General features: G+C 48.4%; 3 protein-coding genes across 37 annotated transcripts; 1 reads left to right on the top strand and 2 right to left on the bottom strand.

Moving 5' to 3' along the window:
• Positions 1-1,389: 1,389 nt before the first annotated feature.
• On the bottom strand, positions 1,390-31,111 carry EWSR1 (EWS RNA binding protein 1). 8 transcript variants are annotated; one of them, XM_049102076.1, is made up of 18 exons: positions 30,971-31,111; positions 26,778-26,814; positions 26,587-26,638; positions 25,167-25,293; positions 24,742-24,759; positions 20,244-20,430; positions 18,091-18,258; positions 16,367-16,578; positions 15,350-15,530; positions 12,510-12,547; positions 11,950-11,982; positions 11,517-11,635; positions 5,012-5,141; positions 4,062-4,184; positions 2,999-3,161; positions 2,485-2,582; positions 1,949-2,201; positions 1,390-1,791 (listed from the first exon to the last, which is right to left on the bottom strand). In XM_049102076.1, the coding sequence occupies exons 1-18, from the start codon at positions 30,981-30,983 to the stop codon at positions 1,752-1,754; spliced, it is 1,992 nt and encodes a 663-aa protein (XP_048958033.1). In that variant the 5' UTR covers positions 30,984-31,111; the 3' UTR covers positions 1,390-1,751. The 8 variants fall into 8 exon arrangements, with proteins under 8 accessions (XP_048958033.1, XP_048958034.1, XP_048958035.1 ...); XM_049102077.1 differs by having other exon boundaries at positions 12,510-12,544; XM_049102078.1 differs by having other exon boundaries at positions 25,167-25,290.
• RHBDD3 (rhomboid domain containing 3) lies at positions 30,974-36,633 on the top strand. 10 transcript variants are annotated; one of them, XM_025474445.3, is made up of 8 exons: positions 31,688-31,907; positions 32,210-32,374; positions 32,843-33,003; positions 33,540-33,728; positions 34,355-34,738; positions 35,679-35,841; positions 35,931-36,218; positions 36,310-36,633. In XM_025474445.3, exons 4-8 carry the CDS (start codon positions 33,581-33,583, stop codon positions 36,485-36,487), a joined length of 1,161 nt encoding a protein of 386 aa, XP_025330230.1. In that variant the 5' UTR covers positions 31,688-31,907; positions 32,210-32,374; positions 32,843-33,003; positions 33,540-33,580; the 3' UTR covers positions 36,488-36,633. The 10 variants fall into 10 exon arrangements, with proteins under 10 accessions (XP_025330237.1, XP_025330235.1, XP_025330232.1 ...); XM_025474447.3 differs by lacking the exons at positions 31,688-31,907; positions 32,210-32,374 and adding an exon at positions 31,102-31,232; XM_025474443.3 differs by lacking the exons at positions 31,688-31,907; positions 32,210-32,374 and adding an exon at positions 31,418-31,572.
• Positions 36,634-37,642: 1,009 nt separating this feature from the next.
• EMID1 (EMI domain containing 1) lies at positions 37,643-88,564 on the bottom strand. 19 transcript variants are annotated; one of them, XM_049102083.1, is made up of 18 exons: positions 88,417-88,564; positions 81,248-81,361; positions 80,667-80,770; positions 72,874-72,951; positions 71,801-71,862; positions 68,589-68,709; positions 68,299-68,349; positions 68,129-68,218; positions 67,193-67,339; positions 66,106-66,195; positions 65,909-65,961; positions 65,385-65,447; positions 65,236-65,280; positions 48,296-48,340; positions 42,884-42,968; positions 42,422-42,581; positions 41,847-41,937; positions 37,643-38,424 (listed from the first exon to the last, which is right to left on the bottom strand). In XM_049102083.1, exons 1-18 carry the CDS (start codon positions 88,515-88,517, stop codon positions 38,203-38,205), a joined length of 1,722 nt encoding a protein of 573 aa, XP_048958040.1. In that variant the 5' UTR covers positions 88,518-88,564; the 3' UTR covers positions 37,643-38,202. The 19 variants fall into 19 exon arrangements, 13 of the variants coding, with proteins under 13 accessions (XP_048958040.1, XP_048958042.1, XP_048958041.1 ...); XM_049102085.1 differs by lacking the exon at positions 65,385-65,447; XM_049102084.1 differs by lacking the exon at positions 68,299-68,349.
• Between the last annotated feature and the right edge of the window lie 29,479 nt (positions 88,565-118,043).

Below are 118,043 nucleotides of genomic sequence, written 5' to 3'. Positions count from 1 at the left end.
GGCACGTGAGCTCCTCAGAGGTTTCCCAAGGCCTTGCTCTCCTGGGCCAGGGAATGGAGAGGACAATTTATTCCAGATTCTTCTTGTGCCTTCCTCCGGCAAAGGTGACAGTCTCTCCTTGAAGCTTCAGATACTAGCTGGTTTCACTTTTTTTTTTTTTAATTTTTATTTATTTATGATAGTCACACAGAGAGAAAGAGAGAGGCAGAGACACAGGCAGAGGGAGAAGCAGGCTCTATGCACCGGGAGCCCGACGTGGGATTCGATCCTAGGTCTCCAGGATCGCACCCTGGGCCAAAGGCAGGCGCTAAACCGCTGCGCCACCCAGGGATCTCCTGGTTTCACTTTTTATCATTTTTTTAAGCACCAGAAAACCAGAATGAGATCCAGTTTCATACATGTAGACTTCTGGAATATGGACTAATACACAATAATGTTAAAAGCTGGGGCTACTTAGTAGGTAGGAGTCATGCAGGACTTGCTCCAGCACTTCACATCAGCCCACTGAGCAGCCCACTGAACGTAAGGCACGTCAAAAGCCTGGAGACCTAGCTTCCAGAAGCCCCACTCCCCACCGGCGTTTCTTTCTTGAACATCTGGTAATAAACTGACTTATATGCAGATTGGGTTACACACCGTCACTCACTTGGAAAACCTCTTTTCCCAGGCAGGCACAGCAGGGCCTCATCTCTCAGTGAATGAAATCCCCCCCACACAGGAGGGCATAGACTTAAATCTACTGGCCTGGCCCTAAATACCCTTCATGCAAGTCCAAGAAAAGGCCAGACTAACCAAAAAGGCCCGGAGGTGAAGAGTCTGGGACTCTTCTCCCCAATAATTTCAGAAACATGCTCATGGGAAGAAGCCCTGGCTTCTGACCTCACACAAGGCAACCAGGAAGAACTGAACAGTGACCTCTGCCAAGTTCGCCAACTCTGACCCTGTAACATCCAGGAAATGTCAGCTCACAGAGTAGGAAGTAAAAACAGTTCCCATTAGTGGTCCCCCCAGGCAGATCTTCGTTCTGAAGCGTGGGGAGCCTGACTGAATGTCCACTAACCCACAGAACAGCCCGGGAGACTGTCACCCGAGTCTACGTGCCCGCAGGAGCTGCAAGGAACTCCGAGTCACCACGGCACCAGGCCCTGTGACACGCAACTCCTCCCTGCCCATCAGCCGGAATGGGCTCGATGTCCCCATGGCTGCAGTGAGGGTTCAGGGTCACAGTGACAGTGCAAACGCTGTTTCCTTGCTGGCAGCACCACGCCTGACATGGCGGTATCCTGACCCCCTCGGGGCTTCCCCTCCCAGGACACTGGAGTTTAAGTGGCGGGTCCGGGCGCGCTCCAAGTAGACACGCAGCGACTGCGCAACAGAGTCCGAGAAGGATGACTGTTTATAAACATTTGGAATTTTATTTAAAAAAAAAACAAAACATCACAACCATGAACATTGTTACAGTTAGAGGCCCTCTTGGTTCTCCACAATGATACTGAGCATGCTCACAAGGGGTTCCCATTGTTTAGTCTTTAGTTAAACAACCATCTTTAAAAGAAGGAAAAAAAACTCGGCACACTACCATTTAACTTGTTTTAATGTTTCTTCACAAATGGTGAAAAATACTAAAGTACAGACAAGGAATAATCATAATGTTGTGGCCAACATTATAAATATGGAATTATAAATTTAAAACATTTTCTGGTTTAAAAAATAAATCTGGTAGTCAATGCAGCTCTGCGGGGTCTCTGCGTCTAGTAGGGCCGGTCTCTGCGCTCCTGACGGTGCTCGCCTCTGCAAGGCCAAAGGGGCACGGGGTTCAACGGGGGAAGGCACAGGGAGCTTCCTTCCTACCACCGCCCACCAGAGCCCAACCCTCGCCAGTCAGTGTGGCAGGGGCTCCCGCCTCGACGCCCCCAGAAGCCCACAGCTGGTTCACACCATCACGTACTTATCCATTTTTCCAGGTCCTCCACGCCCGCCTCTTCTTCCTCCCATCTGTTCCATCAAAGGTCCAGGGGGCCCACCAGGACCGCCTCGTCTTCCTCCGCCAAAGCCACCTCGGTCCATGCCCCGGCCACCACGGAAGCCCCCTCTGTCTCCACCGCGGCCACCTCTGAACATCCCACCGGGACCACCGCGGTCCATGAGGCCACCTCTTCCTCCCCGCATGCCACCAGGGCCACCTCTGCCACGGTCACCGCCTAAGGTAGGAAAAAGATAGATCAGTAGCAAGACAGGGAGGACGACGGTGGCGACTCAGGATCTGCTGCCTTCTCCTGGAGCAAAAAGCAAACAGATGCTTTACTTGAGCTGAGTATCTGGGTCACACTTTAGGACAGATGATGGAACTTCAGGAGCTTGAGCACCAAGACTACACTTACTGAGACATCGACCTGGCTGGCAACAGCAGTTTACCAAGCCCCCAAGTTAACAATAGGTTTAGTACCAAGACGCTGAGGGGGTGCTCCCCAAACCTGTACCTACCCGGGGGCGGGAAGGGTGGTGGAAGGAAGCCTTCAGGCTTCGGGGCCTTACACTGGTTGCATTCTGTTCTCCAGGCGAAGTTCTGGTTTCCACACCCCCTGTGTAAAATTGTATCACAACAGAAATCACCAACTGAACCAAGAAATTAAGCAAAACAGCACGTGAGCACACACACACCATATTCCACCAGCACAAACACTGCAGCCTGGCCAAGCACCGTTCAGAGGTTTGACGACACACAACCCCAGGCAGCAATGCACCTAATAGACCGGTGTGTGATCCAGAAACCATGTACACGCAGACCCGAGGAGTTGGAACCATGACATCCTTCAGAAGGCTCTGAAGATTGACTGATTAGCCCCACCCCCACCCCCCGCCGCCCCGCCCCGCCAGAGCAGTCAGGGTCATGATACTCCTCTAGACAGAGTCTGGCAGTCCTCTCCAGAATGGGAATGGGGAGATACAGGATGACTTCACTAGTGGAGAGTATCAATTTGCCAAGAGAAGTACATACGGATTGGGGCACTGCCAGTCCCCAGCTCGGTGCTGGACGTTTCCTCCTCCAGATGGGTTCCCTCGGGAACCCCGGGGTCCTCTTGGGGGAAAGCCACCTCTGTCTCCTCCACGGCCTCCCATGCGACCCATGGGGCCCCCAGGACCTCCTGGGCCCCCTGGACCTGCAATCGAGAAAGAGCCGGTCACCTCTGGATAGGACTAGATTTGCTGCAGGGGAAGCCTCTCTCATTAAGGGAATGCAGATATCACAGCTGCCACTCAGACTTCCATAGGCCAGGGGGCCAGCTGTGTGTCTTCCGTGCACGTTACTTTAGTTAGCTCCCACAACCTGTGGAACAGGCATTCTCAAGCAGACGAAGAAACCCAAGCAGAATGAACAAATGGCAGTTCTGGGTTGGCCAGGCAGAGTGGTTCCCAGGAATTCCAGCTCCTCTGACCAAGAAACCCCCCCCCCCTTTTTTTTTTTTAAGAAACCCCTTTTCTTCTCTTCCCTTCGTTCCTGCAAACTTTTTTTTTTTTTTAAATTTTACTTATTTTTTAATGAGAGAGAGAGAGAGAGAGGCAGAGACACAGGAGGAGGGAGAAGTAGGCTCCATGTCGGGAGCCCGATGCGGGACTCAATCCTGGGACTCCAGGATCGCACCCTGGGCCAAAGACAGGCGCCAAACCGCTGAGCCACCCAGGGATCCCCTCCTGCAAACTTTTAACTGTCAGCATTCAGTGGTTAGGACTGATTCTATATACCTTTTAGTATTTTTTTTTTTAAAGTTTTCTTTTTTTATTTATTTATGATAGTCACACAGAGAGAGAGAGAGAGGCAGAGACATAGGCAGAGGAAGAAGCAGGCTCCATGCAGGGAGCCTGATGTGGGACTCGATCCCGGGTCTCCAGGATTGCACCCTGGGCCAAAGGCAGGCGCTAAACTGCTGCGCCACCCAGGGATCCCCCTTTTAGTACTTCTAATGGGTCTTTCTACACTCTAGAATTCAAGTTTCTCAAAGTTTACCAAAAAATATTCAGAGCAACACAGAAGCAGCTTAGGGAAGGTGTCTGGTAAATACCTCCACGGAGTGGCGGTGGCATCCCTCTGCCCTCACGGGGAGGCATACCACCCCGCATGCTGTTCATTGGAGGTTTCTTCCGAGCAAGAGAAACCTTAAGTTTGCTTCCTTGAAAATCTTTCCCTGAAACAAGAGAACAGAACACCATTACTCCCAACTTCCAACTCTTCCCTCCTTGAGGGATTAGGCAAGACTAGAGTACTCCTTGCTCACAAACTCCACTACAGTCAACCACCCCCAATGGTAGCATGTGCCCCAACCACAATCTTCTCTAAGACTGTCGCTGGCAAGGGCATTCTCATTAAAACTCCTTCAAAAGATACCTCCCAAACCCCCTGTACCCTAAGGCAGAAAATAAGCCAGGAGAATGCTGAGTGCACTGGCACCCTTGCCCCGAAAAAGGTGAGAAGTAGGGCAAGTATGTAAAGTGGCCAAGAGATGAGAGCCAGGAACTGTCCTTTGACATTTTCAAGTCAGTTTTGTCTGTGGTGGAATTCCAGAATTAATGCCAAGGCTAAATATGTATATATTTAAACTCATTTGAGTTTCATATTGTTTTTTTATGGAGTGATCTGTACTTTCTGATAACTTGCTTATTAGAGAGGCATTTACAACTTTAAGCAAGGTGGATTTGTAATAATGACTAAAAAAATGAGGGCTCTCCAAGTCCAGGGCCAGAAACTGGGCCCTCTTATGGCAGAAGGGAGCCATCCAATGCTCCTCCAATGCAGACAGTGGGTCTTCCTGCTTCTATGGCTCTCAAGTTCCTCCCTTCTGCAATGTGTTATAGTGACACAGAGGAAAAATACATCTGTCCCTTGTCCCTAAAACCATTTCAGAAAATGATATTCTAACAGAATTACATCCATTAGCAAGACCCTTCATGCGTCCCAGGGCAGGCTGAAGTGAAGGACACCAATGAGTACCCCTGTCAACTCTAGGGCTCTTACCATCAAACCACTCCACAGCAGCCTTGGCAGTTGGTGGGTCTTCATAGGATACTGTAGCATCACCTTTGGGCTTTCCTGTTTCCTTGTCCAAGTAGATATGGATCATGGGTTGTCCGGTTCTCTTGTTCATCTAGGCATAAAATAGCATAGTTAAACTGTGACCAGAAACACACTAACACTCAGAGAAGTCCCTTGAATTGTCAAAAGCTGTACTTTTTCAGACACACATTCGGTAGGATGTGTTTATCTCCAAGTAGTGAATTATGCATGATTTATTTCCTAAAGTGCCACAATAAATACATACTTAGGTCATTTTTTCTCTTAGGTGTAGGTGTCATGAAAACCACAATAGGCCTCAGGTTCCAAAGTGTGTAAGTGCTAACAGTATGCTTCCCATTCCTTCTCTAGCTGTCATCTCCTGGTGTCCTTGTATCTGACTCAACATTTTCTGTACCCCACACTAAAGGGCACCCAGTGAAATAGCCACCTCTTACGAGGCAGTCAAGCTTTGATGCCATCACACAAACCATGTCTCACATAAAATAAAAATCACCCTTAAGTCAGTAAGTATAGTACATAGGGTTCTGAGTGTACTAGCAGCATTCTTTTTTTTTCCCCCAAAGATTTTATTTATTCATGAGAGACAGAGAGAGAAAGGCATACACACAGGCAGAGGGAGAAGCAGGCTCCATGCAGGGAGCCTGATGTGGGACTCGATCCCAGGTCTCCAGGATCACACCCCGAGCTGAAGGCGGTGCTAAACGCTGAGCTACCTGGGCTGCCCTGCTAACAGCATTCTTTTTTTTTTTTAAGATTTTATTTTTATTTTTTTAAAAGATTTTATTTATTTATTCATGAGAGACACACACACACACACACACACACACACACAGAGAGAGAGGCGCAGAGACAAAGTCAGAGGGAGAAGCAGGTTCCATGCAAGGAGCCTGATGTGGAACTCGATCCTGGGTCTCCAGGATCACACCCCGGGCTGCAGGCGGTGCTAAACCGCTGTGCCACCAGGGCTGCCCTAAGATTTTATTTATTCATGAGAGACACAGAGAGAGGCAGAGACACAAGCAGGCTCCAGGCAGGGAGCCCGACGCGGAACTCAATCCTGGGTCTCCAGGATCATGCCCTGGGCAGAAGGCAGGTGCTCAACCGCTGAGCCACCCCAGGGATCCTTTCTAACAGCATTCTTAAAATCCAACACAGCTAATTTTTCCTCCAGAGCTAGAATGCACCATTAGCTTTTCAGCTGAACACCAGATACAACTGGCTTGATTTCAGGAGCCACACTATAATACAAGAATATGGCTTCATCTGTTTTCTGCATTAAAAGTACATTATGATCAAAGTTTAATTTATACATGTTGGTTATATAACACCTAGTGATACCTAAGAGTATTGATTTATATATATATATATATAAAAAGAAAAGAAAGCTAGTCAGGATGCCCGGGTGGCTCAGCAGTTGGGCGCCTGCCTTTGGCCCAGGGCGTGATCCTGAGTCTGGAGATCGAGTCCCATGGAGACCTAGGATCAAGTCCCACATCAGGCTCCCTGCATGGAGCCTGCTTCTCTCTCTCTCCCTGTGTCTCTGCTGTCTCTGTGTCTCTCATGAATAAAATCTTAAAAAAAGCTAGTATTTGTAAGACATACATACTAATGCTATGTTTTTATAAAGAACATACATGCTGAAAAATATGGCAAAATGGTGGTATGAATGATGGGGCTATTTTTAAAATCTCTATTTTACAAAACTGATAGTATAATTTTTAATTTTTATTATTATTATTTTAAAAAGATTTTATTTATTTATTCATGATTTGGGGGGGGGCAGAGACACAGGCAGAGGGAGAAGCAGGCTCCACACAGGGAGCCCGATGTGGGACCCAATCCCGGGATCCTCACGCCCTGGGCCAAAGGCAGAGGCTAAACCGCTGAGCCACCCAGGGATCCCCCCCTGCCTTTTTATTTTATTTTATTTTATTTTATTTTTTAATTTTTATTTATTTATGATAGTCATACAGAGAGAGAGAGAGAGAGAGAGGCAGAGACACAGGCAGAGGGAGAAGCAGGCTCCATGCACCGGGAGCCCGATGTGGGATTCGATCCCGGGTCTCCAGGATCACGCCCTGGGCTAAAGGCAGGCGCTAAACCACTGCGCCACCCAGGGATCCTCCCCCCTGCCTTTTTAAAAGATTTTATTTATTTATACATGAGAGACTGAAAGGCAGAGACACAGGCAGGGGGGAAATGCAGGCTCCACGCAGGGAGCCCAATGCGGAACTTGATCTTAGGACTCCAGAATCAAGACCTGAGCCAAAGGCAGATGCCAAACCACTGAGCCATTTAGACATCCCTATACATTACTTTCCTAACTAGGAAAAAACCCACACATACACAAATAAACAACATATCATACACATCACAAATAGAAACCCTCTGGGATGCCTGGGTGGTTCAGCAGTTGAGCATCTGCCTTTGGCTCAGGGTGTGATCTTGGGATCCGGGATCAAGTCCCACATCAGGCTCCCTGTGGGGAGCCTGCTTCTCCCTCTGCCTATGTCTCTGCCTGTCTCATGAATAAATAAATCTTAAAAAAAAAAAAAAAAGGAAACCTTAATCATGCAAATCTTTTTTTTTTTTATTTTTTAAGATTTTATTTATTTATTCATGAAGAGACAGAAAGAGGCAGAGACCCAGGCAGAGGGAGAAGCAGGCTCCCCACAGGAAACCTAATGTGGGACTTGATCCGGGGACTCCAAGATCACGCCCTGGGCCAAAGGCAGGTGCCAAACCGCTGAGCCACCCAGGGATCCCCATCATGCAAATCTTAAGGGCTATCAAAGTCAAATCTTATTTCTATATAGTTGTAACAACCACAAAATGTCATTTGAAAAAGACCATTAACAATAACTAAAATTTTTATTTATTTTTTAAAGATTTTACTTGTTTATTCATGAGACACACACAGAGAGAGGGGCAGAGATATAGGCAGAGGGAGATGTAGGCTCCCTACAGGGAGCTCAATGTGGAACTCGATATTGGATCCCAGGATCATGCCCTGAGCTGAAGGCAGATGCTCAACTGCTGAGCCACCCAGGCGTCCCAACAATAATTGAAATTTTTAAAAATAAAACTAAGACTTGCAAAACCGTTGAGATGGTCTTCACTCAAGACCTAAGTAAATGCACATACGATATTCATGGAAAAAACTACTCAGTATTATAAAAGTATCTATTTTCCTCAAACTATCTTATAGATTCAATAAACATCCAATTGGGGTTTTTAAAGAACATAAATGGAATTCTAAAATGTACATAAAACAAGGAGTAAATAATAGAGCAATCTTTTTTAAGATTTTTAAAAAATTTATTCATAGAGACACACACACAGAAAGAGAGAGAGAGGCAGAGACACAGGCAGAGGGAGAAGCAGGCTCCTTGCAGACAGCCTGATGTGGGACTAGATCTGGGGTCCCCAGGACCATGCATGCCCCAGGCTGCAGGCGGCGCTAAACCTCTGTGCCACCGGGGCTACCCATAATAGAGCAATCTTAAGGAAAGAGAACAGAATTTGCTTTATTATAGATAAAGACTTTTTTTTTTTTTAAAGATTTTATTTATTTATTCATAGACACAGAGAGAGAAAGGCAGAGACACAGGCAGAGGGAGAAGCAGGTTCCATGCAGGGAGCCTGACGTGGGACTCGATCCCGGGTCTCCAGGATCACGCCCCAGGCTGCAGGCGGCGCCAAACCGCTGCGCCACCAGGGCTGCCCTAGATAAAGACTTAAAATAGAAATAGCTGTGCTAATTAGTGAATTAACCCCAAGTATACAAAGACTACCAGAAACAGCTCCAGGTATGGGACGAAATTTATGTGACAGATATAGTATATACGATCAAGGAAAGGATGGTTCTTTCAGTAAATGTTACTGAAACAAAAGGTCTCACAAACAGAAAGAAAGATACAAACCAATAATGACATGATTGGTAAGTTCAATTACATTAAGAGCTGCTTCTTTCATCAAAGAGTTAGAAATTGGGAGAATACACTTGCAGTATTAGACAAGGATCAGCCTTCAGGGAATATAAAGAATTATATGTAGGGGCGCCTGGGTGGCTCAGGCGGTTAAGCATCCAACTCTTGATTTCGGCTCAGGTCATGATCTCAGGGTCATGAGATCAAATACTGCACTGGGCTCCGTTTTGAGCATGGAGACTGCTTGGGATTCTCCCCCTCTGCCCCTATCCCCTACTCTTTCTATAAATAAAATACATTCTTTAAAGGGACAACCCAATGAAGAATGAGTGTTAAGACTAATAGGCATTTCATAGGAGACAACATGCAATTAGAACATTATTAAGCAAACACGGAAAAGTAAATTAAAACCACATTTCAGGGGCACCTGGGTGGCTCAGTCTTGGTTAAGCATCTGCCTTCCACTTAGGTCATGATCTCATCTCAGGGTCCTGGGAACGAGCCCTGAGTCAGGCTCCCTACTCAACAGGGAGTCTGCGTGTCCCTCTTCCTCAGCCTCCTGCCCCCTGGCTCATGTTCAGGCTCTCTCTCTCAAATAAAATCTTAAAAAAAATTTTTATTTACTTATTTGAAAGAGAGAGTGCATGCACAAGCAGGGGAAGCAGCAGAGGGAGAGGGAGAAGGAGGAGCTCTGTTGAGCAGGGAGCCTGACTCAGGGCTTGTTCCCAGAACCCTGAGATCATGACCTGAGACAAAGGCAGACACTTAACTGAATGAGCCACCCAGGTGCTCCAAAAACAAAATTTTAAGAAAAACACCACATTTCCATTTTCTTCCACCAGATTGATGTAAGTTAAAAATTCAGGTCAGTCCCAGTAGCAGTGAGGATATGGGGAGTGTGGTCTTATGAATGCTGGTGGAAATCTACTAAGTTGCTCAGCCATACTATTAGTTATAAAGTTAAATATGCACTTTTAGAACCAGCAATTCTACACCTGGGTGGGTATAGCTGAATCTGATTTGTGGATTTAATATTTGCAAATTTGCCTACTCACTAAAATTTAAACTCCAAAATCAATACTTGTAGCACTTTTGTGGTTATTTGTAGACGTGTGGAGCAACAAAAATTTAAGCCATCTGATGCACTTGTTCCAGTAGAGATCAAATGAGACACGCTGCACCCTCAGTCCAGTTCTCTCAAGGGATGGAGACTGTGGGGACAGGGCAGTGCAGTGAAAGAAGTTCTGGCCCTGGGGCCAGCTGGATGAATCTGAATGCCAACTCATGCAAGTCACTCAACACTTCAGAACCTCATTTTCTCTTTGTAAGAAAAAAATAGATCTATCAAGGGGGAACGGTTTTTTACAATTTAGAATTCTAATGTATGTGACGTGTGTGTATATATGTATCTGTGCACACACCTGCTTAAGAGCAGTGGTTGAGTATCCATTAATTCAGTCTTTGTAGTGACCTTCCAGAACTACTGCAAGTAATAAGAACCAACTATACATACACTAAAAAGACACTAGTTTACTGTGCCCCAGGAGACATATACAAGAATATTCACTGCAGCATGGACTACAGACCACAAACTTAGAAATAACTATTAGAGAATATACAATAAATTAACTTGTGACATTTATAAATGAAATATAGGACTCCCAAACCTTTGGGTTTCTGACCTGAGAACTCCTGATCCCCCCCTCAAAACCATAATTTCTCTTAATTTTCCCCACCTGAACCCAACCACCATTCCACTACCTCAGATTAAAACTTTCTAGTCACACCAGCTTCACGAGCTTCTCGGCCCCTCTGCCTTGCTATTCAAGCTACTGTTGCTAAAAGCTTTCCCTGCTCTGAGTTGTATGGCTCTATTTCTTTTATCTCAGCTCTCCTTGATTTATTTTCCTCCATAACATCCATCACCTAACACAATATATTCCTTTTTACTGTATGTTCCCCACTGTACGTGAACTCCAAGGGTTCCTGTTTGTTCCTAGTATATCCACAGAATAACACTGCCTTATAGGTAGTAGTGTTTAATAAACCTTCCCCAAAATTATAGCATATGTCTATGAAAAGAAAGGAACAGTATGATTCGGGATGGGAGCGTGGAGAAAGGATAACACTGGGGAAGAAAAATATGTCACGTGCTCATAAAGCTCTAATTCTCATACTGGAAGTAGAAACATAAATGTTGACCATTTAAAAAATGCTATGGTGTATTCTGTATTTCACAAAAAAGCAGTGTCCATTTAAGTATTCTTGTAATTAACTGAAAATTATAAAGAAAAGACTTGAGTTAAATATGCCCAACCATATTTAGCATTTTTCTACCAAAAACGTTTTCTTGTTGCTTCTGCTGTTTCTGTATTTTTAAGGAGCAAACCACAACATGCCCAGCAAGTCAGGCAACTTAGAAGTGGTTAGCTCTTCAGAAACTCTCAACATCATCTCTTTAAAATGCCTGCTGATTTGGAAGACTTGCCGGGTCATACGGTTTTGCTTGTACTTACCTTAACAACTCCACATTGCTTAAAGAAGTCAGCCAGATCATCTAGAGTCACATTGTCATTTAGGCCTTGCACATAAATTGCACTGTTGTCAGAGTCTTCATCTGGATCTACAGGTGGGCCTTTCAGAGAAAAAAAGACAGGAGTTACTCTGCTGTACCTACAGGGGCTGATTAATGCACTAGTCACTGCTGCTCACTGGTAATTACCACAAAGCTAAGAGAACTACCAGCCACGCTAAGAAAGCCACGAAGTTGTGGTTTCCCTTTCGTCTAAGGCTAGTAGAAGTAGATGCTCCCAATAAAGGGAGCCTCAGACTGCTCCTGACAGCAAGAATATCACGCTCATCTACCAGGCTGCTGAGCTCTAGCAAGCACTTACTTCGGTGCTGTTCATTTATTAACATAAGATACAAAATTCAAGAATTCAAAATTACCTAGATCAAGATCTGGTCCTTCATCCATGGGTCCTGCCAACCAGGAAAGATCATATAAAATACTATTAGTGCACGTCTTGCAAGCTACAAACCTTACAAACACACATAGCTATCTACTATACCACCATTTGATGGGGCTTCATTAAATTCAAAATGACCCGCACTGCTAAAATGGAGCAGTGCCCCTTTAACATTTGTGAAAGATTTGCTAGGGTTTTGCTTTTTCTTTGCTGGTTTGCTTTTAAACCATTAACCAAATACACTCAATGCTTATGTGCCAAATTAGTGTTAAATTTAAGTCAAAATTTTTCCTCCAAACCAAATTTAAAAACTGTATTCTCCCCCATATTACAGAAGCAGTTGCTCAATACTTCAAGTTACCCTTTGTTTTGTAACCGTAGGTTAACCTTATTACCCCTAAGACAATGCCGGCAGTACCCATTAGTCTCTTTGTATAGATCATTTTTAAACCGCTTATGAAACTAATAAAAAATTATAGTTTTCTAAAAACTGACTGTATTTTTTTTAAACACTATCCATGGTAATACTCAAAAACTTACCACCAGGCTTATTGAAGCCACCTCGCTCTCCAGCGCTGCTGGGGGGATAAACGAAGAAATGAAGGCCTTTCCCTTTAAAAGCCAGTACCGCTCTGAGCCTTGGGGGGGCTCGTGGGGAAGAAGGGCACTGGCTAAACACATCTCCAAACAATGCATCTCTCTCATCTTGTCACTATGCCTTTCTTCAGGGCAGCTTGCTCAAATTTCCTTTATATACAACCTTGCTTGTCTGATTGTACACACCAGTGTGGTTGGTTCCTTTCATTTCGGGGGCTGGTATTAATAGTGCAATACTTGGCAAATTAGGGGGAAAAAAAGTAGATCCCAAACACCCACCCCATCAGCTGAAAAACAGGGAGAGCTTGGTTGTAGAGAGGAGTAGCAAGCTGGGGCAACTGCTTTCCATGTTCATAAAGGTGCACCCTCAACCTCTCCTAGGGGAGAGCCAAGTGAGGCTTCCTAACAAGTCACAGTATGATAAAGCAGGAGACAACCACATTAAACGCCTACAACACACATCAGAGGACGCATCCAGCCAATCTTCAGCATAAAGCCATACAATTCAGGGCACTAATGGGATTTAACAATCGCTGTGAAAGGAGAATTTACAACAAATACCAAGGCTCAATGGACTGGGGGTGCAACTTTATAGACACATCAGTTGAGAACAGTGATGACAGCAGTATAAACTTACTGCTTTACATACTGTAAACAGGGGGAGGGAACACGACAGGCCTTTTTCATTTTTCCTTCAAAGTTAAATAAAGGCAGCTCCTCAGTGGGAGGCCCTGAGCTTTTTCTAACCAGTATTGCACCTTTAATACCTGAATATACAATTTCAAGCTGTTGCATGCAGCTTTGTTTCCTTTTTAAAAGTACACACCATAAAATGTTCTCTCTCTTTAAACACAAAAGTTTACACTTTAATGTTACACAATTCTAGAGTATTATACCTCCTTTGGTTCATTACCAAATAACAAGTATGCAGTTACCAAAGTTACAGAAGGATTCCATTTATACAATGAATACATTTTGTTAAAAATATTCTATGTATATTTTTCCTCTCCATATGGACACCGTGTCTAGTCCCACTTTTCATTATGCTGCCGGCTGAGTACTGAGTACGGGTACTTTTTAAGTATTGAAGTGTATACAAGGCTCTCACTTTGTAACCTGTAGCATATAAATGCGACAAAGCATGTTAAAAAGTTTCCACGTTTAACAGCCAATGAAAATATCAAAATACTGAGGCAATGAAAAAGGGCATGTTAACAACATTGAGTGCCTTACCTGCAGAAGACACTGAAAACCATCACCACACCAGAGTGAAAAAGAGGGGAGAAGGGGAGATGCCCCTGCTCTGTCCCCAAGGGATCCAACTGACTGCTTCACAGTCAGTTGAAAAACCTGTGGGGAAAGCCATGATTTTTTCCATGGCTCCAGGAGAGACTTCTCATCCAGAAAGAGGGGATCCCTCTACTAGCAAAGTCTAGCAAAATTAGCAGAATTATTACTTCTGGAGTATTAAAATGAATGAACTTGAAATTGATTTTGCAATTGGAAAATACTAAGAATTCTAGGTGATTGGAGACGTGATGATAGTAATTTCAAGTGTCTACGTCTATTTTAAAACATCCATAAAGTGAAACCTTTATAATGGAATGACATTTTCCAAATCAGACTGATTTTATTTTATACCAAATTATTTATCAATTTTTGTGTTGTCAGATAACTGTTTCTTCCAATAAAGATTTCACCAAAGACTTTTTTAAGTTATGCAGAATACACAGAACCTAATTTTCAGTTATCTTTCAATAGGAAACAGATTTGGGAATATAAAAATTAAAGATCAAATTTTTATTTAATTTTGAAGTCCACTTCTATTTAAAACAAAACAAAACAAAACAAAAAAGAATCCCTACACCCAATTTTTCCTTGTACCAACAGTGGCACCAAATCCAATTTATACATACTATGTAACATTCTGCATAACTTTTTTTTTTTTTTTTTACTAGTTTATATAGGGACAGAACACACACAGAACTAAACCTTCCAGATTATGTTAACCATCAACATTATACCTCACCTTCATCAAAGTACAGACACCATAAAGGGGGGAAGGGATGGGAGAGGGAGGGAGGGGCAGGCACAGGTAGCAGGGTTATGTTACTGATCTAAACAAAGTTTTCTAAACCAGATTGTGCCATCAATCAAAATGGTCAAACCGATTTAGACTTCTCAAAATCTCCAATGGGGAGTGATCCTGTAATTATATACATTACTCTGCAAAAAACTATTAGACTTTTCTGTACCAGGTGCACCTCAGGTCATAGTTCAGGGGTTATGGGACCAAGATCTTCATCATTACGTTCAACAATTCCAAGTACTAACAGAAGTTGGGGACAAACATTGTGGAAAACAACTGTGTTCCTTTTCTGCAGTATATATATATATATACCAGGTATTTCAAGACAACCATTCAAAGGCAATTAGTTAAAAACCTAGGGGTGTTAGAAGGGTTGTGTGTGTTCCATCCCGAGTCTATTACCCACAGAGGCTTTTGACCTCTGGAAACCATGAAGGGAACTGAAAGCTCTCGTTTCAAAACCATTCTTTGTTCTCCCCAACCCAACCAAGTAGATTGGCAGGGAAAAAAGCAAACTGCCACTTAATCTATGCCACAAAGATGACATTTCCATGTTTTAGAAGATGGCCTGGGCTCAACAGATTGTCCATGGAAATGTAGAAATAAATTTCTTATGTCTTTCAGTCCCTTCTTTCCATTGAAAATCCTATGGATGAAACAAAATTAGGTAAAAGGAGAAAAGGTTTGCTCTTACCCCATTCCACCGCGTCCTCCTCCCCGCCCACCTCTGCTCATGCCTCCACGATCAAATCCCCCTCTTCCCCTGCCCCGGTTATCAGGGCCACTCATGCTCCGGTTCTCTCCTGGTCCGGAAAATCCTCCAGACTCCTGCCCATAAACACCCATGCTACTGGGGTGGTCCTGTCGGAATGAACCTGAGGAAAGAGTCACATCTGTAAGCCATGGACCAGCATTTGAACACTGCCTGTTGTACTTTCTCCTGGAATCACAGAATGCTCAATCGCAAGGCACTAACCAAGGCACCATCTTCTGAGGTAACCTTACATAGTTAGCCTAGAATAAACCACCCAAATAAGAAATGAGCCCTCTGGTCAACAGTTTATAGGGTTTTGCATCCTAGGATGTCTCCAAAAGCTGTTTTAAAACTACTCTCAGGAAACAAAATAGCAGGCAGGTTTCTTAGGGCTTAAAGGTTGGGCTCCATCAAGAAGCACTACTCATTTCATAGCTATAATGAAACACGCCCATGGATGGAGTTTAATTAAAAACAATGATCCAGATAAAAATTAAATTGGGAATGCAGTTTTGAGTTTTTGGTTACTTTTTTTATGGATTTAAACAAACAAAAAACCCCAAAAACATATCATTTACTTGACTATCAAAACTGCAGTAGTCTTCAACAGCTACCTGCTCGCTTCCTTACTGAGTGGGTGGGTAGGCCACAGGAATGCCAGCTTTACTCACTGTATTATAGCCTCCTCAAAGAGAGCGAGGCTAACGTCCTATAATATTTTCTATGGTTAGTTACAAACTCTCTTTTATTTAATTTTTTTGCAAAGTACACTAACAACAATTAAATTGGAGAAAAGCATTTATGTCTTTAATGGGATATCCAAGCAGTTAGCTAGGATGTTATGTCCTAAAGATGCATCCTGGAGTCCAAAAGTAAATAGCGACAAAGAGCATTTCCCCATGTTCAGAAACTCCAAACATAATCATTCTTATTTGGTTTTCTCTCTTAGCAACTCACTCTGCTGCCCGTAGCTGCTGCTCTGTTGGCTATATTGACTTGGAGCCTGGCTGTAGGATCCAGTTTGGGGGGGATAACTAGTGGGCGGCTGCTGCCCATAGCTGCTTTGTTGACCATAGCTACTCTGCTGTCCATAGCTGCTCGGCTGCCCATAGGTGTTCTGCTGAGAGTAACTGCTCTGATCATAACTAGTCGGCTGTGTAGAGGAGTAACTGAAAGAAGAAAGAAAAAAAGCTTATTAGGAAGGAGAAGCTTGTTATTTCTTCAAGCCTCCTAAATACGAGACATTCATATTGTGACACAGAAACCCTTAAAAATGCACTTACTTTCTAAATATCAACAGTTTGAATTTAAGCAAATATATCTGTATTCAGAATAAAGCTTTAAATGCAAAAGAGAAAATTAATGCAAACCAATCTATACAACATACAATCCTTAGAGACTCCTTTTACCCCCCACCCTCTTAAAACCAGTGTTCGATTAAATTCAAGGCAAATTTGTGAGTCTGATGTTTCCTGAATTAAGAATATGTGCACAGGGACCCAGGGCAGGCTGACCCAGTGAAAAAGCCATAGAGGTAAAGGAGGTAGTTAAGTACTGCAGTTCTAAACCTGCCTCTAATAATTCCTTCAATCATGACAGTGACTGTTCTAGAAGTACAAGGCTCTGGTGTGTATACGGTCACACAAATACGGCAATTTTCTCTTGATGATCTGTCCAAGTTTCAAACTGTTTTGCTATATATCATATATGCTTTTGAACTTTCAGACATGCCTGATTATCTATGAAATCTGGGCATTCATGAAGAAAAGACAGATAAGGAAACTAAAGAAACTTCAGAATCAATGCACTGTACTAGAAGTGTTTTTGACGTGTCAGCCACATTGCAGGGAAACTAATCAAAGATACCTTCTTGAGTAATGATAAAGCTTCAAAGAACTGCTATTAAACTTTAGATGAACTATAATAACAAAAATCAAAAAACATTATATTTAAGAGCACAACTAAACTAAGCCTCAATCACATCCCCCAACATGGCTGTAAGGACTCAATAGCTTCTCTTCACTGAGTGTACCTATTCAACAGGCCAGATGCACTACCCTCAGCAACACGGGCTGGCTCAGCGAAGAACTGCCATAAGCCCTGCCCACTGTTGCTCCACGCTGTACACTTACCGGTCAGTTGTATTTGCTCCCAAACCTGTCCACATCTGAGGCACTTTAATATGTAAACCAATGAAATTGAGTGCAAAAAAGGTAAGTGCTACTTCTAGCAAAACTAGGGTAACACTTTAAGACACAATTCAGATAGCTCATTTGAAAACCTGCTTCTAATTAAATGTGCGTGTGAAAACCTGCAGTTCTTCCTCTGCTTTACAAGAAACCCAAACGAGACATTGTAGCTGCTGGGGTAGTTAAGTAAAACAGTGCCATATAAACCTGTAGACTTGTAGACTAGAGCTCTGGATGAAAGGCCCTGGCCCAATCAATCATTAAAAGACTTGTGCATGAATGGACCCCTGAGTTAAATATGAAATGATTAAAGTGAAGTTTAAAAAAAAAAAAATGTCCTTCAAAGGTTTTAATGTAACATTGAATGGTCAGCCTTATAACTGGGAGAGTCAGAGAACTCATTTCACCTGAGGAAGAAGCTGGTCAACAGTCTGAAAATAAAACCTGTGATTCTACTAGCTCACTGGCCATGAGGACAAAGATAATACTGACCTGGTAGGAGGATAAGATGGTGGTGCTGTGACTGGCTGCATGGGGTAGCTCCCAGGTACCTGGGGATAACTGTAGTTACTCTGTCCATATCCTAGGCTGGGCTGGTTGTAACCCCCTGTGCTAGATTGAGGTTGACTAGTCTCAGCGGGTTTGTTACCATCCTGTGGTCTAAAAGGAGAAATAAAAAAGTAAGACTTTTTCCCTCGACCATAAAACTTTGGGTAAGAACGCTAAAACCTCTGAGCAATGTGCAATGTTAGGATTGAGCTTGGAAGTAAATACAACTATAAACTGAACTACATCAAACCCAGCCCCAGTCCAACTATATTTGCTGGAAGAAAACACTAACAAGGGGGAGAATTAATCACATCCACAGATGAGATACCAACATGTTACATTTGTTGCACACTAGCAGCAATCAAAGGCAGTTACGATTATTTTCTATTGACAACTTAAGTGATCTGGGAGGGGAAGTGGTTTGTTAGGGAAGAAAATACTTTTACTCAAAAAGGACTGTTGAAGACAGACTAGGAACTTCAATAATAATGCTGAAGTTTCAGGTCAGAATAACATTTATAGAAGTTCATGGGCACTTATAAATTTGGATTACTATGAGTTTAGACTTCTCATTTATTAAGAGCAGACTTGAAAATACATTTCCTAAGTTGGACTGACATAAATAAGTCTCCATAATGGAAATACCAGAATAGAGGAGGGATCCCCCAACTTCCAGCCCCAGCTCCCAACAACCCTTGAACTGGGAAATATTAAGTAATGAAAACCAATCCCAAAGGAAAAAACAAAACAAAACCCCAAGGGTTTTTCTATTACCTCTCAGCCCTAACAGTTTGCAACAAGAGTGTAGCACAGTGAGCTTGAGCTATTTTAAGCAAACCCCCAAGAATCGGCAGGCAAACCAGATGGATGTGGAAGTGTACTGGTTTCTCCAGAGCTGAAATGGGTCAGAAGCCCCCTCTTTCTAGTGGAAAAAGGAGTTGCTGACACTGATCATGAGGCAGTTTTAAAGTGTAAGGATTGAAAATCAAGGGGGAAAAAAAAAAAAAAAAAAACCAAAAGCATTATTTTATAAAAATCAATAAATAACCCCCACACTCCTGCTATGGCTTGGATATACCGTGGCAATGATCATCAAATGGGCTTTCAAATAGTTGAAAACATTCTGAAATGCCTAGGTCAACTGAAACGGAGCTTTACAGGAATCCATTAGTTTAATCTACCTACTGCACAGGTTGTCCAGCATATGTAAACTACCAAGTAGCTCTGATTACTCACTGTGCACTTTTAGAAGTAATTTCATGAGTGTTTGCCAGAGCTAATTTCTTACCTCTACACAGTAGGCAAAAAGTCTAGGTTACAAGTTGATTTCTTGTTTATTCCCTAAAAAGTCTTCTTTCAAATCAGAATTCAATGTTCCTTCAAGACTGTATGCAGAAGCCACCTATGTGCATTGCCTAAAGCAAAGACCTGAAATCTTCTGTTAAGTAATAATCAGCACTGTTTACCTGCTAATTAGTCATGGAGTATGAAATCTGTTTGTCCAAATATTCACCTCAAAGCAGGGTACCCAGTTAAGATATATACTTGCCTGTGATATTTAAATGACCAAGCCACTACAGAATACAGAAAAAATGTCAATTCCTTTAACTCAGATAGCAGTGTATGCTTCCCACCTCCCCTGTACTGTAAACTGCCAAGTTTTTCCCAAAGAGAAAGTTGTTATCAATTTACAAGGTCAATAAAATCAAAAGTGCAATTCTATCAGTAGTTCTGTTGTGAAGGGAAACACACACTCCGTTTTTCTCTGGGTTTGGTAAAGTAAATATAATAGTCTCTTCCTATCCCAAAAGATCACTCTTCTGAAACTAGACTAAGGTACCTAGAAACTGGTCAGTGACATTCCTCATCTTGGCCCCTGGACAGCACCATTTTTCTACTAAATGGAGAATGATATATCTGTGGTGTGTTCTCTAGAGCATTCCTGTGATGACTTTAAGAACATACTCAACCATCTAAAAGTAAGTATGTTAAGAGTAACCACTAAAGAAAAGGAATGAAGTCCTGGATACAGTGTAATTGTTCTCTTTCCTGAAACAAGCTGATGTGCTCTCAGAACTAGGGGAGTGTGGCCTTACCTTGCAGGTGCGGTGGCTGCTGGCTGCTGCCCATAGGCTGGGTAAGCAGGCTGAGTGCCATATGCAGACTGAGCTGCATAGGAGGCCTGGGTGGTAGTGACCGTAGCAGTGGTGGTATCATAAGCACCAGTGCCGTACCCCTGGACAGGCTGACTGTATGCCTGGGGGGCAGTTGGAGTAGTATAACCTAGAACAAAGGAGAACTACATCAGATTTCTGGCTCCTCAGAGAGCTGCCTAGACACTTGTTAAAAGAACAATTTGTAAACCACCTACTTTAAACCATCACAATATTGAGCCCCTTTAAAAACTTCCCCTCCAGTATGAGTAGCAACAAACCAATATTTAAAAAGCCTAAGTTGTCTGGAAGTACCCAGTTTTCATTCTGAAAAGAGTTAGCACTCTCTTTTGCGCTAACATCACACCTAACAGAAAGGGAGAAACCAGAGTCTGCACAGAAAGCGTTGTAAAAAACAAGATTTCTCCTGCTGCACCTCCCCTCTGGATCCAATAGGAAAAACGTCTGCTTTTGCTGATTCTGTATTGGTTTTGCTAGCAGGCCTTCTTAACGATTTTCTTAACTAGTTGAGTATCCCAAAAAACTCTCAAGCAGAATAAAATGTCCCAGAAAGGGAAGAGGCAATGACACACTGCTAAAATAGCTAAAAATAATGATCCAGGTAGTAACAGTTTTAGCATTAAAACTTGTAATCTGGAATTCCTTTGCTTTCAGTCCCAAGCATTCCAACACGGGCAGTTCGTGTTTAATTAAAGGAAACTGAAGTTCCAGGGAAGATGTGTTTAATTTTCAGTGGGAGATGTCCAAGAACTACTACTTTTGTTTCAGGTAACAACTAAAAAAAATGCTTGTTTGGAGCACTAAATTTTGAAAAGGCAAATGAGTAATAAGATACTGCAAATTATATTTGCTTAAGTATAACCAACAAAGGTTATTCTTCTATTCTTCTTTCCGGTAAATGATTTTAATTAAACCTAATACTCCCCAAATAAACCTTTAAAAGGTAAATGTTTTTCATATGACAAAACCATCTAAGATTCTTCTAGGCTTGTCATCAATTACCCACCTCCACCATTCCTTTCTTAATGACCCACCACAAGCAAAAACGTCGTCTTCCTGTTCGGCAGTATTGAAAGTAGACCCTACAGCCAGCCCCACGCTACTGCCCTATCTAGTTATCACAAAGACCTGATGAAAAAAAAAAAAAAAAAAAGGCCGGATGCATTCATAGGTGTGAGGCAAACCCAGGTAGGCTGTCTCTCCCTAGTTCTTGCCCCTACCAGACCAGGTAGGATGCACACCCTTTCAGTCTGGAACTTGGGCTTGGAGTGTGACAAAAGGCCCCTCTCAAACCTGCAGCTCCTAACAGTCCTAACAGTCCACGTCCTGTGAGATGTGTTATGACCTTTCCTGGTACTGTGCTCTTCTTTCAGACTCCTTCTCATGGTCAGTGAGCACAAGCCAGCCATGCAATAAAAAGTGGGTCTAGTTCTCAACATTTACATCCATCAAAAAAGTCTAAATCTCACTAAAGTAAAAAAGTAGTTTCAGTACTTAAAACAAATCTTGAATTAAGAGCACTCATTTTAATTAAAGTTTATGGCCTTAAAACATCAGTTAGAATAAAGTGTCCTCACTATACACAAAACTTACTAGCCAACAACAAATTCCAACTTCTCTTTGTACAATCTAAAGTGTCACCTCCTGTAGCACAGAGTGTAATGATAATTCTGAAATTATACACAAAACAGAGCCCCAAGCAATGGAAGTTTTTTTGGTTGTCATGTCATTCATTTGTTTATTTAATTTAAAAGTTCCTTGCAGAGTCCAAATATCAACCATATAAAGCACTCATTTAACTGGAATCTAATTCCACCTACCCTATTACTCCTACACAGATTTTTCCCCCTACGTGATGACAAGGCCAACTATAAGATTCACAAAGGCAATTAAACACAACAACAACGCCTGATTAGGGCAATAACTATATTATAAAACTACGCAGTAACTGTTAGAGCCTCGTAGTGTTAAAAATTACGGTAATAGACACTGGGTTAATAATCTTTTAATTAATCTCTAGTACCCACACAAACAGCCAAGCAAATGAGCAAAAATTAACAGAGCAAAATGATTTAATGACAGTAAAAAAGACCAACGCCAGAAGACAATACATCTACTCTGTGCTGATAACTTTAAGGAAAAAGTAGCAAACATTACACAAATCAACCAAAATTTTTGTTCAATTTGAACAGTAAAAACTCAAGTTTGTATTAATGAAATGAGATTTATACGGCCACTTTCTCTTAAAGCTTAATTTTTAAAAATTCTATTGAGAGAAAAGGGTCTTATACAATCCCTTTCAATAATTATCCAATGACCTTTAGTATAAACACTCAGTAAGGAAAAAAGTGTGCTTGACCCCACTTACTACCTGCGAGGGTCCTAACTTAGATTGGTTCAGCCTCAGTTTGCCCATCAGGTTTATTTTTTTTATTTTTTATTTTTTTTTAAATTTTTTTTTATTTATTATTTATGATAGTCACAAAGAGAGAGAGAGAGAGGCAGAGACACAGGCAGAGGGAGAAGCAGGCTCCATGCACCGGGAGCCGGACGTGGGATTCGATCCCGGGTCTCCAGGATCGCGCCCTGGGCCAAAGGCAGGCGCTAAACCGCTGCGCCACCCAGGGATCCCTGCCCATCAGGTTTAATTCTGGTCTCTACATTCCAAAGGTTGATGGGAGCATTAAGGGAGGTATGAGTGGTTCTCTATAAACTATAAAATCCACACAAACAGTCCTTATTAAGTACAATCTCTTGCTCATCAAAGCCACTGGTTTCCGTATCAGAATGTCCTACGTTTTTGTGCTCAAAGTGGGGCTTGTTCAACTGACGACAATGAGAACATAGGATGCTAGAGAACCTAGAAGTCCCCTGCATTTTCTACAAAAGACTTTATCGTGTCCCTATAAAATGGTCTAGAGACTCCAAAGGCTTAATCTAAGTTGTACTACTTATTTCCAAAGGATAGTTTTTAAAAATGAGGGAAAGTGGTCAAAAGCTACAAACTTGTTAAAAAATAAATAAATCCCAGGGATGTAACCTATAGCATAGTGACTATAGTTAATAAACTGTATTGTATATTTTAAAAGTTGGTAAAGAGATCTTAAATGGTCTCATCGCGAGATAAAGAATCCGTTAACTGGGGATCCCTGGGTGGCGCAGCGGTTTGGCGCCTGCCTTTGGCCCAGGGCGCGATCCTGGAGACCCGGGATCGAATCCCACATTAGGCTCCCGGTGCATGGAGCCTGCTTCTCCCTCTGCCTGTGTCTCTGCCTCTCTCTCTCTCTCTCTGTGACTATCATAAATAAATAAAAATTAAAAAAAAAAAAAAAAAAAGAATCCGTTAACTGTGTGCCAATGGTATGTTAGCGAGACTTTCTTTGGTGATCATTTCACAACATATACAGATATGGATTTATTAGTTTGTATTCCTAAAACTAATATTGTATGTCAACCATTATCAATAAAAAATTGGAAATAGCTTGAATATGTAAAGTTCATCTCATAATTTCAAAATTCTGTGCTAAAAATTCAAACTGCATAGCTCTAGTTCCAGCTGTTCCTACAATTAAAGCTAACACCAGCAGCAAGTATAACCATTTCCCATCTTATTTGAGATATTAGTTACACAGATTAGGAAATACTTCCCATCAAGTCCAGGACACTGTCATTCAGGGAAATAAATTTACAGATTTCCTCCTACTAAAAACTCTAAGACTACATATGTTTTAGGGAACTGAAAATAGTTTGAATAGTTTTTACACTTTCAAGACTTTTATATTTAATATTCTCTTATAAACATAAGAGTGGGTGAGTGGGGAGAAGGAAGGGATTTTAAAATGTTACATAACAGCGCTAAGCAAAAATTCTTATAAATTTTTCACATACTCCACTCAATCCTATTATTAAGGTACAACTTATTCTAATTCTCAGAGTTGCTTATTTCTTAGCTCCCCTGGAACGCTGTTATTTAAGAACATATTATGAATTAAAAGAATTCATTAACATTTAAAACAGAAAATAAAATGTGTCTGGACTAGAAACCAACCAAGAGACAAACATTACATGCAGGGTGGCAATCTGTTCTTCTAAATAAATCTACTCATGCAATCTATCCTTCAGGGAATAGGGGGAAATCAGCTGGGGAATAGTTATCTGAAATACCTTTGGGAAGGTGAACAACCTTCTATTAAAGCTTGACACAAATAATGTAAAATAAAGCAAAACCTTTCCCAAAAATCACAAAGAAAAGGACATGGATCTGTGAATGGCACCTGAAGCAGTTTCCCATTAGCACCTTGTTGTGTGTGATGTTAGAAAGTTTGAGGGTTAAACAGATGAAAACACCTAAAGGGTAACATTACAGGGTTAGACAAGATGGAAAGCATTTCCCATGCAAGAATGAGCAGGATAGTCAAACCTGTACTGGTCCCTTCTACTGTGGAAAGCACAAAACAAAAAGTAGAGGGTACACTATCAGATGAAGCAAACAGATGTGAAAATCAATTTGATTTTAAGTAGCTCACTTTAAGAAGGCTCATTCTTACCCAGTATTACCATTTAGCACAATCTCGTATATATTCTCCATTTTGTTATAAGATTATTCAATACACTGTATGAAATAGTTAAAAGGAAATTATCCCACCCCACATTCTTAGAAATCCTTTAGGACTAGACTATAAGGGGGGAAGGGAGAGAAAAATAAAAAATAGCTTCTCCTAAGAATAAAGGATCCTCAGATGCCAAGGTATGGAGCAGAATGTACACCTGAGAGCATAAATAACAAGATTCTTAGCAAACACCCCAGTAGCTATGACCCAAAACTCTCTCCAGGGCAGGCCTTACCAGCGGGAGGCTGTCCATAAGAAGTTGCATAGGCGGTCTGCCCATAGGTCGCAGTGGTCTGAGCCTGGGTATAGCTGACATCAGTGGGCTGTCCATAGGTTCCATAACTCTGCTGCCCATATGCCTGCTCAAAGAAAATGGATACATACAAGAAGTATATATACTTATATATATATAACCTCGTATTTTAACAAAAAAAATTGATCAACTTATTTCTAAGTTTCTAAATTGGGAGAACCAAAGCCAAAAATACTGCTTTCTAGTAAAGACTGTAAAAACCAGACAAGTGATCACAGTATCATGAATGCTTGCTTTCCTTCATCTAATCCACTCATATTTTTATAAACTACAAAAAAGTTCCTGAGATAATGAGGCAAAATCTCAGTTAAATAATACAGATTAACAAGACACACTCAAGGGATAGGCAATAAAGGACCAGGTGTATAATTGCCAGCACTTAGTGTAGCACACTTTTAGCAACTGGAAACAATGTTAGGAAGACAAAATGAACCAAGGGAAAGAACATGAAAATAGGATTAAATCTGTTAGTTCTGAAAACCAGATTTTCAGCCTGACATCAAGATTTAAAAACTATTACACCACTTCAAAGAAAATGAACTAGAACACTGCAAGTCTCCTTAAGGTTAACACCTCAAGAACTGTCTTTCAAACTTGGACATCAGTAATACTTAAAACCTGGAAAAGTATGGGGCATTCTCCCAGATACTAATATCTAGTAGCATGATCACATTCTAGATCTGAATGACCGGTTAGGGAAAATCTGCCAGAGACATCACACTTCTGTCTGTCCTAGAATGTCTCCATGGCTGTTATTAGTATCCATTTTATGTCACGGACCATTTCAGAATTTGAAGTAGTCTTGAGAAATTCTGAACACTAAGACACTAATTTCTAGAATCTGTTGGCCTAAGCTTTTAAACACAAACTCACGTACTGGAAAGAGCTCAGCAGCTCAGTGGCTAGACAGCCATACAGAGCTGACCCTGTCATTTAACTATGTGACTGGGCAAATGATCTATCTATGCACTGCAATTTTTTATCTGCAAAATGTCCTAATAACACATCCTTTTGCAGAACCACTGCAAAACTAAATAATTTAATAATTATTAAACATAATACAATATGCAGAAAGACCAAATTCTGAGCAAGGCACTTAACTTGAGAAATGATACTAGAAAGGTATGGAAAATTAGCAACTCCCAGTTTGGGGATGGTGTCATTTATAATGGTAACCCCATTGTCAAAGTTTAAAACGCCTGGGTATTTTTAAGATTATCAGCACATCATACTTTTCTATTACTTGATTTTTTTAAAAAAGAGCTGTATTAGCTATTTGTTTTGATGGCTGACAAATATTTTGTTTAGGGATGTAACTGCATATAATTATCTTAAAAATTACCTGGGTGGTCTGTGCATATCCTTGAGTTGGTTGGGCGGTGTATGCACTGTAGCTGTAAGAGAAATTAAATGCAAAAACTGAATATAGAACATTCAGACTCCATTATGAAATCCTCTACAACTCCAGGAGGCTTGGTACTCTAAAAACATAATCAATCACATCCAAAGTACTGTTATAAAAGACTAACTTACCCCTGCTGGGCTGCAGCTTGGCTGTAGGTACTGTAATCTAGAGAAAACAAGGAGAAAAAATAATAGTGAAGTCAGCAGAGACAAGGAGAAAGAAAATGGGGGGAGGGAGGGGGAGGAATTCAGGTGCAGGAAGATAAATTCTTTAAACTGCTTCGAGAGGAAGTACAGGCCAACACAGGTCCACATGGGTATCTCTTCTCTCTTAACACCAAACCAAAAAATGAGTCTAAGCCAGTTAAACTCAGAAAGTTTGAAATACAGTGCCAGCTAATGAGGTCAAGATCAGCTGATTTGGCAGATACTTCGAAGGTTCCCATGACCACAACTCCCTCCCACCCCAACTGCAGGCTGTCATTTCAAATACATGATCATCATCCTAGGACTAAGAGAAAAAACAAGATGAACCAACAGGATCAAAAGTTTTACTTTCATATAAAAACGAAGCATGTCACAATATTATAATGTCTAACATCACACTGATTACATTAGCATCTACATCTCCCCCCAAACTAGTTTTTCTATCACTCCCGCATTTTAGCATTTTGAAAACCATCCCAATTCCTTAGCAGGGCGGTGACATGGAATGACAAAAAAGGACAGTCATCCCAATCCAGTATTTTTTAAGACCTTCCTGACTGTATCAGGACTACATCTTTAGGGATCCCTGGGTGGCGCAGCAGTTTGGCGCCTGCCTTTGGCCCAGGGCGCGATCCTGGAGACCCGGGATCGAATCCCACGTCAGGCTCCCAGTGCATGGAGCCTGCTTCTCCCTCTGCCTATGTCTCTGCCTCTCTCTCTCTGTGACTATCATAAAAAAAAAAAAAAAAGGAAAAAAAAAAAAGGACTACATCTTTACAATAAATCAAAGCTAGACACGATATAAATCACAGCAGAGTTAAGAAATCTTGATAACTGGCAGAGAAGAAAGCATGTAGTCTTTTTGGGAGTAATTTGCTTTTAGGTATCATCTTTTAGAAACTCAAAATAACTTCAACTCAAAAACAAAACCCTACAACTTTTCTTCCAGTCTCTTCTCTTTCTATATAATCTTTCCTGTAATTTCCCTTTTCATATGAAATGTAAAACATACATAAAAGGACTGAAAACTCTAGTTCACTGAGGTGTCTACAAGTAGTGAAAACAAAGAGGAAATAAAATGGTTAAGTTTTCACAGCACCACTGAACTAAACATATATTTTTTAAAAAGTCATTTCAAAAAAATCTGCCCAATGCTTTGCTCTCCACAAGAAATCTGTATCTTATCCCATGTTAGAAGGCAGTACTGCCATTAGCACTAAACAAAAGGGTCCTTTCTTTTTCAATCAGAAAGTAGCCCCTCATTTGAAAGCAACAGTGGACTTCTAGGTCTCCACGGAGGGGTTTCTACCCCCACTTTATCCAAAGTCTGCCTCACAGTCCACCTGGCCAGATTTTTTTTTTCTGAATCCATTTTTTAAGCAAGCTCACCTTTCTACTCTCTACCTTAACTACTTTCCTTCTTCTGTACACCCTTAAATCAGAATCCTGATTCATCAATATTATCAAATCAACTGCCCATGTATAATAAACACATTAATTTATTCAAAACAATCTTAAGGCATTTTAAGGTTAAACCTTAAGGCATTTTCCATAGCACTACAAGTCATGCTTTCTATGTAGTGCATAAAAGTAAATGCAAATCACTTCTTCCATGTGGCATTAACAAAACAAATGAAGCATCAAAAATAAAATATTTCAACCTACATTTCGCTGAGGTGTCTCATGTTAGAAATGATTCTAAATTGCTGACATGGAAGTTCAACTTTGCAAAAGGACTTTTACACAAGAACAGTTATGTAAAACAGAAAACTGGCAAAGCTGATATGGAACAAGGAATGATCTCAGATCAGTGTGAAACCAGCCCATCTAGTCCCACACTGGTGGACTAAGGGAGGTAGCAAATTTGTTTGAGAACTCATGTTACCTACCTACAACTCACAAACATTGTAGGGACTCAAAAATGTTAGTTACACAATGGTCAAATTTTTTTTTTTAAGCAGCCAGTCATGCTTTGTTTTTAACCCCCAAAACGTGCAGCTGAATATTTTACTAAAAATATGGGACAGGTTGAGAAAAGGGAGCCATAATCCAGGGGGCCGCTAAAGTGTTGGCAAGGTTCTCTTTCTTGGCGGTTACTTGGGAGTTTGCATTGTATTTCTTTGTTAAACTAAACATATACTCTACTCTTCTATACTTACTGTACACGAGAAACATCTAACATTACCCAAAGTGTGGCTTTGAGATACTTTATAGTTCTCACCATCCAAAAAGTAGAGATTTAGAGCTTCAGGCTATGTAGGGAATTAGAGTACTATGGGGCAATTTGTGGGAACCAAATGCTTTGCTACAAGGTCAAGAAGTTAAGGGCTTAAAAGCTCTTGAAAGGTCTAGCCTCATGCTTTCATTTTGAAGGAAAGGAAACCAAAGTATGTGATTTCCCAAAGATCCTCCAGCTGGCCGACTACTGTGGGTCTACATAAAACACAACTGTAATTCTAATACAGTACGTGGAGATTTCCAATAAACGGCTTGGGCAAAGTAAACCAAGGAACTGGCATGTCCAGCCACGCAAAAATTTCACCATACACATTTAGACTCCCCACCGTTCAACAGGGAACGGAGAGTAGCACTCTCCCTTACAAAATTCAAACACTGCAAGGAAGAGGAAGGTGGAAAGAGCTCTGCGGAAACCACTTCCCACCAGGATGTGTCTTGGACTGTGGTATTTCAGAGTCCTCTTCCAGCGGCACTCTGAACCCTGGCACTAACAGCCAGCATTGACCTGCCGTTTACTGATCACACAGCTCGGGAAGGCTTAAATTGTAAGTTGCTGGATTCTGGACCCGTTTCAAACTGCATCGCACAAGGACCCAGAGCTTTTCCGGTCTTCCCTCGACTTCTCCCACCGCACGCAGGCCTGGTGTCAGAAGGCCTAAGAACACCCCCCTAGAGGCAAAAATGCCCCACCCTACCAATAACCGCAGGTTGGTGCACAAACAGGCCGCCAACTGCAGGGTGACGTTTAGGTTACAAGGTTAAACAACTCACGCATCCCTGACCACCCTAGATTGCCACATTCGAGCTCCCACCCCGAGCTTTCTTTCAAAGTCCAGCATGGGTCTCCTTTCCCTCGTCCGTCAGTCCACGAAATAAACAAGCCTGCAGGCCTAACCTGGGCGAATAAACTTGCGAGGCGATGGCTTAAGCAGAATTCAAACGCCGACTCGGGCCTTTTGTTTCTCCTAGGTCTACGAGGCCAGAATTTTCTTTCGGCGGGGATTTCTGGCCTCGCGATCCGGGTTGGTCTTATTATACAACGGATTTACCTCAGCGTTTGCTTAAAAATGGCCCTGGGAAGCCACTTAATTGCTTTTTGGAGAGTAAAGGAGGGGGCCTTAGTAAGAGTAGAACCGAAGCGGCCCGGGGGGCGGTGCTCTGAAGGGGGAAACACATTCCACCCAAAGCCCAGTAGGGCAGAAGTTCGGTTTGGGGCTGGAAGACGCCGAGAGGGCAGCTCGGCCGCGCCGGCCGCCCCAGCCGACCAGGCCATTACGGGGCGCCCGCTCATAGGTCGGCACCCCTCGGCTCACAAACCCACGATGCCTTTTTTATTGGCTTTTTTTTCCCTGGGCTTCTCTGCGAAGCAGAGTCGCCCTCCGGCTCGGGCCGCATCCCTGGCAATGGGGGAGGGGGAGAGTCAGAGAAGCGCGTTGCTGCGGCTCCTCGAGCAGCCGTCGACCCCCCCACCCCCCGCCGCCGCCGCCTCCGGGTTAGGGGTGCCGCGCTCGAGGCCTTGCCGAGCCCTCCCCCAGCCCCCACGCGGGGCCCCGGAGGCCGCAGGCCCCGCCCACGTGGCGGGCGGCCCGGAGCGCGGGGCCCGACGGCCGCCACACAATGGAGACCGCGGCAGGCCCCGCGCGCCCCCGCCGCCGCATGCACCTCGCGCGCCGGGGGCGCCGGAAGGTTCCAGAACCGGCCTTCCCGGTGGGGGGAGGGGAGAAGAACGCGGGCCCTCGAGCTCGTCGGGCCGCGGCGGGTACCTCACACCCCCTCGGCAGCTCCACTCAGTCGTCCCGGCCACCCCTAGAGACGAGCAGCCCCAGATTTGGGTGTCCCGGCCGTCGCCGGCGCGACCACTGTTCCCCCACACTCACCCGTGGACGCCATTTTCTCTCCTTCCCTCTCGTTCTCTCAACGTCCGTCTCCCTCTCGCTTTCCCTCTAGGCGCCGCACTGCGCAGGCGCGAAACCCGCAACCTCGGGCGCTACCATCGGGCCAGGCCACGGGGGTGAGAGAAAGAGGGATGAACCACAGTTTTCTCGTCCTTCCCGCCCTCAACTCCTGTCCCAGTGCTCTCTAAAGGGCGCTGAACTTGACGTGTGGGCCGAAATAGCACCGAAGGGTCCGGAGCGGCGGGTGAGCGGGTCTTGGTATCAAGCCGGAAAGATTCTCCGCACGAGGCTAAGCTCTTCGGAATGGTTTCGTCCGCTGGCTCTAGGGACCGTCTCTGAAGAGTCTGCCTTGGAGGGACACGGAGGCCGGCGGGAGGGCTGGGGGAAGGGACCCGGGCCTAGAACAACTGCTGACTAATCGGCGGGCGGCGGGGGAGGGGGTGGCGCGCCGGCTCGGCCGGGGTCACGCGCTCGAGTTCAGGCAGAATGGGCTCGGGGCTCTCTGGCCTCGCCGGGAAGCTGGAGTCCCGACTCCCAGCCAGGGGCCCCGCCCGGCCTTCCGGGGGCCGGGGGCGCGCTCTGCAGTGAGTACCCCGGACACGTGGCCTGGGCCGGAGGGGGAGGGGGGGGGAGGGGGTCGAGGCGGGTGGGCTGGATGAGGCCCGGAACGCAGCACCCGATCCCGAGGCCCCCCCCGCCCCCCCGTAACGGTCAAGATTGGGAAGGCCCTTTAATCTTAATCCCCCATCCAATACCCATATTTTTACAGAAGGGGAAACTGAAAGCCCAGGGAATTTGGGTACTTTTACTAAAGTCACAAAGCTGAGTCCGACCCACACCCCAGGGACCCCCACTCTCTCTAGCACTCGGAAGAATCTTTCCCATCCTTCCCATTCTGTCCTCCGAGCTTCCCAGTAAGGTAGGCAGGGCCAGATGGTGCACAGCCCCATTTTATCGATGAAGAGACTGAGCCCCAGAGGGTTCCAGTTCTGTTTGTCCGTGGGCAAGTCCTTCGCCTTTGTAAAGTGCGAGTGGGCAGGTGGCTGTGAGGGTGCAAGAGGAGACTTGCAGTTGGTGTCTTGGCTCGAGGCAAGGCTGGCACCTGTCCGCCTTCCTGGACTCAATCTAGTCTCCTCAGGCAGGTGCCCAGGCCCAAGGAAGGGCAGGGCTCACCCAAATCTTTCCGCGGGACCTGGAGCCAAGCTAGAGTCTCTCTTTCAGTGAACGCATATGGAGAACTTGGGGATGAGTAAGAGGAGGGCACTCCCACCTGCCCCCTGCCCAGACCACGGGTCCAGGAAGAAAGACAGGCCAAGCTGTGCTTTACTAGATAGGATAAGATCCATGAAGCAGGAGATGGGGACATTTGAACTGGGCTTCAAGGGGGTGAGTAGGAGTTTGCCTATTGGAGAGATGGAGGGAGGAATGTTGCAGGCAGAGGAGCTTTCTACATTTTCCTGGCAGGAAACAGGAAACCTACAGGTGGATTTTGATGCTGAGGTGGCCTTTGGCAAGGGAGCAAATGAAACAGTTTGGTCTCTCTGGGATTTTGCTTCTTGCCTCATGAAATCAGCTCACTAGGAATCTTGACACAGGCCTAGCCAGGGCTGAGGGGGTTTCAGCAAGTCCTGTGCCTTGTGGGTCAGAGCCTGAACCAGCTAGACTGGAGCAGCTGCTTCCATGTTGAGGCCCCCGCTCCTGGCTGGGCTAGCTGGTGGCTACCTCTGTCTCCCACAATTGGCTGGGATGGCAGGCTACAGTTTATTAAGCAGGAGCTGTGGGCAGGGCCCTGCCTTAGTCCATTCCTTTTTCTCATCCTACAAGGAAAGGATTTTCTTAATTCTTATTTTACAGATGAGGAAGGAGAGGCTCAGAGGAAGGAAAACTTGTCCAAGGATGCACAGCAGGAAGAAGTGGAGGGGATGCTGGAACCTTCTTGCGAAAAGGGGGGTTTAGGGCCAGAGGAGCTGTGCTCAAAGCTGGAAGAAGGGGATGACTCCCTCCAGTGTCACTTTGTATGCACTCAGAGTGTGGGATTCCTGCCTCTTCTCCAGCCCTTCTGCCTCACCCCCTTCCTAATCTGCCTGCCCATTGGCTGGCCTCACCCCTCTAGCAAGGGAAGCTGAGCCTGCCTAGAGCTCTAAGGCTAGGCACAGTGGCTGGGCACAAAGGTGGCTGGTCTGCAGCCCAAGGAAAAAGGGAGGCAGAGTAAAGCTGGAGATGGCCCTGAGTTTGCCCTGGGAGGCTGTACCCTTTTTTAGGAAATCCAGAACCCCAGTTCAACTTCTCTGGCCTTGTGCCTCCCACTCTAGGCTCTTCTTCAGAGCCCTTTTGGCTCAGCCCCTCCCCATCCTCACACACAGGCAGAGGGGAGGGCAAGATCGTTAAATGCGTGGTTAGGATCTGAGCTCCTCTGTGGTCAAGTTGCTGGGCCTGCCTTTCCAGCTTCAGTCTCTACTTCTGTAAAATGGGGCCATCGGGAGGGTAGTTGAAAGGAAGTTGGATAAAAATTGCAGTCATAACCGTTGTTATTGTTTTCTTTCACCCCTAGCACACAGCCTCAAGACCACTTTTGACACCTTCAGCCTCACTATGCGTGCCCGAGGCCCCCCTGGCTTACCGTCCCCAGCGCTACCCCTTGCCTCCTCTGTCCTGATGCTGCTGCTGAGCAGCCTGTGGCTGGTGGGGGCTGGCCCCAGCCTTGCCCTGGCCCCGGAGCTGCTGCTGGACCCTTGGCAGGGTGAGGGCCAGCCCCACGGGCCTCAGAGGAGGCAGGAGACATGCTCTAGGGCCTGAGAACAGTTCGCAGGAGTGCCATGCATCCTGCACTGGTCAAGCAGGGAGAGGACCCAGTGCCTGGGGGAAGGTTAGCCTTGGACAAGAGCATGCCCAGCTCATCTGCAACCAAGAAGGGAGGGCAGAGCATCCAGGCAGAGGGGCCAGCAGAGGGGTGGGGGCCTGTAAGTAGGAATTTTTTTCAGGTGGCTTCCTTTTTTGGTGGCTTTCCCTTAAAATAAGAACTAAGGCTTTCAACTTAGTAGGAGAATGTGGAGGAGGTCCTGGGAGTTTAAGGAGTGACTCCAGCTGAGTGCCTGTTTCCCACCAAGATGTTAAGTTGAGTTGTTCTTGAGAGGCCCGAGTGGTGGGTCCAGCACTTTCTGGTTAACATAGCAGGGGAGCAGCCACAGCATTTAGAACCCCTTGGTCCCCTTCATGAGTGATTAAAGTGCTGGCAGTGGGCAGACTTTGGCTCCTGGGGAGAGGAGGCTCGGTTAGCTGGTGTCCCCCAGGGGGTGATTACCAACCTGGGACAGCCTTGGGGGTTAGGGCCACTAACCTGGCACATAAGCTCCTTCTCTCTCCCAGCACACCGGCTGCTGACCCATGCCCTAGGCCACACAGCCCTACCTGGCCTGCTCCTGAGTCTGCTGCTCCTGCCCACATTGGGCTGGTGGCAGGAGTGCCACCTGGGCACGCTGCGGTTCCTGCATGCCTCTGCCCTGCTCGCCCTGGCTGCTGGGCTCATGGGTGTGCTGCTGGCAGGCCTTGGGGTGTCCAGCGCAGCTGGTGGCTGCGGCTACATGCCTGTCCACCTGGCCATGCTGGCAGGGCAGGGTTACCACCCTAGACAGCCCCTGGGGATATTGCCACCGTGGCTGCTGCCATGGCTGCTGCTTGCCTTGACACCACTGCTCAGCTCTGAGCCACCCTTCCTGCAGCTATTCTGTGGCCTTCTTGCTGGCCTGGCCTGTATCCTTTGCCTGGGCTTGGGCCCGTGTGGACACGTGGGTTCTGTGGCTGGGCCCCCAGGGTGCCTGGGAGGGAAGTGGCACAAGGGGGTCAGGCCCAACAGTGCTGGGAAGAGCTACACAAACATATTCCCAGAGCATCTCTGAGTTCTCTTCTAGCTGGCTCTGGGCAGGGGGGCTCAGGGCCAACAGCCAGGTAGAGATGCCAACTACAGTTTAAAGGGGAGCCCAGGAGGGCTGAGGTGGCCCAAGGAGCTGCCCAATCTGGCCCTCCCCCGTGGAGGTGGCACCTGAGCTAAGATGTGCAGGATGAGGGGTTCAGGGGAAGAGAAGTGAAAAAGAGCAGGCTGGACAGAGGGTATAGGAAGTGCAAGGCCAGGGTGAGAGTGAGCCTGGGGCTCAGCGCTGAAAGGGGGAATACTCGGTGCTGGTGGTGCAGATGCATTAAACACAGGCTTTTGCTCTCGAGATGTTTAATGCCAGCTGGGGGAAACTGTGCCTTTGGAGGGAACAGTAGGCACAGGCTGGTCCCCCGACCATGATTTTTTAGGCCTGGAGACACTAGCTGCCCAGGCCTGGTTGGATCCTGGAGTGGGGAGTATGTTGCCCTGACCGAGGGCAATGGGGAGGGTGCCAGTGGGCCCAAGGGCGGGCCTTGTATCAGACCTGAGCAGTCTCACAGGGCTCTGGGAACAGAGCAGGCAGGGGGTGGCTGAAATGGGAGGAGACCGCTTTTGTGGGGAGATACACTGGCTCTACCTCTTACTGGCAGGTCCCCTTTCTAAGGGCTTCCACCTTGCCCGAGAGCCAGAGCTGACTAGGGTGGGGAGACATGAGGGAATGCCTGTCACACACTTGGCTCAGGGCCCAGTGGGCCATGTGGGCTCACCCCTGGCTCGTTTTGGTTTTCCTTGACCAGCCGCCCTGCCCTGGGCAGACAGATGCAGCCGGGGCGTTCCAGTGGCTGGAGCTCTCTGAGAGGCGGCTGCAAGCGCTGCAGGAAGGTGCCTTGTGCAGAGCCCTGGCACGGTGCTGGCCATTCAGACTCCTTCCTACCCCAGGCAGCCTAGCCGAGCTGCCGGTCATCCATCCTGCTGCAGCGAGGTGAGCGCGATGCTGAAGACACTGGTCCTGCTGGCGGAAGCTGTGGCAGTGGCTGGCAGTCAGGCCCTCTTCTGCTTCTGCTCCTCCAGGCCTCCCACCCCTGGACTTCCTTACATGGCTTCCCCTAGCCTCTGGTCCCGCAGTGAAGGCTCGGCCCAGCTCCCACCAGGCCTGGGGTCTGTGCAGCAGACCTGGGAGGGCTCCTCAGAGGTGGGAGCAGTCTGGGCCGGGCCCAGCTTCCCCCCCGGGACCCCGCTGTGGGCAGCCCTGGATGAGCAAATGCTGCAGGAGGGGATCCAGGCCTCACTCCTTGAGGGGCCAGCCCAGTGTCCTGAGAGCCCACTATGGCTGCCTAAGTCCTCCGTCTCCTCTCTGCGGTAAGGCGGGTGGGCAGGGGTGGGTCCCCTGGTACAGGGGCTGGAGGTGGCCCTGACGTTCCCTCCCTGTTCCCCTTTCCCCATCCCACAGGCTGCAGCAGCTGGAGCGCATGGGCTTCCCGACAGAGCAGGCAGTGGTGGCACTGGCTGCCACAGGCCGAGTGGAGGGTGCTGTGTCACTGCTGGTTGGCGGGGAGGTGGGCCCTGAGGCCCTGGTGACTCAGGGGAGGGGCGGGCCTGCTCACCCTGAGGGTCCTGGTCCCCCCTAGCACATGTAGGCCCTCAAGTGACCAGAGCCCTGGCCTGTCTGCTGAGAATCATAGTGGGGTACAGGAGATGCCCCTCCAGCACCCCACCCTGGTACTGCTTAGAATAAAAACCAGTTCATTTTTCAACCTGGACCTCTTTGGGGATAGCAGTTGTGTCTGACTCTTCTGTGTTGGGAACAGGGGAGATGAATAAATGAATTAGCAGTGAAGGAATGATGCGTTATAGAACAGCCCCTTGACGTGCAGAGACCGCGTTACTGCCTTTGAACTGTGCAGGAAGCCATGTCTTCCACCTTGGGACAGAGGACCTTGTGCTGGGCTGGACCCCCTGCCAAGGAGCATTCTCCATGGCTCCTTTCCCAGCTAGTTTCTCCCTAGTCGTAGGTCTCCACCTCCACGAAGACCTGCCTCCAGGAGACTTTTCCTGTCCCCTAGGAATATCCCCCAGTGCCCCTGCTGGACTAGGGGCCGGTTCATCCATCTCTTCAGGCCTGGGAGGCTCATGGCTGGTGCCTGTGTCCTGCTGGGCCCCCTGCTCAGGAAGCAATGTGGGGGTGCCATGGGGAGAAGCTTCTGCAGCTTTGAAGAGGCAGCTCCTCCCTCCTGGTGCCCCCTCAGCCCTTGCCCTGGTCCCAGGAGCCAGAGGGCAGAAGGTGGAGCATGGGCCTGAGATGCCGATGGGCAGTGGGGAGAGATGAGGCCGAGGGGTGCTTGGGAAGCTGGACTTTGGGCAGTGGTGCGGGGAACTGTGTGTCCTGGAGCAGCCTGCGTACTAATCCACGTCAGGGGGCCCTACCCCAGGCTGGAGCCAGAGGGGAGAGGTTGCAGAGACGGGAAACAGACCGGAAGCAGACCGGGCAGCCTGAAGGCCACGCCCTCCCCTTATGGGTGAGGAAGCTGAGACTGGGAGGCTGCGGGTCACCCAGTCTGGGGGCTGCACCAAGGCCTGGCAGCCCCTTGCTCCCCAGGCCTCAGAAGCTGCCACCACTGCTGGGCACCTGGCCAGGGGGTGGGGGCAGCCTGCCCCTCTGCCCTGCTCCCCTGCCCCCTCAGCCCCACGGGGGCCCACCTCACAGCTCTGCGTCGTGCATGCGCAGGGCTCCTGGCCCTGCCCAGCCACACCCCATCTATGCATACAGTGAGACACGCCAAGGGGACATTAGACTGGGGGCCTTTATTGGCTGGAGATGTCTACCTCCAGGGGGCTCCTCCCTCTCCATGCCCCCACCCCCACATGGGACATGGGAGGGGCTGGGGGCTTCAGGGGCAGGACCTATGCAAGGAATCCCTGCATCCTGCCTATTGAGCTCAGGGTGGGGACCCAGCACCAGTAATCAAGGAGAGGAGGAGTGTGTTGGGCTCCCCAAGGTTTGGTTGAGGAGGAGGGGGAGGTGAGCCCTTCCCCATCTGCCCTGCATGTGCCAAGGGCCCAGCAGAGCCCCAGCTCCTGGCTCCCTTCAGCACCTACAGGCCCCGAGGCTTGGGCAGCTGATAAGACTTGAACCCACCACCCCTTCTCTGCAGGCCTGCAGCATCCTAGTTCACAGAGGGAGGTGGAGGCCCAGGGCCCTGAGCAAGGCCTCACCTCTTGCCTGGGCTGCCCCTCCCTCTCAGGCCACTGTGCTTTCTCAGTTTCCTATTCGGCTTACAGGGGGAGTCAGGACCAAGACTTGCCCATCCCAAAGGCCTAGGCGGCAGAAGGGACCCTGAGGACATTAATAAATACGGATGGGCGGTCCCTGGAGGCAGTTGGCCAAGTCCAGGCTGGGAAGGGAAGCCTGGCCTGGTCTGCCCCTAGGGCCGCCCCTGCCCTCAGCCTCTCTCGTTGCGGCTCCTGGGGGCCACGATCCGGTAGTTGGCCGCGTGTCCTCCCCTCTTGCCCCGCAGGAGGCTGGGAGTGCCCGTGCCGGCAGGGCCTGCCCCCGACCCCTCTGGTTCTGCCGGAGGGAAGGAGAAAGTCAGGGTTAGTGAGGTTTGTGTGAGGTGCCTATCTCCCTTCAGCCCTCCGGGCTGGGGCGCTGGATACGCTGCCAGGTGCATTGTGCCCTGGCATCTGGGAGGCAGAGCTGTGAGAAAGAAGGCTGTTTACAAGCTGGTTAGTGCCTCCCCTTCCCTGCCTGGCGTTATCAGCTCCCCACCCCATGAGAGCACTCAGGGCCTCTATTTGATTTGATTTTCTCTGTCAAGTGAGGATAAATGAACCTGCGATCTTTCTGAAATGCTTGGCAGGTAGTGAATGCTCCATAAAAGTATAGTTCTTTTTCAGGGGGTAGAGATGTGCCCTGAATCCTCCCCCTTTCACAGCTGGGTAAGCTAAGGTCAGGGAATAGACTGACTTTCTCCTCTCCTTGGGTTAGGGCACCTGTGGTGAGGAGTTGAGGAAAGTCAGGCTCTACACCTACTGTACAGCTTTGGGTAAGTCTAATCTCTGTCAGGGCATCAGTTGCTTCATCTCTAAAACAAGGAGGGATAGTTCCAGATATACTCTGAAGTCCTGGCCAACTCCAATAATTAAAATTAGTTCTAATATGGCTATGGTGAAACATGCCCCAACCTGGAAACAGGTTGTCCTGCAAGAGTGAAACTGAATAATTGGCATTCTTGCCACCTAGAAAACTCCTACTCATCCTTCAACACTCAAGTGAGGCCTAACTCCTCCAAGAAGTCTTCTGCTCCCAACTTTTAGTAACTTTCAGTTCCTCTCTAACTTTAGTAAGTAGTTCAGGTAGGTCAGAATGGGCTATTTATTGAGAGGAACACTCAAAGAGCAGAGCCCTAGGATGGGGAACTTGGCTGAGCCTCCAAAAGGCTGTTCAAAGGGAGAGCTCTGGTGAGCACCAGCTTCCCATTGGGGCACTGCCAGGGTAGTGGGCTACACCCTCATAATCACAGCTGTCAAGCACTCTGACCTTGTGTGCCCCAGCCTCCCATACACCTCTGGTCTGAAATTTGAGGCCCCTGGGTCAGACAGGTGTGTGTGGTCACAGTCAAGGCAGACTGCATGCCTCTTCAGGAGGAGAGGGGCACGGAGCTCAGGCTCCCACATCCCCTAGGGCCAACTCCTGGCCCCCCCATGTACCAATTATGTGGTTTTGGGCAAGTCACAGAATCTTCAAGTCTCATCTGGAACAGGGGAACCATTGTGGTTAAATATTTAAGGTGACCAGAAGTGCAAAGTGGTTTTCACAGTAAATGCTGGATTATTATGGACACTAAGTGTGATTCTGACCCAGGTCTCCTGCACTGTGAGTTGGTCATGAGATGCTGTTCAGACACAATCAAATTCTGGGCCCCTGGTTTCCCCAGGGCCCTCCTCAGTGCCTGGTAGAGCAGAGGTGTCAGTAAACTTTTGTTGATGGAGCAAGAAGAGCCAGTGCTTTAGAGGACAGACCTATGGTGGATCCCTAGGCCTCCCCACTGCTCTCGCTATGACTCTGAGATCGTGTGAGTTCTTTGCACTTCTGTTTCTTCATCTGTGAAATGAGCATCCACCTAGCAGGCCTGTTAAAAGGGCTGGGTGTGTGGGGATCCTTGGGTTGCTCAGTGGTTTGGCGCCTGCCTTCGGCCCAGGGTGTGATCCTGGAGTCCCGGGATCGAGTCCCACAACGGGCTCCCCGCATGGAGCCTGCTTCTCCCTCTGCCTGTGTCTCTGCCTCTCTCTGTGTGTGTCTCTCATGAATGAATAAATCAATAAAATTAAAAAAAAAAGGGGGGGGGCTGAGTGTGAATCTCCTAGCCCGGTGGCCTGGATGTGTGACAGCTGTTACTATCTCTTCATTATTGCTTATAACCTAAACATAAGCCCAATCTGGGTCTTTAGGTAGGCTCCTGCTGTGTATGATGGATGATGGGGAAAGTTCCTTCTTTGCTCTCCTCTCACCTCCCTTCTAGGGCCACAATGCAAGCTGGCTCCTGGGGTCACTCAACTGGGGTTGTGGCCACAGTGAGTGAGTGTAGCCCTTCTTAGGTGACCGGCACTCTCTCCCTGGGCTGCTGGACACAGAGGTGACCGAAGTGGAGGTGGGGTACAGACCAAGGGCTACAATGCGTCTCTTCTGGCTTCTCTCCCAATACTGACAGGAGGTGGGGGGCACCTGAAAAAGCTTGGGATTTGGTACTTGGGCCCTAAACTGTTAAAGGGAGCGGAAGTCTGGGAGATGGTCGCTGATGTTTCTAAAAGCTAGAGAAGCCCTGAGGCAAGGTGGGGAGAGCTTCGGAAGCAGACTACATGCCCCTTCCAGCCTGCAGGCCTTTGTCCACGCAGGACTGTCTTTCTATCTTCTTGCTCTCACACTTGTAGGGCTCTTCCGTGACCCAATGCAGGTGTCCCCTCTCGCAAGAAGTCTTCTCCACCCCACAGCCGGAAGTGATTGCCACTCACTCACATCCTTTGGTGTTCCTGTATCCCATGGCCCTCATCTCTGTAGACACTGAGGGCACCCTATTGCTTGATGGGCCCAGAGCATCTGCCCTGACTTGGCACTCAGTAGGGGCATAACCTACAGTTTTGCTGAATGAAAGAGGCTTGGCTGTCATCCTGGCCCTCCTTCCTGCTTGGGGACTCAGTTTCCCCAAATGTAAACTAGACGCAAAGTTGGACATGATGTCCAAGGCCTTTGTGGACTAGTTTACTAGGATTGGGCTGTGAGATGGGGCCACTGGAGTGGGGAGAAGGATGGTCACGGGGCCTCTTAGCCGGTAGATGAGGACCAGAGCTCAGCCTGGAGGGTGGTCAATCCCTGCCTCTCTCCAGGGCCACCCACAGGCTCTGGTTTAATGGGGAGAGCCCTCCTTAGCCCCACCATGAAAAGCCAGGCACAAGGAAGGGTGCAGTCCACTTGGTGTCTAAGCTCCTTCCATGACTTCTACTTCCCTTTAAGAGCCTTCTCAAACTGGGCCCTGCCAGATTCTCTATCCTCAGCTGTCACTCCTTAGCAGCCTCATAGAACAGTCAAGCTTCATGCTGTTCCTCTGCCTGTTTATTCATTCTGATCCTTGCCCTCCAGGTCCATATAGATGATACCTCCTCCAGGAAGCCCTCCCTGAGATGCCCAGCCTGGGTCAGAGGCACTTCTGTGTTGTCATAGCACTCACTCCACCATGGTATTCCTCACCCTCGGTTTAACAGTTCCAGGGCAACCCCGGCATCCCTGCACCCTACACTCCACAAGAACAGGACTATGTCTGTCTTATCTGGGAGCCTGTGGCTGCCAGCCAAGTGTCAGACACCGTCTGCTGGTCGGCTGGAAGAATTAGAGAAGGAGTGTCTGCTGGCCTGGGTCCACTAGTGGGAGGTGACTTCTGTGTCCCTAGGCTCTTCCTGGAAGGGGCCGCCCCTATCTGCCCACCCTGCCATTACCTGGCCAGATGATGGCTTCCAGCAGGGTGACTCGTCTGGCCAGGAGCTCCAGCTGAGCCTGCTGCTGCAGGAAGCTCTGTAAGCTAGGAGCCTGATGGGAGATCAAGAAGAGCAAGACGGTGCGAGTCCGGCCTCCAAGGGCTGGGCCGGAGAGCCGAGGGTGGGGTGTAGGGGCAGCCACCGGCCGGCTTCGAGGCAGGAGCCTGCCTGGATGTGAGTCTCTCTTGAGACCTTGGTCTCCCCTTCTAAGTGGGGAGGGGGCTTGCCTGGCTCCTCAAGTGATCAGATGAATGGTGAAAGTGGTGGGTAAATGCCTGGGGTGGGGGTCTGGCTCTCTCTGGCCCCTGAAGGGACCTGCAGGATGGGTTATGAGGACCAGAGGGGGAACTGCAACTGTAAGGGAGATACTTGGGGCCAAGAAGGCCTGCCCTGTGAGAGCCTCATAAGGCTTTTGGGGGAGGGGAGGTCGGAACTGGAGCGGCCTGAGCCTGGCTTCATCACCCACAGTCCCTTGAACTTCCAGAGTCTAGCTCCGTAACCTGTTGTCCTGTGAGCTTGGAGACTGGCTCTGTTACCTGCAACTTCTGTAGAGCTGAATGAAGCCTGACTTCATTATCCACGATCCCCTCCTCTGCTGCAGTCTGGCTCTGTTTCCCACAATCCCCTGGTGGTCTGGAGTTTGGCCCCACTGCCCCGAAGTTCTTCCAAACTCAAAATCTGTCACCTCTGCTTCCCCTGCAGGCCTGGAAACCATATTACCCACAATGCCCAGAGGCGCAGGTCTGACCACAGAGGTGGTAGGCCCAGGTTTCTAGGGGCCCCCTTTTCTTTTTTTTGGGGGGGGCCCCTTTTCACCTGTGGAAGAGGGACCAGCCATGGAGGGATGGGGGGCCTTGCTCTCTCAGGTCCTCACCTGCCTGGGGCAGGTACCTTCTCCAGTCTCATGACTGGGTCCAGGCAGCTCCACCCCGGGAGGGCCTGGGGAAGGCTAGCGGGTGGGGGCTGGGCTGTCTGTCCGTCTGTCTGTCTCTACTCACCATAGAGCCCAATCATTGTTTCCAAGATTAAAACCCTCTCAGCTAAAATCTTCAAAGCCTCGCGTAGTTGGTGCAACCCCTCCCCCTGCGGAGGAAAGAGACAGATGCAGCCGTGAAGGGGGCAAGGAAGGGGGCCCTGCAAAGCTTGTTGGTGGCCCATGCCCCACCCCGGACATGCACCTGCAGCCCTGCACCACCAGCCACAGCCCACGGCCCTCGGACAGCCAGGATAAGACCGGGAGAGGACGAGTTGGGGTGGGGGCGGGCAAGACAGGTGGAAGCAGCCCCCTCAGTAAGTCCTGATGGGTTCCAGCTGGCTGCTCTCTGCCCACACCCCTGCACATCTGCTGCACTGGTGGCAGGGGGATCCCAATCCACAGGGGCCATGCCACTGTCCCAGAGCCTGCCACTGAACCTGCCCTAGAGGCTGTCATGGGGCACACCTGAATCTCTGTTGCCTGACACCTGCAGGATTCCTGCCACATCCCTGGCCACCTGCACTCTTGTTGACTTAATATTCTTTAAACTGAGTCACTTTTTGCCTTAATACTACATTAATCTCACTCTAACGGCTTCAATCAGTGGGAGGGAACAGGCTACTTACCGATATCCTTTCCATTCACATCAAAATGAATATATGCAAGCAAAATTATAAAATGTTTGCGTGGCATCACTTTTGGGAAGTTGTACTTAAAATGCTGGAAGAGCTGAGGTTCAGTCCACTCCCCAGCTCTTTTCACTTTGGACTCCTCCCTCCCCAGGCTCTGACTATTCCAAGTCCATATTCTGGACATCCTGGAATTAGGCTCCCGAAGCCCCACCCTCCCTTCTGAGCAGTACCCAGGGATGTGGCAGGGGGCCCCCCAGCCCCTCCCCCAGCCTGCCCCTTGGCAACAGCATCAGCTGCCACCCAGGGCTCCTGCCAGCCCTCGTGTTCACTTCCAATTTGTGTGTCTGTCCTTTCCTTATCCAGCACGAGGTCCACAGTCTGGCTGAACCTCCCACTCCCTCACTCTTCCTCTCTCCTGGTCCAGACTAAAGCTATTTCCGGAATGTTGATATGGTAATTCCAACAGAGCACCAGGACAGCAAGAACTATTCCAGCCCTGACGTATCTGGGAGTCTCTCTCGGCATCCTTTACTTCGTACAGACTAAGTGCACAGAGGGCCAGAACATGTACATTGCTACAAGAGGTCCAACCCTTTAAGGTTCACCAAAACATCTAACAGCCGAGAGACCGTCCACCACGTGAGCCTGCTGTGGCATTGCTGGGACTGTCCATTGTAACCCGGCTGTCCTGTCCACAGCATAAGGACTGGGCTACCCTCAGGCCACTAAGTGGCCACTGCAGCCGAAGAGCCACAGGGTCACCATGGGCCACACACCAAAGTAATCCTTCTTCAAGTATTACAGGAGCAGGATCTAAAAATGGATGACCTTCAAAAATTATGTTAAGCCTCCCGGCATGGGCAGTGGGACAAGCTGACATCACGAACCTTCTGGTAAGATGTAATAAGAGGGCACTACCTCCACTACTGCTCCTGCCGAGAGCATTTAACTGCATCTCATCACGAGGAAACAATCAGACAAATCTAGATGGTGGAATATTCACAAAAAGACAAAGTCAAGAGAAAGTAGGAAAGGACAGGGAGGGACACCTAGGTGGCTCAGTGGTTGAGCATTTGCCTTCAGCTCAAGTCGTGATCCCAGGGTCCTGGGATTGAATCCCGCACCAGGCTCCCCACAGGGAGCCTGCTTCTCTCTCTGCCTATGTCTCTGCCTCTCTCTCTGTGTCTCTTGTGAATAAATAGATGGAATCTTTAAAAAAACAAAGGACAGGGACTGTTCTAGATTACAAGACACCAGAGATTGAACAACCAAATGCAATGTGTGAATCTTGATTAGATCTTAGATTAGAAAAAAAAAAACAGCTAAGAAAGGCATTTTGGGGATGACTGGTAAAATTTGTATATAAGTTAAGTGATACAGAACTTGATGTCATCATTTCATTGAATTAATGTCTGCTTTCTTAGATGTGATGGTGGGTTGTATTGGGGCTTTTTGGGAGAATGTCCATATTCTTTTGAGATACACACTGATGTGTTAGGGGAAATGTGGATGGGGTTTGCAGCTTACTTTCAAATAGATTTTTAAAAAGTCTATAAATATAAATAAAGAGAAAGAACAAATGTGGCAAAATACTAATAGTTGGTCAGTCTACAGGAAGGCAGAATGATATTCATTATACTGAGTTTTCTGCATATTTGAACATCTCCCAAATGAAAATTGGAAGAGAGGTGCCTGGCTGGCTTATTCTGTAGAGCATGTGCCTCTTGATCTCAGGGTCGTAAGTTTGAGACCCATATTGGGTGTAGGGATTGCTTAAAAATAAAATCTTTATTAAAAACAAACAAAAAAGGAAATTGGAGGAAAAAATGAAAAATAAAATCCTGCTATTTGGATCCCTTCTAAGATGAGTGGCCTGTTGTTTGTGCTGATAACCCCCCCAATCCCCTCTTGGCCTGGACTGAGTGTCCAGGGCCTGCTGGACACCCCCACTCAGCTTTAACACAGACAGCTCCCACTTTCCTTGGACAGAACCCAGTAGGGCAACTTCTCCTGGCTCTCTACTGTAAAGGTTGCCTTAACTTCTCACTCTCTGTTACAGCCAAACTAGCACCAAGTATCTCTTAATCCATTGACATCCATCCATCCTCACTGTTCTCCCTTCCAGTTCCAGCCCCCTGGTCTCTTGCCTGGATGACCACAACAGACTCCCTCCTGCTGTCTCTCTGCTTCTCCCGTGTTGCTCCCTTCTGTCTTTTCTCCACGCGTAGTCAGAGGAGCTGTTTGCAAACAAAACTCTGCGTCCCTTCCCTGCTGTTAATACTTCAATGACTCCCCACTGTCCACAGAACAAAGTTCAAATTCCTCAATGTGGCCTCTTAAGTCCTGAAAGCCTGTTTGGCCTCCGTCTCACCCCTTGACTGTCACACTGTACCAGTCCAAGTATTTGCAGCTCCTTGAATACACCAGGCTCACTCCGGCCCTGAGGCCTTCGAACATGATGTTCTCTCTCCTCTGTCTGGTTAATGCACCTTTCAGGCCTCAGTCCTCATCTTCTCCAGGAGGATGCTAAATCCTCTGCCATCACAGCTGAGCTCCCTCTCTCCTATGGCCACTGGTTACTGTTCTGATCCCCCCATCCCACTGTGACCCACCTTGAGGGTAGGGACTGTCCAAATCACATCTATGTCTACAGTGCCCAGCCTGGGACCTGGCACCCACCGAGGAGGGGCTGGTTTCCCTGGTCCTGGGAGCTGAAAATCCCGGGCTTCAGTTCCGCTCTGCCAACAATTTGCTCTGCGGGAGTTGGACCTCAGTTTTTCCTGTCCGAATAAGGGGGTACGAGCTTTGGTCTAGATGGGCCGGCTCAGCTCAGTCACTCTGGGGCAGTGCCTGCAGTTCATGCTCATGACCACTGGGTGTCACTGCTGAGCCAGTCTGGCCAGTGGTTCAGGTCTACCCGGGGGTTAGTAGGAGAGTAGCCTCCTCAGGGTCCTTCCCCACACTTGACATCATTCCCACCTACCCCAACAGAGTTGGTTCCCCAGTCCCCAAAGCCTCATGCTTACCCCAGCCCAGCAGGACCCCTCAAGCAGGTGGCAAGCAGGGGCAAAAGTACAGGTGGGCAATGGGGCAGGAGGCAGGAGGATGGGCAAGGGCCCTGCTACCTCTGGGGCAGCCCCTCCCACAGATGGTCCTGAGTTAGAGGCCTGGGTTGGGAGAGTTCAGGCATCCATTCTCTTCCTGGAATCCCCATGCAGGGATGGAGCTGCATAGTCTAATTCAGCCTCATTTCACCTCTCCTAACTCTCCTGGGCTGGGTAGAAAACATGTTCCTGGAGTGGGAGTGGCCAGTGAAGGGGCCTAGAGGAGCAATGGGCTGGGTTCACACAGGTCTACCTGACCCCCAGCCCAGCTCATGCCCATACTGGCAGTGTGCTTAAGAGGCTCTGGAGCCACTGGGGGTGAAGGGCTGGAGCCACTGGCAGTGAAGGGGTGTGTGGGGAGTAGAGTGACAGTGAGGGGCTGGGAGAGGCTTGTCAGAGAGGTAGCAGGGCCTCAGAAGTCATGGGAAGACACGGGGGGCCGGGGGGGAGGACTCGTGCAGGGTGAGGGGCTCCCACGGCTGTATCCATCACTGACCCCACAATCAGGAGCAGAGAGGGCAAGGCAGGCGCTTAGGTGTATCCCATGTCATTAACTAGTGCCTGCTGGGAAGTAGGGTACCCCAGACTGCACCAAGGAGGGGTTGGGAGAAAGGGAGGCATGATACCAGCCTCCTGAATAGCTTTTCAGTTTTCTTTCCTGTAGGGGTGTCTGCCCCCACCCTACCCATTTTCCAAATGTCTGTGTCCTAATAGTTCCCAGGTCCCTGCATTCTGGGATTTTTGGTCCTCCTCCCATGCATCACTTGGGTGGGCAGATTTCTAGGCCTGGGAACTGATTCACTGCAACTCTCTCCAATGATTGTAAAGGTTCTAGGATCCCACATGTGGTTTCTATGTCCCCTTTCTCATATATGCTATGTCTCCTGTGCATGTGACAGTTTCTAGGCCTTTCTTCTCAATATTTATGGACTTCCTATGTTTATAGTGGTTTCTAACCCTTCAGCTCATTTTCCATGCTTCTCCCATGTATATGATCATTTCTAGGCTTCTCCTCCCACTCCCCACGGCTCTCCTATGTATGTGATGGTGTCTGGGACCTCGTGTTAATTATAGCTCTTTTGAGAATAGTGGAGTCTAGGTCCCCTGACCTCATTTACCATGTATGATGTATACATAATGGTTTCTAGGTCTCCCTTCCCATGATCCATGGGTTTCCTATGTGTACGGTGGTCTCTTGATCCCCTGTCCCGTTTACCTAGTGTACCTCACTGTTGCTATGCCTCCCTTCCTACGCTTCACAGCTTTCTCAAGGCCCCCTGTCCTACTGTCTTATGTGGATATTGTTTTCATGCTTGCCTTTCTTCTGCAGACAGAGTAGAAGCCAAAGCCCTAGCTGGGAAGGGGCTATGGAGGCAGAGGATGCAGTCTGGACTGGGTCAGCCCAAACCATCCAGTAGGAACAGGCAGGGTCACCCGGGCTTGGAAAGGCCACAGAGGGAAGGGGGAGACAGGGACGAAGACATAGACAGAGAGCGTGGGGTCTGCTGATAAGGCTGGCCCTGCCTGGTTGGGAAGGACAGGATGAGGAGGGGGCTAGAGCTGAGATCTGTCAAGACTCCTTCCCAGAAGACCAGGTTGCAGGGGGGATTTGAATGAGGTGCCCCCCCCTCCAAATGATCTCCTGAGTGCCCAGGGCAGGAGGGGGCAGTGGGAGGTCTGTGCTCAGCTGGAGCTTACCCATTGGCTCTTCTCCCCAGGGTCTCCTTTGGGGCCAGGTTCTCCCTGCAAGGAGAGACAGAAGTAGAAGCAATGAGAGAGGGAAGGAAGAAAGAGGGGGAGGGGAGGAGAGCGGAAAGAGGGAAGGAGAGATTGGGAGAAGCTAAAAGACAGAGAAATAGAGCGTGGCCAGTATTGGACTAACACTAGGTTAAATGCAAAAAACCATAATTTGAAGGCAATGGAACATAATAAAAAGAAGCCAGAAACTGGAGGCTCTTTGACCTTTGAAAGAAGGGAGTTACACACACACACACACACACACACACACACACACACACACACACACCTTTTCCTCTGAGGGCACATTCCAGCTCCCTCAGCCTGGCAAATAGCTCAAGCAGGCAGCTTTAGTCTTATTGGGCTGAAGAATTACAGGTTGGAGTGAAGACTGCCAAAGGAGGAGGAAATTGAACGGAAATCTTGGAAAGCAGGGAGCCACAGCAGGGGAGAGAAATCTACATAAATACTCTCTAATCCTTGGATGGTCCATGAACTAAAGTCGCAAAGCTGAAGTCCAGCCCACACTCTAGACCAAATGTTGAAGAAAATCAACATTCTTCAGAGGAAGATAATAGAATCCAGATTCTCTTTACTTTATTATCTACATTGTCCAGAATGGAATAAAAATTACTAGATATGTGAAGAAATAGGAAAATGTGATTCACGATCAAAAGAAAAATAAGTCAGTAGAAATAGATCCAGAGCCAACTTAGATGTTGGAATGAGCAAGACACAAAGCTTAAAATATCTGTGATATTTATCATCAAGGAAATGCAAATCAAAACTACAATATCACCTCACACCTGTCAGAAAGGCTACACAAGAAAAACAGGTGTTGGAGGGGATGCAGAGAAAGAAGAACCCTAATGCACTGTTGGTGGGAATGCAAACTGGTGTAGCCACTATGGAAAACAGTATGAAGGTTCCTCAGAAAGTTAAAAAACTACTCTATGATCCAGCAATTGCACTACTAAATATTTAGTCAGTAAGGACACAAAAATACTAATTCAAAGGGTTACCTGCATCCTGATATTTGTAGTAGCATTATCTAAATAGTCAAATTATGGAAATAGCCTAAATGTCTATTGATTACCGAATGGATGAAGAAGATATGGTTATACATACATTATATATATTATATATATCACATCTGTGTGTATATACATATACATATGTAGTGAAATATTACATATGTATATGTACATATGTACATACACACATACATATTCTTTTAGTATATGTGCTGCCGAAGCGAGCACTACACACATACATATATAGTGAAATATTATCCAGCTATAAAAATGAATGAAATTTTGCCATTTTCAATGATATAGACGGAGCTAGAGACTATAATGCTAAGTGAAATAAGTCAAAGAAAAATATCATATGACTTCACTCTTATGTGGAATTTAAGAAACAAAACAAATGAGTAAAAGGAAGACAGAGAGAGAGAAAGAAAAATAGAGGCAAACTAAGAAACAGGCTCTAAACCATAGAGAACAAACTGATGGTTGCCAGAAGGGAGGTAGGTGTTTGGCGGGGAATGGGTGAAATTGCTGACGGGGATTAAGGAGCACACTTGTCATGATGAGCTAGAGGTGATGTATGGAAGTGTTGAATCACTCTATTGTACACACCAGAAACTAATAATACACTGTCTGCTAACTAACTGGAATTTAAATAAAAACTTAAAAAAATAAAATATCTGTGATAAGTGTGTTAAAGAATGTAGTGGAACTGATATAATGGGTGATGAGATGGGGACTTTCAGGAGATCTGTGAAAACTGAAAAAGCATCAGATGGAAATCCTGGAAATGAAAAGGATAATACTTAAAATAAAAAATTCGTTAGCTGGGATTAACAGAAGACTGGCCATAACAGAAAAAAGAATCAGTTAACTTGGGATCCCTGGGGGCGCAGGGGTTTGGCACCTGCCTTTGGCCCAGGGTGTGATCCTGGAGACCCCGGATCAAATCCCACGTCGGGCTCCCAATGCATGGAGCCTGCTTCTCCCTCTGCCTGTGTCTCTGCCTCTGTGTGTGTGTGTGTGTGTGTGTGTGTGTGTGTGTGTGTGACTATCATAAAAAAAAAAAGAATCAGTTAACTTGAAGATAAGTCAATGCAACAACTCAAAATGAAGCACAAAGAGAACATTTTTTTTTTTTTTAATTAGCAGAGCCTGGGGCGCTTGGCTGGCTCAGTTGGAGGAGTGCACGTCTCGTGATTTTGGGGTCATGAGTTAAAACCCAAAGTGGGGGGTAGAGATAACCTAAAAAAATTAAAAATTGAAAAAAAATTAACAGAGCCTCAATGATTCGTGGGAGAGTATTAAGTATAACTGAGGTCCCAGAAGGAGAGAAGAGAGTGCAGGAATAGAAAACATGTTGAGGAAATCTTAATCAATTTTGTCTCCAAATTTGATTTAAAAACAAAACAAAACAGACTTCTTGTTTTGGTATGGCACATAAGGAGCTCAGGAGTTGCCATTCTGTCCTAAGAACAAGTAAAATGCTGAACAAACTAGAAAATCAACAACTCTTCTTAGAGCTATCCAAGCAGGGAGGTCACAGGACAAACCACTGCCCCCCCAAATTGCAGGGAGAGAGGGTGGATTACAATTTCCTCAGCAGAAGCCTCCCTGGGAACCAGTGCCAATGCAGGAAAACCTAAATGTAACTGACAAATTGCTGGTGACTCGGTGTGGCCAACTCTGAGAGTTAAACATTCTGGGGGGACCCAGTTGTTGGGGAATCAGCACATGCATGTGAATTTCACTCGGTAGCTCAGTAGGTCCTCCCAGTGAGTGCTGTAGAAAAATCTCATGCTTTCAGCAGGAGGAGGGGGAAAGGAACCATCTTGAAACACACCCAACAGCATTCTGTTCTCAGCAAGGCCTGCCCTCAGGACAAACTATTTTAGGAGAGCCTAACCTGCTGGGCTCTTATCACAGCCTAACTGACCTGGGGGAAGAGAAATAGCCCCATCAGCCCCCTCTAGCCATCTTGTCCCACCTAATGGGAAAACAAAACAAAACAAAACAAAATTAAGATGCACTGGTCAAGTTCGCAGACCAGGGGCATAGGCTTCCCGAAAGACTGAGACGGGACTACAGGACTCCAGAATGCTTCCTCCACCTGCACATCTAACCACTACGTTACTAAAGTCTCTGTACTGTTGTTCCTTTCACCCAGTACATCATGTTTACCTTCCAACAAAAAATTACAAGGGATTGCCAGGTTGCCTTTTAGTTTTGTTGACTGTTTCCTTTGCTGTGCAAAAGCTCTTTTTAAAACGGCATTTCAGGGGAACGCTGGGTGGCTCAGCGGTTTGGCGCCTGCCTTTGGCCAAGGGCGCGATCCTAGAGTTCCTGGATCGAGTCCCGCATCTGCTCCCGGCATGGAGCCTGCTTCTCCCTCTGCCTCTCTATCATGAATAAATAAATAAAATCTTAAAAAAAATAATAAACGGCATTTCAAGATTATTTATTTATTTATTTGAGAGAGCAAGTGAGAGAGAATGAGCACAAGTTGGGAGGGGGGCAGGGAGGGAGAGCGGAGGGAGAAGCAGGCTCTCCGTTGAGCAGGGAGCCTGATGCGGGCTCGATCCCAGGACCCTGGGATCATGACCTGAGCAGAAGGCAGACTCTTAACCGACTGAGCCACCCAAGCGCCTCTGCACAAAAGTTTTTGTCTTGATGAAGCCCCAATAGTTTATTTTTGCTTTTGTTTTCCTTACTTTTGAAGATGTATCTAGCAGAAGTTGCTGTGGCTGTGGTCACAGAGATTGCTACCTGTGCTCACTTCTAGGATTTTGATGGATATCTGTCTCACATTTAGGTCTTATTTTAAATCTTTTTTTTTTTTAATTTTTATTTATTTATGATAGTCACAGAGAGAGAGAGAGAGAGGCAGAGACACAGGCAGAGGGAGAAGCAGGCTCCATGCACCGGGAGCCCGACGTGGGATTCGATCCCGGGTCTCCAGGATCGCGCCCTGGGCCAAAGGCAGGCGCCAAACCGCTGCGCTTAGGTCTTTAATCCATTTTGAATCATATGTGGAGTTTAAGAAACAAAACAGATGAACAGGGCAGCCCCGGTGGCTCAGCGGTTTAGTGCTGCCTTCAGCCCAGGAAGTGATCCTGGAGACCCGGGATCGAGTCCCATGTCCGGCTGCCTGCATGGAGCCTGCTTCTCCCTCTGCCTATGTCTCTGCCTCTCTTTCTCTTTGCGTCTCTCATGAATAAATAAATAAAATATTAAAAAAAAAAGATAGGGGGAGGGAAGGAAAAATAAAATAAAATAAAATAAAATAAAATGAAAACAGAGAGGGAGATAAACCATTAGAGACTCTAGGAAACAGGGTTGCTGGAGGGGAAGGGGGTGGGGGAATGGGATAACTGGGTGATGTGCATTAAGGAGGGCACTTGATAGAATGAGCACAGCATGTTGAATGCAACTGAATCACTAAATTTTACCTCTGAAACTAATAATATAGTATATGTTAATTAAATTGAAATTATATTAAAAAACACAGTTTTAAGAGACTGAGCAAATATTAGAACCTGAGTCAGATATAGCATGGATGTTGGAATTATCAGACCAGGAATTTAAAAAAAAAGAAAAAAACAATGAGTAATATGCTAAAGGCTTTAATGGAAAAACTGACAACATGCAAGAACAGATGGATAATGTGAGCAGAGAGATGGAGATTCTAAGAATCAAAAAAGAAATGCTAGATTTTGGTTGAAAATGACCCAAGCTAAGAGTTATCATATTCTTCCCAGGCCTCTTAAGAAATACTTCAATTCTAGCAAAGGCCCTTCTTTCTAGTAACAGGAGTCATGGTCCAGAAACACAAATTCAACAGAATTTCAGCCACTTATCTTCCAGATTGTTCCCTTCCTAAAGTTCTACCCAGAGTAGGAAAAAATAATGAAAACTATTGCAGTCCCAAGTCCTTCAGTTTCCTGACCAAGATTTCATATTCCCTTCAAGGTAACTTTCAAGGAAAAAGTGACAGGGGAGGGGCATACGGGGGACTTCCAAGGTACTGATTAGGTTTTATTTCTTAAGCTTGGTTTTGGGCACATGAATAGATGATTTAATATTATTATTTAGATTTTTCAGGTTAAAATTTTTTTGCATGTACTTTTGAAAAAATGCTAGAGATCAAAAACTTGAAACAGAAATGAAGAATGCCTTTGAAGTGCTCACTGGTAAACTGGATGTGGTAGAGGAAAGAATCTCTGAACTTGAGAATATGACAATAAGAAATTTTCAAAACTATGGGACGCCTGGGTGGCTCAGCGGTTGGGCGTCTGCCTTCAGCTCAGGGCCGAGATCCCGGAGTTCTGCAATTGAGTCCCATGTTGGGCTTCCTGCATGGAGGCTGCTTCTCTCTCTGCCTCTCTCTCTCTCTCTCTGTGTGTCTCTCATGAATAAATAAATAAAATCTTAAGAAAAAAAAAAGAAATTTTCAAAACTGAAAAGCAATGAGAAAAAAGACTGAAAAAAAGCAAAAAGAGAACATCCAGGAATGATGGGACAATTATGAGAAGTGTAACAAATGTAACAAGAAGACCAGAAAGAGAAGAAAAAGAAAGGAACAGAAGCAATATTTGAAGCAATAATGACAGGATTTTCCCAAATTGTCAGATACCAAGCCACAGATCCAGGAAGTTCAGAGAACACCAAGCAGGATAAATGCCAAAAAAAAAAAAAAAAAAAAAAAAAAAAAAAAAAAGGCTCCCCGCCCAAACCAAGGGAAAAAAACACCAAAAAACAAAATAAAACAAAAATAAATCTTTTTTTTTTTTTTAATTTATTTATGATAGTCACAGAGAGAGAGAGAGAGGCAGAGACATAGGCAGAGGGAGAAGCAGGCTCCATGCACCGGGAGCCTGATGTGGGATTCGATCCCGGGTCTCCAGGATCGCGCCCTGGGCCAAAGGCAGGCGCCAAACCGCTGCGCCACCCAGGGATCCCTAAAACAAAAATAAAAACAAATCTGCCTTGTAAGAAATATTAAAAGGAATTCTTCAAAGAGAAGGAAGTGATAAGTCAGAAACTTGGGATCTACATAAAGAAAGGAAGAGTATCAGAGAAGTAATAAATGAAGGTAAAATACAAACTCTTATTTCTCTTATACTTAACTGAGCTAATAGAAAACACTTTGTTCAAAATAATAACCAACAATAGAGTTTCCTGGGTAGCTCATTCAGTTAAGCATCCGCCTTTGGCTCAGGCCATGATCCGGGGGTCCTGGGATTGAGCCCATATCAGGCTCTCTGCTCAGCAAGGAGTCTGCTTCTACCTCTCCCTCTGCTCCTGCCCCTGTTCTCTCACTCTTTCTCGCTCTCTCATATGTGCTCTCTCTCTAATAAACAAAATCTTTAAAAAAATTATACCAATCATGTATTTGATTATGTATGCATATCATATGCATGTGTGTATGTGTACATGTGTATATACAGATATATTTACATTTAATTAGATATGAGTGAAATGAATTACCTCAATGATATAAGGAAGAGGAGGGAATAATTGAGAATATTTTATTATAAGGTATTTGCACTAACCATGAAGCAGTATAGTGTTATTTGCAAGTCGAGTTGGGTTACTTGTAAATGTATATTGCAGACTTTGAGGAAACCACTACAAAAAGTAAAAAAGGAAGTGCAACTGATGTACCAAGAAAGGAGAGAAAGTGGAATTATATGATATGATGAATTAAAACTACAAAAGGCAGAAAAATTATAGAAGACAAAAATAGGAATGAAGAATAAGAGCAACAAATAGAAGACAGTAAAAAAAATCTGATAATCACTTAAATGTTAATGGTTTGTTTAGTTTTAATTTTAAGATTTTATTTTTGTTTTTTTCTTAAATATTTTATTTATTTATTCATGAGGGACACACAGAGAGAGGCAGAGACGTAAGCAGAGGGAAAAGGAGGTTTCCTGCAGGGAGCCTGATGTAGGACTTGATCTCAGGACTCTGGCATCATGACCTGAGCCAAAGACAGACGCTCAACCACTGAGCCACCCAGGTGTCCCTAAAGATTTTATTTATTTATTTCTTAAAAAAATTATTTATTTATTTATTTATTTATTTATTTATTTATTTATTTATTTATGATAGACATTGAGAGAGAGAGAAGCAGAGACACAGGAGGAGGCAGAAGCAGGCTCCACGTCGGGATCCCGACGTGGGACTCGATCCCGGGACTCCAGAATCGCACCCTGGGCCAAAGGCAGGCGCCAAACTGCCGAGCCACCCAGGATCCCCAAAAGATTTTATTTTATTTTATTTTATTTATTTCTTTTTTAAAAGATTTTATTTATTTATTCATGAGAGAACAGAGAGAGAGAGAGAGGCAGAGACACAGGTAGAGGGAGAAGCTGGCTCCATGCAGGGAGCCCAACGTGGGACTCGATCCGGGGACTCCAGAATCACGCCCTGGGCTGAAGGCAGGTACTTTAACTGCTGAGCCACCCAGGTGTCCCAAGATTTTATTTTTAAGTAAGCTCTACAGCCAATGTGGGGCTCAAACTCACAAACCTGAGACAAGAGTTGCACGCTCCACTGATTGAGCCAGCCAGGTGCCCCTAAATGCCAAGGGGTTAAATACACCAATTAAAAGTCCAGGATTGTTGGGATGCCTGGGGCTCAGTGGTTAGGCATCTGCATTCAGCTCAGGGAGTGATCCTGGGGTCTGGGGATCGAGTGCCACATCGGGCTCCCTACAAGGAGCCTGCTTCTCCTTCTACCTATGTCTCTGCCTTTCTCTCTGTGTCTCTCATGAATAAATAAATAAAAATCTTATTTTAAAAAAAGTCTAAAAAAAAAAAAAGTCTAGGATTGTCAGAGTGGATTAAAAAAAAACAAGATCCAACTATATGTCGTCCAGAAGAAGCCCAATCTAAATATAAAGATGCATATAAAGCCAAGGGATGGAAAAAGATATATCATGCTAGCACTAATGAAAAGAAAACAGGAGTTGCTATATTAATTTCAAACAGTGCAGACTTCAGAGAAAGTAATCATGGGTAAAGAGGGGCAATACATAATGATAAAGGGATCAATACCCCATGAAGGCACAATGATCCTTAACATGTATATGCCTAACAACAGAGCATTGAAATATATAAGGTCCAAAGTGATAGAACTGCAAGGAGAAACATATGAATCCATTATTACAGTTGGAAACTCTAACATCTGTCAGAAATGGACAGATCCAGACAGGCAGAAAATCCGAAAGAACATAGTTGAAATCAACAATACCATCAATCAACTGGATACAACTGACATCTATAGACCACTTCATCCAACAACAGATTACACATTCTTCTCAAGCTCACATGGAACATTCTGGGCCATAAAATATATCTTAATGAATTTCAAAGAACAAAAATCATAGCATGCATGTTCTTAGACCACAATGGATTTAAGCCAGAAATTAGTAACAGAAAGATAACTGGAAACTCCCCAAATACTTGGGAATTAAACAACCGACTTCTAAACAAGATCAAATAAGAAATCTCCAGAGACATTTAAAAATATTTTGAACTACATAAAAATAAAATTGCAACTTATCAAAATTTGTAGGATGTGTCAAAAGTAATGCTTAGATGGAAATTTACTGTTTTTTTTTTTTTTTTTTTTAGATTTTATTTATTTATTCATGAGAGACACAAAGAGAGAGGCAGAGACAGGCAGAGGGTGAAGCAGGCTCCATGTAGGGAGCCTGACATGGGACTTGATCCCGGGTCTCCAGGATCAGGCCCTGGGCGGAGAGTGGTGCTAAACTGCTGAGCCACCCAGGCTGCCCTGAAATTTATTGTATTGAATGCATATATTAGAAAATAAGAAAGATCTAAAATCAATAATCTAAGTTTTACCTTAGAATAGTAGAAAAAAGGAGAGTAAATTAAAAATAAGTTAGCAAAATAAAAGAAATAATAAAAATTAGAGCATAAATCAATGAAATTGAAAATAGGAAATCAATAGGGAAAATCAACAAAACCAAAAGCTAATTCTTTGAAAATATCAACAAAACTGATAATCCCCTAAGATAATTTTTTTAAAAGATTTTATTTATTTGTTCATGAGAGACGGGGGTGGGGGGGGTGGGGGGGAGGCTGGGGCAGAGACACAGGCAGAGGGAAAAGCAGGCTCCTCAGGAGCCTGATGTGGTACTTGATCCAGGACTCTGGGATCATGAATGAGCCAAAGGCAGACGCTCAACCACTGAGTCATCCGGTGCCCTACCAAGATAATTGAAAGAGAAAAAAGAGAAGATACAAATGACTAAAATCCGAAATGAAAAGGGGGGACATCACTACAGATCCCCTGGACATTAAAAGCATAATAAAGAAACACTATAAACTTTGTGCCCACAGATTTGGTAATGTAGATGAAACAGACCAATTCTTTGAAAAACACAATCTGCCAAAACAAGAAGAAACAGACAATCCAGGGGAACCTAGGTAGCTTAGTCCATTAAAGGTGTGCCTTTGATTCAGGTCATGATCCCAGGGTCCTGGGATGGAGCTCCACATCTGGCTCCCTGCTCAGCAGGGAGCCTGCTTCTCCCTCTCCTGCTTCCCAGCTTGTGCTCTCTTTCTCTCTCTGTCAAATAAGTAAATAATATCTTAAAATCTCAAATAAAAGAGCAAACAAAAGAATTAGACAATATGAATAGGCCTATGTCTATGAAAAGAAATTGAATCAATCAGGGGTGCCTGGGTGGCTCAGCGGTTGGGCATCTGCCTTTGGCTCAGGTCATGATCCCGGGGTCCTGGGATCGAGTCCCTCATTAGGTTCCCTGTGGGGAGCCTGCTTCTCCCTCTGCCTATATCTCTGCCTCTCTCTGTGTCTCTCATGAATATATAAATAAAATCTTAAAAAAAAAAGAAAATCAATTAATGTAATTTGTCACATCAACAGACTAAAGAAGAAAAATCACATGATTATATCAATAGGTGCAGAGAAAGCATCTGATTAAACCCAACACCCATTTATGATAAATGCTCAGCAAACTAGGGTTAGAGGGGAACTTCCTTAACTTGATAAGAACATCTATAACAGGGGATCCCTAGGTGGCTCAGTGGTTTAGCACCTGCCTTCAGCCCAAGGCATGATCCTGGAGTCCTGGGATCGAGTTCTGCATCAGGCTCCCTGCATGGAGCCTGCTTCTCCCTCTACCTGTATTTCTCCTTTTCTCTTTCTCTCTCTGTGTCTCTCATGAATAAATAAATAAAATCTTAAAAAAAAAAAAGAATAGATAGATCAGTGGGAAAGAAAAGAGAACCCAGAAATATAAATATAGTTAATTGATCTTTGACAAAGGAGCAATGACAGGGCAGCCTGGGTGGCTCAGCAGTTTAGTGCTGCCTTCAGCCCAGGGTGTGATCCTGAAGACCCTGGATCGAGTCCCACATTGGGCTCCCTGCATGGAGCCTGCCTCTCCCTCTGCCTGTGTCTCTGCCTCTCTCTCTCTCTCTCTCTCTCTCTCTTTCTCTCCCTGTGTCTCTCATGAATAAAGAAATAAAATCTTTAAAAACATAAAAGATTAAAAAAAAAGGAGCAATGACAATGCAACAGGGCAAAGATAATCTTTTTCATAAATGATGCTGTAACAACTGGACACTTCGATGCAAAACAAAAAACTGAATCTAGACACAGACCTCATACCCCCCACAAAAACTAACTCAAAATGGATCACAGATCTAAGTGTAAAATGCAAAACTATAGAACTCCTAGAAGATATTGTAGGAGAAAACTTAGATTACCTTGGGTTTGATGATGATGTTTTAATACAATACCAAAGTACAACCCACAAAATAAACCACTGAAAAGCTGGAATTCATTAAAATTTAAATCTTCTGGGCAGCCTGGGTGGCTCAGCGGTTTAGTGCTGCCTTCGGCCCAGCGCCTAATCCTGGAGACCCAGAATCGAGTCCTGAGTCGGGCTCTCTGCATAGAGCCTGCTCCTCCCTCTGCCTGTGTTTCTGCCTCTCTGTCTCTCATGAATAAATAAATAAATAATCTTAAAAAAATAAAATAAAATTTAAAACTTCTGCTTTGCAAAAAACAATGTCAAGAGAATGAGAAGAGAAGCCACACACTGGGAGAAAATATTTGCAAAAGACACACCTGATAGAGGAATATTGTTCAAAAATATTGAAAGAACTCTTAAAACTTAACAATAAGAAAATCAATTTAAAAAGCTTTTGCATAGGGGTTAAGCTGAGAGGCTCAGTTGGTTAAGCATCCAACCCTTGATCTCAGCTCAGGTCTTAATCTCAGTGCAGTGAGCTCAAGCCCTGCATTGGACTCTATGCTGAGCATGGAGCCTACTTAAAAAATAAAAATAAAAACAAAAAATAAGAAGCTTTTGCACAGCAAAGGAAACCATCAAACAAAATTAAAAAGAAAAGAAAAGGCAATCTATGGGATGGGAGAAAATATTTGCAAATCATCTATCTAATAATGAGTTGATATCTAAAACATATAAGGAATTTATACAACTCAACTGGAGAAAACAACAACAACCACCCAACAGGGGCACCTGGGTGGCTCAGTGGTTGATCGCCTACCTTTGGCTCAGGTCATGATCCCGGGGTCCTGGAATGGAGTCCTACATCAGGCTCCTCACAGGGAGCTTGCTTCTTCCTCTGCCTATGTCTCTGTGTCTCTCATGAATAAATACATAAAATCTTAAAAAAAAAAAAAAAAAACCACCCAATAAGCCAATTAAAAATAGGCAAAGACCTGAATAGGCATTTTCCCAAAGAAGAAATAGGCCAATAGGTATGTAAGAAGATGCTCAAGATCACTAATTATTGGGGAAATGCAAATCAAAAACATAACTTTATTTTTTTTAAGATTTTATTTATTCATTCATGACAGACACAGAAAGAGAGGCAGAGGCATAGGAAGAGGGAGAAGTAGGCTCCCTGCAGGGAGCCCTATGCAGGATTCAATCCCAGGACAGCGGGATCACACCCTGAGCCAAAGGCAGACATCAACCACTAAGTCACTCAGGCATCCCAAAGCCATAACTTTAGATATCACCTCACACCTGTTAGGATGTCTATTATTTAAAAAAACCCCAAGAGGGCAGCCCCAGTGGCACAGCGGTTTAGCGCCGCCTGAAGCCTGGTGTGTGATCCTGGAGACCCCGGATCGAGTCCCACGTCGGGCTTCCTGCATGGAGCCTGCTTCTCTCCCTCTTCCTCTGCCTGTGTCTCTGCCTCTCTCTCTCTCTCTGTCTGTGTGTGTGTGTGTGTGTGTGTGTGTGTGTGTCTCTACGAATAAATAAATAAAATCTTTAAAAATAAATAAATAGGGATCCCTGGGTGGCGCAGTGGTTTGGCTCCTGCCTTTGGCCCAGGGCGCGATCCTGGAGACCCGGGATCGAATCCCACATCGGGCTCTCGGTGCATGGAGCCTGCTTCTCCCTCTGCCTATCTCTCTGCCTCTCTCTCTCTCTCTCTCTCTCTCTGTCTGTGACTATCATAAATAAAAAAAAACAAAAACAACAAAAAAACTAAATAAATAAATAAATAAATAAACCCAAGAGATAATAAATGTTGGTGAGGATATGAAAAAAAGGGAACCATTATATATTGTTGGTGGGAATATAAATTGATACAGCCTTTATGGAAAACATAATGGAAGTTCCTCAAGAAATTAAAAATAGAATTATCATACAATCCAGTGATCCTTGGGATTCCTGGGTGGCTCAGCGGTTTAGCGCCTGCCTTTGGCCCAGGGCACGATCCTGGAGTCCCGGGATCGGGTCCCACGTCAGGCTCCCCTGCTTGGAGCCTCCTTCTCCCTCTGCCTGTGTCTCTGCCTCTCTCTCTCTCTATGCCTATCATAAATAAATCTTAAAAAAAAAAAAATCCAGTGATCCTACTTCTGGGTATTTATCCAAAGAAAACAAAATCACTATCTCAAAGAAATATCTGCATTCCCATGTTCATTGCAGCATTATTCACAAAAGCCAAGATATGGAAACAACCTAAGTGCCTGCCAATGGATGAATGGATAAACGAAATGTGGTATGTATGTATGTATGTACGTACATATATAACGGAACATTATTTATCCTTTAAAAAAGAAGGAACATTTTCCATTTGTGACAACATGGATGACCCTGGAGGGCATTATGCTAAGTGAAATAAACCAGAGAGAGAAAAACAAATACTGCATCGTATCGCTTATATATGTGGAATCTTTAAAAAAAAAAAAGTTGAATATAGAGAAAGAGAAACAGTAGAATGGTGGTTGCCAGGGACTTGGGCTTGGGGAAAGCTGATAAAAGAATATCAACTTTCAGTTATAACATGACTAAGTTCTGAGGATTTAATATATAGTATGGTGACTACAGTTAACAATACTGTATTGTGGGCAGCCCAGGTGGCTCAGTGGTTTAGGGCCACCTTCAGCCCAGGGCGTGATCCTGGAGACCCGGGATTGAGTCCCATGTCAGGCTCCCTGCATAAAGTCTGCTTCTCCCTCTGCCTGTGTCTCTGCCTCTCTCTCTCTCTCTCTTTCTCTCTCTTTCTGTGTCTCTCATGAATAAATAAATAGAATCTTAAAAAAAAAAAACTGTATTGGGGATCCCTGGGTGGCGCAGCGGTTTGGCGCCTGCCTTTGGCCCGGGGCGCGATCCTGGAGACCCGGGATCGAGTCCCACATCGGGCTCCTGGTGCATGGAGCCTGCTTCTCCCTCTGCCTGTGTCTCTGCCTCTCTCTCTCTCTCTCTCTCTCTGTGACTATCATAAATAAATAAAAAAATTAAAAAAAGAAAAAAACTGTATTGTATAACTGAAATTGCTAACAGAGTAGATCTTTTTTTTTTTAAGATTTTATTTATTTATTCTTGAAAGACACACAGAGAGAGGCAGAGACACAGGCAGAGAGAGAAGCAGGTTCCATGCAGGGAGCCCGATGTGGGACTCGATCCAGGGACTCCAAGATCATGTCTTGAGCCAATGGCAGATGCTTATCCGCTGAGCCACCAAGGTGTCCCTAAGACAGTAGATCTTAAGTGTTCTCAGTACACATGCACATATACCCACACAAAAAGTGTGTTTCTTACCAAAAAGTTTCTCATTGAACTAAACATACTAAATGAGCCAACAATTGCAATCACTGGCATTTATGCAAATGAACTAAAAACATGTCCACACAAAAACCTGCACACAGATATTTATTCGTAATTGTCAAAACTTGGAAGCAAACAAGATGTCTTTCACTAGGTGGATGGACAAACAAACTGTGGTACATATGATGGAATATTATTTACAGCTAAAGAGAAATGAGTTATCAAACCATGAAAAGACTCGGAGGAAGCTTAAATGTATTTAGTGAGGAGAGAGGGATGAATGGGCAGAGCACTAAGGATTTTTAGGTCAGTGAAACTCTTCTGTGTGATACTACAATGGTGGATACATGATGGTATACACCTAGTAATACTATAGAATGTACATTAGAGGGAACCCTAATGTACATTATGGACTTAGGGTGATAATGTGGCAATGTGGATTCCGTTGTATCAAATGTACCATTGTACACTAGATGTTGATAGTGGGGAAGGATATGCATACATGAGGACTGGGAATGCTCTGTACTTCCTGCTTAATTTTGCTGTGACTCCCCCAAAAGGCTCTAAAAATAATTTTATCAATTAAACAAAACAACCAACAAAAAAGTCCCAGCAACCTTACAGGTCTGGGAATCTTAGCAAACCGAGAGAAGGATAAGCACAAAGTCACACCCAACTACATCATGAGCAACCTGTTGAAAACCAAGGGTAGGGGCACCTGGGTGGCTCAGTGGGTTAAGCATCTGCCTTCTGCTCTGGTCATGGTCCTGGGATCGAGCCCTGCACTGAGCTCCCCTCTCAGCAGGGAGCCTGCTTCTCCCTCTCCTTCCCACTCATGTTCTCTGTCACTATCTTTGTTGCTAAAAGAAATACATTAAAAAGAAGAAGAAAGAAGAAGAAGAAGAAGACGACGACGATGACGACGACCAAGGGTAAAGAGAAAATCGTAAAAGCCAAAGAAAAAAGACACATTATATAGGGAACAACAGGAACCACAGCCAATTTCTCATGAGAAATTGTAATTTACTATGTCAACCAGAAGACCATGGAACAACATTTTTAAAGTGCTAAAGGGAGGAAAACTGTCAAACTATCATTTTATATCCAAATGAAAATATCTTTACAAAATTAAGGTAGGGGCTCCTAGGTGGCTCAGTTGGTTAAGCGGCCAACTCTTGGTTTTGGCTTACGTTGTGATCTCATGAGTCATGAGACCAAGCCCCATGTCAGGCTCACCACTCAGTGAGGAGTCTGCTTGAAGATTCTCCCCCTCTGCCCTTCACCCCATGTGCGCTCTCTTTCTCTCCCTCACAAATAATTAAATAAATCTTTTTAAAAAATTAAGGTAAAATACAGTTTTATTTTTTATTTTTTTATTTTATTTTATTTTTTATGATAGTCACAGAGAGAGAAAGAGACATAGGCAGAGGGAGAAGCAGGCTCCATGCACCGGGAGCCCGACGTGGGACTCGATCCCGGGTCTCCAGGATCGCGCCCTGGGCCAAAGGCAGGCGCCAAACCGCTGCGCCACCCAGGGATCCCTTTTATTTTTTATTTATTTATTTTTTAAATACAGTTTTAGATAAAAGCAGGGAGGATTTGTTGCCACCAGGCCCATACAGGCAGAGTTAAAGTATATTCTTTAGGCTGGAGACAAACGATACCAGATGGAATCTGGAGCTACAGAAAATCATTAGAAATAATAAATATATGGTAGATGTAAAAGCCTATTTTTCTTTGTTTTCTTAACTTCTTTCAAAGTCAACTGTTTAAAGCAATAACAACAATACATTGTGGGGATTATAACAAATGCAGAAGTGAAATATATGACAGTGATAGAGCAAGGTTAAAAGGGGGCAAATTATATTGTAAAATTCCGATTTATATATAAAGTGGTATAATACTAATTCAAGCAAATTGTGGTAAGTCAAGGATGTATATTGTTATCCTTGGAACAACTGTGAAGAAATAACACAAAGTCATTGGTAGAGATAAAATGGGACTGTAAATAATACTCAATCCAAAAGAAGACAGGAAAAAGGGGAAAAAATAAAGAAGAGATAGGGTAAACAGAACACAAATAGCAAGATGGTTGACTTAAATGCATCCATATCAATAATTCTACATATCATTAAATGTAACTGAACTCAATAGTCAAGACTGTTTAAAAAATAAGTCCCAAGTATATGCTGTTTACCAGAGATATACTTTAAATAGGTTGAAAGCAAATGGGTTGAAAGCAAAAGATTGAAAAAGGATTGAAAGCAAAAAGATTGAAAAATCTCTACCATGCAAATGTTAAGTATAAGAAAGTTGGTATCTTTATTTTAGTATCAAAGTAGAATGCAGAACAAGCAGCATCACTAGAAAGATATTCATTTCATAAAGTTGACATTAAAATCCTGAAAATATATGTACCTAATAACAAAGCTTCAAAATATACTAAGCAAATATTGACCAAACTATAGGGAGAAATAGACAAATCTACAATCATAGTTGGAAAGATGGAAAGTGAAAGAGAGAAATATAGAGTGTCAGAAAGACAGAGACACAGAGGAAAGAGAGATAGAGAAACAAATACAGAGATACAGAGCTCAAGTGAGGAAGAGGCATGTGGCCTGATTCTAAGAGGTAGACAGGACCCAGAGACAAAGAGAGAGATGGACCATGCTCTGGACAGGAGGGAGGGTTGGGAGCTCTGGATGCAGTGGGAGCCAAAGCAAGGGTCTGGACCTGTGGGATCCTGGAGGGAGTGCTGTAGGATAGGCAGCATCACTCACCCGCTGCCCCATGGAGCCTTGGGGGCCAGGCTCCCCACGCAGTCCCTGTTTGGGAGGGAGGAGAGGTATGAAGTCAGCTATTGGGAGGTGTGACCCAGGGACCCCAAGACCTCCCAGAATCTTCCACCAGGGGCTGCCTCAGTACTCACTCTCTCTCCTTTCTCTCCTGGGTGGCCGGAGATTCCTTTGGGTCCAGTGGGGCCTGGGGGTCCCTGAGCAATAAGACAGGGCCTCAGCCTTATGCTGAGGTGGGATGGGATGGACAAGGACTTGGGGGTGCACAGAGGGGTCAAGGAGGGAGCCTCAGTTGGCCTGGGCCTCTGGGTTCTTTACTACACTCCCAGTGCCTGGCACACAGCAGGCAGTTTGTATAGCTCAGGGTTCAGAGTTATGGCCCTGGAGTCAGAAAATCCCTACCCTGATCTGGAACTTGCCATGTGCTGACAGCAGCCTTAGGCCAAGAACCTCTACCTTTCTTGGCCACATGTATCAACAATACTTGTTTCTCCTTACACAGACTGAATGAAAAGATTTATGGAAAGTAGTTTGCATGTTAAGTGCTCCATAAATGCTTGAATGGTTGAATGATTGATGGATGGGTGGATATGTGGACTGATAAGTGGGTGGGTGGATGAATGGATGGACAGATGGGAGCAATAGGAGAACTACTCACCATGTGTCCAGGACTCCCAGGGATGCCCATGGGACCAGGAAGTCCAGGGGGACCTAGAATAAGACAGGATGTCCTCAGGACTGAAACAGAGTATGATGCCGGGAATTCCACCATCTGTTCCTTCCTGATAGCCATAGTCCTAGTCCCTCTGCCATTTCCCAACCCCACCCCTGGAACTGGACCTAGACTCAACTTACCCATAGGCCCTGGGGGTCCTGGTAGTCCAACTGGTCCCTGGGGCCAGTGGCTGCTGGTCTCAGTGAAGGTGTTGGACAGTAATGGGTCCCCTGAGGGAGGAAAGATGGTGAATGAACAGGGCTGGGCTGGAGTAGGGCAGTCAGTCTTTACCTGCCACCTCTGCCAAGCCAGCTTTGACTGCTCTGTGGGACAACCGGCAGTGTGGTTGGAGCTACCAGACAATTGCTTGAAGGGTGAGGAGTGTGGAGAGAGTTGGTCAGGTAGGACCAGGAGGCAGGGAGGACTGGATTCTAACCTTACCACAGTCTAGCTAGTGACATCTAGCAAGACTCTATCTTGCTGAGCCTGTACTACCACATGTCAAATGGGAATAATAGTAAAAGCTACCATTTATTGACCACCTACTTTGTGACAGGCTTCTGTGCATGGGGGTCATGGAACTCTGGGAGAACTGTACAGTCACTCTCCCCACTATACAGATGGGGAAACTGAGGCTTGGGGAAGGAGAAGGAATGGTAAGATGGAATGAACAGTGGGATAGGGGAATATATGAATGGTGCCCAGCCATACTCCAAAGATACGGCACAGGTAGGGTTGAACCTGGCACTCCAAGCTCTGACCACTGGCAGCATACAGGTGGGTCAGGCTGGGGAAGAGGCAAAGGATACACATCAGAGCCCAGCTTGGCAGAGGCGGCTCTCTGAGCACAGGGCCAGGGAGCACAGAGCTCATTTCCTGCTGCCAGGCCTTGAGCTTTCCAGCACTCTGAGGGCTGGATCCTGGCCAGCTCCAAGGCTTGGCAGGAGGGCCAGATGCCAGTTGTTCCAACCCTGGAGGATGCCTGGGTTTGAAGGCAGTCCCCCATTTCCTGGCTATGTGATCGTCCCTCTCTGGCCCTCAGTTTTCCTTATCTGAGAACAGAGGAGGCAATGACACCTGTAGGAGGATTGAGTGACACCAATCCTGACCAAAGGCAAGCCTGGTAAACAGAAGGTACCCGGTAGATGGCAGTGGCACTGGGGTAATGATTATGCCAGCCTTGTCTCCCACCCCCACCATTATCTGTCATGGCCCCAAGGGACTCACCATACTGGGGGTTCCGGATGTGAGGTGGCCCAACAGGGGCTGGGGGTCCAGGGGGGCCAGGAGGCCCTGGTGGGCCTGGAGGTCCCCTCTCTCCAGGGGTACCCACAGCTCCAGCCTGGCCAGGGCTTCCTGGGGGACCTTGAGGACCTACAATGGAACCAGAGAGTTGGTGGGTATATAGGAGGCAGGGAGGCCCAGGGGGGCTGCAAGGGGGCAGGACAAGGCAGCCTGGGGCAGTGATATAAGAGGGCTGCAGGTGCCACAGGCCCAGGCCAGTCTTGGCTCTGACCTCCCTGGCCATCTATTAGGGGGATGAATAGCCCTCTGCAGGGGCTTTGGGACAATGGACACTTGGTAGATTCTTAGGAAATGTTGATTTCCAGAATGTTCTCTTCTCTCCCTTCCAGGCTTTTGAATGAGCTGTTCTGTCTACCGGACCTCCCTTTGCTCTGCCTGGTGTCTACTTCAAATCATCCATTAGGCCTCAGCTAAGATGTCACTCCTACCAGGAAGCCCTCCCCATTCCCCACCCATCAAGCTGGGTCTATGCCTCCTTCCTTGAAGCTCCCATACCTGTATCGTCCTTCAGAAGAGCCCTGGCCACATGGTGGGGAGCACTGCTGTTTCTCCTTGGCCTAGTCTCCCCTCTCCATACAAACACACACTGGGCTGGGAGCCCTAGGAGGCAGGGATTGGTCTAATGCCACCCCAGTGCCCAGCTCAGAGCCTGCTAAGGTAGGTGCCCAGGAAGTGTGGGTTCAGTGAATGCAAAAGTGGGCTTTAGGCAGCCCAAGCACAAGTAGAAGGGTGGCAAGGTGAGAGACAAGTGGGTAGAAGGGGCTCAGGCTACGATTGGCCAAGAGAGGGTTCAATGACAGGGCTGACCTGGGTAGCTGCGGGCAGTGGTAGGGTTGGGGCAGTGCTGTGGGCACTCACCTGGTGGGCCTCTCATCCCTGTTGGGCCTCGGCTGCCAGTTTCTCCCTTAGGGCCAGTGGGCCCAGGAAGCCCCTGGCCACCAACTCGATCTGGGGGAGAAAGTTCATCTTGATGGCTTTGGCCTTGCTCTTGTCCCAACCCTGGCCCCAGCACCCCAGCCAGCACCTACCATCTCGAGGGAGCAGCGGGGCCCTCGTGTTCTCTCTGACTCCGGGTAGCCCTGGAGTAAGAGGGGCATTAGGCAGGGCTCAGTGTCATCCAGAGTCCCTATGCCCAGCTCCACTGTGTGGGGCAGGGGCGGTGGGGCTGCTAGACCCTGTCCCCCCAGGCCCACCGGAGAACTGGGGAGATTGAGAACTGGAAGGGGGGTCAAACTGGGAGTCAGTAGCAAGGTGGGGACTAGAACTGCTCCCCTGATTCATCCCCACATGGGAGCATACCCCTCACTGACCCACTCACCTTGGAGGCCTCCATCCCCAGGGCTGCCCTGAGCTGCTGGGGAGCCCCAGAGTGGGACAGGGTCCCCGGGGGCGGCTGGGGTTGGCCTCACTGCCTGCTCAGTGACAGTGAGCACCGCCACCTATGGAAGAAGAGGAAGACAGGGTTGGTAGTGGTGTCTCACCAGGGACAGGCCAGCAGAGGGGCCCCCATGTTGGGCACAGGAGACCCATGCAGCCAGCAGAACACAGCTTGGACGGAAGACCTGGCCTCACAGAGGCCCAGAAGTCACTGTGACTTTCCAACTGCACAATTCATCCTTAGAAAAGCCACAACAGGGGCAGCTCTGGTGGCTCAGAGGTTTAGCACCGTCTTTGGCCCAGGGTGGGATCCTGAGACCTGGGATCGAATCCTGCGTCGGGCTCCCTGTGTGAAGCCTGTTTTTTCCTCTGCCTTTGTCTCTGCCTCTCTCTCTCTCTCTCTCTGTCTCTCATGAATAAATAAATAAAACCTTTTTTTTTAAAAAAAGAAAAACCTCGACATACCATCGCTGACACCCAAGTAGAGTTCTATGTCCCTGTGTTTGCCGGGCTGCGTGGTTTTTCGTGTGATTACCTGCATCAATAATCTGAAACTTCTCTTGGTCTGTTAAAGCACCACAGGCTGGAAGGATTTTTACTAAGTTCGGAGGGATGTTCGGGACAGTGTGACATGAGTCAGAGGCCTCAACCACTTTGGGACCCAGAGTGGGGGAGCCTTTTAAAGGTCAAGGGTGACCGCTGAGCCACTGACCAAGGATTAAAGAGGAGCCAGGGGTGCCTGGGGGGCTCAGTCGGTTAAGCATCTGCCTTCAGCTCAGGTCACAATCTCAGAGTCTTGGGATCGAGTCCCTCATTGGGCTCCCTTCTTAGCAGGGAGTCTGCTTCTCCCTCTTCTCCTCCTCCCTGCTTGTGCTCTCTCTCAAATAAATAAATAAAATCTTTTATTTTAAAAAGCAGGGAGCCTGATGTGGGACTCGATCCCGGGTCTCCAGGATCATGCCCTGGGCTGAAGGCAGGCGCTAAACCGCTGAGCCACCCAGGGATCCCTCAAATAAATAAAATCTTAAAAAAAAAAAGAGAGAGAGAGAGAGAGAGAGAGAGGCCAGAAGGGGTGTCTGGATGGCTCAGTAGGTTAAGCATCTGATGCTTGGTTTCAGCTCAAGTTGTGATCTCAGGGTCCTGGGATGGAGACCTGCATCGAGCTCTGTACTCAGCACAGAGTCTGCTTGGGATTTTCTTTCTCTTCCCCTTCTGCCCCTCCCCCTGCTTACGTGCACTCTCTAAAATAAATAAATAAATAAATGAAATCTTAATAAAAAGGAGGAGGGTAGAATGCCCACTGACCAGGGGGTGGGGCAAACCCAGAACTGAGAACCACACCCTAGATCTGAGACCAAGCCCCTCATGCCCGCTTCTCCTGGGAGGAGGCCTGAGGAGCGGTGTGGGCTTCCTGGAGCTCCTATACCTCCTAACTAGGGTTCTAGCACATGCTGTTCAGAAGCTTGGTTTTTCCCCTTGATACATCAGGGGATCTTTCCATGCTACAAAATGGAGGTGTTGTGAACGGCTGTCTAGTATTCCTCAGAGCCATGCACGCTAATTTTGCAACCCTTCAGCCACCTGGTTTTCAAATTTCCCTGTTCATTATTAACATTTTGGTAAACATCTTTATATCTACTTTCCTTAGGATAAATTCCCAGAGTGACAGAGGAAAGGTTATGCAGATGAAGCATATGTGTCTCTATGTTGCTTAGAAAATCTGAAAGATAAAAAAAAGGAATAAAAAGAAAAAAAATCTGGAAGAAAAGATGCTTAAATGTTGACCGTTGTTCTGTCTAGGGGCACAAGCGACTGCTGCAGATGGTTTTCTGGTAGGTTTTTCATGGTTCTGAGTTTTTCTTTTTCTTTTTTTTTTAAAATATTTTATTTATTTATTCATAGAGATGCACAGAGAGAGAGAGGCAGAGGCAGAGGGAGAAGCAGGCTCCATGCAGAGAGCCTGACATGGGACTCAGTCCCGGGGCCTCAGGATCATGCCCTGGGCTGCAGGCGGCACTAAACCGCTGCGCCACCGGGGCTGCCCCAAGTTTTTCATGTTTCTAAATTTAGAATGTCTTATTTCTCTTAGGATTTATTTATTTATTCGAGAGAGAGTGTGTGCACACACATGCACATGCATGAGGTGGGGGAGTGGCAGAGGGAAGGAGAGAGAATCTCAAGCATACTCGTCACTGAGTGCAGAGCCCAAAGTGGGGCTGGATATGACAATCCCCAAATCATGACCTGAGCCCAAAATCAAGAGTCAGCTACTCAACCAACTAAGCCACCAGGTGCCCCTAGAATGTTTTACTTTTGAATTGCTAAAAGCTTTTTTTTTTTTTTTTTAAGATTTTACTTATTTGAGGGAGAGAGAGAGAGAGAGAGCGCGCATGGACAAGAAGAGGGAGGGCAAAAGGGAGAAGCAGGCTCCTACCTGAGCAGAGAGCCTGACATGGGGATTGATTTCAGGACCCCAGGATCATGACCCGAGCCGAAGGCAGATGTCCAACCAACTGAGCTACCCAGGTGCCCCTCTAAAACCTTTTTATCTTAAAATAATTTGAGATGCACAATAGATGTTTTGCTTTGGAAACGGGTAAGGTAGTATTATGGTGGTGTGTGTGGGGGTAGATAAAGGGCAAAGGTGACAGGGCAAGGAAGGGACCTAGCCACGGGCTCTGGGGGATGTCTACAAATATCTGGCTGGGATGGGGATGGGGGTGCTCAGGAGAGTTTCGTGGGCCTCCTGGGAGAAGGAGCAGGCTTTCTGGGGACAGGACGGAAGGGAGACCAGCTTGTTCTGGAGGGTGGGTGGGTGCCTGGTGGGGACGCCATCTGCTTTTTATTTTTTTTTTAAAGATTTTATTTATTTATTCTTGAGAGACACAGAGAGAGAGAGGCAGAGACACACAGGCAGAGGGAGAAGCAGGTTCCCCACAAGGAGCCCGATGTGGGACTTGATCCAGCATCTTGGGATCATGCCCTGGGCCAAAGGCAGACGCTCAACCGCTAAGCCACCCAGGCGTCCCAAGGCCACCTGTTTTTGGTTGTTGAAGCTCAGCTCAGAGGTGCACTGTTGGAATGATGAGCCAATGGGACGTGGGGGGGTGTGGAGGGGTGGGAAGGCCAGGGAAAGGGCAGCTGCTCACCCACCTTGGCCTCCAGTACCTTCAGCCGCTCAGTCAGCTCTGACACTTTGCTGCAGTTGAGGCAACCTGCAGGGAGGGAGGACGCTGGGGCTGGGGCCAGGTGTCTGGGGCAGGATAGAGGCAAGGAGACAGACACCTCATGACCCCGACCCAGGAAATGGCCCCATGCAGGGAAGGGGCTATGGCCTGTCCAGGGTGGTCATGGCCTGAGGGTTTCCTTTGGCTCCAGAGCCTCCAGAGCAGGACCAGGGACTCATGTCCTGCAGCCTCTGCATCCAAGATGACTCCCTCCCTGGAAGCCAGGGCAGGAAATCCTGTTGCTTCCCCCTGGGTGGGGCTGGCCTCAGCGGTGCCACCCTCTGATCCTCCCTGCACAACCACCGCTAGCTCCTCTGGGCTCCCCAGCGACACCCCTAAGTCATCCGTAGCAGTTCTGGCCCATTATTCAACCTCCCAGCTGCCGTGCACGGGCCTAGGGCATCACAGGCTCATCTCTCCAGTCCATACCATGATCCTGGGTGTTAGGACGAGTGTCAGCCCAGCTCACATCTGAGGACACTGAGCTCAGAGCAAGGGCGGGGTGAGTTCTTGACAAGCACAAAGTCTGGGGCTGAGTCCCAGCGCTGCCTCTTCCTGGCTATGCAGCCTTGGGCAGGGCATGTCTCCTTTCTGACCCTCAGCTTCCTCCTCTTTAACATGGGGACAATGATGCCTTCCTGGGGCTGGGAGATTTAAATGAGCCAACAATGGAAAGCACCTGGCACAGTGCCTCATTCACTGCAGACGCTTAGAAAAGTATAGTTAAATAAAGAGGAAACTGGGGGCTTGGGCACGCGTCTGCTAGAGTCTGGGGGTCATGAGTCTTGGGGTACTTGGCCCAGGTCAGACTCCCTCTAGGGCCCTTTCTCTCCTTCCCCCTCATTCTTCTTTGCAGTCCGGAGTGGGCAAGGGTGGGTGCTCCCCCTGACCCTCCACTGCTGGATCCAGCCAGCCTTAGGACCATCACCACATTGCTCATGCTCCCACCAGACCTCCCTTAAACCAGGGGGACCCCACGCAGGTGCCCCAAGGACCCACCTGAGAAGGCTGTGGGTCGAAACGCCATCCGTCGCATGGTGTTGCCTGACCACCCAGGGTCCACAAAGCCAGAGGAGCCTGCAAACGAAGAACGATGGGGGTGAGAGCTCAGCTGGCCGGCACCATTCTTGCTTTGCACCCCTCCCTGCCCATTGGCCACTGTCACCCCAGCAGGGGTCCCTACGCCCCTTCGTGCAGAGGGAGACGGAAGCCCAGAATGGTGGGACGGTTTACCTGGGTCACACAGCATGAGCTGGGCTGAACTGGACCAAGACTGCCAACCTGATGGGGCTGGGACAAGGGGCTGGTGGTGGGCGGGGGCCAGAGGCCACAGTGAGGCTTCTCCAGTGACCCCAGGCAGCTGCAGGGGTTAAGAGCTTAAAGCTAACAGATGCAAGGCCGGGTCCCAGCCCTGCTCCTTGCTGACCTGTACAACTTGTCCTCTTTGAACCTATCTTCCCATTTGTAAAATGGGGTCATAAGGCCACTATATCTCCCAGGCTGGTGTGAGGCCTGAGGAAGGTGATGCGTACAAAGAGGCCCACTGTGCGTGCACAGGGCCCAGTGCATAGTAGGCAGCTGGGACATCCACCCTCTCCCCGCCCCAGTTGGTAAGAAGACACAGAAGTGGGTTCCAGCTCTGGTTCTAAATGAAAACCAGAGGGAGGCTGGCTGCCTAGGAGGGCAAGGGGGGCTATGTTCCAGGAGCCCACCCCTGCCACCACCCCTATGAAGAACAGGCGGCCCCGGCTGGCCTGGCTTTGGGGGCCTGGTTTTCTCCACAGCCAGAGGGATGGGCTGGCCAAGCCAGGGGCGGGGGGCACAGCTGGAGGGGCTCTGGAGCCAGCAGTAGCAACTGCCCCCCTCTACCCCCCAGGCCTGCCTTTTAAGGCCACAAAGTGCTGTCCGGGGGGAGAGAAGACCCAAATAAGGCGCAGGCCTGGCGGCTCCAAGCCAGGCTGTGGGTTGGTGCAGGGAGCGAGGCGCCGGGAACTCAAACCAGACGGGTGCCTCTGGCCAGCCCCCAGCAAGGAGGCTGCCAGACACTGCTCCCCTGTGGGGCCTTCGCTCAGCTGGGCCTGCAGCCCCAGCACGCCCTCCCCGTGGACCTGGGACTTGCCCCAGCACCAGGAGTAAGTCTCACCCAGGACAGAGGGAGGTGGGTTGGCAGCCCAAGACTGGATCAGGGCTTGGGGACAGGTGTGTGTGTGTGTGGGTGCCACTGTGAGCCACAGCCAATGCTAAGTGCTTTAGATATCCCAGTATGGTCCTACATGGTAGGTAATAACAGCTAACACTTAACAGCTAGCACTTAACTCTGGGCCTGGCACATTCTACTAAGCACTTCACATATATGGTCTTAACTCATTATATTCACAAAACCCCGTAAGTGGGTGGTAGTACCACCTCTACTTTACAGATGGGGAAACTGAGGCACGGAGCTCCTCTGTCCCCTGTACTCAGATCACTGGATGAGTGAATATGCATCTCTTTCATAGGGGAAAGCAAGAAGGCTGGAGCCTGGACTTGAACCCAGGTTGGCCTAACTCCAGGGCCTGATCTCCTCTCCCTGGGCCGCCTGGCACCTTGAGTCAGCCGACCATGCAGAGGCAGGGAGGCCTGGCGGCAACAAGAATGCTGGCTCTACAGGAGAATGGGCTCACAAAGCCCTCTTCATCCTCTTTGCTCCCAGGTGAAGACATACAAAGCCATTTTATTGCTCTTTTCAGGATGCCTACCAAGAGAAGTTGCTGTCTCTCCGACCCCATGGAAGTTTGGGCTTTTTTCTGGGATGACATCTGGCAAAGCATCTGCCTAGCCCGCCCTCCCCGCTACCCTGCTATTGTTTCCATGTTTTTCCATGGCATTCCTGTAACGTGTTCTATGCTGTGTCAGTCCCCAAGTCCACTGCATCATCCGCCGCCCTGGCTGGAACATGAGCCCCACCAGGGCAGGGTCCTAGTCTGTCCTGCATGTGGCCTGGAACAGCGCTTGGTGCATAGTAGGGCCTCAGCGGCCTCAGCAAACCTTCTGTTCATGAATGCATGAATCACCGACTGAAAATGAGTGTAAAACAAACAAAAGGCAAAACACTGTGGACAGCAGACAACGGTTTTAAAAATGAGCATAAATCTTCTAACATCACATGAGGTTTCCTTGAGATATTAATTTGTGTAATCGTGGTTGGAAATTCTTTTTTTTTTTTTGGAAATTCTTTTTCAACCAATTTGCTTTTGTACATTTCACTGGGAGCCAGAGAGAACTAGAAAAACTAATGAAAACATGGTCTGACCATCAGCATAAATGTAACTGGCTCAAAATAATGGCAAGTTAAAATTTTAAAAAGAAGGAAGGAAGGAAGGAAGGAAGGAAGGAAAGAAGGAAGGAAGGAAGGAAGGGAAAGAAGGAAGAAAGGAAGGAAAAAGAAATAACAACACTGTCAAAAAAATTCCAGAATATGTTGGCTTTGGTTTCAGGATTCACAAAAAAAAAATCCCCAAAGCTCCTCCAAATTCTGATAATGGACAGAACCGTTTTAAGAGACACACCAGGTTGTAAAATGGCCCTTTAGTACAGCAAATCCCAGCAGGGAAAAAGCCAAGGGTTGGGGGGAGGTCTCCCAAAAATATCTTAAAATATCACATCCTTCCCATTGGTGTTGGGCTTGGGACCCTGAAGCAGACCCCAGCGTGCTGAAAGCCCCCTCACCCCAGCTTGGCAGTCTGGTCTAAAGGGCTGCCCCTCAACCCCAACCTCACCCTCTCAGGGGCTCCAGGTTGGTTCTAGAATCATAAACCCCAGCTCTATTCTGGAGGCCTGACTGCAGGCTACTTCCCACCACCTGGGAAGTCTCCACTAATAACACACACACACACACACACACACACACACACACATGCATGCACATGCACTCACTGCCTCTCTACCCCCTTCCCTGCAGTTGTCACTCTTAGGTCACCTCCTCCAGGAAGTCTTCCCAGACAGATCAAGATACCCACCAAAGCTCCCCCTGAAAGCTCTCATTACTCCATCACTCCCTGTCTTGATCTGCACAAGGACAGCATCACGGAGAGTTTTGAGCCTTGTGCCCCCACAAGCAGCTCCCTTTCCCTCTGTCCAGTACCAAGTTTAAGCTAAGAAGCCCCTTCACATTGGGTCCTCATGAGAACATGAGGCCCAGAAAGGAGAGCCTGCTTGTCCACACAGAGAGGTGGGGAGGTGGGGATCCAAACCCCATGCTCTGCTGGGAAGGCAGATATGAGAAGTTGAGAGTGTCCCTGGGCTTCATGTCTGACTTCTCTCCCAGGACAGGCACCAGGGGAGGGGCTTCCTCATTCACAAGCCACGCCCAGGTCTGCTGGGTCCAGTGACCACAGCCACAGGGATGCTGCTTCCTTAGTCCTGGGCCAGGTGTCTTCCTGGCAATTTACTTTGCAAATGTAAATATTTGCTGCTGTTGGCTTGAACCAAGGATGGGTCAGGGGTGTGGCAGGGAGCTCCAAGAACCTTCCAGCTGGCCTCTGGGAAGCCTCAGTCTGTGTCTGGCCTGGCCTTCTCTTCAGGGCAAAATGAGGTTCCTATTCATTTCCTGTGTACCCACATTCCTGTGTATGTCAGGTACTGGAAAGACATGAATAGTGACGGCAGGGTGGAGGCCATCATAGCCAGGGGGCAGCTCCAAGAAGGTTGCAGGCAGAGGGGACAGCTGCTGCCCAGTCTGTGGGGTGGGAGAGGCCAGTGTGGGTCAGGGCTAAAATGGAAGGGGGGTGAGGCTGGAGCACATCACCGGGGCGGCCAGGAAGGTGGAAAGGGGAGCCACTGGCTGGGAGCGGAGGATGGATTGATGGGGAGTCAGGAGATGGGGCCGCCAGGTCTTCTAGACAGCAGTGGAGCAGATGGGTGGTAGACTCTGGCAGATTCATGCAGCACTGAGGCCACAGGATCCAGAATCCTCAGAGTAAAGCACAAACTTGGCCCTGTAACTGGCATCTACTTAGGCCTGGAGAGGTATGGGCAGGAGGGGCCTGGTCCTGGATGGTGGGGAGGTACGGGGCCCAGGAAAGGCCTGGGCCGCAATCTCCCATCTGTTCTTAAGCTTTTTGCTGTGTGACCTTGGGCAAACTTCTTCCCTCTCTCGTTGTGTTGCAGAAGACAAAGGCTGTGTGAGTCCACAGATGGGGAAGGGACATGTGTGCTAAGGACAGTGGGGACACTGAGGGGCAAACAGAGGTCTCCTAACTCCAGGAGATCCCATGGGAGAGTGAGGGAGCTCCTCTATCTTTCTAGCTGGGATGGCTTGGGGCTGAGATTGGCTTTTGCCAGTTTCACGGTGCCCCAGTTGTCTGAATGCTCCCCTCTGGAAGTCCCCGGCTGGTGCTGCTGCAGAGGAAGACTCCTGGCCTGGGGTCACACTGCTGGACTTTGAATCTGGATGCGACCCGAGCGAGGCATTTCTCTCTCCCAGCCTCAGTGTTGACATCTGTACCTTCCGCCATGATATGATAGCAGGACACCGCTGAGAATGAGTCATGGTGCTGGGCCTGGCAGATGGTGGACGCTTTCCTTCCCTGGTCATTGTTCCTGGGGAGGGTCTCGGGTGGGCGGAGGCTGCGGACCTCAGGTCAGAGTCCTGGCTCTGAGAATCCCAGTGACAAAGCTTACTGGCTGTGTGACCTTGGATGACACCTACACCCTTTCTGAGCCTCACTTACATCATCCCGACAATGGGGCTGATGGGTAAAAGATCTGTCTGCAGGGGCCCTCCCCAGAGGCAGGATCACCTGAGGCCACAGCAGCCCTGTACTCAGCAGGGCCCACCAGGGGCTCAGGGCCAGCAGATTTAGAACATTCTGGCCTTGGCCCTTCCTCAAACGTCTTCCAGTGAGAGTGGGCAGCCAGATGAGACCTCAGCCAGGCTCCCTCCCCGCCATTTAGCCCCACCTCCCAAGACCTGGAGGCACTAACAGAAGCTTGGCCAGGCTTGTCCCAATCCTGGCTCTCCAGTGCTGAGTGACTCTAGGTCAGTCCACTGGCCTTTCTGAGCCTTCATTTTCCCACCTGTCAAATGGGGCCTATTCCAGTCTTTTCCTCGCATGTTATCATAAACATCAGAGAACATCCTCTGTCATCATCACAGAATGAACATTCCCATTCTGAGGATGGGAAAGCACAGCTAAGAGCTATGAATGAATGAAGAATCTGGAGACGAGGGCCCTGGGAATGGGGGTGGGGAAGCCTGGGGAGACCTGTTTGCTGAGCAGAGGACAGAAGTTTCAGAGGTCAGAGGCAGGACAGTCCCAAGGAGGCCTTACAGAATCCCCAGCATCAGGGCCGAAGGGGAGAGCATCCATTAGGTTCAAGACATGAATCTCTGATGCTCATAATAAAGTACAAAGTGGGCACTTTTTAATCCCAGGTGACTTCCAGATAGAGTCAAGATTCAGAGAGGTGGAGTGACTTGCCCCAGATCACACAGCAAAGCATAGCTGATCTAGATCTGGATTCTGGAACAGTGGGTCCTCCCTCCCCTCCTTAAGGCCACGCGGGCTGCTCTGGTGACACAGCTCTGTTGCCCTAGGTCCATGTCACAGTGCTCGGCAGACTATGAGGTCAGTCACCGGCAGACTATGAGGTCAGTCACCGACAGGGGAAACAGCTGGGGGAGCTCAGCCTCAACCCAGCTGTCAGAGGAAGGGCAGGGCCAGGATAGGGCTGCAGTCCCCATGCTCCCCCACCCACACTCCCAGGGCCCTAGCGGAGCAGTATCCCAGATTATCCAGGCCCCGGGCATCCCTTTACTCAGCTCTGACTGCAGGGGTTTGGGAAAAGGCCCCTCCTGTCATCCCATCAATCATCACCCCGGGCAGTCATGCCACCTGCAGGGTCTTTACTATCAGCTTCATTCTCAAAACATCCTGGGAGGTTTTACGGGTGAGAACACCAGAGACTTAGTGTGGGGGAGCCCCAGACTCCACCAGAGCACAGGGCAGCCTGGTGCTCTTTAGAGAGGGTGCCCCTCCCTCTGAGTAGGCACAGGACAGGGGCCACCTGCACGGCAGCCTCCCCACGCCCCAGCCCGGTGCCCTTGCACAATGCAAGAGCCCAAGGCCACACAGCTGGTCTATAGCAGAGCTGGCCTGGCCCACGAATCCCTGGGTGCTGGGACCCAGGGGGACCTGGAGGCCTGCAAAGGGCAATGGCAGATGTAGGCAGTGACTTAGCACCCCTGCCTCGCCATTGGCAGAGCCCTCAGCCCTGACCCTGGCTTCTGGATGCCCGGCCACCAGCTGCAGGACTCAAGGGCACGCTGGCTCTGCCCCATGGACCCCCCACCCTCCCTGACTCCACGATGGCCCCACAGACCTGGGAAGGTCTACCCTTGAGAGGGAAGCCAGGGACAGAGTGGCCTTTGTCTGGGCAGGCCCTGCCTGGGCTTGGGCCCACTGGGCCCCAGTGGCCCCCACACTCTGGGGACTTACCCCCACACACCAGCTCCTCTGTGGCCTCTTTGGCAGCAGCCCTTCCCGGCTGGCTTTCCTCCTGGCCCCTGGGCCCTTCCGCCTTTCCCTCTTTCTTCCAGCAGGGAGGGGAGGGTCTCATTCCTGGTTCCCCTTGGCTTCCACCCTTCCACACTGGCCTGGTGGCTGCCTCTCCCCTGCCCCTCTGGCCACCCCGCCAGAACTGGGGACTGCCCAACCCCACAGGGAAACCTGCCACTCCCTAACCTGCCCCACTTTGTGGTGAGCCCTGCCCCTGCCCCTGTGTGACTCTGTGGGCATGGGGCTCCACCTCGCTGGCTGGCAGACCAGAACTCTTGGGAGGTGGGGGGTCCCAGGGAGGTGAAGCATATAAATCTTTTCACAGAGCACCAAAGAATGGTGATGTCTGTTAGCCTCTTGTTCCCTTGATCCAGAGGCCAGGTCTCACACGTTTGTGTTTCTGGAATCAGAATATGTCTTGTGACTGAAGCTCATGTTAATGGGCTGTTTCAGGGGCCCTGAAATGCCCTTTCCACTGAGGTGCCTACAGGCCTGGTTCTCGGGTTGGTTCTAGGTTGGTCTACCCTCTTTAGGGCCATTCAGGGGAAGTCTTCCTCATGTAGGCAGTGAGGGTGGCAGCCACCCAGACTGCCTAGCAGGGAGGCAGGAGCCTTTAGGGCAGGGCTCCCCAGGCAAGCAGATGGCCAGGGTATGGGGACTTCTGGGCTGTGTCCTCTGCACCCCACAGGTGTTGGGCGCTTGGCCGTGAGAGGCTGCCTGCAGAGGAGGGGGCTGGGGTAAGAGGCCCCCGCCACACCTGGGGCATGCTCTACATGCAGGGCACCCATCCCTCAGGCCCTGGGGGAGGCCAGGCAGACCGTGGTTCAAATCCTGACTGCCCCTTAGGCACTCTCTACCCATCACTTTTCTGAGTCCTGTTTTTTTCACCCGCAAGGTGGATACAATGATCCCAACCCTGTTGATCCAATCCAGTTTCACTCCGGTGTGCTGTTACCACATCCAATGGAAATGTCCAGACGGGTGTTCCCCAAGTTTGGAGGAGAGACTTGGGGTGGTGTGACCCAAGACATGAGCTACACAGCATGTCTGAGATTTCTGCAGGGGTCCTGAGAGTCACCCAAGAGGCCAGTGGTCAACACCTATGGGACAGCAGGCCCCGGCTGTGTCCAAGCCGAGCCTCCCTCATGGGCCCCAGTGTGCACAGCACCTGCTGACTTAGCAGGCTTACCGGTTCTCCCCCCACACCACACACCTGAGGAGGGGCCCCTGGCCCGCACCTCAGGGTAGTCCTACCTTCCTCACAGTTCACCCCGGAGTGCCCGGGGCAGCACCTCCACTCACGCGCGGTCACTGTCTTGTACATCACCTTGTAGGAGGGTCTCACCACCGTTCTGTAGCTGAAAGAGTGCCCAGGGAGCCGAACTCAGACAGAGTCTTCTACTGCCTTTCCCACCAACCTGGATGTCCATGGGGACAAAGTCCAGGGGTCCTTTGCCACCTCTGGGCCCCTCTGGAGCCTCTCTCTTGCTGTATTCTGGGATGTGGCCCTTCCAAATCCTCCTAGCTCCCCAGGTAGGGGGATACCAACTGGATGGGACGTCCCTATGAGCTGGCCTGTCCCCAGAGGTGCAGCCTCACTGAGTGAATGTATGTGGGTAAAAGGTGGACTCCCTCCTCAGGAAGTCCTCCAGGTGCCCCAGGAGCATAAAGGGAGGTGCTGAGATTGGGCATAGGGCCGATGTCTCCTTGGCTCCACACCCTCGGGTTTCCGCACTCCCCTGTACTCCCCAAGCAGTGCCAGGACCAGGCCTCTGCTCACACTGTGCCTCCACCTGGAATGCCACCGGCTCCTGTTCCACCATGGTCTCGCTTACCTGCTGCCCGGGCAGCTCATGGGCCAGGGGCAGTTCTGCAGCACTCGCTGAAGATAGGTGCCATTTTGCACGTGGCATGAGATGGTACGGGTCACCACATACGAGCACCAGTTCCTGAAACAGATCCACAGTGAGGAAGCTCAGGTGCCAGGCATGGCTCCCACCCAGGACCCTGGGAAGATGAGTGAGGAGGTCCGGGTTCTCTCCCAGAGCCCTGGGTCTGTGGGTAGGGAGACCCCTGAGCTCTCAGAGTCCTTTGGGTCCAGTGGGAGTCTCTGTGCTACTGTGGCTATGGAGTGAATCTATAGCCCTGGAGGGAGCTGTGCTGGGGGCTCTGGGGAGGTCTTGGGGAACAGGGGGGCTCAGGGGACAAGACGGGAGCAAGGCACCTTTGCCCAACTTCTCCTTTCTCAATATCACTTCTCTCCAACCCCGACTCATCCAGGTCTCAATGCCTCCTGCCACCTGCCCAGACAACAGCAGCAGCCCCTCCATCTTGTCCTTCTGCGTCTCCCAAGGAGTGTCCTAAAATGCAAACCTGGCCTTATCCTCCTCTTGCTCATCCTCACCCTCAGTCCTACATCTTCTATGCTCACACCTGCTGTGATCCCTCACTTCCAGGCCTTTGCTCACACTGGGCCTACTGCCTGGAGCACCCTGCCCCCACTTCCCCACTTGGCACCTCCGACCTCCAAAGTCTTACAGTGCTGTCACCTCTCCCCTTGTCCTTTCCCGCCTCCACCCTACCTGAACAGAATGATGGTTCCCTGCCCAGGATCCAGCAGCGCTTTGTCTACCTGTCAGACTGAATGAAGCTGGTGATTCATGCCTGCCCTCCCCCTCCCCTGGCATGACAGAAGAGAGGCCCTGTCCTACTTATCCTTGTGTCCCCTCTGTGGGGCAGCCAGATGTCCCAAGCATGGAGGACTGACTTCTCCAAATGCCAATTAATAATCATATTGCATTGCATATATGGAGCACCTACTGTATGCTAAGGGTATTCACATTCACTTTCTTGGTGAGCCAGGCAGGCACCTTCCCACATTTAACAGAGGGGTAAAGTGACAACTGCTCACATCCGGGAGCTGGTGCCTGATAGAGCTGGATTTGTACTCAGGAATGTGGATGGCCCAGCCTGGCCCCTGTCTCCATCCCAGAGACCTCATCTCCCGTCTCCTCCCCATCTCCTGAGCCACGGTCCATGGTCCTGTGAAGGCCCCAACCTGGGAACCTGCTGACCCCAAGCTCGAGGCCACAAAGGAAAGTCTGGAGGGGTGGCGGGCTCAGGCTGAGAAGGGTCACCTGAAATAGTTCCTCCTTTCCCGGCCCTGGCAAAAAATGCAGGGCCTGTGACCTTGTGCAGGCTGAGGGCTGCTGAGCACCTGGAATGTCCCAGCCATCACAGAGGTGTCTGCCACCACTGAAATCCGGTCTCCCAGCTGCTGGCCCACCCCCACCCTGGTCCACCCATAGGACAATGCCCTTGGCCGAGACCTGCCAACTAACTCACTGTGGGACCCTGGGGACGTCCCCTCACCATTTTGTCACCCTGGAATCCGCCCAGGAAGAGGGAACAGCCTGGCCAAAGACAAAGTGGGGAGAAGGGATGGCTCTGTTAGACCAATGACCCTGCAGAAGCTCAACAGAGCCCAGGGCCAGCCACCCCATGGAAGAGCTGACAGGTGCTGGTGGCAGCACTGTTGGGAACCACGCAAAACTGGGAACAGCCTAACTGGCTACAGGACCACTAGATACGGAAAACCAGATGCTAAGATAGAACCCAAGTTCTCTGCATGCAGACCACTGTGTCTGGTTAAGTGAAAAATGCAAGTGCAGACCAACAGATGGAGCATGACTGCACTTCTATTAAAATAAGAAAACCCAAAGACTGTTTTATACATATATGCACATACACAGCTCTACGTGCTTAAAGTTAGGAAAAATCACACGCTCACGTCAAACTGCCACCCCTGGGGGTGGGGAGGGGCTTTCCATCTGCTCTGTCTCCTGTACTAACAGTAGCCTTCATTATCCTGCATACCAGGAGCTAGGACCAGGGCCTTTCACACACCAATTATGAGCCCCACTTTACAGATGGGAAGACTGAGGCTCTGGGGTTTGGAATGTGCTCCTGGCACCCAGGATGAACAACAGAGTCAGGGGTTGGAATTCAGGTCCACCTGACCCTAGAGTTTGCACTGTTAACCTCAGGCTGGCAATTTTTCTCCTAATGAGCAGGTGGGGATTTTAAAAATTAAAAAAAAAAAAAAAGCACATTTCCAAAAGGCCCCCACCCTTTAGATCCTTTGGGTCCCTGGATCTGTGCTTTTGAACTTGGGAGTTTTGCTTGTTGGGGGGGCAGGGACATATGCCCCTTTGAGAAAGTGATGTTGGTGTGGCTCCTCTCCAGAAAAATGCATAAAACTCAGAGTGCAAGTTTTTTTTTTGGGGGGGGCAGGGGCTTCCTGAGGGGTGCTAGGGGCTCTCTGCAGCCTGTGTGATGTCCCCCAGGCTGGCTCTAGGGCTCTGGGAATGAAGGAGTGAGGGAGGGAGGGGGCAATCTGGGCAGAGGCCATGCAGAAGCTCCAGATGCTGGAGGTGCTTCCCTGGGCCAGGAACGAAGACTCCACGCCAGTGTACAGATGCGCACACACACACATGCAAAGGTGTGCGCAGACATCAATCCGGTGAGCACGCATGCAGATGCACATGCACACGGACACACTCACACACATATAGCTGTGAGTGCCCACAATTCCCTGGACATACACGTGCCCGTGCGCACACACAGACCCGTGGAAACACACACATACACATTCAAAGCACACAAGCGGACAAAGGCAAATCCAACAGGACACACAGCCACAGAATGACTGTCCTGTCTACAGACACAGGGCCACATGCCCTCACACATGCATGTGCACACAGCCCTCCCTCCATGCCCAGACCCTGGACAGGATTGGGGGTGGAGGTAGGCCTATGACTGCTCACAGTTGCCTGACCTGCTCCCTCTTTACCTCCTTCCTTAATTAAAATCGCCCCCCATGTGGGTCAATGCTCGGCTCCCTGGTTTATTTCCCACGAGCTAGAGTTTGCTTGAATCCCCTGCTTAGGAGATACAGAGCTGATGGCTAACTAGCCAGGAGGGGATCCTCAGGCCACGTGAGGTTCAAGGTCAGCCCCTGGCCTCTCCCCTGTGGTGTGAGGAGTCATTCATAACCATAAACCACCTCTCCCTGACCTTGAAGACCTCAGCCTGCTGTTCCCAGGAGAAACCCAAATTCTTCCGCAGAGACTTGGCCTGGCCCCTGTGTCTACTTTCAGCAGGGGCATCAGGACCTCTTTCTAAAGCATAGACCTGGTGTGGCCACTGCCTGCTGTGAGTCTGCAGCCCACCATGGCTTCCCATTGCGCTGTGAGCCCAAGACCACCCCGGCCCATCCTGCATCCTGCTCTCCTGCACACTCCTGCTGCCCCTCTTCCACCTTTCTGTGCTCCCCTCAAGTGCTGGCTCTCCCCCAAATCAGATCTTTGTATTCAGATTCCCTCTGCCCACAAAAGCCCTTCCCTCTGCTCCAGCAGCAACCTCCTATTTGCCCTTTAGGTCTCAGTCCTAAGGTCCCAGGAGGGGTGGGGCACCTCCAGAGGTCCCCTTCAGCAGCCCTGAGCTCTTCCCTTTGCTGCAGATGTGGAGGGAGGACACCAGCAGGGACCACACCACGATGGGGCTCAGCCTGAGGGTGCTCAGGGATGTTCGCTGAATGACTGAATAACCAAGAACAGACAGTGGGTCTGGGCAGAGGAGCCAGGACCCAGGTTCCCAGAGATGGGTGCAGCCCTCGGAAGCCTGCCTACATCCTGCCATGTCTGGGGGCTTTGCTCCTGGGACACGGCCGGTGATAAGTTGCCCAAGAACCCAGTGAGGCTGAGCCCGTGGGCTGGGGCTGGGGCTAGGGCTGGGAGGAGGCAGCCCTTCTCTTCTGGGCTTGCCACTCGTGCCCACTCAGCACCTCCCGGGGCCCCCAGAGGCTGTTGGAGGAGAGAAAACAGGCCAGACCAGCTCAGCCTGGCACCGGCCACCCCCACAAGGGCCCCCCCAACTTGTCCTCCACCCCCTGCCACGGAGGCCCAGGGGACTTTGTCTCTGCGGGGCCCAGGGCTGCGATCCGGAACAGTGATAGGGGCTAATTGCAGGAGGCAGCCAAGCGGGCCAGGGGCCAAGGGCCGTTATGAAAAGAAGAGAAAAGAAAGGAGCTGTACAAGGTGGGGGTGGGGTGATTAGCACCAGAACCCCACTCTGGAGGTGAAGTTCCAGTCCTGGCCCCACTGCTTCCTAACTCAGCCACCGTGGACAAGGCCCTGACCCTCTGTGTGCCTCACTCTGCCCATCAGCAAACGGGGACAGCAGAATGTCCTCTGCCAGAGGAGATTTCACACACTGCACAGCCCAGCACTAACTGCTATGGTTCTTGGACTGTGACTTGGACCCTACGCCCCACAGCTGTGGTCCAGCGGTTTCCCTGGGAGACCCCAGCCCAGTGCCTTCCGTGCACAGTCCTTCCCTTGAAGGGAAGAGATTGGGATGGAGACTGCCAGGGTCTGCATTTTACAGAGGGGGACACTGAGGCTCCAAAAAAAGTCACCTGGCCAGGTCACCCAAGTGGGTGGAGAGCTAGGATTTGAGCTCCTGAGAGAGCAGCTGGGGAATAGAATTCTCCATTCTCCTTGATTCCAGGACTTGCCCAAAGGAAGCCCATCCTGCAGGGAGAAGTGGCCTGGGCCAGGACACTGGTGATGGCTTCTACTCCAGAGCCACAGAGCCGAGATGGGGTCGTTCAAGGAAACAGGGATTCAGGAGGGAAGGGACCTCAGGGGGGCAGGAAGGAGCCCCAGCAGGGACTGGGGGACATACAGGGCAGGGGCAAGCCAAGGCAGCTCTGTACAGCCCCCAGGCACCCTGGTTCCGGGGGTCTCGAAGTCTTGCCACATTCCTGGAGCTGGGGCAGCCCCTTGGACGCCTTCCCGGGCCTCCCCCTCCCCAGGCACAAAGCCTCTTTTCTGCCTCTGATCCCTTGGCTGCCAAGGGGCGCCTGGGGTGCTGGGCTGGGGGTGGAGGGAGGGCTGATGGGGTGTGACATCCCCATGCTGTCTCCAACAATGCTGGGACGTGGCCACAAGGGGAGGTCTTGGCAGCTGAGGACCACAGATTCCTCCGGCTAGGGGTCCCTTCCTCCACCTAATGTCAGCGATAGCAGGAACCACTGTTCATCCTTCCTATGGGGGACTGTCCACCCTCAGAACAGGCCAGGGGCCAGGGGCCAAGGGGAGGAAAGAGGGAAACACTGAGGAAACTGAGAGCCAGGACTCTGAAGTGACCTACCTGAGGTCACACACTGAGTGAGTGCCACAGCCAGGACCAGAGCCTCTGACTCCTAGCCATAAGTTGTAAACCTCTCCCAGACCCACAAGCTGACACCTTCTCCTAGGATGCCAAGGGCACTGGGTTGGGAAACTGGCTGGCCTGGATTGAGGTGCCACTTTTCATCTCTGGGCCCCAGGCTTATCTGTAAAATGGGAGCAACGGTATTGCCCACACAGGGCTTTTGTGATGCCAGGCCACCGTGAGCCTTCTGTGAATAGATGGGGCGACAGTCTCCAGTGACAAGCTACCTGCCAGAGGCACCATCCTCTTCCCTCCCACCCACGGAGCCCTGGGGGGTGAGAAGCCCAGGCTGGGAGGCCCTGCCCTGGACTGGCAGGAGGGCAGTCTGGACCTTAAGCCCTCTCAATCATCTTCCTGAGCCTGACACTGGGAATTTGAGTTTAGGGTCTTGGTCATCTTAGCACCTAGGATCCTGGGGGTTCACATTCATGCCCTGGGCAGGTCATATCCTCCCTCTGAGCCTCAGCTTCCACTTCTATGAAATGGGGACCATCAAAACGCATGCCTCCCTTGGCAGCTGGGAAGATTCTGGAGGCCCAGGTCAGCTGTGGTCTGCATGCAGTAGGTGATGGTGGCTGTGATATCTGCCACCTGCTTGTCCCTGTCTCAGACAATTGCTAATTCTAGCCTCTGATGCCTTGGCCACCTCTGCCCTCCAGCCCTAGCCATGTCACCTGCTCTTGCTAGCCCAGCAGGGGCATGCTGGCCCCTGACCACTGGGAAAGGGGATTCCTGAAAAGAATTAAAGAATTGAGGCCCTAGGGGGTGGGGACCAGGGAAGGTCTTTGAATGGGATGAAAAGGCCTGAAGAGGCCTGGCTACTCCGTATTGTCTGCCTCAGACAAGGGCTGGCCTTTGAGAGGGGACCCCAGCAGGGGCGGGTGGGTGGGGGCTGCAGCCAGGATAGGGGCCAGGACAGGTTCAAACACTGTTATCAAGGCTAGAAAGAGACAGATTCAATCCTAGCACTTCTATTAAGGGCCGTGAGCCTACAGGATTAGGGGGCCTCAGTTTGCTCATCTGCTAAATGGGGACAGTGCCCCCTACCTTATTCAATCCTGGAAGGATTAACAACCGCACTGCAAATAAGGGGCTCCTGACTGGGGAGAGATGCTCCACAAACACCCACGGAGGGAATGTTCCCAGCTCCACAAAGGGCAGCAGGAACACAGAATGCTCTCTCCCCTCTCTGGTCAAAATGCCAGGTCCCTGGGGTGGCCACTGACCCTCAGATCTGTGAAATTCCACCCCAGTCTTCTTCCTCCAAGGGAAATAAATAGCCGAGGTACTAAAAAAAGCCGCTCTAGAGCAGGGAAAAGGGAGGAGGGTCCCCAAGGGTCAGCTAGGGGATATGCTGGGCTCTTCTGACACGAAGGGAAGGGGGCCCTGGAGCTAGGGCGACGGAAGTCCCAGGAGGCGGCTTCTCCCTCCTTGTTCCTCTTCTGCCCCCTCTGGAGCTCTGGGGTGAAGGGTGGGCGTGGGGGAGCTCTGGGGGCACGCCGGCTCCGGACACAGGGAGTCGGGACCCTCCGCCAGCAGAGGGGCGGCCCGGGTCCCTTCTCCATCCATCCCGCTGGCACCGAGGTGGGGCACCAGGCCCCTTCCAGTCCCTGGCTTGCACGGAGGTTTGGGGTGCTGGGGGTGCTGGGGGTGCTGGGGGTGCTGGGCGCCTGGAGCCCCCGCCCGGAGCTGGCAGCGCGCAGAGGTGGTGCGAGGCAGCCCTTACCTGCGTCCGGAGAACGGGGCTCCCCCGACGCTCCACGCGGCGCCGCCCCCGGGGAGCAGGAGCCCGAGGCAGAGCAGCGCCCAGGCCCGCGGGCCGCCCATGCTGCGCCCGCCCTCCGCGCGGCCCTCGCCGCCCCAGCCCGCCGCGCCGCCGTCCCCGCCGCCGTCCCCGCCGCCGGAGCCCCGGTCCCAGCGCGGCGGCGGGAGGGCGGGCGGAGGCGGGCGCGGGGCGGGGGCGCGCGTTCCCGGCCTCGCCCGGCCCGCGCCGCGCCCCCCGCCCCCCGCCCCCCGCGCCGCCGCCGCCAACCCGGAAGGAGCCCGGGGCGGGGGGCGGGGGCCCTGGGCGGGAGGCGGCCAGGTGCCCACCTGACCCGGCGCCCGTCGCCGCGGGACCCGGGGCCGGGGCCTGGGACGCAGCCGGGACCCAGGGGCGCCGCGCCTGAGCTGGGGCGCCCAGGCCCTCACCCCCTCCCGACGGTTTGGAGGGATCCAGCTCCCAAGGCGCCCGGGATCCACCCACGATGCAGCAGGGGCCTCCGGAGCGGTGAGCGCCACCCTGCAGGGCACCCGCCTCCACTTCACATCCTGTCTCTGTTTAACCTTCAAACCGAGTCAAACCCGCTTGGCACGCTGGGCACAATCGTTCCCATTACACGGAGGAGTAAACTGAGGCCCGGGCACCGCTGGCCGCCCCCTGCAAGGAGAAGACCCGGGCTGGCCATAAGTCAGTGTCCACTCTTCCTGCCGTTTTACAGATGGAGAAACCGAAGCACAGAGAGGAGAGCTCTGTCAGTGGTTGGAAGAGCCAGGATTTGAACTCACGTCTGACTTCAGAGGGTCAGCTTTTTTTTTTTTTTTTTTAAAGGTGGGGAAATGGCAGAGGGAGAGGGAGAGAGAGAACCTTAAGCGGGTTCCATGCCCTGCATGGAGCCAGCTGTGGGGGCTGGATCTCACAAACTGAGCTCATGACCTGAGCCGAAATCAAGAGGGGGTCACTTAACCAACTTAGCCAGCCAGGCGCCCCAAAGAGGGGTCAGCTCGTAAGCACAATTATGGAAGAGTACAGATGGCATGTTGTCCTGGGCCTCAGTTTCCCCATCTGTAACAAGGTAAGGATTAGTTTACAGTGGAGTTTCTTTACTGGGGTATGTGGATGAGCTTCTGGGGAGAGGTGTGAATCCCTCGAAGGTGTATGCAAGTGTGTGTGTGTGCACAGTGTGTGCGCGTATGATGGATGAGCGTGGATATATGTGATGGTGCTTGTGATGTATGTGTGTGATGTGTGTGTGTGCAAGTATGATGGGTGTTTGTGGTATGTGTGTGATGCCTGTGTGGAGGTGTGTGATATGTCTGTGGTAGCTGTGTGTGTTTATGGAGAGGAACCCCAGCTGTCATTAGAGGGGACCCCCAAAATTCAGGAAGTCTCTAACCTCCTCTTCTGCCTGGACTGATGTGCAGCAGGCAGTCCTGGGCTGAGGATCCCCCTGCCCCACTGGGCAGTGCACCAGAGGCCTGCCCTTCGCGATCCTGCCATGGCTTGTCTGGACCCAGACCTAGGATCTCTGCTAGAAACACTCCAGCAGGAAGCGTCTGCCAGCCTCTAGCTCTGAGTCCCTGGGACTCACCAGCGCTGGGCAGCCCCGGGTCCTGTGCCTAAGCAGGACGGGAGAGGGCATGCCAATATAGAGGGGGAGGTGGTGAGATCCAGGTTCAAACCCTGGCTCTGCTGCCTTTGCCTAAATTAGCTTGGGTAGGTCCTGCCCCTCTCTAGCCTCAGTTTCTCTTTGTAAGGACAGCTGTGTGTTTATACGGATGTGGCCATGAGATGTCATGGCCATGCCTTGGCATCCACTGTCCCCTGCTTCATGTGGTCCCCCAAGCATGCCCCACTTCCTCCAAAGACATCACAACACCCACCTTGCCCTCTTGGAGAACTGCGTCCCTCCCTAGCATGTGCAATTTTGGGGCACCTCCTTTATGCCATCTTTCTGACCTCCCAAAAATGTAGCTTTGTGCCTCTCTGGTTAGCCTTTGTTTTTTGACACAACTAGATCAGTGACTCCATCCCCTGGATGACTGGTCACTCCCAAGGGGCCATCATCTCCTGAGAGGGCCCCAGCCCCATCAAGCCCTGGTTAAGTGGCCAGGATAAAAAAAAACCATCTCCCCAAAGTGCACCTTGGAGGGCGTTCAGCTCTTCAGGAAGAAGTTTTGGGTTCTGGCTTCCATCCTGCAGAGAGCCGGGAGGGACTGCAAGATGTCCAGGACACCCGCTGGCTGCCACAGAAAGAGGAGGCGCAAAAAAAAAAAAAAAAGAAAAGAAAGAGGAGGCGCTTCCAGGTCCATTTGCCCCTGTGATGCAGGGCATATACATCCCTTTACCGCTGCCACCAAACCCACGGGTGCTTCAGGCCACTGCAGGATTTATCCAGCAAGAGAACCCTCTCAAAAAAGGGACCTCTCAACACAGGATCCTCTCAGGGAAAGGTGTCATCGACATTTGGACATCAGGGCGGGGGGGTCCTGTCCTTGCTGAGGCTGGGATTGCCTGAGGCCTCCTGGGGCACACCTCATGGTGATACTGTCTGGTGGGTATCGCATAGTGTCAGCTCCCCAGAAGTTGTCAATTCCAGAGCGACCACTGGGAGCTGTGGGACCTCCCCTCTCTGAGTCTCATTTCTCTGCCTGGAAGAACAAGCCATATGACCCTTTAGAGATCCCTCTGGCTCAGGAGTTTATTCTGGGAAAGTGCAAAAGCTTTGGGTCTCCGGGTGGTGGTCCTGGGGCACGGCCTGAAAGCCCCCTGTTAAGCACACACTTTCCTGGGAAATGCCATCCTGTTTTCTGGTCCCCTTTCCTCCCTCAGCAGAAAGGGCAGGAAATGCTGTGGGGACCTGAGTCTTGGTCATTTGAGGTTTCAGCGTTTGCAGAGGCAGAGGGGAGAGACACCGCTGGCTCGAGGTCTCGGGGCCTGTCCCTGCGGACGGGGCCTCCTCCCCCAGGGCCTGGTCCTATCTGCTGCCAAGACCAGACCACAACCGCCAGTACGAGCGGCTTCCGTTCCCGAGCGCTGACCGGGTGCCAGGTGCTGTGCTAAGCATTTTGCTCGCATTGTCTCCTGCCCTCCGCTCCGTCCCCAGGGAGTCCGCCTTATTGTCCCCAGGTGTGGGGCTCGCCCGAGGCCGGCCGGTGAGTGATGGGTGCCGGCCTATCACCGGGCCACACCGGCACCCTCTGGCCGAGCCCCAAAGGGAGGTTTTCTTTAGGGAAAAAGAGGACTTGGCTCAGATTTAGACTCCTGTCTGGAAGCTGATGAGGTGAGAGAAAACACAGGGGCACACGTGGCACGTGTGTGCAGACCACACAGGGACACGGACTCTCTCTCTCTCACACACACACACACACACACCCCTTCTTGGGACAGGCCGGGGCGGGGGGTGGGGGGAGGGCGGGAAACACGGCCTTTCTGGTGAGGAGTCACCAACACGTCCACCCAGCCTAGTCCAAACAGGAAATGCTGTTCTCATAGCAAACAAACCTGGGCCGCAGCCTCTCTTCCCTGTGAACCCCCACTTGCCTGTGTCCCGCAGGACAGCCTCCCTGGCTCGGGGTGTCCATGGTTATCAGCCCTGTTTGCACACCAGCTGCTGAGAGCCAGGGAGCCCCACTGGGTCTGTACCCACATCGTCAGGATTCTATAGGTGAGGAAGCAGCTCGAGTGGGCTGGGGGCCAAGGGGTGCCCTCAGAACCATGGCAGCAGCCCCCAGAGGCCCAGGCCTCATGGCCCAGGCAGTGCCTGGATGTCATGAAAGGGAAGGGGGCCGGGTAAATGTCAGTGCCCTTCAAAGCTTCTGCCCAGACAAAGGGCAGGGCCGGAGAGCTCGGACGTCCCCAAGCGTTTCCAGGTTGGGGAACAATGCCCGCTTTCTGTGCCTTTGATCTGGAGGCCTGGCCCTGTTGCCCCTTGGTCCCAGAGCAGGGGACACCCCGCTGGGCCAGGGAGGGGGTGCTGGGCCCCCCTCCACGAGCCTGCAGCTGCCTGGACAAGTTATTTATGCTCCATGGAGCTGCCCTTCTCACCCAGCTCATTCCTTCCTCACAGAGCTGGGTCTGAGGCTAGAAGGGAACAGTAGGAAGGAAGCTGTCAGAAATCATAAATTAGGGCTGCAAGAGGGCCTTCTGGAATCCTCGGGAGGAGAGGCCTATACCACTACCCTGGGAGTGTGGGGAAGACAAGAGAGTGACAGGGCAGGGCACAAACTGGCATGGCAGGACCGGGTACCTGGATTTGGTCAGGAGACCTGGATGTCCTGTGTGATCTCGACCAAGTCCCTTTTCTCTGGAACTCAGTCCTCCCATCTGGAAACTGGGGGTGATACAAGACTTGGAGACTTTCTTTGTTGACTGTGAAAGCATGGACAGGGGATCCCTGGGTGGCTCAGCGGTTTAGCACCGGCCTAGGGCACGATCCTGGAGTCCTGGGATCAAGTCCCGCGTTGGGCTCCCAGCATGGAGCCTGCTTCTGTCTCTGCCTCTCTCACCCTCCCTCTCTCTCTCTCTATGTCTATCATGAATAAATAAATAAATCTTAAAAAAAAACAAAAAAGAAAAAAAACGGAAAGTCTTAGAAGCACAATAAAAAAAAATTAAAAAAAAAAAAGAAAGAAAGCATGGACAAATGAGAGGCCTTCTGCTTAACAACGTTTGTCCCCACTTCCCATCCTTTGGTACCTTCCCCCAAATCCCCTCCTCTCTCCTTTCTGCCTTCTACCTCTGCCCCATCTGCCACCTATGGGGTCCCTTATTCTATTCCTCTTTTTACACCTGTCCTCCCACTAAAATGGGTTAATGAGTTCTCCTTAGGCAGCATCCATCTAGCTGTGGGGTAGAGGGAGGAGCTGTTAGCTCATTCACACTAGAGTGTCAATGTTGAATGTTGTTAAATGTCAGAGGGCAGTTAACAGATTCTTCCTCATTTAAGTCCTAAATCACTGGTAGTGGGACTTCTAGGCTGGTAAGGGGGGTGTTGAGTGACCAGTGGTCTAGGAACAAGGTCTGCCAAGTGAGAGGGCCTTCTGTGCGGGAAGGAATCTATCTCCCAGCCCCAGTGAAGTGAAGCCCAGCCCCTGCTGGATGCGTGGGGAGCGGTGGCCCTAAGGCTCTGTGGTTAGATGGGTCTGGCAGGCGGGAAGGGCAGGCAAGAAGAGCCACTCAGAGTAGAGGCCCTAGGGCCTAGCCAGTCCCAGGCCGTGCCTGCTGGGCCACGAGCATGTGATACCCCTAAGATGAATGGTTTCCGCCTCTGAGGAAGTGATTCTGAGGGGAAAAGGGAGAATGAGAGGAAGGGGAAAAGAATCAGAGAGAGAGAGAGAGGTGCTCAGAAAGAGAAAGGGAGCTGACAAGCCAGGGATAGAGGAAGACAGGTGAGCCAGAGAGATACAGAAAGTAGATGGATGGAGAGACAGAAAAAGAGGCAGGCTGAAAGGTGCTGAGAGAAGGGCACTTGGGGAAGAGGACCCCGGGTTCTGCGGGAGCTGGACAGAAGGGGGCAGGCCCAGGAGGCCAGCCCAGCACCACTCCCGAGCTTCATCCATTCCCCTGCACCCCAAGGCTCTGGCCTCCCTCAGAACACCACTCCTTTGAGGGCCTCCAAGGGTGGGGAGCCGGTCTGCCACACGCCTGGCACTGGCTGACCTGTGCTGGTATAAATTGTGTAATAGAGCCCCCAGGCCAAAGAGCAGTGGAGTCCCTAGCCTCTGGCTTGGCCTGGAGGGCCTTCGTGCTGGACAGTCCCATCGGGGAATGTGGATCCTTGAGCGCTTGGACTCCAGGCTCTTCCTGCCACCCCCTCTGTCCGGCCCCGTGGCGCTAAGTCTGGATCCTCTGTCCATCTGCCCACCCCTTGACTTTGTCCCATCCAGCCTCTCCCCTTTGTGGGATGTGGCCTCAGTCTCCTTGCTGGCCTTACCTCCTCTCTGACCCTTCCAGTTCTTCCCAAGGGCAAATAGAGCCAATTCACCACGTGGGGAAACCTTTAACCTCCCTGCTGCCCTCAGGCTGAGAACTGAACATGGCCTGGCCTGCTCATCCTCCCTCTGCCCCAGACCCTGGAACACCAAATGTGTCTCAGTTCTCCTGGCCACCCTGTGCACTCCAGCTGGCCACACAGCTTTCCTATCCTGTCCCCTCTGCCTGCTAGTGCCCACCCACCCCTCAGTCTCAGCTCACCTGTCACCCCTTTTGCCTCAAGGAAGATGTCCTATACTCTCCAAGCCGGGGTCATGCGTCCACTGGCTTCCCTACTCACAGTATCCTGTGGTGGGGTCATCTGTTGATTTGTCCAGTTCCTTTGATAGATCATAAATAGGCATAGGTCCTTTTTGTAATTTTTCTAAGAGTTCTAGGAAATATACATACCCCAGACACCATCTAAGATACATTTGTGTACTTTAAAATTTCTACATGGAAAAAAGTAGAGTGATTAACTGTGGGAAAACTTGCAATGTATCAGTCAGATAAAAAGGTTAATTTCCTTCACATATAAAGAGCCCTTACAAATCAATAACATCAATGGCCCAATAGAGAAATGAACAAAAGGTATGAATAGGGCTCAGTTGGTTGGGCATCTGCCTTTGGTTCAGGTTATGATTCCAGGGTCCTGGGACTGAGCCCCATATCAGGCTCCCTGCTTGGTGGAGAGCTTACCTCTTTCTCTCCCTCTGCTGCTCCCCCTGCTTGTGCTCTCTCTCACTGTCAAATAAATAAATAAAGCCTTTAAAAAAATATAAACAGACAACTCAGAATGAAATGGCATTCACCTTCACTCAAAAGAAAAGCAATGCAAATGAAAACTATAAGATAGCACCCTCCAAGCCTCTTATGATGGAATATTAGTCGGCCATTAAAGAAACAAAGCACTGGTGCGTGCTACAGCAAGAATAATGGATAAACCTTGAAGACATTATCCTGAATGAAAGAAGCTAGACACAAAAGACCACATATTGTATTCATAAGGAATGTCCAGAACAGACAAATCCATAGAAACAGAAAGTAGATTAATGATTGCCAGGGGCTGGGGACGGGGGATGGAGAGGGAACTACTCCCAGCTCCCGGGTTTTTTGGGGTGATGAAAAATGTTCTAAAACCGGATAGCAATAGTGGTCGCACAACTCTTAAAACACTAAAAACCACTGAATTGTACATGTTAAAAGATGAATTTGGTGGGGGGCGCCTCGGCGGCTCAGTTGGTTAGGGGTCTGCCTTTGGCTCAGATCACGGTCCCAGGATCTTGGGATCCAGCCCCGCATCAGGCTTTCTGCTCAGCGGGGAGTCTGCTTCTCGTTTTCCCTCTGCCTCTCCCCCTGTTTGTGCCCTCTCTCTCTCAAATAAATAAAATATATTTTTATAACATGAATTTCGTGGTATGTGAAATACATATATAAAGATGAGGCAGATTAGGTAGCAATTTCCCAGATCAGTGTGAAGTGACAAAAGTACAGCTGTGCATAAGGCTGCCAACATTTGGGGGAAAATTGCAGGAATATATACCCATAAATACTTGGATCACGCACTCACTGTCTCTAGAAGGATTCATGAGAAATTGGTAACCAGCTACCTTTGGGAAGGTGAACTGTGGGATTGAGGGTTTTTGTTTTCACTGTGAATCCTTTTACATAGTTTGAAAAAAAATTTTTTTAAAGATTTTATTTATTCACCAGAGACACGGAGAGAGAGAGAGAGAGAGAGAGAGAGAGGCAGAGACACAGGCAGAGGGAGAAGCAGGCCCCATGCAGGAAGCCTGACAGGGGACTCGATCCTGGGTCTCCAGGATCAGGCCCTTGGCCGAAGGCAGTGCTAAACCGCTGAGCCACCCAGGCTGCCCTGAAAAAAATTAATACCCCAAAGTACACATGCCATAGTCACTCTTTGCCCTAAAAAGTAAATCCATGTGTGGGCATGCATGCATGTGTGCTCACACTTATAAAATGGCAGCTCTTACAATTCCAGCTGTGGTAGCTATTGCCTGCAGCTTGGGAGGGCCCCTGGGTGCCAGGATGAGGCGTCTATGCAGACTTCTACCCCTGGGCAGGCAGTGATCCACTAGCACCAAGGCTGCATCAGGAACTGCACCTCTGAGCTGAGAAGCAGGCCCCCTCTGCTCTCCCAGAGAGGACCCAAAGCTCCTGTCCTCAGCAGGCCTGGCCCAAGACTTCCAGTTGCTCGTGACACTCCTGAATGGAGGTTGTTCAGGGAGGTGGGAGAGAAGTGGGAAGAAGCTGGCCCAGAAATTGAGTTGGCAGGCAGCCAGGGCTGCCCCCCACCCCGCCCTGCCCCCATGCCTGCAGGTTGGAGCCACAAGAAGCTGAAAGTGGCTGTGTCCATCTGTCCCCTGATCCCAGGGAGGGAGGAAGAAGAAAAGGGGGGGGAGGGACAACGGAAACAGAGAGGAGGGCGAGGGACAGAGGGCTGGAGGATAACAGAGGGCACGTGGAGGTGGAAAGAGATTGAACCCTCATTTCAGCATAGAGGAACAAGAGCCTGACGTGGAGAGGGCGGGCCGGCATGGAGTCACATAGGCAGAGGTAGAGATAGGAAGAGAAGAGAACAGAGAGTCAGCAGGAGGACGGGGCGCCTGGGCGGCTCAGGGGTTGAACATCTGCCTTCCACTCAGGTCGTGATCCCGGGGTCCTGGGATCGAGTCCTGCGTCAGGCTCCCCGCGAAGAGCCTGCTTCTCCCTCTGCCTGTGCCTCTCTCTCTCTCTCTCTCTCTCTCTCTGTCATGAATAAATAAATAAATATTTTTTTTAAAAAGGAGAAGGAGGACAAGGTGGTAGAGAGGAGCATGGGGGTGGGGGGAAGGGGTCAGCACTGACCCACTTCCTACCGGGTCAACCCTGGCCTTTATCTATGTGATGCAGACCACACACGTTATCACAGCTGCCCATGCAGAGGTATTTTGCCCAAGAAAGGGAGGCCTGGGAGGGTGATAAACTACACAGCTAGCAATGGCCAAGTGGGACCCAACATCTGGCTGCAGAACCCCGGAGCACGTGGTCAGGACTGTTCAGGTCCAGAATGGGCCCTGGGACCCTGTGGCATCTCCCACCTGATAGGGGCCTGCTGTGCCCTGTCCCAGTAGGGTGCTTCCCAGGAGCACAGCTACCTGCCTGGGACTCCTCCAGCAAGAAGGGCAGCCTGCTTTTAGGAAGGGGCTCAACATGGGGCTAATGTTGTGGGGTCTGTAGCCTCAGTTGACCAGGAGGCTGTCTCAATCTTGCCTGTCTTCCTCACTGTGTGACCTTGGCCACATTGCTTCCCCTCCCTGAGCCTTAGTATTCTTGCCTGGGAAATGGGGATGTTGGCAGCTACCCCTCCGGGTAGATTGCTATGGGGAGCATTTGAATGAGCTGCTTGTCCAGTGGCTGGCACATCTGCTCAGGATAAAGTACCCATGTGGGGTCTGAAGCATGTGAAGCATAGTTTGCAGAATGAGACATCTGGGCAGCCTGGGGATCTGAGGCGTGGGACAGATAGATGGGTCAGCCTTTGGAAAAGAATGCAGGGGGGGGAAAATCTAGGGTTTCCTAAAGGCTCTTTGCTACTACCAATTATTGTTGCTTGAAATACTTCTATTGGCCAATCTCTTGGGCTAAAAAGCAAGGAAAATTCATGTTGAAATTCAAAGCTCTTCTCTAGGAGTGCCATCGTGTTTAGGCAAGACTGGGCTGAATGGTTGATGCACTGTCTTTTTTTTTTTTTTTTGATGCACTGACATTTTGTCTGGCTTGGGCTCAGAGCCGGTCCTCTCCGGGTACTCTGCCTGCAATTAAAAGCTTTGCCGGTAGGTGGCGTCTTGGGTTTGCACGCACCCCCACCCACGCCTAGAAGCTGCTTTTTGAGAAGAATAGACAGGGCTACAGAGACTGTCCTGACTGGTGGGAAGGAGTGCTGTCATCGCTTAGCAATCTGTCCTGCGTGAAGGTGGGGACTGTAGCAGCTTCTCCGCCTGGCACCCTGCCACCTCTACGCTGTGCGTTTGAGTGGACAAGAATGTTTTTCGATGTAATGGGTGGGACTCTATTTAGAATAAGTGGGACTTTTAATTTTATATATAAACAAGCAAACAAATTATATATATATATATATATATATATATATATATTTTTTTTTTTTTTTTTTTTAAGGGGGAGAGGGGCGGAGGCAGAGAAAAGAGAGAATCCTTTTTTTTTTTTTGAAAAGAGAGAATCCTAAGGAGACTCCGCACCTGCGCGTGCTGACTCGGGGCACGATCCCACAACCCGGAGTCAAAATCAAGAACCAGATGCTTAACCAACTGGACACCTGGTGACCAACTAGGGGTTCTTTTTAAAACACTTGAGTATAAATATTATAATTGGTCATCACTGTTTAAGACGGGATGCTCATAAAAATTATTTTTTTATAACAGGGATCCCTGGGTGGCCTGAGAGGTTTTAACCCCTGGGTTTAGTGCCTGCCTTTGGCCCAGGGCATGATCCTGTAGTCTCGGGATCGAGTCCCACATTGGACTCCCTGCATGGAGCTTGCTTCTCCCTTTGCCTTTGTCTCTGCCTCTCTCTGTGTGTCTGTCACAAATAAATAAATAAAATCTTTTTAAAAGATTATTTTTTACAACAAAGAACATACCATTTGGGAATTACTTACACAGCAAGGTATTTAAAAAACCAAATATGGTCCGCCTGGGTGGCTCAGTGGTGGAGCATCTGCCTTTGGCTCAGGGTGTGATCCTGGGGTCCTGGGATCAAGTCCCACATCGGGCTTCTTGCAGTGGGTCTGCTTCTCCCTCTGCCTATGTCTCTGCCTCTCTCTCTCTCTGATGAATAAATAGATAAAATCTTAAAAACAAACAAAGAAATAAATACCCAAATATGTAGGTACAGCCTTTCTTGTCTAAATTGGAAATTAAGAATTTCCAAATTTTCCCCCACAGTAGTTTTATTTTATTTTCTTTTTCTTTTTCTTTTTTTTTCCACAGTAGTTTTAAAGGGAGAAAGCTTTAATGCCTCTGCTTACCTGCTATTTCCTTGGTGCTCTCAGGCAGCTCTGTCTTGGAGCTGAGATCTTCACAGCTTCCCGCAGGTCTGCGGCTGTCTGCTTACTCGGCCTCTGTGTCAGTAAGCCAGTTCTTGGAAGAAACTATAAAGGAGCAAGAAAGCCTTTTTGGCTGCACCCTTCTTAAGAATTGCTGAGTTTTATAAAAAAAATCATTTCATTTTCATCAGTAAACCCTCAAAGGGTTCTTAGAATCTTTTTCAGTGGTAAAACATTATAATCACAATATTGTATTATTACCATTTCTTAAAAGAAACTAAAGCACTTGTAATCCATCCACCTTGATTCCCCAGGTCTTTGTTTGGATTTGCCTCCTTTGTTTTTAGTGCCTTTTTTCTTTTTTCCCCAAAGAGAGGTTTTAACCCCTCGAAAATCTGTCTTTAGACAACTGAAAATTCCCCCATTCTCCGAACTGTCCTTTGAAGTCAAATCTGGTCTCATTTCTCATCTGTATTGAATGGCTCTTCAGTGATTGTCGCAAGAGGGATCAGGCGGAGGCAGGTACGGAGTGTCGTCTGCACCGGCCTCTAGCTGCCAGTTTGCACACACAGAGCCGCCTGTCCACGCGCCTCGTAAGTAACCACGAGCAGAGGGGTGTCTGCAGGGCCCGACACCAGCTACTTTTGTTTGTGGGGATTATGGGCTGTGCCTATATTTTCTTGTTTCTAATTTGTCATTTGGGTGATCTCTAATGTGTCATGTTTGCCATTTAAAATAGAAGTTATAGGGGGATCCCTGGGTGGCGCAGCGGTTTGGCGCCTGCCTTTGGCCCAGGGCGCGATCCTGGAGGCCCGGGATCGAATCCCACGTCGGGCTCCCGGTGCATGGAGCCTGCTTCTCCCTCTGCCTGTGTCTCTGCGCCTCTCTCTCTCTCTCTGTGACTATCATAAATAAAAAAAATAAAAAAAAAAAAAATAAAATAGAAGTTATAAAATAAAATAAAATAAAAGTTATTTCGAGGATCCGTGGGTGGCTCAGCGGATTAGCGCCTGCCTTTGGCCCAGGGCGAGATCCTGGAGCCTCGGGATCAAGTCCCACGTCGGGGTCCGGCGTGGAGCCTGCTTCTCCCGCTGCCTGTGTCTCTGCCTCTCTCTCTCTCTTTCTCTGTGTGTGTGTGTCTATCATGGATAAATAAATAAAACCTTAAAAAAAGTAAATAAAATAAAATAGAAGTTATTTCTAATAAAAAAAACACATTCAGGGAACACAGTCAGTTGGTAGAGCAAGCAACTCTTTGTCACGGGGTCATGAGTTTGAGCCCCACGTTGGTTGTGGAGTCTACTTAAAAAAGAAAAAAGAAAAAAGAATAAAGAACCATATTGGGGGCAGCCCGGGTGGCTCAGCGGTTTAGCACCGCCTTGGGTCCAGGGCCTGATCCTGGAGACCCGGGATCGAGTCCCACGTCAGGCTCCCTGCACGGAGCCTGCTTCTCCCTCTGCCTATGTCTGTGCCCTCTCTCTCTCTCTCTCTCTGTCTCATGAATAAATAAATAAAAATCCTTAAAAAAAAATAAATAAAAAGAACCACATTGGGCAGCCCAGGTGGCTCAGCGGTTTAGCGCCGCCTTCGGGCCAGGGCGTGATGCCGGCGTCCCGGGATCAAGTCCCACGTCGGGCTCTCTGCATGGAGCCTGCTTCTCCCTCTGCCTGTGTCTCTGCCTCTCTTTCTCTGTGTGTCTCTCCTGAATTTGAAAAAACAAAACAAAAAACACATTCACCACTCCTAGGTATATACTCAAGAGAAGAAATTTGCATGCAGCCTTGTTCATAATCAAAAAGTGGAGGGACGCCTGGGTAGCTCTGCAGTTGGGCTCTGTCTTCAGTTCAGGGCGTGATTGCTGGATCTGGGATGGAGTCCCACATTGGGCTTCTTGCGGGGAGCCTGCTTCTCCCTCTGCCTCTGTCTCTGCCTCTCTTTCTCTGTCTCTTGTAAGTAAATAAATAATTTTTTTTTTAAAGTGGAAACAACCCAGCTCCCATCATCGATGAATGGATAAACAGTGCTCTATCCATACAATGGAATATTATTCAGGCAATAAAAAAGAATGAGGTCCAGATACATGCTACTATGTGGATGAACCTCAAAAACATGATGCTAAGTGAAAGAAACTAGACACAAAAGACCATATGTTGTAGGATTCCATTGCTATGGAATGTCCAGAATAAGGAAATCTCTAGAGACAGAAGCAGGCTAGTGGTTGCCAAGGGCTGGGGAGGAGGAGCAGTTGGAGGGAAATGAGGAGTGACTGCTAATATGTATAGGATTTCTTTTGGGGACAATGAGAATATTCTAAATTTGATTGCAGCAATGGTTACACAACTCTGAATATACTAAAGACCATTGACTTGTGCACTTTATGTATTTTTTTAAGATTCTTTTTTTTTTAATTTGAGAGAGAACAAGTGTGGGGGGGAACAACAGAGGGAGAGGGAGAAGCAGGCTTCTTGCTGAGCAGGGAGCCCAATGTGGGCCTGGATCCTAGGGCCCTGGGATCATGACCTGAGCCGAAGGCAGATGCCTAACCGACTGAGCTACCCAGGTGCCCCAACCTATACACTTTATTTATTTATTTATTTTATTGGAGTTCAGTTTGCCAACGTATAGCATAACACCCAGTGCTCATCCCATCAAGTGCCCCCCTCAGTGCCCGTAACCTAGTCACCCATCACCTCCACCCCCCGCCCACCTCCCTTTCCACCACCCCTTGTTTGTTTCCCAGGGTTAGGAGTCTTTCATGTTCTGTCTCCCTCTCTGATATTTCAACCTGTACACTTTAAATTGGTGAATTATATGATATGTAAATTATATTGTAATAAAACTGCTATATATAAAACACATTCAAATGGATTTTAAGATTTTAAAGGTGAGAAAAAAGTGTTCCTCGAGACTCTGAGGAAGGAAGATGGTCAGGGCAGGAGGTAAAGGGAAAGGTCCAGCCACGTCTGACATCCATGTGCCCCCAGAAACACGGCAGGACACCAGCTGTGTCCTGTAGGGGGTGGCGGCCATCTGCAGTGGGTGACGTGGGCCTTCTGTGGCCAACCTCCCAGTGCAGAGAGGGGAGACAGATGAGCTCACACTATAACCCACCACCGTAAGTCACGATGGTGAGAGCCTAGGGGCTGTGGGAGCTCAGAGGGGGCCCCTGACTCAGCCGAGCTCATCAAGTGACGGGTATCTAAACTGAGACTTGACAGATGAGCAAGTCATCCAGGTGGAGCCCAGGGAAGAGTCCTAGGAAGTGGGAACAGTGGTGAAAGCACGGAGGGGGCCTGAAGGCAAGAACTGGCTTAGACCCAGGTGGGAAGGAAGGGCAGGGTGGTGTGGTGGGAATGGTCTGGGGGAGGGGAGCAGGGAGACCAATGCCTTTGAGGTCAGCAGGGCCAAACCCTGGGTCTGGGCTGCTTGCCGAGGCCCAGTGAGCCGCTGTGAGAGTTAAGCTGGGAGGGGTATAGGACTGGCCTCTGATTTTGTAAGATCCCTCTGGCTGCCAGGGCTGGAGGCCAGGAGATGGGGGTTACTGCAGGGGCCCAGCTTGGAGGATGGTGTCCAGAGCTGTACACAGGGGTTGAAGGTCACCCCCCAAAAGATACGTCCAGATCCTAGAACCTGTGAATGTGATCTTTTTGGGATGAAGGGTCTTTGCAAATATAATTAAATTAAGGATTGCCCGATAGGTTTATCCTAGATTACCTGGGTGGGTCCTAAATCCAATGACAGATATCCTAATAAGAGACACCCAGAGGAGAGGCAGAGCCGAGTAGGCCTTGGGAAAACAGAGGGATGAAGCCATGAGAGGCAAGGAGGGAACCCACCCGGCCCTGACCCCACGCAGAGCCTTCAAAGGGAATGCGGGCCTGCTGACATCTTGACTTCAGACTTCTGGCCTTCAGGATTGTGAGAGAAGACATTCCTCATGTCTTAAGTCACTCACATTGAGGTCATTTGTTACAGGAGCCTCTGGACCCCGATAGTGGAGGTCATAACAGGAGTGCCTGGTTTGCTCACTCAGGAGGTCACAACCATGGGGGCGGGGGTGGTGGAGAGAAGTCACCAGAATGTAGAGATATTTTTAGGAGGTTGAAATAACTGCCTTTCACATACCTCGTCTCCTGAATCCCCAGGCATATCCTTTTACTCCAATGAGGCAATAATTCGAGCCTCATTCCTCCAATTGAGAGCTGTGTTGCTCACCTGTAAAACAAGAGAGCCGCCCGGCCGCTGAGGACCCGGGGGTGTGTGTAGGCCTAGTGCCTCGCACACCACAAGCATTTAATTCGTGATGGTGATGGCTATAAAGTCCTGAAAGCTTAGAGAGTATATGAAGTAGTATTTTGCCCTGCCAATTTTCCCCGACCCTCAGAATCTTCCCCTCTGGCCTCCTGGGCGCTGAGTGCACAAATGGGTTGAATTGCGTCCCCCACCAAAGGATGCCGGAGTCCAATTCTATGGAGCCTGTGGATGGGACTTTATGTAGAAATAGTCTTTGCAAAAAAAAAAAAGAAAAAAAAAAGGAAAAAAAAAGAAAGTCTTTGGAGAAGAGCGAGTTAGGATAAGGTCCCTAGAGTGGCTGTAACCCAACATGACTGTGTCCATATCAAAGGGGACATTTGGACACAGACAGGCATGCATGGTGGCAAGAGGATGCGAAGGCCCAGGGAGGCCATCTGCGGGCCAGGGAAGGCCCGAGGCCACCAGAAGCCAGGAGAGAGCAGTGGAGCCGCCTCTCCCTGCCTCTCCCTTGTGGCCCGCAGAAGGCCCTGCTGACACCTCGGTTTCAGTCTTCTGGCCTCCAGAGCCGTGAGAGGATGAATTATGCTGTTTACGCACCCAATTTGTGGCTCTTTGTCATGGCAGCCCCAGGGCACTAATGCCAGAGGGGAATAAGATGCGTCTCACTGTCTGGGGAAACTGGGCATTCGGGGCCTGTGGAAATACCTGGGGGCCAGTGCCAACCCAATCCCCCCTCCGCCCCTGTCCCCCAATAGTCACCGACAAGGCCTGTGGCCAGCCTCGCCTGCCTCTCTGCTCCCCACCTCCCCAGCAGGAGGGCACCAGACGCTTCCAGGACAGAAGTCTGGGACGCATTTGGAAACCCTGGCAGAGGGGTTTCCAGTTCGGCCCCCTCCCGGTCAGCGGGGGATCTGCCATCTGGATCCTGTTTGCTGTCCCCTGGCAGGGGAATCTGAGCAGAGCTGAGGAACGTGGTCAGGGAGGGGGTGGCTCCCTTTGTGGCCAGGGCCCCGGGTGGGGAGAAGGCAGGCCTGGCAGTCAGGCCCTCCGCCCAACCCTGGTCCTGCCACCTACTGGCCGGGTGACCTCAGGCCACTCATGGCACCTCCCTAGTCTCGGTTTTCTCGCCTATAACATAAGGACAATAGTAGAATCCACCTCCAGATGTTACCACCCGGATTCAGTGGGAAAAGTCGAATAGCAAGATGCTTGGTGAAGGGAAACTTTAGAGTTTTTTTTTAATTCTTGAAAAAAATTGTGGTAAGTATACATAATATAACATTTACCATTTTAACCATTAGTAAGTGGTTCAGTGGCATGAAGTACGCTCCCACTGTTGTGCAACCACCACCACCATCTGTCTCTAGAAGTCTTTTTGTTCTGCAAAATTGAAACTGGATCACCAGGAAACCCTAACTCCCCATTCCACCTCGTCCCCCAGCCCCTGGCACCCATGATTCTTCCTTCTGTCTATGGATTCGACCATTCTAGGTATCAGTGGAATCATATACAGCAAATGTACAATCCTTCTGTGACTAATTTCACTTAGAATGTCCTCAAGGTTTACTCATGTTGTAGCATGTGTCAGAATTTCCTTTATTTTTTTTTCCTTCTTTTTTAATAAGAACAATATTACTGCTCTGTGCTGTCGCGGGCTCCTAGCTACCTAGGGTGGGGGTACTCAGCACCCCCTCTGGTTATGTGGCTAAGGGACAAGTGAGTGCTCTGGTCCTGGAGGAAGCAGGCCCTGGGGCAATGTCTGCTCTCGGGGCTCCTGCCTCCCTAACTCTCATTTGGGGAGCTGGAAAGGGGAAGTTTTCTTAGGGATGCTGGAGCTCCTGACCTTTTTTCTTTTGAGTTTCTAAAGTTTCTAAAAGGAGATCCTAGGGTTCTGGGAAGACACATTGGACTGGAGCGGGGGTGGGGCACTGCTTCTTAGCCTGCCCAGGGGTGGGATGGGCTGAGGAAATGGCTGTGTGTGCAAAGGCTATGAGTATAAATTTGTATGAACTAAAAAGGGGGAGTGGCTAAAATGCTGGGGGCAACCCCATCTAATTTGGGGTGTTCCAGCAGGGGTTCTAGAAATCTCCCCTCCAGGGCTGCCTCTGAGTTCAAGTTCTGTCCTAAGTGCAGGCAGACAGGACCCTGCCTGAGAGAACCCCGAAATTCCCAGACATAGGGCGGAGCCTGTGGCCCCTGGGTCACCCTCAGCCTCACACTTGGCTAGGTCTCCAACTGCTCCGCCCAGCCTCCCGGCTCCCAGCACGCAAGTGGCCCTGGACACCACCTGGAGAGGGAGTGGCTCTTGGAAGGATGGTATACTCAAACCGCCTTGGAGTCCTCCTCCTGCAGGGTGATCTTCGGTGTCCAGGGAGAAGGGGATGGAGTAGAAGATGGGGCCAAGCATGAGGCCTGGAGGTCAAATAGACCTGGGCCCCTCAGGGGCCTGAGCAGGGCATCCCGCCCGCCCTCATCGGCTATAGTCTCCTCACCTATAAACTGGACGCCCTAATAACCTGGCCTCCTGATAGGGTGGCGGAGGATTCACGGCGGTGACGTCTGGCCTGTGCCCAGAGCGTATAAATAAATGACCCCGTTACCATTAGGAGAGAGCACAGCTGCCCACGCTGAATGTGGATCAGGACCCCCCCAGGAATGGGTTGTGGGTTTTGTGGGTTTTTTTTTTTTTTTTTTTTTGGATGTGTCAGCTCACTTTCTGGCCACTGGCCTCTTCTAGAAGTTGCACACAGATAAAAGGTCCCAGTTAATGAGGATTCTGGTTAAAGTTTTAAAATTCACAGCAAGCCCACTCCGCATAATAATGTATCAGCAACACAACAATCCTTTAATCTAGAAGGAATTAATTGCTGGGCTCAGAAATTCAGGGCACGCCGACAGAATGCTTAATTTCTTGAGCTGATGGTTTCAAAAAGCGACTGATTTTAGACTGGCTTCTCTCTACGCATACGCGAAACTCCCACAGTTCTGACAAAGGGCGAGATTGTCTTGATGTCTTACTCAGTAAGAATCATGTATGTGGGGTCTGAATTAATGTCAGCTCTGAAATCTGCCTGCTGGGTGGAACGTGGCAGACTGAACCCCGGGAGATTCAATGCCGGCTCTGTGGCCTGAGCATACCCGGCACTGTGTGGGGATTGTCCTCACTCACCCCACACACGTTTGCTGAGCACCCACTCTGAGCCTGAGCTCAGGTTTGGTGTTGGCCACGCAGCAGCGGGCATGACCAGCCCAGAAGACAGACCATAGGCAAACCATAGTCAGGTAACCCTAACTGCGCATCGCGATAAGGAAAGAATGGTAAGGTATGTGCAAGAGTGACAAGGACCTGGTTTAGATGGCAGGGCTTGGGGTGGGGGTGCAGGTTAGAGAAAATCTTTGTAAGTTGACAGCTGAGGGATGAGGGGAATTAACTGGTGGAGAGTGAAGAGACTGGTGCCACTGGGTGAGGAGACACCCTGTGCAAAGGCCCTGAGGTAGGAATAAACTGTTATGGGAGCTAGGAGCTATTTTCAAGGGGCTTACGGGGACAAGAAAAGCAAAATCATGATCATCATCATCACAGATGAAAGTGAGATATAAATGCTTCGTATGGGCATTTACGTATGGGTGCTGTGCTATTTGGGGGAATCCAAATCTGATGCCAATCTGATCCTCAAAAAGACTATCCTTGGTGAATATCGAGAGGTAGAAGACAATTAAGGGCACAGGCTCTGGGTCAGATGACCTGATTTTGCCTCCTGACACCCCTCTTTAGATAGAAGGCAGGGCCTCCAACCCTCAGCACAGAAGCCTCTTTATTTAAAAAATTATATTATGCTATACATGACATTATTTTAAGCAGTATTAATGAGGGTAAAATTGACTACCATAAACCGTACACACTTAGAGTGCACAATCTGATCAGATTTGACATATGTCTAAATCTGGAAAACTGTCTTCACAATCAAGATAATGAACCTATGCACCCCCTGCCCCTGCACTCCCCAAAGCTTCCTACTGTTCTTTGTATTCCTTTCCTTTCCTGACATTTCCCCAATCCCCTCGCAACCAGATCTGCTTTCCATCGCTATAGATTATTTTGCATATTCTAAGATTTTGTAAAAATGGAATCATACTGTTGTACTCTTTTTTTAGTCCCGTGTCTTTCATTCTACAAAATTATTTTAGTGTTCCTCCATTGAAACGTATGTCACTAGTTCATTCCCTCTGACAGTTTTTTTTTTTTTTAAGATTTTATTTATTTAGGGATCCCTGGGTGGCGCAGCGGTTTGGCGCCTGCCTTTGGCCCAGGGCGCGATCCTGGAGACCCGGGATCGAATCCCACATCGGGCTCCCGGTGCATGGAGCCTGCTTCTCCCTCTGCCTATGTCTCTGCCTCTCTCTCTTTCTCTCTCTGTGACTATCATAAATAAATAAAAATTTAAAAAAAAAAAAAAAAAAAAAAAAAAAAAAAAAAAAGATTTTATTTATTTATTTGACAGAGAGAGAGCACAAGCAGAAGGAGTGGCAGGCAGAGGGAGAAGGAGAAGCAGGCTCCCCGCTGAGCAGGGAGCCCAGTGCCTGCTGGGTCCCGGGACCCGGGGATCATGACTTGAGCCAAAAGCTGAGCCCAACCAACTGAGCCACCCAGGTGCCCCATTCCCTCTTTGTTAAAGCTATTCCACAGCTCGTTTATCCATTCACCTGTTGATGACAGAGATGGTGGCTTCCAGTTTGGGGCTCTCATGAATAAAGCTGCTATGAGCATTTGCATGCAAGTGTTTATGTGGACGTGAATTTTCATTTCTCTTGGGCAGAGCAATTCCAGGTGTGGAATTGCTGGGTCATAGAGAAGGATTTTGTGAACTTTTAAAGGAACTGCCAAGTTGTTTTCCAGAATGGTTATAAAACAGTCTATGAGAGCTACAATTGCTCCTCATCTTCACCAACAGCTGATATTGTCAGTCATTAATTTTAGCCATTCTAGGGGTACCTGGCTGGTCAGTTGGTGGGATACGTGACTCTTGATCTTGGGTGTGGGTTTGAGCCCATGTTGGGTATAGAGATTACTTAAAAATAAAAATAAAATATCTTTAGGAGCACTTGGGTGGCTCAGTCGGTTGAAAGTCTATCTTCAACTTAGGTCGTGATCTCAAGATCCTGGGATCGAGCCCCACATCTGGCTCCCTGCTCAGTGGGGAGTCAGCTTCTCCATCTCCCTCTGCCCCCCAACCCCCAACTCGTGCTCTCTCACTCTCTCTCAAATAAATAAATTAATAAATTAATAAATTAATAAATAATAAATAACATCTTTAAAAATAAAGAAAATAGGGGTGCCTGGGTGGCTCAGTTGGTTAAGTGTCTGCCTTTGGCTCAGGTCATGATCCCAGGATCCTGGGATGGAGCCCTACATGGGGCTTTCTGCTCAGCGGGGAGCCTAATTCTCCCTCTCCCTCTGTCTGCTGCTCCTCCTGCTTGCGCACTCTCTTTCAAATAAGAAAATAAAATCTTTTTAAAAAAGCTAATTAATTAAATAAATAATAAAAAATCTTTAAACAAAAATTTAAAAAAATTTAGTCATTCTAATGTGTGTGTAGTAGCCTCATGTTGTTTTAATTTACATTTTCCTAATGACTTATGGTATTGAGGTCCTTTTCATGTGCTTATTTGCCATTCTTAAATAGATTTTTTTTTTTTTTGGTAAAATGTTTGTTCATATTGTTTGCCCCATTCCCACATACGCTTTTTAACTGAGTTGCTTATTTCCATGTTGTGTTTTGGGAGTTCTTTATATATTCTGGATACAAGTCTTTTATAAGATCTGTGATTTTCAAATGTTTTCTTTTAGGGGCGCCTCGGTGGCTCAGTTAACCATCTGCCTTTGACTCAGGTTATAATCCCGGGGTCCTGGGATTGAGTCTGGCATTGGGCTCTCTGCTCAGCGGGGAACCTGCTGCTCCCTCTCCCTCTGCCCCTCCCCCTGTTTGTGCTCTCTTTCTCTCAAATAAATAAACTTAAAAAGATATTTTGTTTTATTCTGTGACTTGACTTTTCATTCTCTTAATGTTGTCTTTTGGGAAGGAGATGTTCCCAATTTTGGTGAAGTTTAGCTTATTGATATTTGATGTGGATTGTGCTTTTGGTGTCATATCTTAAAAATCTTTGCCTAACCCAAGGTTGGAAAAATCTTTTTTCCCTGATGTTTTCTTCTAGAAGTTTTATAGTTTTAGGTTTTACATTTAGGTAATTTTTGAGTTAGTTTTCATATGTAATGCAAGGTGTGGATCAAAATTCTTTTTTGAAAATTCCATATGGATGTCTGTATTCACTTCCCAAAGATGCCAAGACAAATTACCACATAACTCGGTGGCTAAAAACAATAGAAATTTATCCTTTAACAGTACAGTTCTGGAGTTTAGAAGTCTGAAATCAAGGTGCTAGCAGAGTCATGCTCCTTCTGGGAACTATAGGAAAATCCATTCCTCATGTCTTCTAGCTACTAATGGCCACTCAGCATTCCTTGGGTTGTGGCCACATCACTCTCATTCCCAGCTGTGCCTCTGAGTTCACACCACCTTCCCCTTGTGTGCCTCTCCTCTGTGTGTCTGTTATAAAAATACTTGTCATCAGATTTAGGGCCCATGCCGACAATCCAGGATAGTCTTCTCATTTCAGGATCTTTAACTTAATTACATCTGCAAAGGCTATTTTTCTCCCCAAATAAGTTAATATTCACAGGTTCCAGGAATTAGAATGTGGACATATCTTCAAAGAGGGGGTACCATTCGGCATACTATAATTGTTTCAGTACCATATGTTGAAAATATTGTCCTTCTCTGCAAAAATGCCTTTGTACCTTTAAAAAAATCAATTGACTATATGAATATATGGATCTTTTTCTAGACTCTTTATTCTGTTCCATTAAGCTAGTTGTCTATTTTTATACCAGTGCTACACTGTCTTAATACCATAGATTTAAAATAAGTCTTGAGACCAGGAATTTAAGTCCTCTGAGTTTGTTCTTTTTTTTAAAAAAAAGTTGTTTTGACTATTCTAACTCCTTGGCATTTCCATATAAATTTTAGATCAGTTTGTCGATTTCTACAAAAAAAGCCCGCTGGGATTTTGACTAGGTTTATGTTGAAATCTATAGATTGATTTAGTGGGAGTTAACATCTTGGTAATATTGAGTCTTTCAACCCATGGACATGGTATACCTTTCCACTTATAGAGATTTAAAATTTCTCACAACAATGTTTAACACTTTTTATTGTATTTATCTCTAAATATTTACTATTTTATGCTATTGTAAATAATAGTTAATTTTTTTTTTAAGATTTCACCCGTCTATTCATGAGAGACACAGAGAGAGGCAGAGACACAGGCAGAGGGAGAAGCAGGCTCCCTGCAGGGAGCCTGATGTGGGACTCCCAGGACCCTGAGATCATGACCTGAGCCAAAGGCAGATACTCAACCACTGAGCCACCCAGGTGCCCCCAATCTGGCTAAAGGTTAATCAATTTATTGTTATTCTCCAAGAACCAGATTTGGTTCAGTGATTTTTCTCTACTGTTTTTCTGTTTTTCATTTATTTGATTTCCACATCTTTTTTCTACTTACATTGGGTCTCACTAATCTCCTCCTCTTCTTCCTCTTCTTCCTCTAGTTTCTTAAGGTAGAAGTTATCTTTTTAAAATTCACTGAGATTTGTTTTCTGGCCCAGAATATGGTCTATCTTGGTAAACTCTCTATGTGCTCTTGCAGAGATATGCATTCTGCTGCTGTGGGGTAGGGAGTTGTATAAATGTCAATTAGGCTGAGTGTGGAGAAACCCTAAGCCAGTCCAGGCAATGAAGAGTAGGTCAGGTGTTGTTACAGAAATCGCATGAGTATTTCTCAGCCATGGTGAAGGCTAAGAAAGGCTGTACAGGGATGGGCTGTCCAGGGCCTGGGGGCAAACACCTGGCTATGGCAAGGAAAGGTCTAGGAGGGGATGTAGGTTCAATGTCACCTTGGCCCTGGGCCTGTTTATATTTTGGCCCCCAATACCTGCCTCCCTGGTTTCCCCCCTCACAAGTCCTCTCTGCTAGGCTGGACTGGTGCCCAAGTTTCAATTTCCACCCTGCTGGGGGCCCAAGCCTTGACATAGTGACTGGGCTACTAATGAACCACACAGTCACACTGGATTCTGTGCACACTTATGTGGGGGTATAGGCACTGTATACTAGCGTCCTGGCTTCTCTAGTTCCAGAAGGGTGTCTGTCACAAGGTCACAACTATATGACACAGCATAGAAATACAGCCAAGGGGACACAGACATAGGACACAACCCTGAGGAGGCCACATCTAGGGACATATCCACAGGGTGAACATGGGTTCTTGTAATCGATGTCATGTCCTCCCTTCTGGACTTAGCAAAATACTCCCTGGGGTCCTGGGTATCCTCAGTGGGTTCTCCTTGGATATTGGGTGTGTTTGTTGCATGCACATGTGTTTCAAAAGCTCCTGCTGCCTGGACCTCTGAGACTTCTGTACTCCCCTATGCCCACTCTTTCCCCTTCATCTCTCACCATCTCTCCTCTGGGAAGGGCCTCCTCTTCCGGCCTGTTCCCCTCCTTTCCCCTTCATCTCTCACCATCTCTCCTCTGGGAAGGGCCTCCTCTTCCGGCCTGTTCCCCTCCAGACTTGCCAGACTGCCCCTTCTCCTCCCCGAGTTCAGCCAGTCCACCCTGAATCTCATTTTGAGTCTCTCCTGCTGGCCTAGGGAGTCCAGGGTATGGGGGGAGTGGGGCATCCCAGGAGGGCTGACCCTTGTCACAGGCATTGGATACCATGCCCTGTGCAAAAACCCAGAGTGGGCCTGCTTATGTCTCTGTGTGGACTCATTCATGCCCCCAACCAGTATTGTGGGGCCTCTAATGTGTAGCTGGCTCTGGGACAAGCATGGGAATCCAGGGACCTTGGTCTCTGGGAGAATCAAGCCAGTGATACTCTCCATCTAGTAGCTTAGCCAAGAGATCTTGGTAGCATAGATAGGACACTGGTATCAGTCAGGGCCAGACTTTCAAGAGAGCTAACTGTGCAGGATTTAATGCAAGGCTATTACCAAAGTGTGGCAGGGGCCCATGGGTAGATGTCATGGGTCTAGCTCTGATGGGCAGACTTTCTGGACTGTAACTTTAAATTATGTGGCCCTGGCATTTACATCTGGAACCAGAGGTAACTTAGGTAGGCATGGTCTATAGAGGGGTGGTCCCAATGTGCTATCTGTGGGTCCCAGGGCTCTCTCACATGCACTTATGTGACCACCCATCAAAGGCACCCCCCAACCTGGCATCGTCCACCATCCTCATCTTCTGCTGGGTGCTCCTGCTGCCCATGGTCCTGTGGTTGAAGTCATCATGGGGCTGTAGGTCTCAGGGCTGGTGTCTGGCTGAGAGCTCCAGGAATGCTCAAACCCTGCTTCCAGGGAGGTCCCAGTTAGTTAAATGCACAAAAACATTAACAAAAAGAAAATCAATAGGCAACTTGGTGTTGGGACCTCTCGGAAGAGCCGGCACTGCACTTTGATGTCACCGGGTGACAAGCCTTCTCTGGGATTAAACAACTGTGACCACTGATCCTAAGGAAGCCACACAAGGCTTTCTGTGGCCTTCCAGATGATAAAACATATTGCAACCAGGGCTGAATTCCTGTGGGAACTCCCTCCTTCCGCCCCAGCGTTGGTGGCTTGCTGTGCGCTGTTTTGATGAGAGAGCAAAGAGGGACTCACCTCCGGGGGTCCCAGATGAGCTAAGAAAGTTGTGACCTGCCTCACGCGAGTCCGAGGGTTATGCTGAGCCCACTGATTCTATCTGAGGAGCGGTAATGAAGATGTCCCCTCTGTCCTTTGAAGTCACCACCAGTTGTGCCCATAGAGCTGGGCCTTGCTGAGTTTCATCACTGCAGAGTCCTGCATTGCCCGTGCAAAGAAATCCCACCACAAGCAGAAGCAGAAAGAGTCATATCCACAAGCTGCTTAACACAGTCTAGGGCAGAGCAAGAAAGAACAGTAAAAACACTTTGATCTTGGTCTCTTGATTTCTGGAAAGTTCTATCTCACTGTGACTCAAAGAATCAAGAAGGGATGGGCGTCTATAACTTTGGCAGGTTGTACAATACATGTTATCATTAACTAAGGTAATGAGCGATTCCATAATGTGGCCCTCGGGCAAACTGGCCAGAGTCCAAGGCTCAGGCTCCAGGTCTAGGGGGCCTCCCGTGCCTGTGCCCAACGCTGAATGGAAGGGGTGAGCGAGTGCAGCAGATGTGATTGGAGGAGCAGGGACACCCAGAAGGTGGCTCTACTCAGGGTGCCTGACCACTGGCTTTATGAACATGAAGTGCAGTTGTAGGTTCACAGCAAAATTGAAAGGAAGGTACAGGGATTTCCCATTGACCCCCTGCCCCATCATCAACATGCGTGGCCTTCTCCATCACCACCATCCTGCAGAGCAGGACATCTGTTCCAACTGATGAACCTATACTGACACATCATTATTCCACAAAGTCCGTAGTTTACAATAGGGTTCCCTCTTGGTGGTGTATATTCTGTGGGTTTGGGCAAATGTGTAATGACATGTATCCACCATCATAGTATCATATAGACTATTTTTCCTGTTTTCTTTTTTTTTTTAATTTTTTATTGGTGTTCAATTTATTAACATACAGAATAACCCCCAGTGCCCGTCACCCATTCACTCCCACCCCCCGCCCTCCTCCCCTTCTACCACCCCTAGTTCGTTTCCCAGAGTTAGCAGTCTTTACGTTCTGTCTCCCTTTCTGATATTTCCCACACATTTCTTCTCCCTTCCCTTATATTCCCTTTCACTATTATTTATATTCCTCACATGGATGAGAACATATAACGTTTGTCCTTCTCCGACTGACTTACTTCACTCAGCATAATACCCTCCAGTTCCATCCACGTTGAAGCAAATGGTGGGTATTTGTCATTTCTAATAGCTGAGTAATATTCCATTGTATACATAAACCACATCTTCTTTATCCACTCATCTTTCGTTGGACACCGAGGCTCCTTCCACAGTTTGGCTATCGTGGCCATTGCTGCTATAAACATCGGGGTGCAGGTGTCCCGGCGTTTCACTGCATCTGTATCTTTGGGGTAAATCCCCAATAGTGCAATTGCTGGGTCGTAGGGCAGGTCTATTTTTAACTCTTTGAGGAACCTCCACACAGTTTTCCAGAGTGGCTACACCAGTTCACATTCCCACCAACAGTGTATGAGGGTTCCCTTTTCTCCGCATCCTCTCCAACATTTGTTGTTTCCTGCCTTGTTAATTTTCCCCATTCTCACTGGTGTGAGGTGGTATCTCATTGTGGTTTTGATTTGTATTTCCCTGATGGCAAGTGATGCAGAGCATTTTCTCATGTGCATGTTGGCCATGTCTATGTCTTCCTCTGTGAGATTTCTCTTCATGTCTTTTGCCCATTTCATGATTGGATTGTTTGTTTCTTTGGTGTTGAGTTTAATAAGCTCTTTATAGATCTTGGAAACTAGCCCTTTATCTGATATGTCATTTGCAAATATCTTCTCCCATTCTGTAGGTTGTCTTTTAGTTTTGTTGACTGTATCCTGTTTTCTTTGATCTGCTTATTCATTCCTCCTTCCTCCTAAATTGGCAACCACTGCTTTTTGCTGTCTCCATAGTTTTTTTTTAAGATTTTTATTTATTAAAAAAAAAGATTTTTATTTATTTATTCAGAGAGAGAGAGAGACAGAGAGAGACAGAGACACAGGCAGAGGGAGAAGCAGGCTCCACGCAGGGAGCCCGAAGTGGAACTCCATCCCGGGTCCCCAGGATCACACACTTGGCTGCAGGTGGCACTAAAGCGCTACGCCACCAGGCTGCCCTCCATAGTTTTGCCTTTTTTTTTTTTTTTTAAATATTTTTTTCTTTATTTATTTATGATAGTCACACAGAGAGAGGGGGGGGAGCAGAGACATAGGCAGAGGGAGAAGCAGGCTCCATGCACCGGGAGCCCGACGTGGGATTCGATCCCGGGTCTCCAGGATCGCGCCCTGGGCCAAAGGCAGGAGCCAAACCGCTGCGCCACCCAGGGATCCCAGTTTTGCCTTTTTAAGAATGTCACATTATTGGAATCATACAGTATGTCGCCTTTTCAAATTGGCTCCTTTCACTTAATAATATGCATTTCAGTTACCTCCACATCTTTTCATGGCTTGATGGTTTATTTCTTTTTAGTGCTGAATAATATTCCATTGTCTGGATATACCACTGTTTATTTATCCATTCACCTACTGAAGGATATCTTGGGTATGTCCGAATTTTTTACCATTATGAATAAAGCTACTATAAATATTCATGTTCAGGGGTTTGTGTGGACATACATATTCAACTCCTTTTGGTAAATACCAAGGAGAATGATTGCTAGATCATACGGTAAGGGTATGTTTGATTTTGTAAGAAGCTGCCTTCCAAAGAGGTTGTACCATTTGGCATTCCCACCAGCAATGAATGAAAGTTCCTATTGCTCCACATCCTCACCAGCATTTGGTGTTGGCAGTGTTCCATTCTAATAGGTATATGGTGGTATCTCACGGTTGTTTTAATTTGCATTTCTCTGAGGACATATGATACGGAGCATTTTTCAAATGTTTATTTGCAATTAGCATATCTTCTTTGGTGAGGTGTATGTTAAGGTCTTTGGCCACTTTTTTTTTTTTAAGATTTTATTTATTTATTTATGAGAGAGAGAGAGAGAGGCAGAGACACAGGCAGAGGGAGAAGCAGGCTCCATGCACCGAGAGCCCGACGTAGGATTCGATCCCGGGTCTGCCAGGATCGCGCCCTGGGCCAAAAGCAGGCGCTAAACTGCTGCGCCACCCAGGGATCCCCATGTTTGTGTGTGTGTCACTTTTTAAAAAAAATCAGGTTGTTTGTTCTCTTATTGTTTTAAGAGTTCTTTGTATATTTTCTTTTCTTTTTTTTTTTAAGATTCTATTTATTTATTCATGAGAGACACAGAGAGAGGCAGAGATACAGGCAGAGGGAGAAGCAGGCTCCATGCAGGGAGCCCTATGTGGGACTTGATCCCGGGACCCCAGGATCACGACCTGACCCAAAGGCAGACGCTCAACCGCTGAGCCACCCAGGCACCCCATCTTTGTATATTCTCAATAATAGTCCTTTATCAAATTTATTTTTTGCAAATATTTTTTCCAGTAAGTAGCTTGTCTTCTCATTCTCTTGACATTGTCTTTAGCAGAAGTTTTTAATTTTAGTGAAGTCCAGCTTATCAATGACTTCTGTCATTCTTTGTTGTTGTATCTAAAACAATTATCACCATACACAAGGTCATGTAGATTTTCTCCTAAGTTATCTTTTAGGAGTTTTATAGGTTTTTTTTTAGTATAATTTTTCATTTTACATTAGATCTGTCATCCATTTTGAGTTAATTTTTGTGATGGGTGTAAGATCTGTGCCTAGATTTTTTTTTTAATGTGGATGTCCAGTTGTTACAGCACCATTTGTTGAAAAGACTATCTTTGCTCCATTGAGCCTTCACTCTTTTGTTAAAGAACAAATTATATTACTATAATTATGGGGGTCTATTTCTGGGCCTTCTATTCTGTTCCATTGATCTATTTGTCTATTCTTTTACCAATACCACACAGTCTTGATTATTGTAGTTTTATAGTAAATCTTGGGATTGGATAGTGTCAGTTTTCAACTCTATTCTTTTTCATTATTGTGTTGGCTATTCTAGGTCTTTTGCCTCTCCATATAAACTTAAGAGTTTGTTTGTCCATATCCACAGAATAACTTGCTAAGATTTTGGTTGGGATTGTACTGAATATAGATCAAGTTGGGGAGAACTGACATATTGACAACACCGACTCTTCCTGTCCATTAACATGGAATAGCTCTCCATTTACATAGCTCTTCTTTGATTTTGCTCAGCAGAGTTTTGTAGTTTACTTCATACAGATCTTGTACATTTTTTTAGATTTATATCTAAATATTTCATTTTGAGGGGTGCTAATATAAATGGTATACATTTTTAAAATTTCAAGTTCCACTTGTTCATTGCTGGTATATAAGAAAGGGATTAATTTGTCCTGCAACCTTTTTATAATCACATATTACTCCTGGAAGTTTATTCATTGATAATCATGTCATCAGTAAACAAAGACAATTTTATTTCTTCCCTCCCACTTTGTATATGTTTTACTTCCTTTTCTTCTCTTTTCTTTTTTAAAGGTTTTATTTATTATTAT

The sequence above is a fragment of the Canis lupus genome, chromosome 26 (genome assembly GCF_003254725.2).
Source record: "Canis lupus dingo isolate Sandy chromosome 26, ASM325472v2, whole genome shotgun sequence".
In the NCBI taxonomy this organism is placed as follows: Eukaryota; Metazoa; Chordata; class Mammalia; order Carnivora; family Canidae; genus Canis; species Canis lupus.
The sequence above is the reverse complement of the archived record's forward strand: the minus strand, read 5'-3'. Positions and strand labels throughout refer to the sequence as shown.

What these genes read in the sequence shown, in the direction of transcription:
- EWSR1 (XM_049102076.1), bottom strand. An exon ending in GGAGGACGCGGTGGAATGGG is followed by an intron (nt 12,548 to 15,349) that starts GTAAGAGCAAAC and finishes TTATCCCCCCAG; the next exon opens with CAGCGCTGGAGAGCGAGGTG. An exon ending in TGCTGTGGAGTGGTTTGATG is followed by an intron (nt 4,185 to 5,011) that starts GTAAGAGCCCTA and finishes CTCTTGTTTCAG; the next exon opens with GGAAAGATTTTCAAGGAAGC.
- RHBDD3 (XM_025474452.3), top strand. Translation starts at nt 33,581, where the DNA reads ATGCGTGCCCGAGGCCCCCCTGGCTTACCGTCCCCAGCGCTACCCCTT. An exon ending in CCTTCTTGCTGGCCTGGCCT is followed by an intron (nt 34,739 to 35,678) that starts GTATCCTTTGCC and finishes CTGGGCAGACAG; the next exon opens with ATGCAGCCGGGGCGTTCCAG. An exon ending in ATCCATCCTGCTGCAGCGAG is followed by an intron (nt 35,842 to 35,930) that starts GTGAGCGCGATG and finishes CTGCTCCTCCAG; the next exon opens with GCCTCCCACCCCTGGACTTC.
- EMID1 (XM_049102083.1), bottom strand. Translation starts at nt 88,517, where the DNA reads ATGGGCGGCCCGCGGGCCTGGGCGCTGCTCTGCCTCGGGCTCCTGCTC. An exon ending in TGAAGGTACTGGAGGCCAAG is followed by an intron (nt 68,710 to 71,800) that starts GTGGGTGAGCAG and finishes CTTCTTCCATAG; the next exon opens with GTGGCGGTGCTCACTGTCAC. An exon ending in AGGACCCCCAGGGCCTATGG is followed by an intron (nt 65,962 to 66,105) that starts GTAAGTTGAGTC and finishes GTCTTATTCTAG; the next exon opens with GTCCCCCTGGACTTCCTGGT.